This window comes from Rattus norvegicus, chromosome 3 (genome assembly GCF_021556685.1).
Source record: "Rattus norvegicus strain SHRSP/BbbUtx chromosome 3, alternate assembly SHRSP_T2T, whole genome shotgun sequence".
Classification (NCBI taxonomy): Eukaryota; Metazoa; Chordata; class Mammalia; order Rodentia; family Muridae; genus Rattus; species Rattus norvegicus.
Genome location: NC_141536.1, coordinates 135777725 through 135891648, shown reverse-complemented (window position 1 = coordinate 135891648; position 113924 = coordinate 135777725). Strand labels below are relative to the sequence as shown.

General features: G+C 42.9%; 1 protein-coding gene, 1 long non-coding RNA gene and 1 other non-coding gene across 7 annotated transcripts; 1 reads left to right on the top strand and 2 right to left on the bottom strand.

Annotated features, from left to right (window-relative positions):
* Positions 1–2066: 2066 nt before the first annotated feature.
* On the bottom strand, positions 2067–5197 carry Nxt1 (nuclear transport factor 2-like export factor 1). Its single transcript, NM_001106521.2, has 2 exons — positions 5092–5197; positions 2067–2814 (listed from the first exon to the last, which is right to left on the bottom strand). The coding sequence occupies exon 2, from the start codon at positions 2754–2756 to the stop codon at positions 2334–2336; it is 423 nt and encodes a 140-aa protein (NP_001099991.1). The 5' UTR covers positions 2757–2814; positions 5092–5197; the 3' UTR covers positions 2067–2333.
* A 4937-nt stretch (positions 5198–10134) lies between these two features.
* LOC103691916 (uncharacterized) lies at positions 10135–103045 on the top strand. Of its 5 annotated transcripts, none has more exons than XR_015684678.1 (13): positions 10135–10571; positions 16860–16927; positions 45553–45615; positions 46952–47051; positions 48008–48150; positions 73531–73674; positions 74113–74217; positions 75153–75265; positions 75368–75479; positions 75705–75740; positions 75871–75934; positions 78219–78332; positions 102532–103045. It is a non-coding gene; the product is annotated as an uncharacterized LOC103691916 (long non-coding RNA). The 5 variants fall into 5 exon arrangements; XR_015684679.1 differs by lacking the exon at positions 75871–75934 and adding an exon at positions 98583–98808 and having other exon boundaries at positions 74074–74217; XR_015684681.1 differs by lacking the exon at positions 75871–75934 and adding an exon at positions 98583–98808 and having other exon boundaries at positions 10139–10571; positions 46952–47083.
* On the bottom strand, positions 58683–58814 carry LOC120102047 (small nucleolar RNA SNORA17). Its single transcript, XR_015685151.1, has one exon. It is a non-coding gene; the product is annotated as a small nucleolar RNA SNORA17 (small nucleolar RNA).
* Positions 103046–113924: the final 10879 nt, after the last annotated feature.

The window sequence follows — 113924 nt, the reverse complement described above, 5'->3', positions numbered from 1 at the left end:
TATCAGCTTTCTTCTGGCCAAGGTCCATCAGTAGATGTCACAGCCTCTGGGTCAGGATCAAGCCTGTCCACTGTCAACCAAAATTAACTTTACTGTATGGATGTTTTGCCTGCATGTCTGTGTATGCACTTGTGGGCCTGATGCACAAGGAGACTACAGAAGGGATCAGAGCTCCTGAAGCTTGAGTTACAAACAACTGTGAACCACCATGTAGATGTAAGGAACTAAACCCAGGTTCTCTGCCAGAGCAGCAAGTGCTCTTACGAGTTGAACCATCTCCAGCCCCTAAGTCTGTCCACGCTGGTCCTCAACGTCCAGCCCTACACTGCAAATCCTAGTGTTTCTCAGTTCTTTCTAGGGAATCCATCTAATCAGGGAATGGGGAGGCAAGAGTCAAACAGATTGTCTATCTAGAGACTTAGGAGTTTGAAAATAAGATTCTTCTGTCCTTAATGTTTCTCCCATTACTGCTGAGTAAAGAAAACTTGGCAAATAATTATCCTCACTGTTAGAAGTAAATACCATTTTCACACTTTTCCAACAAGGCAGCACCAAAAACATGTCTTTGTTAAAGCAAAAGAGGTTAGAACAGAGCCCAGACCTCTCAATTTAGCAGACACTCTAGCAGGGAACTTGAAATAGACTACAAATGAGGATTTGTGGCTGAAGCAAACTTTGCCTTTATTCTGAAAACAAAATGTGGCTGTCACAGAAAAAGGTACCTCTTTTCTTACTGAGTACTTTTTTCATGTCCTTATGTTTGCTGGGTCAAACAGGAGACCGCTTAGTGGTGACAGCAGAGTGTTTGCCTTTGGCCTATGTATGGAGTGCATTCTGGTAAAGTAGAAGTAGGCAAGAACAGCAAAGGAAAAGGTGGGTTGGTGTGGAGGGAACCCTGACAGGGCAGGGTATAAGAACAAGAACTTGGGGGAGAGCAGAAAGGTTGAATTGGAGGACTCTAGCAGGAGAGAAATGAGGGTGAGGTGTGGAATGGATATTGAGCAAAGCTTGAGAACCAAGTTAGTTCAGATTCAAACATTCCTAGAGAAGCAGGAAATCAGGAACCTAGCGGTCAACACAATTCTGTTTTTGCTGTTTTGGACAAATAGGGTAGAGTTTAACTAATTTAATTCTTTTGACTCCAGGGCATATGTATCAAGGTCACCTTTGGGTGACAAGTGTGTGATATTTAAAACTCAGAAACTGTTTCTTCTACTCTTCTTCCCTGTGTCTTCCTAAGGGGCCATGTTTAGTGTTCCAGGATCTTGGTCAATTCAACATGGTGGAAATCTCATTGTTATTTCATAATTTTTAATAGCATCACCGCTTGAATGTCTGAGTCTCATCTTCTCACCAAGTCTGTAGGACTGGTTTGACCACTCTAGATGTGGCTTTGCAGCTGTTATTTTATGGGTGTGACAGGCCAAGACATAGGTGATATCAGAGGTAGACTAGGGCTACCTTAGAGGACTACATGAGAATTCTAACTCTAGGGCAAGGACAAATTGTCTTGTAACCCCAATTGAAGGCATGACCAGTTGGTCTAGCAGCCAGAGAAAGAAGTGAGGGTTTACTGATGCAAAATTCCCCATTTCAATCATCAACTTCTGCTTCATTGGTCAGATCTAATCATATGTCAAATCAAATGACAACTAAGACATAAAAAGTTTTAGGTGAATCTTTTGTAGTTATAGCTTCTGACACTCCCTCCAACCTTGGTAGAGCTTCTGGTAGAGCAGTACTTAGCTGTCAGCTAACTCTTCCCATTTATCACTAACTGCCATCTCAGGTGTCAAGAGCAAAGCCAACTGTGAGGTGCATACACACATATATTCATATGTACGCTTATGTACACACCACACATTAAGGGTGGACCCAGGACAGGTAATTCCCAATGTTTCAAGGATTCCAATATGAATAGGGCTGCCCTGCCTACCCCCCCACTCCCCTAGTTCTGGATTCCCCAAGTTCACACTGTGGTAGGAGCTCAGCCTCCCACCTCTATAGATGCTTCCTCATGTTTTCTGATTTTTACACACCTCCACACATCTCAAGATTTAGACATATTAGGCAGAGAAGCAGCATATTTATTTGTCAATTTCCAGAAACAGGTTCTCTACTGAGTAAGTAGAAAAATAGAAAGTTTACTACTTTTAAAAGGCAACTATGACAAACCAGTATATAACCAGGAAAGGGGTTTCTAGGAGTCGAACATCCAGTTTGCAGTGCTGCTGTGACAACAAAAATGAACTAGTGTTCTCCACGTCCTGAGATTTGAGACTGGCATTTCTCTGCAGAGCTTGGCTAAAGCCAAGCTGCCTTTGTCACCCCCACTAGCTGGCCCAGTCCTGGAAGCGGAAGCAGTCACTCGCTATCTTCCACACTGTGTTACTGGGTGACGCCTGAGCAGTCAGGATGAAGTTCTGGTTGAAGTCCCGCTGTTTGTTGCCCTCAAATTTCACTGTTCCACAGATGACCACAAGGACCGTGGTCTGGCTTGGCGTAGCTTCATCATGAACAGGCTGGCAGTCTACCACGTTGATTTGGAACTCACTGGAAGGCAACATCTCAAAAAACTCACTCAAGGATTCTTGTCCCGAAACGGCATTTCCATTCCATACTAAAGTGGCCGTGCCCATGTACAGGCGAGACAGCAGCCGCCGCCGATTATCCATAGTAGTGTAGTAGACGTTGACAAATTCCTCTGCAGCTCTGCAGGCCTGGTCCACATAGGTCTTGAAATCTACTGATGCCATCTCTGGGTCTGCTGCCAGAGGCCTCTGCCAGAATGCCGCCTCCTTAGGGATCCAGTGACTGTAGGACAGCAAAGGTAAAGTGAACACAAGTGAATATCAAATCTATTCTGCTCTGGCCAAAGTTTTCTTTCAAGTTTTAATTTTTAAAATAGTATTTGTGTGCATGTCAGTTTGGTACATGCCATGGCTCATTGAAAGTCAAAGGTGACCAGGCAAAAGTCCTCTCTGCCTACCCCATGTGGGTCCTAGGAGTCAAAAACTCAGGTCGGTAGGTTTGACAGCAAGCACCTTTAGCTACTGACCCATCTAGTTCCCAACCCTATTTTTTCCATAGATAACATTTGCATATTAAAGGCAGATGACTTCAGGCTCAGACTCTTGCCTATTTATTTTAAAGGCAGGATCATGATACACACACACACACACACACACACACACACACACACACACACACACCCAGGATCAAAGGCATACAGATCAGGAATGGTTGCCTATTAATCTTTCTAATCCTGTTTCATCTTCAAAAAAAAAAAAAAAGAACAAAAATGAAACTAGACAGTGCACATCTAGCACTGAGTTAGGAAGTTTAAGCCAAGAGTGGTGGGAAACACTGGAGAAGCTGAGACAGGCTTCTGGGCAGTGTGTGATAAATAGTAAACTTAATCTAAAAAAAAAAGTCTGATATGTTCAACTTACAAAGAGTTTTAAAATAATCCATTTTTATTAGAGTACATTTGATACCTAAAGACTGCTCTTTCCTGAAAGCTTGGAGAGGTGTGATTGTCCCCAGGCAACCAGGGTGTGGCTAATCTTAGTAAAACCAGTGGCTCCTGCTGAAGGGATGAGTGATTACTGACCCAATAAAGTGTATCAGAGGGAGAGCAGATGCCCTTCCAGGAAAAAAACTACCACGAACTAACACAACAAGGACCCAAAAGATGCAGGGAACAGCATATTTCTTAGGGGAGTGGAGGACAGTGGTTACAATTCCTATAAGTAAACCCAAGACCGACTAAATTTACCTCTTCAGCATTAATGCCCACCATGTAAGACCAGAGGGGCCATGACACCATAGCAGAAGGCTCTAGAATGAACAGATTCTCAGGGAGAATCTGAAATACCATAGTTCAGATGAAAGTTCCAACACATAAGCAGCATGTTTGTTTTTTCATAACAGGTATGGCTGTTAATTTTTCCTATGATTAAAAAGTTCCACTTGAAAGAACCCAGTACTGACCAATATTAATGAAAATATTGGACACAAGTAATTTATATTATTTTCCAATTTTCAGAAACAGGTCTCTACAGAGTAAGCTTACAACTAAGTTGGGAACACTTTTTTTTAAAAATTCCATTTCAAGAGCCTTTATTATTTTGAGACAGGGTCTCTTATATATTTCTGGCACGTCTATGTAGACCAGGCTGGCCTTCAACTCAGAGATCTGCCTGCCTCTGCCTCTGGTGCTGGAAATAATGGTGCAGGACCATGCCTGGTCCAACTTTTCTTTTTTACAACTATCAGTTTATGAACGATGATTCCACACAGAGCAAAGCTGGTCCTATAGATGAACTCTGACCAGCTTGATATTGCTCTCTCCAAGGTCCTCAGACTCAACAATCAATCTGAAGTGCTATTTGCTTAGCATTTTAGGTACATTCCTTCAATCATCATTGCACAAATCAATGTAACAACTTACAAAAAGAGGTTACGATCTTGGATGCTTCATTCTAGGAAAGCAAGGGAGTCGGCGCCATGCTCACTAAGTTCCAGGATTTTTTAAAGCAGTTCTATATAAAAACAGCTCTAGGGATGCTGGCTTAGCAATGTTCTCCCAGGTAACCATATTTCTCTGTCCAACCACCTCATCTCCGCTTCTTTAGGCCACGATGCTTCATCCAAACACGGTCTAACATTGGTCACGCCCCCCAAAGATGATCACCCCCATTTCTGGTCCTCAGCTACACACAGATCCCAGTCATCTTTCTCATTTCAGGAAAAAGCAGTAAGACAGAAACATTGTAGAGCGAGAGCCAGAAAGATGCTCCACTGCCGTGGTTCACACTGTAGTCTCCTGGAGCTGGAGCTGGACCCTAGAAACGGCAGCCGTGCCCCGGGCCTCATTTCCAGCTTTGAGTCGCTTCTTACATCCCCAAACTGCTGCTCTCCTCCAAGTATGGCAAACTCACCGCCACTGTTCTGCACAGGCTGCAGAGACACCACGTGGGGGAAAGGACAACACCCATGTCTTATTGAGTCTAAGAGAAGGGAAGAGGTCCCTGGTACCGCGGCGTTGTCCGACGGCCGGAGCACAGCCAGGCAGGAGCGCCCACTTACCTGCTCGGTCTCGGTCAACGTCGCCTAGGCGACTCGGCCCCGGGTCCCGCCCGGGCCGCGGTCCCGGGCCAGAAGAGTTTCTCTCTTGTTCTCCTCTTCCTCCTAGAGGCTCCGCCTGAAGAGCCGACGTCCAGGAGGCGGGGAACGGTTAGGCGCCGGTAGCAGCTTCCCGCGCGCCGCGAGCCTCACTCTGCGCAGGCGCTAGCGTCTCGGTTCCTGCCGGCTCCCGCCTCCCCGCGACGGGCAGCTACGGGAGCCAGTAGAAAGACTGGCCCCGCCCAAGTGTGGCTGCAAAATCAGGGTGGCTTCCGGGGTAGGCGCGAGCCCAAAAGATCCGATTGAGCGAGCTCTGATTGGACGGCGTGGAGGAGGTGGAGTTAGCGCGCTTAGCTGTGGAAGGTTTGGTTGGTGAGAAGTGTCCCGCTGCTGCATCTGGCTCCTCTCCTGTCTGTCTTGGCTTTATATCCTGTGGAGACTCGTGGAGCTTCAACGTGGAGCTTCACTGGTTGACCATATCTAGGGAGACAGCAACATGGCTTCAGTAAGGCTCTGGACTGAACCCAGCAAGCACATAGATGCCCGTGTAGGAATCCGAGTGAAGGCTAAGTCTGAGAGAGTCTGTGGAAGTCCTTGTGGTCAAACATCTTAGCTGAGCGCACCCTTTCTAAGGTAAAACTACTTAGAGTCGGCATGCAGATGAACTTAAAAGAAATAACAAATTTTAGTCAAGTGAAAAGAATTGAGGTCGAAGACGCGGACGAGGAGAGAAATAATGGTAGTTTACTTTCAGTGCGGTGCAAATTGAGTTCCCTACAGGCTCCAGCTGCGGCGCAGTTCCACCTCATTTAAGGCGCCGCAGTTTGGTTAATCTGGAGCAGTCTAGATGCTTAGCGAAAGAATGGAGCCATTTCACATAGGAACTTGGGGAACTGCCGCGCGTAACAAAACCCAAAAGGCTAACTTTCCTAAGACCCGACTCTGCGTCATCTGCCCCGCTAGGAGAGCCTTTGGAAGTGGCTACGTTCAATTAAGTACTTTAATCTGTATTTTGTTAGCAACCTCTTGGCTCCTTTTGCTCATGTTACTAAGGGGGCATTTGCTTTTAGAGTTAAGAAACCAGAATGCCTGTTCAATATAGGTTACTTCCCACTGGAGTTAAGTGTGACAAGTTTTCATTATTTAAAGAAATAAGTTGGAGGCTGAGTTTTGAGGATGAATAAGTGCCTTTGGAGCAGTAGTTACACAAAAATGCTCTGTAAACCTGGGCTTAAAACAGTGATAGGTCCAAGGACTCTTCTTGAGAGAGAACTAGACCTTTATTCTTTCAATAGCCCTTGAATTTGAGATTAGAAATACCTCTGATTCTAAGGGACTGAGCACTGTCACGGTTGAGAGTATTAGTCAAGGTTCTCTGGGGAATAGAATGAAAAATCTCTCTCTCCTCTGTCTCTCTTTCCCTACTACCTCATAACCCCCATATTAGTCAGGGTTCTTTGGAGTCACAGAACTTATGAAATGTCTCTCTATAATGAGGGAATTTACTGTGATTATTTACAGCCTGTAGTACAATGGGCAGCTGTGGATGGGAAGTCCAAGAATCAAGTAGTTGCTCAGTCCCAGGAGGCTAGTTGTTTCAGCTGGTCCTCCTGTAGAAGTAGGTTCTAACAAGTAAGTGCAAGCAGGTGAAGACTGAATCTTCCTTCTTCCGATATCCTTATGGATGTCTCCAGTAGAAGGTGCGGCCCAGATTAAAGGTGTGTGGATCTGGAATTTGCTTGGTCCCAGGCTGACCTTGAGCTCAGAGATCTCCTTGCCTCAGTCTCCTGGGAGTAAAGGCATGTACTACCTTGCTTGGGCCTAAGCTTTTCATGGCCACTATGCCAAGATCTAGGTCAGAAACTTGTGTCATCCAGCCTCCCACAATTCTGGATTGTAGTTCATTCCAGATATAGCCAAGTTGACAACCTGGAATAACCATTACAGTCCACCCCTTGTCAACTTGACACAACTAATATCTCATGTCCAAGTGAAGCAATAACCAGGTCATAAATGCACCTAACATGATATAACTATTCCTCGTATAATCACAAACACATTTGTAAATTTAAAATAGGTCCATGGCCCTTGGGAACATTCTTTTAGTATCTCAACTTATACCAATTATTGTTAAAGAAATTGGAAAAAATGGGAAGAAAGCACAAATATCTACACAAATGTGTTCTTAACAAAATAAAACAGAAGCGTTCATATTACTTTATAATCTTCGTTTCTGCATGTGGCCTTAGTAAAACCCTAACTAAGATAGTAAGTGGAACTAATCCCTTTTCCACCCCTTGATTCCTGGACCCATAGATCCTGGCTATGGGAGAAACGGTACTATATATTGAACGCTGATTCAAGACATATACTGCCTTCTGAAGAACCCTGCCCCAGCCCTCCAAGCTTCTGTCACTTAATTGGCGCTGTAACTGTCTTCAAAAGGCCACTCCATCTTTCTATCAGACCTACTTCAGGATGGTGGGGAACATGATAAAACCAGTGGATTCCATGATTGTGGGCTCATTGGTGCACTTCTCTGGTTGTGAAATGAGTTCCTTGGTCAGAAACAATACTGTGTGGAATACCATAACAATAGATTTTGTAACACCACAGGTGGTGGTTTTCACAGAAGCATTAAAGCATGGTCAGGCCTATCACTGCACTACTCCAGTCCCTGGCACCAATGTGTGTCTTAGGGGTTTACTGCTGTGAACAGACACCATGACCAAGGAATCTCTTATAAGACTGGCTTACAGGTTCAGAGGTTCAGTCCATTATCAAGATGGGAGCATGGCAGCATCTAGGCAGGCAGGATGCAGGCAGAGCTGAAGGTTCTGCATCTTCATCTGAAGATTGCCAGCAGAATATTCACTTCCAGGCAGCTAGGATGAGGGTCTTAAAACCCAGACCCACAGTGACACACCTACTCCAACAGGCTCACACTTTCTAAAAGTGCCATTCCCTGGACAAAGCACATATAAACCATCACACCCCCTGTGTGGTTCAGCTAGTCCAACAAAGGCTGCCTATGAGCAGAAGGTCTGAGAATCCAGTAGTCGCTCAGTCTGTGAAGCTGAATATCTCATCTGGTCTTCAGTATATACCAGAAGTAGGCTCTAATGCTAGGGAAGAAATGAACTTTCTAGCAAAGGCTAGATAAGGCAAAGAGGAAGAGCTTCCTTCTTTCATGCTCTGTATATAGGCTGCCAGCAGGTGTGATCCACATTAAAGTGGATCATCCCAGTCAAATGGTGGTGGCACAAGGAAGCAGAGGCAGACAGATTTCTGTGAATTCGAGGCCAGTCTAGTCTGCAGAGCAAGTTCCAGGACGTCGGAGGCTTCCCAGTGAAACCCTGTCAAAAAAAGAAGAAGGAGGAGGAGGAGAAACAGCAGCAGCAGCAGAAGCAGAAAATAAAAAGAGAAAGCAAAAAGAAAAGGGAAGAAAGAAAAAGGTTTATGGAAAAAAATTCTTTGTTTGGGTTTCAATTAATTCCAGATGTAGTCAAAAGGGCTGGCGAGAGGGTCAGTTAAGAGTACTGACTGAAATTCGTAGGCAAATGGTTGGAACTGGAAAATATCATCCTGAGTGAGCTAACCCAATCACAGAAAGACATACATGGTATGCACTCATTGATAAGTGGCTATTAGCCCAAATGCTTGAATTACCCTAGATGCCTAGAACAAATGAAACTCAAGACGGATGATCAAAATGTGAATGCTTCACTCCTTCTTTAAAAGGGGAACAAGAATACCCTTGGCAGGGAATAGAGAGGCAAAGATTAAAACAGAGACTGAAGGAACACCCATTCAGAGTCTGCCCCACATGTGGCCCATACATATACAGCCACCCAATTAGACAAGATGGATGAAGCAAAGAAGTGCAGGCCGACAGGAGCCGGATGTAGATCGCTCCTGAGAGACACAGCCAGAATACAGCAAATACAGAGGCGAATGCCAGCAGCAAACCTCTGAACTGAGAACAGGACCCCCGTTGAAGGAATCAGAGAAAGAACTGGAAGAGCTTGAAGGGGCTCGAGACCCCATATGTACAACAATGCCAAGCAACCAGAGCTTCCAGGGACTAAGCCACTACCTAAAGACTATACATGGACTGACCCTGGACTCTGACCTCATAGGTAGCAATGAATATCCTAGTAAGAGCACCAGTGGAAGGGGAAGCCCTGGGTCCTGCTAAGACTGAACCCCCAGTGAACTAGACTGTTGGGGGGAGGGCGGCAATGGGGGGAGGGTTGGGAGGGGAACACCCATAAGGAAGGGGAGGGGGGAGGGGGATGTTTGCCCGGAAACTGGGAAAGAGAATAACACTCGAAATGTATATAAGAAATACTCAAGTTTAAAAAAAAAAAAAGAGTACTGACTGATCTTCCATAGGACTGCAGTTCAATTCCCAAGCACCCACACAGCAGCTGGAGCTGTCTAGTTCCAGGGAATCTGGCATCTTCACACAGACATACATGCACGCAAAACACCAATGCACATTTAATAGCAGAACAAAGAAAAAAAATGACAACCAAAAATAGCAATCATAGGGTCCCCAGTTACTATTATTGGATTAGAAGAGGAGTTTGATAGGACATTCTAAGAAAGGAGAATTTTCTCTCTTTCCATTTTGAATATGAGTATGGACACCAGTGAGTGCTTTAGTCTTCTTGCTCCCCAAGAAGAAACTGACCCCTCAGTGATGAGCCAACAGGGCGGATGAGAAGAAACCAGGCTATCAGTGAGTGTTAGGAGTATTACTATCAATGTGTATATGTGTGTTTGTGTCTGTGTGGTGGTGACTATAAACAAGGCCTCAACATGCTAAGCAAAATCTTTGCCCCCCTCCACAGTTTTGGACTTGGTAGTTTCTAGAGTCAGGGTTGAAAGGTAGGCATAAGCATAATTGCTTACAGCTTCAGCATTGTGCCTTTTGGGTATCATCAGTGTGATTGTGACATGTGAGTTTGCCTATCTGGTAACCAGCTGCCTCCTCTGTAAAGCACAGACACTAGTAATATTCTTGGGAAGAGCTTTGCATGGGTCTCAGTCCAAATTAGCATCCAGAAAACATTAATAGGACCTAATTATGTTTTATACTTTATGCCAACAGTAGCTTCATTTGTCAACAGTCCTAAGGAAATGATTGGCTTTTACGTTTGGGATAAGCAGATGACAAATTGGTGGGATTTGTTACGCAATCACGTGAGCACTTTGGATAAATGAGACCGACCTAGGCAGCTGTGGAGCCAGTGTTCCCATTTGCTACATGGAGCCTATCCAGAAGGAAGAAGGACACCATCTGGTCTACACCCAGAGTTGGGCCTGACTTACAGATCTTAAAAATCTGTCAACACACTTGCTCTCCTCCCCTACTGTCAGTGCTGTTCCCTGGGATAGAATCTGAACGGCATGTTTTCAAAGCAGCTGCGTGACTTGAGGTCAGTGTAGTGTCTGGGCAGCTGTGTGTCAATTACACTGTCACCTGAACTGCATCTATTTCTTCCTGTCTCTTGACCTTAGCAGGGCCATCTTAGTTCTGGTGGGCCAGGGTGATCTGGGGCTGTGTTTCTATGAGTTCATTTAGGGACTGAACTATAGGGAGGCCATGGAAGATGTATAGTCAATAAAGCCAGAGAGTGTTTTATAAAACCCATCCTCTGCCTTCTCTGTTGCCACAGAGAAGAACATAGACGCCTGAGAACATTGCTTCTGTACACATTACATAGAAATGCTCCCTGTGTTGGAGCTGTTTGCCTGAGAAGGTTGTAATGACTGCTATTGACTAAGTCTCGGGTACACCTTTTCCTAACTCTGGTACCAGCCACCTGAAATGGTGAAACAGGTCACACATGGCTACAGAGCCTCTTTGTGTGGTCAAAATGGGACATCTACATCAGTATTTGCAAAGTACAAGAAGGCAGTTTTGGCTAATGTAAGCCAAAAGGTCTTTATGGAAAAGCTGCTAGTAGAGTGAACAACAGGGATTGTGAAGGTAATTCCTAGGGTCTAGCAAATGAACAGCAATTGCTTAAAGAGCTGCGTACTTGTTGTTGTAAAAATATAAAAAATAATAAGAGGTATGGATGTCTTTTACTTTGCTAGGTCCAGCACTGCAGTGCCCCAAGATATCTGCTAGATATCTTGGCGGAAACACATCCCAACTCCTCGGCAGTGGCCCAGTGTCTCCAGCCGCCCAACACTCCATTACACTTAAATTGCTACATGAGAGAACACACAACACAGTAACCTTAGATCCAATTGATAAGATATAATTGCCCACCTAAACATACAAAGCCCAGTAACATCCATCCCTTAAGTACATTAATAACAACCTGTAAATACAGAGAGCGGAATCTTAGTGTCAGCCTCCATTATTGTCTCTTGGCTTCTCTCCCCCTCCTGTCTCTTTATGTGACAGTTTGAGTATAGGAAAGTATGTGGCGACTGGAGACATTGAGCCACTGTGGCAGAGTTGAGATGTGTTTCTTCCAAGATATCTAGCAGATATCTTGGTGGCACTGCAGTGCCAGACCTAGCGAGGTAAAAGACATCCATACCTTTTTTATTTTTTATATTTTTACAACATCATGTACTGTTTAGTTTTTGTTTTATTTTGTTTTTAACTTGTCAGCTTGACATAAGCTAGGGTCCATGCTCAACTGAGAAATGTCTTCAAAAGATCGTTCTGTAGAGGGCAAAACACTCACACACATGCAATAACATAAAATAAAATAACTTAAAATTAAGGAAATATATTGGCATGTAGGCAAGTCTGTGGGGGCATTTTCTTGATGACTAACATGGGAGGGCCTAGCATAGATGACATTACTCCAGGGCAAGTGGACCTGAGTTGTCTAAAGAGAAAGCTGGACAAGCCAAAGAGAACAATCCAGTAAGTGTGTGCTTCCAAGTGTTGCTTTTGGTCATGGTATTTATCACAGCAATAGAAAGCAAACTAGAACTGGCTGGAATGGAATGATGGATCTGTGAGGAGTTTCTACCCTCTGGAATTCACTACTCAAATTAAAATCCTAGGAAATGAAGTTAGATGGACCCAAGTCCAGCCATATGTCATTCACTTGCTACAATCCCACTGAAACCACTTGAGGGAGCAAATCTTGCAGAAGTAGGTAGAGGAGCTGTTCCAGAAGAAAAGGGTAAGGGATTTGGGGATGTGACAGAAGCCATCTAGGAAAGACTTTGGCAAGCAAGTGAGTTTCTTGGAGATGGCCCACCATTTTGCATGACTGCAATGGAGTCACTCTGGAGAGGCGCAGCCCCAGAAAATTGCTTCTTGATGCTGGTAATGCAGTTCCTACCATTATTACATAGCTTAACAATTCCTGGGCATCAGCTCACCCTATTGGACAAATTTCCTGCAGATCAACATGAAGATAAACTTTCATAAATTAATTCTGTTTAGATGAATTAATGACTTTATATAATGTCTGATTTGATTCAAATAATTTTAGGAAGGAAGTTTAAGGAGATAGTTTTAGTTGTTTTGCCAGAAAGATGTAATAAAGTTAGAATCAAGAATAGAATGTACCCCTTCCTCATAGGATTGTAAGTAAAAACTATATAATAAGCAATATAATGAGCTTTCATAAATTATACTAAGAAGAGACTTTGTGATCAAGAAAAAACATTCATTCTAGGTCAGGGCCAAGGATGAAGCCACAGGTGTGCACTATGATAAAGCAAGGCCTTGTGAAACTGTTGCTTTGAACTTATAATGAGTTTATACTGCTTTGAACTTACTATCAACATCCTTCTTTAACTCCCCTTTTGTTTAACATTTTATCTATAAGGTAATTTTATTTAAAAAAAAATTGCCCAAGGTATAAAAGAGTGTATAAAAGAGTGTAGAAATTAAGTGTGGCTTTTGGGGCTCTGATCCATTTACCGAATGTATGTATGTCTGTCTGTATACATACGTATGTAGGTGTATGTATATAAATATGCATGTACATTTGTGAAATTGATGAAACAGGTGTTCAAGCTCAGCCAGTGTATGTGCCTGAGTTTCTTCCTTTTTCCTTTCTTTTTTTCTCTCTGACTCAGGAAGAGTTAAACTAGGAGCCTCTTGACTAGCTTTTTTCTTGAGCCCAAGAAAAAAGAGCCCAAGTAACTAAGCTTTTTTTTTTTTTCTTAATCCCCTGCCTATAAGTAGGAGTTAAATTGCCAGAAGCTATGGCTTTTAGCCCCAGAATAGCAAAGAATTAAAGAAAGAAAGAAATTGCCAAAAGTAAGCCAGGGCTACAAAATTAGACCGTGTCTCAAAAGAATAATGTCATTGGCATTTTAATATTGTAGATTTTGTAAATCACTTTTAGTAAAATAGCCATGTCTATAATACTAATTCTGCTAATCCATCAGTATGCAGGGTAGGGTAGGGGAGATCTTTATGCCTTCTAGTTCCCTGGTTTTCTTTCTTTGATATTTACAGTCTTGATTGTAAAACTCTTTCGCTTCTATGGCTTTTAAAAGCTTTTTACTCAGAGTATTACTTTTTGGTATATAGATTTTGATATGTTGATTTTATATGCTGCTACTTTACTTAAAGAGTTCTATAGTTTTTTGTTTGTTTGTTTGTTTGAAGTATGGTCCATGGAGATGGAGAAATGAGATGGCTCAGTGGTTAAGAGCACTGGGTGCTTATATAGAAGACACTGGTTTTCAACACCCACCAGGCATCTGTAACTTTAACTCCAGGGAATCTGATGCATTCGTCTGTTCTGTGCAGTGACTGAACACTCATACAATGCATAGACATACATGTGTATACACCATAAACACCCAGACATATAAAAAGTTATTTAAATTTTAAATTAAGAAATTAAGTGTAGGGTCATGTATTTGCAGAGAGGGATAGTTTGACTTTATTTTTTTAAAGGTTTATTGATTTATTTTATGTATATAAGTAGCTGTCTTCAGACACACCAGAAGAGGGCATCAGATCCCATTACAGATGGTTGTGAGCCACCATGTGGTTGCTGGAATTTGAACTCAGGACCTCTGGAAGAACAGTCAGTGCTCTGAACCGCTGAGCCATCTCTGCAGCCTTTGACTTTTTTTCTTTCCTATTCGTGTCTTGTTTTTTCCTCCCTTGCCTTATGGTTATAGTGAGTACTTCAGTCATTATACTGAATTGAATGAATAAGGTGGATATCCTTTTCCCATAACAAATACACTCAGATGTGCATAAGTAAAAATTATAAAAATAAATCTTTTAAATATAGTTCATATGAAGATGTTGGGGAGGCCTTAAATCCAAGCACTTGGGAGACAGGCATTTTCTCTTTATGTGTTGTCCTCTATCCACCCAAAGGGTGAAGTGGAACAGGTTAAACAGGTTCCACTAGCTGGAAAAGCTGGAAGTGCTACAGCTCCTAGAAGAGAAGTGAGGAGGTTTAGGTCACCTGTGCAGCGCAGGTAGCTAAGGTCCCACTATCATGGCAGTAGTGCCAGTGGCAGTGGCAATGGCAGAGGCAGTGGCAGTAGCAGTGGCAGCAATAATTGCAGGAGTGGCAGTGTTGTGAGCCTGGCCTGCCAGGTGGGTCCAAGGTTCAGCAATGAATATTCTGGGAGAGAGAACTCTTTCCCAAGTGTTATAGCTCAATAAAACAGCCACTCTCAGATGACCCTTGATGAAATAACTTGTGTGCTTTATTCTATTTGGATAGGGACTATATAAACATCAAGAAGTAGGGTGGGATTTAGGGGTAGATGTTTCCTATTGGCTTAGTTTGAGATGTTAGTGGTGCTCTATTTGCATGGGAAAGAACTCGAGGTGTTTTCCCTACATGACTAATTGTCATGGTCTTCTCAGTGGGGGTTTGTTAGGTACTTGTTGCCAAAGAGCAGTCGACCAGGGTCTGGGGTCCACCTAGGAGAGAATGGGGGACAAAAGACACAAAGAACGGACAGCAAGTCAAAAAGTCTGATCAAGCTGACAATTTTTAATTTTTTCTCAGGCAGAAGATATACTGGTAGAAGCAAAATGTGGGGAGGGGTTAGGTAACCACAAAGGAATGGGCCTGGCTCGATGACCAGGATATTGGCTGGGTAAATCGGTCAGCGGGGGTAACAGTAGGGTGGGTTGCTTAGTGACCTGATCACCAGTACTAAGCGACCTGACAACCAGATTTATTCTATCTATTGAGTAAGCAGGTGCAGGCTTAGGTAAGGTTGAAATATGATTGCTTTTGATCTAAGATAAGGCTAACATACAATTGCTTTTGATGTAACATGAAAGCTGCTTCCAACATCTTGAGGCTGCTCCCAGCACTTGTTTCAGAGCAGGTAATGGTACACAAGGAATAGCTTCACTGTTACTGTTCTCAATTCTGAGATTCACAGGGTCTCACTCAACCTTACCACGTCTTCTGTCAGGTGGCATGGTCTTTACTTGCCCCAGAACAACTTCTTTTTGTTTTTCATAAAGGAGAGGTGTCATTGGAGTAATCATCTTATGTTGAGAACAGTTTAGTATCGAATCAAAACCTGATTAGTAGTGATCTTTGCAATGTTTTGGAAATTAGATAAGGCAGAGTGCGAGGAGAAGCAGGGCTTCAATGGCTAGTATGGGGCCAAGGAAGAAGCTACCAAGGGGTTTGAGGACCAAGGGGTAGGGGTGTTGGGAGCATAGTATGTCCGGAGATCTTCCTGGAGATCTCAGAGCATTTGTACATCTTGTTCTGTCAGCCCAGATTCATTGACATAGAAACAACATTCCTCCCCCAGGAAAATTCAAATCCGTCCCAGTTTAGCAGTCAGTAAATTGAGGGCCCTCTGGTTTCGAGAACAACTCCTGCTAAGGAGGTTATCGGATATTGGAGGAATTCAAAGCCTCTTGAAGTGGAATTCATTGCCCAGTCAGGTTTGTCCTGGAAGTCACTGGCCAGCTGGTGTATTTGGACATAGGCTGCTCTAGTAGTTCCTGTTGCACCCAATGAGACAGCGAGACCCAGTCCAATAAGCAGAGGAATAAAGATTTCTTTCTTCTATTGGTCTTCTCCCAGCTGTAAATTCTTCAGATCTGTAGAGATAAACCTGGAGAACAATCAATAAGGGAGTGCAGGAATCTCGAAAAGGGAGGTTAGTATAGAAACCTGTAGTGCCTCCACACCAGAGAAGACCAGGGGAGTTAGCATATATTGGTTTGGTGATCGATAGTGAAAAAAAACGGGAACATGTAGGATAGGGTTTTGAGGAGGATCCCCATAAGGCAAAGGGGAGGAGTAAATCAAATGTGGGAGCCATATTGGATTTGGGCCTGGTTGCTTTGTCACTGTCTGGCCTTAGTCTTAGATTGTAGGATCAAAAGCCTCTCCCTGTAATTTATGGCACAAGAAGTTTACATTCACAGAATGTTGTCAGCCTGAACAAGACCCTTCTGGGTCTCCAGCAAGGTTTGACTCCTGCTGAGCCCTGCCCTTGCATGTAGAAGCCTTTTGTCCCCAACTGGGAACAGTCTGGCCAGGTACTTCTCACCTGAGTCAGAATTAGGCTGGCCTTCCTGGTTATTTTCCTAATTTATTCAGGCCACATAGTCGGTCCTTTGTTACCCGAAGTCTCAGCCAGGGTTCCCCACTGTGCTTGGCAGATACCTGCTAAGTGCTGTACTTGGGATATATAGTTGGTCAATAAAGAAACCAGAGGCTCTCTTCCTCTTCTGGCTTGACACGAATAACCTGTGTGTATGTGTTTCTTTCATCCCACAGGCTTTCACCGGATTCTCGGAAACCTGGAGAACAGTCATTAAGGGAGTGGAGGAATCTCGAAAAGGAAGGTTAGTGTAGAAACCTGTAATGCCTCCACACCAGAGAAGACCAGGGGAGTTAGCATATATTGGTTTGGTGATCGATAGTGAAAAAAACGGGAACGTGTAGGATAGGGTTTTAAGGAGGATCCCCATAAGGCAAAGGGAAGGAGTAAATCAAAGAGGAGTGTCTTGTGATTTTTGTGTGGGTAAGGGTCCATGGGGTTCATAAAGGGAAATGTTAATGGGGCAGCTGCCAATAGGAAGCACAGAAAAAGCACTGGGAGGAGTTGGGGTGGGTGGTTAGGGGAAGGATGTCAGCTTCATATTGAATGTATTATAGCCAAGAAAGGGTAGCATGGACCTCCTTCTGAGATTGATTTCCTGTTGAAGAATACTAACATGGGTAGAGACTGATTTGGAGGCAGGGACAAACTGGCGAGAGACATGTAGGTAGGCTCCAGGATATTTGGCATAGCCATTAGGGTAGAGCATACGCATGACTCCCATTCACCAACGTTCATCCCATGGATCACTGATGGAACGCTAAAAATGAATTTTAAGGTTAGCAAGCATGGTGCCGCCTCAGCTGGTAGATTCAATTTTGCAATTCCAATATCTGCAACCTCCATATGTACAAGCCTCCCAGTGAATTTAACCAGTGTTTCAGTAAGAAAAGCAGAGGAAAGGGCTGGGGATAGTAGAAATGGAATCTGGGCTTAGGGAAATCTCAGGCCTGGTCTAATGTCCTTCAAGTGGGCAATCCTGTGTTCCTATGATTTTGTTGTATCCATTGTAGGTTTCCCTAGCAAAGAATCCCCAATGGTTGAGGGTTGGGAAGGCTAGAGAGAGGCTGGGCAGTAGCAGAGTTAGTACTAAGAAGAACAAAAAGCAGCCATAAGAACAGAGGAGAGGGAAGTTTGTTGAGGACACATGGCATGGCAAGGGCAGCAGTTACCAGGTCCTGGATGTCCTTCTGGGAGATCTTGCTGTTCCTTTGGGAGTGGTGCCTCCTCTGTCCTTGATCAGTAATCAAGGTGTGGGACATTCTCTTGCTCAGTGGAGTGATGTTGGACATTTCTGTTGGGACTCCAGATAGACTTAGGCTGTGGGAAACACAAGCAAAACCCCATTATAAGGAGGGATTCTGGTCCCTTCTAAATTCCATCCAAGGGATTACGCCATTGCACTAGGATAGGATGGGTTATTTCTAGTGTGGGCAATGTAATGAGATGGGAGGGTGTTTGGAGCACTTGTAGATGTTAATATTTATGGTTGTTAGAGCTGCCATTAATTGCATGTTTGGGGGAAGATGGTTGTCTTTTGATTTAGAAGTTGAACTTTTAGGGTTTGATATGTTTTTTTTTTTTCTATTATTTCTTGCCCCTGAGGGTTGTGGAGAGTCCCTATATGGTGGGCAATTTCCCATTGTGATCAGAAAGTTTTGAATTAAGAGCTTGTAAAAGCAGGGCCATTGTCAGTTTTTAATTTGTTAGGTCATGCCCATGATGGCAAAAGTGGAGAGCATGTGGTAAATTAACCTTTTTGAGTTTTCTCTTATTTGGGCTCTAGCCCATATTAATTGTGAGTGAGTAGCTATGGTAACAAAGACATATTTCTGTCTGCTGAATTGGAGAATGTGGGTGACATCAATTTGCCATGCAGCATTGGATTTGAGACCTCAACAGTTGGTGCCTATAGTTTGTAAAACTGGGATAGTAATAAGGGATGCACAAGAGGAGCATGTTTTTATTAAGCAAGAGGGATGTGGAGGAAGCAGGCATGAAGCCTCTTTATATTTGTGTGTGTGCATGAATGGAATTTGGTCTGCTTGCTCAGTGAAAGCTCTGAATGTTCCTGTAGAAGTGGCTTGATCACCGAGGGCATTTCCCTCGGATATTGGACCTGGCAGAAGACTGTGAGATCTGACTTGCTGGATGTAGAGGGGAGAAGTTCTTTCTGGTAAGAGGATGGAAACCTGTATGAGTAGAGGGGGAAAGTGGGTTGGCATCTAATTTGACAAAGTATCTTGGTAGCTAGGAGAGCAATTTAACAGCATATATACTGTCTGAAAAGAAGTTAAAGGGCATGTGATTTCCTTTAGGGCTAACTTGACAGCATATAGTTCTTTTTATTGGGAGAAGTAATGGGGCAGCTCTTTGAATCAGACAATAGGGGCTTTAGTCTCAGGGGAGTAGTATATTATCTCTGCAGCGCCCTTCTTTCCACCATGGGTAAATGTTAAGGGGGCTCCAATTATTGGCTTTCAGCAGGAGGGAGCAGCTACCCTAACAGAGGTAGGACAGAAACCCATGGGGGGGTGGGTAATGGTTGTCAGTTTGCCCTAGGGATCCTATTAAGCTGATTGCAAAGTGGGAGTGATTTTTGATTAACCATCGAATATCAGCCAAGGAAAAGGGGGTGATGAGAATGTCAGATTCTTTTTCTGATAGTGAGCACATCCACCTCATTTAGAAATCTGGGTGTACCATCCATAGAGGTGTGGAACCATTCGAGCACCCCCTGGGGTTGGCCTAGTGCTCCCACTACTGTAGGAGAGAAGCTAAAGATAAGATCTGTATGGGCATTGTTGGGTCATATCTAGCAAGAGCCATGACTTTTAGGGCTGCAATAACAGAGTTCAGAGCTTGGTTTTTCTCAGGGAGCAGTATTCTTGGGGAGAAGGGCCCTTTATCTCCTTTTAAGAGGAGATAAACATAATGTTTTGTGTGTTAAGGGTGTTTGTGGGAAGGGGGAACCAGGGTCAAAGCCATTAAGATTACCCATAAAGCTGTGGAGGAAGGCAAGAGTTAAGTTTTGAGGGAAGGAAAGGGTGGATTTGAGAAAGCATGTTGAGGTGAGGGAGATTTCGTTCCTAAAACTGCAATGGGCAGAATCAGTTGTATTTTGTGAAGGGCTGTTTTGAATCCTAGAGAGGATAGGAAAGTTATTAAATGGTCTTTAATTTGGGAAGGGAGGTGGAGAATTGCCTCACTAACATTTCTTCCATATAAGAAAATATATTGAGTCCTTTGTCTAAATAAGATTTTAACATGGTGTCCACAGCCTCCTGGCAAAGGGTTGGGCTGTTAGCCATTCTCTGAGGGAGAATGGTCCACTCATATTGTGAGGCTAGACCAAGAGTTGTTAATGGGGGTGGGGGGAGTGTACTGAAAACACAAAGCTTTCACAATCTCAGGGGTGGAGAGAGTTGGACAAAAGCAGTCTTTTATGTCTATTGTCAATAGGGGGACATTGGCAGAGATGGTTGAGACATGGGGCAGCACCCCTCAAGAAGAGTCCTAGACTTGCATGGTTTTATTAGTTGTCCTTAAATCTTGTATTAGTCTCCATCCCCCCGAGTTCTTTTTAATTCGAACACAGGGGTATTCCATGGACTGCAGGAAGGGTGGATATGTTGTAGTAGAAGCTGTTCTTTTACCAGTTGTGTGAGACCTTCAAGTTTCTTCCATGATAGAGGTCACTGCTCAACCCAATGGCCTCATTGGAAAGCCAGTCAAGGCAGGGAGTATTAAATCTAATGGTGGCCCTTAGAATTGGGGGTGATTTGTAGGGAAGGGAGATTAGGATCTTCTTGGGTATAGTTTTAGGTATAATTTTGGGGTATAGTTTTGGGTCCACTTGCCTGACATTTATGAGTTTGAGGAAGCCTATTCTACATAGGGAAGTCCAGGCCAGCCTATAGCTATGTAGTGACACCTATCTTGGAAAAAACACAAAAGAAAATTCACAGTAGGGATCCAGTGCAAAGCAATGTATAGGAGAGCAGATAACTCAAGTGAGGAGTGGGGTGTGGATCTTTCAGGTAATTGCCACTCAGAATGACTCCATGGAACCCAGTGTAGACCAGCATAAACCAGCTCTGAACACAGGCTTCAGAGTTCTCTCTGGAGGTTCTTCAGGAGTGGGTGGGGAGGTTGAGGAAGTGAGATGGGGTTAGGGGGATTGCACACCTCTTTTTTTTTTTTTTTGTTCTTTTTTTTCGGAGCTGGGGACTGAACCCAGGGCCTTGCGCTTCCTAGGCAAGCGCTCTACCACTGAGCTAAATCCCCAACCCCTGCACACCTCTTTCAACACCTCTCTCAACAGTGGTGACTGCTTGAGAAGTTTTACTTTATTGGTACTTTGGTCTGCCTAGCGAGAGATGTACAGAAGCTACCCCATCAGAGATAGGTCACTTCCAAATGGTGACTAGGCATTGAGAAATCTGCCGAGCCCTGGTGGATAAAATAAGCCCCAGGCTTCAGTATGCAGTACAGTGTTGATTGTGGCAGGGATTGAAAGACATTTTATAAGCGGCCCTGGATGACCCAGCACATTTTGAATGCTTCATAGACATGAAGTGACATTGATATAGATTCTTGGTGTCATTGAACAGGGCCTTTGAAGAGGTTGTTGCCTTCAGACATCCAACCATGTGGATCAGTTGCCAGTCTGTATGAGGAGGGACTAGGTACCACATAAAACCAAGGGGACAGTTAGCTGAGGACATAGAGGATATGGTATTACCTCTGCTGTCAGTGAGCCAGTTTGTGCTGAGGGAATGATACCTGTGAACTGAGGGAACTGTGGTCTTGCTTGTTTTGGTACTAGCCATTAAACCCATGACCTGTGCATGGCAGTTAATGGATTTACCATTCAGCTATATCTCCAGCGGTCTTTGTACTTTTAAAATTCCATTTAGTTTGTGTGTGTGTGTGTGTGTGTGTGTGTGTGTGTGTGTGTGTGTGTGTGTGTGTTTATTGCTTGTCAGTGCATATGTGGAGATCAGAGAACAACTTTTGAGCTTCAGTTCTCCTCTTGTAGATTCCAAGGATTAAATTCAGGTTGTCAGGCTTGGTGGCAAGGGCTGCTACTCTCTGAGCCATCTCAACCAGCTCTCTTGGTAGTTTTTATTTTGAGACTGAGCCTGCTGCTAAATTGCCCAGTCTGGATTCAGGGTCTTGTTGAATCAGGACTGGCCTTGACCTCACTCTGATTGGCCTTGGAATTTGATTATCTTGTCTTGGTCTTTCCAGCAGTATGAACTGAAGGCCCATTTACCTGGTTAGTCTGGAACTGTGACATTGTAAGATGACCTGAATGCCCTTCTCTGAGCACGCAAACCAAAACCCCAGTGAGGCGTCACCAGAACTAATGCTAATGAGCTTATGTACCATGGGACTAGAAAATGGTCACTGTGGATCCCGGCCCGCAGCAGCTCTCTGCTCCCAGACCCGGTGAGAGAGAGACCCAACCGCCTGGTCAGGTGGGCACTCCTGAGGCTGCAGAGCGGAAGAGACCACCAACACTGCTCACCCCTGCCCACATCCCTGGCCCAAGAGGAAAGTGTATAAGGCCTCTGGGCTCCCGTGGGGGGAGGGCCCAGGAGCGGCAGGACCCCTGCCTGAGACACCGCGGGAACCTGAAAGAAACAGACCGGATAAACAGTTCTCTGCACCCAAATCCCGTGGGAGGGAGAGCTAAACCTTCAGAGAGGCAGACAAGCCTGGGAAACCAGAAGAGACTGCTCCCTGCACACACATCTCGGACGCCAGAGGAAAAAGCCAAAGACCATCTGGAACCCTGGTGCACTGAAGCTCCCGGAAGGGGCGGCACAGGTCTTCCTGGTTGCTGCCACTGCAGAGAGCCCGTGGGCAGCACCCCACGAGCGAACTTGAGCCTCAGGACCACAGGTAAGACCAAATTTTCTGCTGCAAGAAAGCTGCCTGGTGAACTCAAGACACAGGCCCACAGGAACAGCTGAAGACCTGTAGAGAGGAAAAACTACACGCCCGAAAGCAGAACACTCTGTCCCCATAACTGACTGAAAGAGAGGAAAACAGGTCTACAGCACTCCTGACACACAGGCTTAAAGGACAGTCTAGCCACTGTCAGAAATAGCAGAACAAAGTAACACTAGAGATAATCTGATGGCGAGAGGCAAGCGCAGGAACCCAAGCAACAGAAACCAAGACTACATGGCACCATCGGAGCCCAATTCTCCCATCAAAACAAACATGGAATATCCAAACACACCAGAAAAGCAAGATCTAGTTTCAAAATCATTTTTGATCATGATGCTGGAGGACTTCAAGAAAGACATGAAGAACTCCCTTAGAGAACAAGTAGAAGCCTACAGAGAGGAATCGCAAAAATGCCTGAAAGAATTCCAGGAAAACATAAATAAACAAGCAGAAGCCCATAGAGAGGAGACACAAAAATCCCTGAAAGAATTCCAGGAAAACACAATCAAACAGTTGAAGGAATTAAAAATGGAAATAGAAGCAATCAAGAAAGAACACAGGGAAACAGCCCTGGATATAGAAAACCAAAAGAAGAGACAAGGAGCTGTAGATACAAGCTTCACCAACAGAATACAAGAGATGGAAGAGAGAATCTCAGGAGCAGAAGATTCCATAGAGATCATTGACTCAACTGTCAAGGATAATGTAAAGCGGAAAAAGCTACTGGTCCAAAACATACAGGAAATCCAGGACTCAATGAGAAGATCAAACCTAAGGATAATAGGTATAGAAGAGAGTGAAGACTCCCAGCTCAAAGGACCAGTAAATATCTTCAACAAAATCATAGAAGAAAACTTCCCTAACCTAAAAAAAGAGATACCCATAGACATACAAGAGGCCTACAGAACTCCAAATAGATTGGACCAGAAAAGAAACACCTCCCGTCACATAATTGTCAAAACACCAAACACACAAAATAAAGAAAGAATATTAAAAGCAGTAAGAGAAAAAGGTCAAGTAACATATAAAGGCAGACCTATCAGAATCACACCAGACTTCTCGCCAGAAACTATGAAGGCCAGAAGATCCTGGACTGATGTCATACAGACCCTAAGAGAACACAAATGCCAGCCCAGGTTACTGTATCCTGCAAAACTCTCAATTAACATAGATGGAGAAACCAAGTTATTCCATGACAAAACCAAATTTACACAATATCTTTCTACAAATCCAGCACTACAAAGGATAATAAATGGTAAAGCCCAACATAAGGAGGCAAGCTATACCCTAGAAGAAGCAAGAAACTAATCGTCTTGGCAACAAAACAAAGAGAATGAAAGCACACAAACATAACCTTACATCCAAATATGAATATAACGGGAAGCAATAATCACTATTCCTTAATATCTCTCAATATCAATGGCCTCAACTCCCCAATAAAAAGACACAGATTAACAAACTGGATACGCAATGAGGACCCTGCATTCTGCTGCCTACAGGAAACACACCTCAGAGACAAAGACAGACACTACCTCAGAGTGAAAGGCTGGAAAACAACTTTCCAAGCAAATGGTCAGAAGAAGCAAGCTGGAGTAGCCATTCTAATATCAAATAAAATCAATTTCCAACTAAAAGTCATCAAAAAAAGATAAGGAAGGACACTTCATATTCATCAAAGGAAAAATCCACCAAGATGAACTCTCAATCCTAAATATCTATGCCCCAAATACAAGGGCACCTACATACGTAAAAGAAACCTTACTAAAGCTCAAAACACACATTGCACCTCACACAATAATAGTGGGAGATTTCAACACCCCACTCTCATCAATGGACAGATCATGGAAACAGAAATTAAACAGAGATGTAGACAGACTAAGAGAAGTCATGAGCCAAATGGACTTAACAGATATTTATAGAACATTCTATCCTAAAGCAAAAGGATATAGCTTCTTCTCAGCTCCTCATGGCACTTTCTCCAAAATTGACCATATAATTGGTCAAAAAACGGGCCTCAACAGGTACAGAAAGATAGAAATAATCCCATGCGTGCTATCGGACCACCACGGCCTAAAACTGGTCTTCAATAACAATAAGGGAAGAATGCCCACATATACGTGGAAATTGAACAATGCTCTACTCAATGATAACCTGGTCAAGGAAGAAATAAAGAAAGAAATTAAAAACTTTTTAGAATTTAATGAAAATGAAGGTACAACATACCCAAACTTATGGGACACAATGAAAGCTGTGCTAAAAGGAAAACTCATAGCGCTGAGTGCCTGCAGAAAGAAACAGGAAAGAGCATATGTCAGCAGCTTGACAGCACACCTAAAAGCTCTAGAACAAAAAGAAGCAAATACACCCAGGAGGAGTAGAAGGCAGGAAATAATCAAACTCAGAGCTGAAATCAACCAAGTAGAAACAAAAAGGACCATAGAAAGAATCAACAGAACCAAAAGTTGGTTCTTTGAGAAAATCAACAAGATAGATAAACCCTTAGCCAGACTAACGAGAGGACACAGAGAGTGCGTCCAAATTAACAAAATCAGAAATGAAAAGGGAGACATAACTACAGATTCAGAGGAAATTCAAAAAATCATCAGATCTTACTATAAAAACCTATATTCAACAAAATTTGAAAATCTTCAGGAAATGGACAATTTCCTAGACAGATACCAGGTATCGAAGTTAAATCAGGAACAGATAAACCAGTTAAAGAACCCCATAACTCCTAAGGAAATAGAAGCAGTCATTAAAGGTCTCCCAACCAAAAAGAGCCCAGGTCCAGACGGGTTTAGTGCAGAATTCTATCAAACCTTCATAGAAGACCTCATACCAATATTATCCAAACTATTCCACAAAATTGAAACAGATGGAGCACTACCGAATTCCTTCTACGAAGCCACAATTGCTCTTATACCTAAACCACACAAAGACACAACAAAGAAAGAGAACTTCAGACCAATTTCCCTTATGAATATCGACGCAAAAATACTTAATAAAATTCTGGCAAACCGAATTCAAGAGCACATCAAAACAATCATCCACCATGATCAAGTAGGCTTCATCCCAGGCATGCAGGGATGGTTTAATATACGGAAAACCATCAACGTGATCCATTATATAAACCAACTGAAAGAACAGAACCACATGATCATTTCATTAGATGCTGAGAAAGCATTTGACAAAATTCAACACCCCTTCATGATAAAAGTCCTGGAAAGAATAGGAATTCAAGGCCCATACCTAAACATAGTAAAAGCCATATACAGCAAACCAGTTGCTAACATTAAACTAAATGGAGAGAAACTTGAAGCAATCCCACTAAAATCCGGGACTAGACAAGGCTGCCCACTCTCTCCCTACTTATTCAATATAGTTCTTGAAGTTCTAGCCAGAGCAATCAGACAACAAAAGGAGATCAAGGGGATACAGATCGGAAAAGAAGAGGTCAAAATATCACTATTTGCAGATGACATGATAGTATATTTAAGTGATCCCAAAAGTTCCACCAGAGAACTACTAAAGCTGATAAACAACTTCAGCAAAGTGGCTGGGTATAAAATTAACTCAAATAAATCAGTTGCCTTCCTCTATACAAAAGAGAAACAAGCCGAGAAAGAAATTAGGGAAACGACACCCTTCATAATAGACCCAAATAATATAAAGTACCTCGGTGTGACTTTAACCAAGCAAGTAAAAGATCTGTACAATAAGAACTTCAAGACACTGAGGAAAGAAATTGAAGAAGACCTCAGAAGATGGAAAGATTTCCCATGCTCATGGATTGGCAGGATTAACATAGTAAAAATGGCCATTTTACCAAAAGCAATCTACAGATTCAATACAATCCCCATCAAAATACCAATCCAATTCTTCAAAGAGTTAGACAGAACAATTTGCAAATTCATCTGGAATAACAAAAAACCCAGGATAGCTAAAGCTATCCTCAACAATAAAAGGACATCAGGGGGAATCACTATCCCTGAACTCAAGCAGTATTACAGAGCAATAGTGATAAAAACTGCATGGTATTGGTACAGAGACAGACAGATAGACCAATGGATAGAATTGAAGACCCAGAAATGAACCCACACACCTATGGTCACTTGATTTTTGACAAAGGAGCCAAAAGCATCCAATGGAAAAAAGATAGCATTTTCAGCAAATGGTGCTGGTTCAACTGGAGGGCAACATGTAGAAGAATGCAGATCGATCCATCCTTATCACCCTGTACAAAGCTTAAGTCCAAGTGGATCAGGGACCTCCACATCAAACCAGACACACTCAAACTAATAGAAGAAAAACTAGGGAAGCATCTGGAACACATGGGCACTGGAAAAAATTTCCTGAACAAAACACCAATGGCTTACGCTCTAAGATCAAGAATCGACAAATGGGATCTCATAAAACTGCAAAGCTTCTGTAAGGCAAAGGACACTGTGGTTAGGACAAAACGGCAACCAACAGATTGGGAAAAGATCTTTACCAATCCTACAACAGATAGAGGCCTTATATCCAAAATATACAAAGAACTCAAAAAAGTTAGACCGCAGGGAGACAAATAACCCTATTAAAAAATGGGGTTCAGAGCTAAACAAAGAATTCACAGCTGAGGAATGCCGAATGGCTGAGAAACACCTAAAGAAATGTTCAACATCTTTAGTCATAAGGGAAATGCAAATCAATACAACCCTGAGATTTCACCTCACACCAGTGAGAATGGCTAAGATCAAAAACTCAGGTGACAGCAGATGCTGGCGAGGATGTGGAGAAAGAAGAACACTCCTCCATTGTTGGTGGGATTGCAGACTGGTACAACCATTCTGGAAATCAGTCTGGAGGTTCCTCAGAAAATTGGACATTGAACTGCCTGAGGATCCAGCTATACCTCTCTTGGGCATATACCCAAAAGATTCCTCAACATACAAAAGGACACGTGCTCCACTATGTTCATCGCAGCCTTATTTATAATAGCCAGAAACTGGAAAGAACCCAGATGCCCTTCAACAGAGGAATGGATTCAGAAAATGTGGTACATCTACACAATGGAATATTACTCAGCTATCAAAAACAACGAGTTTATGAAATTCGTAGGCAAATGGTTGGAACTGGAAAATATCATCCTGAGTGAGCTAACCCATTCACAGAAAGACATACATGGTATGCCCTCATTGATAAGTGGCTATTAGCCCAAATGCTTGAATTACCCTAGATCCCTAGAACAAACGAAACTCAAGACGGATGATCAAAATGTGAATGCTTCACTCCTTCTTTAAATGAGGAAAAAGAATACCCTTGGCAGGGAAGGGAGAGGCAAAGATTAAAACAGAGACTGAAGGAACACCCATTCAGAGCCTGCCCCACATATGACCCATACATATACAGCCACCCAATTAGAGAAGATGGACGAAGCAAAGAAGTGCAGGCCTACAGGAACCGGATGTAGATCGCTCCTGAGAGACACAGCCAGAATACAGCAAATACAGAGGCGAATGCCAGCAGCAAATCACTGAACTGAGAATAGGCCCCCGTTGAAGGAATCAGAGAAAGAACTAGAAGAGCTTGAAGGGGCTCGAGACCCCAAAAGTACAACAATGTCAAGCAACCAGAGCTTCCAGGGACTAAGCCACTACCTAAAGACTATACATGGACTGACCCTGGACTCTGACCCCATAGGTAGCAATGAATATCCTAGTAAGAGTACCAGTGGAAGGGGAAGCCCTGGGTCCTGCTAAGACTGAACCCCCAGTGAACTAGACTATGGGGGGAGGGCGGCAATGGGGGGAGGGTGGGAGGGAACACCCATAAGGAAAGGGAGGGGGGAGGGGGATGTTTGCCCGGAAACCAGGAAAGGGAATAACACTTGAAATGTATATAAGAAATACTCAAGTTAATAAAAAAAAAAAAAAAAAGAAAGAAAATGGTCACTGTGGAGAGTGGCGTAGCATGGCTTCCCCTGCCTAAATTAAACTGATTTACCTATCATATGACCCAGCATGTCTAATCCTTGATATGTACTCTAAAGAATTGAAAACAGGTGCTCAAGCAAACATTTGTATATGAATATTTATAATAGCCCAAAGCAGGAAACAACTCAAATGTCCATCCATGGATGAGTGAATAAGCAAAATATGGTCTGATTGTATTATGGAACTTGATTCAGCCATGAAAAATGAATGAAATACTGCTGCATGCTGCAGTGTGGATGAACCTCGAGAGCACACTACATGACAGAAGCCAGACACAGAGGGGCACCTAGACTGTTTCCTCTTATGTGAAATATCCAGATTAGGTAAATCCACATAAGCAGGATGCAGACTGGCATTTTCTAGGGATTATGGGCAGAGAGGAGTGGGGGGAGAAGCAGCCTAATAGAATAGGGGTTCCATTGTCCAGTTGTGGGAGTTAGAAGTTGAATAACACTGAATGTACTAAATTCCATAAAATTTTTCACTTGAAAATGGTCATCTTAGGTTGTGTGACTCTTGTTTCAAGTATTAAACAGAGGGAAAGGAAGAAATCCCTTCTTTCAAGACTTCAAAGCCACGTGTCCTCTGGTACCTCCACTGGTCTCTCAGCTACAGATATCCTTAGAGAGTTTCTTTTCCTTCCTTTGGCCATCTATTTGTACCTCCGACTCAGTGAGCAGAGGGCCAGACCTGGGTCACGTTCCTCTCGCTGTGTGAGACCCATACTGCATCAGCCTTACTGGATCCACTCATGCTCCACAGTTCCCATTAGATCTAAAGCAAGACCCTCATTAGCGTTTGGGATGATTAGAGAAATCCAGGCAGATCAAGCAGAAAATAAAGGGGGCCTTAGAGCCAGGTAGACCTGCAAGGTCAAGTGTGAATTGTCTAATCCATGCATGCTCAGTTTCCCAATCTGCATTGCTAATGCTGACAGGGATAGAGGACTTGATGCCAGGTGGTGGGTACAGCTCTGTAAGGTCCCCTTCCCACAAACTCTGTCTCTACCTTCCTTTCTTCTCCTAATTGATATACTGGCTCTCCTAAGCTGAATCTAAATAACTTTCAAAGGGTTTTTCCTGGGGACAGAGAGCTCACCCAGTGACTTCCTGTTCATAGCTCTCTTATGCTAGACTAGTATACCAGTTGCCATCTGTATACTAAGCTATTTTACCAATTGCCAACTTTATATTAGGTGCCAACCATATACTAGACTAGCATATTTACTGCTCATATATACTAGACTAGAGTGCCAACTGGATACTAGACTAGTATGCCACCTGACAACTAAATAGTAGACTAGCATGGCAACCATTCACTTTATACTAAACTGACATGCCAACCACCAACTGTATTACTAGACTAGTGTGCCAGCTGATAAAGTATCTGCTTGTGCAATGAATATGGACCTGAGTTTGGATACCGAGAACCCACATGAAAACTAGATGCTGCAGCATCCAGCTATAGAGTTAAATCCATAACTCTAGCTCTGTGTACTGAGATAAGAAGATCCTGGCAGTCACTACCTAGCCAGTCTACACGAATTGATGAGCTCCAGATTTAACAAGACCTTATCTCAAAGATAAGGTTCGGGCATGGCCAGCTCTTCTAGTTAGGGTATCCTTATGGCTCCCAATAGCTGTGGGACTTCCTGCTGCCCTGAGCAACCTACCCTCCACAGCTAGATGTAAAAAGAAGAAACCTAGACTGGTCTACTATAGCCTGCCTTCTCATGGACAGAGGCTAGCTAAGGCTGCTTTGTGAAAGTGGTACCTCCTAGGCAGCTCACTCTTAGTGAGTGGGCACCTGGCCAACAAGACATGGCTGCCTGGGGGCCCCCAGGCCTGGTTCTTTTATCATTCATGTAAGTGTTACAGCTTTGCTCCAGCTGGGAGAGGTTTCCCCAGAGAAAGTTGTTAAAGCTTTGCTCCAGCTGAGGGAGGTTTCCCCAGAGAAAGTGTTACAGCTTTGCTCTGAGAGGTATCCCAGCAATCAGTCATGAGCCAAAGAATACCACAAAGTCACTGCACAACAAGCTCACACAAGAGACTTATTGGGAGGGAAAAAGCCAGAAGGGTGGCTGAGCAGGTGGCAGACTTTAAATAGGGTTTCTTGGGGGAGGGGTAGAGCTTCCAGGGTGGCCTAGGATTGGTAGAATTTTTGTGACCTGATCTTGGAGCAAGCTTAGAGATTGGTGAGATTTCTGACTTAGCATTTGTAGGATTTTGTGCTCAGGGATTGGTGGGATTCTGTTTCTTGGCTCTGATCTTGGGTTATTGGCCAAGTTAGAGTTAGGGTGTTTTTCCTTTTGGTCATAGTCTTTTTATCCTACAATTCATCCTCCCTAACTGGTATAGTGTTACCCTCCTGGACTCCATGCCTGGTACGAAGTTCCAAGTCGGTCTATTAGTCTCGCATACACTTGGTATTTGGCAGGTGGCATGGGTGTGATGGTTCATTAGGTAAAGGCATTTGCTGTCTAGCCTGATGACCAGGGTTCAATCCCTAGAATTTACATGGTGGGAAGAGAGAACTGACTCTTACATATTGTTCTCATGTGCTGATGACCCTGTCCTGCCTCAGTCCCTGAACGCCACTAGGTGTACTTCTTACACATCTGTGATCATGTCATAGTTTCTACTGGGGACTCTGTGCCTGTGTGTGTGTGTGTGTGTGTGTGTGTGTGTGTGTAGGATTGGGTGTCAGTTAAGGCTAGGCTAGGGTTTCTTTGGTGACTGAGTCATGAGGATGCCCAGCTAACTTGACTGGATTGATGAGCTCCAGATTCAGTGAGCACCTACACCTAAAAAAATAGGGTGAAAGGCATGATGAGTCTGTACAGAGCTGGAGTTACAGGTGCACATAGGAGCATGCCTGCATGTACACATACAAACACAAGAAATATAAATACAAATAATTTGAAAGGCCACTAAAGAAAACATCAATATTGATATATACCTTCCACATATTTCCTCATCATGTGCATACACACCTGTACGTACATACATGAACACATATACCACACATGAGAATATACATACACGAGCTTCAGAATTCAAAGAATGCGTGCTGATATTTGTAGGCTAGACTTCAGCATCAGAGTTTCTAAAGCAACAGCAATTTGCATTTCTAACCACTTCCCAGAGATGCTACTGCTGTCATCATGGATAATACAGTAGGGCTACTGTACTGACTATAGTATAAACACTCAGAGTACAGAAGTGCTACAAGCTAATTCAATAAAATGATTTTACATCACTTGACTCCTGATCGAGGCTCAAAGGTTGAGCCTTCATTTCCAGGCAGTTTGGAAGTTGCCTGCATCTAGCCTGTTGTTGGATTCTGAGTTGATATTTAAAGTGTCTGCCACACGAGGGTGCTCTGGCCTATGCTAAGCAAAGCGTGATGCTGGGCTAAGGTGCTGCATTGAGTTCCTGTCATCTTTCTTAGAAGGCATCTATTGCTTCCCTAGCGCAAACATTTGACAAACAGGCAATTCTAAGGACACCTCCCTTGTCTGGATAAGAGCTTTGCTCTTGTGGTTTCATTTCTTAGAGGGAAGTTGTACAAACTCTGGGTTTCTTTATCTGCTGCTTAAAAGCTCAGACTTTGGGTTATTTCTGTCTTTGAAGTTTTTGCTAAGAATGCTTCTTGATTAGGATTTTAGGTACATGACCAGCACTTGGAACTTGGTACTAGGTATGGTTCCAGGTGGGTAGTACGTACTAGGCAGAAAGGAGGGTAAGGGCACAAGCCCTGGAGGACCCCAGGCAGCCATTTCTTGTTAACCATATGCCCACTGACTGCGAGCTGCCCAAAGGAGGTACCGCTTCCACAGAGGACTCAGGTGCTATCCATGAAGCAGCAGGTTATCATAGAACATTCTAGGTTTTCTCTTCCTACTTCCAGATGAGGAGGGTACTTAGGGGAGCGCAAAGTTCCATCTCTATTGGGAGCCATAAGGATACCCTAAAAAAGTGAGCTAGCCAGGATCCAAGCTAATAAATAAATCTAGCTAAGATTTTCTTGTCAGTTTCCCCCATAAGACTCACTAATGAATGACTAGAGTTGATAAATCAAACGACTGAAATATACACTCACTTAGACTTTAGAGGTTGCTAGTAGGAAAACAGAAAAGGTTGTGGTGATTGCATGGAATACGAACAGGATACTCTCAGAAACACACCCTTGGTGGCCTATTTCCTTTAGCAACATCCTACATTTTAAAATTTCCAGGATCTCCCCCAAATAATGCCACTAGGTGGGGACCAAGTCCTTAATGCATGGGATATTGGGGGATATTTCTTATTAGTTAATTCTTGTCACTGTGGCAAAATGTTTAACAAAAGTAACCTAAAGAAACAAAGGTATACGGTGGCCTTGAACATCTTGAAACTCTGGTGGTCGGGACATGAGATAGCTGGTCACGTGTCCAAACTCAGGAAGCAGAGGGGGATGAATGCTGGTGCGCAGAACCTTTCTCCCCTTTTCCCTTCCATTTCATTTGGACCTCCTGCCCATGGGAATGTGCTGTCCATGTGTAGGAAAGACCTTCCCTCCACAGTTTAACCTCTCTGGAAATATCCCCACAGGCACACCCAGAAGAGTAGCATCTAATTCATTCTGAATCTAGCCAAGATAACTATGAGGATTAACTGGCTTTTCCTGTGCAAACTACAGCGTTGGAGGACTTGGATTAGAAAGGAAGAAAAGACCAGGGACATCAGACTTCTTCCCAGAGCTTTCCTCTGTTCCCTGATAAGTACACTACAGCTACAACAGTGGCTTACACATTTCCTAAAGTCAAAGGCAGCCTCTGCTTAGAAAAGTTCCCAGCCAGTGGATAGAGTCACCCCACTGGGTGTTGACAGCTCCTCTCCCCCAAACCCATGGAGCCAGGTGTGTTTAAATGAGAAAAGAACTACAGATATATTTGGTCTGCAGAATTCTGGTCTGATTTGCTAGCGGTCCTCAAAGTACAGTGTAAGGACTGCAGACAGGCCCATCTCCATTCACAGGGAAGCTGCCCACGTGGCTTCTGCCTCCCATAGTGACTAGAGCTAGCTTGTAGGCAGTTGGTCACATGATCCCACTCTACTCTCTCTCCTTATAGATCATGTAGCCCGTGAGGGCATAGCCATGGTTGGATGGCACCCTTGCCTTGGTCCTGAGGTAAGGCTGTGGGAATATGTGAGGGAACAGATTAGGTCATCCCATGGTGACCAGGAAGCAAAGGGAAGGGACTAAGAAGATACATCCCTAATGACCCATTTCCTCCAGTTAGGCCCCATCTCTTACCTTACAACATATCCCAATAATGCTTCTATACTATGAATCCATCAAAGGATTAATATATAATCAAGTCAGAGCCTAAGCCATGCTATGCCCCATAAAGATGGAAAGCTTCTCAAAGACACCCCACAAAGTAGAATAAAACATGCACAAAACTATACACTGAGAAGCAGGAATCATTGTAGAAAGCCAGAGTGAGGCAATGTGGTTTGAACAAGACCTGTTCCCCATAGGTCTTAACCAAGTATTTGAATACTTAGTCCCCAGTTTGTGGGACTGTCAGAGAAGTTGTAGAATCTTTAAGCGGTGCAACTTTCTAGAGGAAGTATGCCATTGGGAATGGGCTTTGAGAGCTTACACCGCCAATCAATTTCCATTTCAATTTCTGATTTGCTATTGAAGCTTCCTGTTCCTGCAACCTACTGTGATGCCTCCCCTGCCACTGTAGGCTCTCTACGCAGCCATAAACTAATCAACTTTCTTTTTTTGTAAGTAGCTTTTTTGGTCATGGTATTTATTGCAGCAACTGAAATATAGCTAATACAGGTGGCTAGGCCTTTCATGTATGAGCCATCAGGGAATAGTTTATATTCACACTGTAATAATCTGTCTGAAAGGACTCTCATCATAAAGAGTAGCCATGGCATTTGTATCATATCAGATCATGTGCTTTCCTGAGACTTACTTGGTTTTATAGCTACTAAAATGTTAGCTGTATTTCTCTTCTCTATAGGTTCTTCTGTATATTTGAATATTAGAATGTATTATACTTCCAGTAGGAGGGGAAAGTGGAAATGGCACATAACATGAAATTGCAAAGCTATTTTCAGACCAAATTGAGTGCAGGGAGCTGACAGAGATGTAATGAATCAGCTTATGCAGTCACCAAGGACACTTAAATGATTTAAGTACCTGGAAATAAAATCACATGGTTGACTCATAGAGACAAATCTCCATAGGGAATCAGAGATAAATTCTGATTATGAAAGATTAAAGATGGAGAATTTAGTCATAGGTCCCGAAAAGGGAGTCACTAGGCTATTTTCCTATTCAGATTCCCAACATGCCAAGAATGGAGGCCTGCAGCCTCTTGAGAGAAGGGATGAGGCACTGAGCAGTCACTATAGCAACTAAGTGGTCAACCTCAGGCTTGGCACTTGGAAAGAACCTAGTGGGACCACCCAAGTTTTCTTGGATGGCAAAAGACTTTTTAGTCACTCTAGGGCATTCCACAGCCCTTGGTAAGTATTAAGAACCTTGCCATGAAATATCTTAGTGTATGATCATCAACCTGAACTCCCATTAAGCAACAAAGAAAGTGTGTATGAAAGGCAATCTGGTTATATCAGAGGCCCCCAAAATGCACTCCCCCTCCCAGGAATGGTTGGTGGGCATAGCAAGCCATCTCCTAGGTGGAGACTGGAAAAGGAATGCAGGATGGGTGCTAATGTTATTTAAGAAGAGATTGACAGAAAACAAAAGAGGACTCTGGTTCCCTGAGGGGGAGGACAAATGAGATGGGAGACTGAATTATTCATTTTTATTTACCTCTCTGGAGCAGGCTGAAAAAGCTTATTTAGTAGAGGAATGAAAATGAGAGAAAAGGGACCCAGCTGGCTCTGGAGAGAGGAGAGAGGCAAAGGCAAATGACATCTGGGTTCTGAATTATTTATTTGTCTTTATTCATCTGTTGGTTGTTTTTCATTCATTATAGCTCTATAGCTGTGATTGATAGTAGAAGGCTCTTCAAAAAAAAATAACAAAAACATAAAGTAAAGACCCAGAGTTACAAACAGCATTTATTCAGGAATCATGTTTTGCCATAGTAAATAATAATTAACTTTAATGAAAGTCCTCAAAAGATTAGCTTAGATGATGATAGGGTTGATGTTGTTCTCTTCAACCACCAAACACTGGTCACATTTGAGAAGGACCTTGCTTGCAAGTGGCAGTGCAGGTGAAGAGTAGGGGTGGCATGGAGGTGGGGTTCCTGAGACAGCCTCATAGTCTGTGAAGTGTCTTTATTTTTTTTTTAAACTTAAGCAGGAGCAGGTTCTGTGACACAGTGTCTTCCTTGTGCCCTAGAGTTGATTCATCAGGGATAATGTTCAGAGCCCTTTGTGTCACGTACCTATTCTCTAGTCACCAGAGACAGTCCCTCATGCTCTCAAATTGCACACTTAACTGGGTCCAAAACAAGAAGAGATGTGGCTGGACAGGTGTGGATGGGTTGTTAAGGGAGAAATTATTAATACCATGGGAATGATTCTTTCTTCCCAGGTCTATTGTTTTCTTTGAAAATTTAAAAGAAGAAAAGAAAAAAGCATTAATGAAAAAAGAGGAAAGAAAATGTTTCCTTAAGTAATTCTTTCCCCCCGCCCTGCCTGGGGCCCAAGAGATGGCTCAGCAGGTAAGAGTGTGGACCGCTTTTGTAGAGGACCTTCATTCTGGTAGTCATGTCAACCAGCTCACAACGTCCTCTGTGTCTCTAGAGGATCTGTGACCCTCTTTGGGTATCTGTGGGTACCTGAACTTATATGCAAATTCTCAGCGCGTGCGCACACACACAAACACACACACACACACACACACACACACACACACACTATTAAAAAAATTTTATTTTTGCCAAGCAAAACTGTATGCAAATGTCAACAAATAACTCAAGTTGCTCAAGATGAGATTTAGGGCCTGAAAGTTTGTATGGAGGAGATGAAGAGGCTAAGCCTTACATTTCTGAGATTTATAGTGAGAAGTAGTAGGTGATTCACCCAGTTTTCAGTGCAAAAGTTACTAATGAGAAGCTCTTGGGAGGAAAAGATAAGCTGATGCTTCTGGTCTCCAGGGACTATCTGGCCAACAGAAGGAAAGTTGAAGGTGGGTGTATCTGTTCACCGTGTCTTTGTCTTCCCACTCAGTCATCAGTCACCTCATCCTTCTTTCCTTCCTGAACCCCCTGCTATGGGTCTCTTATAGAATTTTCCAATAAACCTTGCTTAAGAAAAACTACCAAAGAAAACTCATACAACTAGACCTCCCAGTTCTTGGAGAACCAATGTCTTTCCAGAGGTCAAGTCTTCTCATCAGCAGTGACACCTTCTTGGCAAACACCAATAGCTTTGTGTGCAGAGGGGAGCATAAACATTTTGGCTTGAAGCCAGGTCTATCTGTGATTCTAAGTCTGTTTGTTTAAAGGGATTGTGTGGACTGTGTAGATGCTGTGCTTCAATTGTCTTTACTGGACACTTCACCAACCTCGTGTGCTGACTGTGTGTTATCTGTTCAAAACCAACACTGCCAGCTTAACATCTCCAAATCAAAGTAGGTCACAGTCCTTGTCCCAAATCTCCTGTGGCTTACACTGACACTTGACACCATGGAGACAAGACCCTTGCTCATCGCTCTTTCCTCCCTGTGCTTTGCTCTGTCTCCTTCTTCTATTTGTCCAGAACCATCCCTCTACTCCTAGATACCCATATCACATTTCTGGCTCTGGTTCTAAGAGAGTTCACTTAGCCTTTCTTAATTTTCCTATTTGCTCTTACTTTTTTTCTTATTTTCTTTTCTTTAAGGATTTATTTATTTTTATTTTCTGTGTATTTCTGTGTATTGCTTTACTTACATGTATGTAAAAACACTGTATGTATACTTGGTGCCTATAGCCACCAGCTACATCATCATTGGAGTTCAGGATAGTTTAAATTGACATGTTATTGTTGTGAGCCAAACTCTAGAACAGTAGCAAGTGCTGTGCGTATGTGTATGAGTGTGGTGTGTGTGTGTGTGTGTGTGTGTGTGTGTGTGTGTGTGTGCACGCAGGTGGTGTCTGTGTTTGCACATCTGTATATGGGTGCCTGCTGTGGCTAGAAGATGGTGTAGGATACCCTGGAGTTGGAATTACAGGCAGTTGTAAGCTACACAATAATGAGTTCTGGGAACCAAACCCTTCAGCACTTTGAAAGAGAAGCAAGTGCTCTTAATTACTGAAATATGGCACTTTAGTCCCGTGCTTAGTCTGGTCCCACACCTCTTTCTCCTTCTTACCCCACACAACCTGAGCTTTTTCATCTTTAAGATTCTTTTTAGTGCATATTACATATGCTGCTAGACCAATCTGTCTTAATATTCACAGTAATTTTTCTCAAAGTGTTGTCAGCTGCAGAGGAGTTTGCATCACCTAGAGACAAACTCCTGGGAGTGCCTCTGGGGAAGTTCAGAGATGGGGTTCATTGAATAGGTACCATTTCATGGGCTACTGTCTCAGATTGAATAAAGAGAACATGGTGGATTGGGCATCACTGGTCATCTTTCTGCTTCCTGGCTATGGATGTAATGTGACCAGCTGCACATGTGACCTTACTCCTGCAGCCATGCCTTCTCCACAATGATGATAGTACCCTCTAACCATGAGCCAAAATGAACCTCCTCTCCCTTAAGTTGCTTTTGTCTGGTTTCAAAAAGCAATACAAACGTGCAATGGGCCAAAAATGAAGAAAAGTCCCATGCCCTTCTCTGACATTTAGACCCAGTTCCTCTGAACAGGGCCTAGAGTCTGCACTTTAATGCTTCAGTTTATAGTCATATTCACTCCCCTTTCTAGACTGTCCAGGGCTGTGTAACCTTTTCATTTTTATGGGACACAAAGCTTGGCCAAGGTTCTGAGCATGCTCACTTATTAAAAAAAAAAAAAAAGGAAAGAGAAGTAGCTAGACTCAGCGAGCAGACACTGTATGGTTACAGGAGGTGTGTGACCCACCCTGAATTTCATCATCTTTAGTACATTAAAGGCTCCCCAGAGAAAACATGCTTCCTGTTGGTTCTGTTCTGTAAATGAAATACATGCTTTGCATGAGCATAAATTATATAGATATAAATATATTATAAATATGTTATATATTAATTAAAAATAAAATATGAACTATAAAGTATAATAAATTATATAAATAAGTATGCACCTAGACATATCTCTAAGAGCCAATTTATAATATATTACATATTTTACTTTTTTTCTTCTTTCTTCTTTTAAAACAGAATTTCTTTATATAGCCCTGGCTATCCTGGAACTCACTATGTAGGCCAGGCTAGCCTTAAACTTGCAGGTTGCACCTGCCTGTACCTCCCAAATGCTGAGATTAAAGGGATGAACACCATGCTTGACTTTTTCTTTTCTTCTCCTTTTCCTCCTCCTCCTTTTAAGTCGAGGCTCTTTCTATGTGGTTCCAGGCAGGCTTTGAACTTGCTATCCTCCTGTCTCAGGGACAAGGGACTAGGATTACAAGTGTATACCATTAAATCTAGAGTCTATGAACACTTTATTAGCCATTCAACTATTTGGACAATGTCAAAAGGCAGTGAGTCTTTCTCATTGCCAAAAGTTAGGAGAAATGTTTTTCTATCATGTTCCAGTGGAGGCAGGAACAAACATATCCCCCTACCTGTGACATAATTTCTTATCTATTATCTAAGAAGATGTTTATTTTAATTGTAAAGGCTGGTAAGACTATAAGCTGGAGACCCGGGAAGTCCAGTCTAATAATTTAAAGGCCATGAGGCTGGAAATAGGAGGTTCCAGTCTAATCTAAAGGCTTTGGGACCAGAAGTATGAGAGGCAGATCAGTGTTATGGCTTAGGCAGTCTGCCTTACTCAGTCCACAGTTCAGATGCTAAAGTCTTTTAGAAAAACTCTCTCAGATACAACTTTGAAAAAATGCTCAACTAACTACCTGGGCACCTTCTAGCATAGTAGTCAAGTCAACATATAAAATGACATTCATACTTGGTCATGTTTTATTGCGTCCTTGCCCTGTATGTGTCAGGTTGTGGATAATGGAATACATTCATGCCAAAACAGGCAGGGTGCCAGAGATTGTGTTGAATGGAGAAATTCTTCCAATTTCATCTATTGATTTTGGCAACAAAGAATAAATCCAAGATGAATCGTGAGCCAAGAGTAGTAGCTCACTTCGTTAGATAAACCCTTAAGCATAGGTACAAATTTCAGTTTCTAAAGACCTTTTCAAAAAAATTCATTTCATGTCTTTGTGGTATTCATGTGTATATGCATATTTTTATGTGTGTAGGGGACAGATTTGTGTAGGTGCACGTGTATATGTGCTTGCATCCATGTGGAGGCCCAAGATGGATGTCAGGAATTATTCTCAATCACACTTCTACTTGATTCCTTGAGACAATATTTCTCAATCAAACCCAGAGATCATGTTTTACCTTTTCCTTCTGAACCTAGAATTATAGTTGGGAGCTCTACCCACCTGGCATTTATTTGGGTCCTGGGGTTCTGGACTTCTGAACCTTGATAGACCTTGCTGTTGACATGATGAGAACTGAGTGGGGGCCTCTTGGTAACCATGGAGAAAGGGTGGCATTCTCAAGGCCTGGTGTGGGAATGCAAAATATCTAATGAGACCAAGACTCATTTGATTGCCAGGTCTCTGGAAGCAGCTTGGATTGGGTGCATGGATGGATCCAGGTACTTGGAGACCCACAGGATCTAGATTGAGGAACCTATAGAGTCCAGTAGGAGGCATCCCTGCTCATGGGGAGAACCATGAAGAACATGGGCCCAGGAAATAAGGGGTCACTTGTACTGTGTAGATCTAGGGGCCCACAGAAACTCCCAGAGCTAAGCAAGAATATGGTGTTGTTTGGACCTTTTGGTCTTAGAGAAGGAACAATGGCTGGTAGCTAGCTACAATGCCATGTGGGGCCTAGGGTAGTGCAAAACCAGGCCATTCTGTGGGCTTGACATATTGAGGCATAACATAACATTCTACTAGAGCTACAGTATTATACATATAACTCAACAAGGTTGAAGGCTGCCTTAAGGGTCTCTAGTCTCCTTTAGGCCACTTTTCCCTTGACGTCTCTGAGGCTGGGTCATGATAATGGTGAGAGGCAGCTCAGCTGCTTCTCACCCAGCACAAGCGGTGCTAAGAAAAGATCTGGCTCCCTTTGTTCTTGTCAATATTTCTAAATGCATCTGCATGTTGCTTAGGAACGAACCCTGCAATTTGGAAATCAGATCAGACATGTTTTATTTTAAAGAACGTGTGTCAAAGAACTGCAAACTTATCATTATTCATTATCTGGATTCATGATTGACAGCAGCTCCCAAACAGCAGATTCTTTTATACAGCAAGTCCTTTCTCTAAACTGCTGCTAGAGTATGCTTCCATTGCCTGACTCTTGATGCCTGTGTGGCCTTGTTTTCAGGCCTCTTTTCAACAGTACATTGGGTAGAATTTGTGATGCTAACCAGGGGTGAGCAGCCTCAGTTCTGCAGGACTGTAGGGAGGGACTGAAGCACAGCAGGTGGACAGTTGGGTAGGACAGACCTGGCGTGCATGCCACACTCTGAGGTCCATACCTTTTTCTACTCAGCTTCTCCATTTCTTTTTTCTGTCAGTGTTCCTGCCTCCCACGCCCTTTCTGGCCTTTGTCATTGGATTGTCAGTCTTAACACACTCTGAAACTTCTGCTTAAGAAAGAAAGAGAAAAAAAAAGGAAGGAAGAAAAGAAGAAAGGATGAGTGAATGAGTGAATGAATGAAACATATACAGGAGGAAGTTCAGAAGATGGTGCTTGGTGGTCAACACTATCCCCTGTGACTTTTTCCATGCCACTTTGTTTAATTAAATCTCAGTTCTCTTATTTATGGGGAAAACCAAACATAAATGTATCCAATGAGTCCCAGGTCTCATCTTCCCTTCTGATTGGACTCTGCTAAAAACAATCATAGCCGTACAATTATTTGATAAGTGTGTCTACTCTGGTTCTGATGAGTAAGGCCTAAGTTTGAATGAGAGCAAAGAGTTATGAAACTCAAAGTAGCAGGGATAAGATGAAGAGGAGGCTGTGAGGTTCAGTTCAACATGGCAAGTCATCTTCAGCATCCCAGGAATAAGCCAGAATTTCAGTCTCACTGTGCTCTTGGTAGAATCCAATCGCTGGATCTGTGTTCATGTCAGACAGAGGAAAGTTTTTTGGTGTCATTTTTCAGAAGCCTCTTTACTTTAAAAAGAGTGTGTGTGTGTGTGTGTGTGTGTGTGTGTGTGTGTGTGTGTGTGTGTGTGTGTTATTTTCTTTGCATCCCTGGCTAGTTTGACACTCAGTCAATTGTGAGCTGATGACATGACAAGAATACTATCTCCTCTTCACTGCTGAGTCATCTTTCTAGTCTTTGTTTGCCCCCAACCTTTTAAAAAATTATTATTTCTTAAGATGCTATTTTTTAGTGGAACCTGGAGCTTGGTGATTAGGCAAGATTGGCTGGTGAAGAAGTATCAGAGATCTGCGAGCTCTGGGATTTCAAGCTCATGTCAGATTTTATTGGTATAGCTATGTGCCCAGATCTTACCATTGGCATATTTTTGAAGACTATTTGATCTCGTTTGCTTTCTTCTGTACCTTTAATGTATTCAGTACATCTCCACTGCATCTTAAGAATTGAGAATGTCTGGACTTAGCAGGGAAGAATACATCCATGTGGTGATATGAGTCTAAATGTAATGGAAACCATATTCTCTAGCTCTGGCATCACACAGCTGTGTGTGTGGGCTTTACACCCCCCCTCTGGTCCATTTGCAACATCTGCTCCTTACTTTGGGGGATTCAGGATCCTGCTGGCAAGACTGAAGGACAGAAAGAACAGGCACAGTTGCTCCATGCAAGATCTGGATGTAACAGGAGCACAGAGAAGATTATTTTGGTTCACTCTCTCACTGTTAGCTTAATTGCTGTTTACTTGGAAAAACAGAGCAGATGAAAACAAAATTAAGAAAAAACAACAGACTAGGAATGATTTTTTTTCAAATCCAAGCAGTTAACAAAACAAGCCTATTAGCTAGGGTTGAGGTAGGGAACCTTGTACCAGTGTGCTTGCTCTCAAGACTTCTCTAAGATTCCAGTGAATGGAAACATAGTGCCACAATGTCACAAGCAGAAATACTGTAGGAAGTTATTGGACCTTTCCCAAAAGGGAAGGATGGTGGGTGGTTCAGTTTTGTGTTTGTTATGATTTGGATAGCAAATGTCTTCCACAGGCTTTTTGGTGAACATAAGATCTCAGCTGATGGCTACCTTAAGAGGCTGAGGGGACTATATAAGGTGGGGATAACTAAAGGAAGTAGGTAACTTGAGTATGGGTCCTTTGGTGCATGTTGTCACTGGTGAGTTCCTGACATACTCTGCATTCTCTCTGCCATGAAAGCATTTCTTCCAACTACACACTCTGGCCATTATGTGGTCAAATACATACAGCCTGTGTCTGTGGACTGAATGCTCTGAGACTTATGAGCCAAATAAGCCCTTCTTCCTTTTAAGTTTTTCTGCCAGGTACTTTGCTCACAACAACACAAAACCTTAAATCAATGGTCTACTTCAGTGCTTTTCTCTCGAGAAATAATTTTGAGTTCAGTGTACATGGACTGGTCAGGCTGAGAGCCCTAGTAAGGGTGAAAAGGACAAGGCTGGTCACTCTGACCCAGTTCTAAAATGAAAATAACAACTTCCCTCAAGTAAGTGACTCCCAAAGCATGCTTTTGACAGTGGGGAAGGGTGGGAACCCTGAAAATGTCCGAAACCTCACGTGGTCCTTACTGCTTCCTCCTCAATCTCTTCTCTCCGTCTTTCCATCTTAAAATTATCAAACGTACTTGCTGACACCATCTCTAGGCATTAGTCTTTTCAGATGGGTTCATAAGAATTACACATATTTATGAGTCCACAAAAATACCACTGAGTTCATTTTGGGTTACCCAACTATAACCATCTATGGGGCTTGCCCTGGAGTGTGGTTGATATACCCAGTAATACTCCACTGAAGAAAACTGATTTCCTCTTTGCCAGTTGTTATTAATTGCAGCGTTTGTTGGTTAGGAGTAGGACTCCATGTCTACTTCTTTCTCTCTCTGTCCTTGCAGGCATGTTGTCATTACTGAGTTCCTGGCGTAGTCTATATTCTCCTTGCTATGAAAGCACTTCTTCAAACTACACACTCTGGCCATTATGTGGCCATATGAATATAGCCTACAACTGTGGACGGAATGCTCTGAGATCCTGAACAAAATTTGTCCTTCCTTTTAAGTCTTTCTGTCAGGTACTTTGCTCACAGCAACACAAAACCCTAATAGAATGGTCTATTTCAGGTTGATGAGATTTATACTAATTAACCAATTGAGCCACCAATCCCTTTTTTCCAAGTCAGCCAGCTTCAGATTGTGTTGCTTGAGAACAAGATCGTTGACTCTTCTGTGTAGTCTTGAATGTTACATATGTAGGTGGGGGTTTTACCAGAATTGATTGTATAAGTCAGGGATGATCTTGCTAGGTTGGGGCCTATAGCTGGTCAGAGTGCATTAATATCTTGCCAGATATGGTAGTATAAAAGTAGAAGACACTTAATCATTGTGACTTGTCAGAACACTGATGCACTAATTAAGAATGCTGGGCTGATACTCTCGAGCTGACAGACTTGGCTGTCAGGAGATGGTACTGAAGTTGCTTCTCAGCCAGCTTTAACTACTACCCTGTGAGCTTTTGTTCCTGTGAGGTGGGGTATTTTTGTGCTGAGCAGCCCTCTGGCTATTCCGAGAGTTTGGCTGGAAGAGGTATGGTATGCTCCATTAGTCAAGGAACAGAACTGCTGAGTCTGAAATATTTAATCCACAAGCAACTCATATTTGCTTGGGTCAGCCAGAGTCTAGAGGAGTCTAGATGACCAACTTTTGTCTTGGAATAAGAGTGAACAATTTACCTTTGGCCCAAAGTGAGTCCAGGAAAACACATTTCCTCATGGGTGTGTTTGCTGAGTGAGCAACTGACCTGTGTTGGCTGTGTTGTAGCCCAGATGATTGTTAGCAATAGGCATTTCTGTGTGGAAAGGATCTTGGATAAAGGGCACAGGAAGATGCTCCTTATGGCCATTTTCTGAGAAAGCAATGTGTTAGTGCTTGAATGAGATTTGTGCCAAAGGGACAGTTTTGACACTGGTGCTATCCTTCTATGTCTGACAGCCTGGCCCTTGGATGACAGAGACTAGTACAGTTCTTTCCAGAAAGATCCAAGCGCATCCACCTCAGGATTGGTTTGCTGTATAACAAAGCAATGCAATAGTTTTTGACTTCAATAGTACTAGTCTCACTCCTATCCTCATATCTAACACCTGAGATAATCAGCTTCTGAATAGAAAAGGTTTATGGAGTAGGCCGTTGCTTTTTAGGCCTCTAGTGGGTATGATAGATAGCAGTGATGGGAAGAGAGGGCCTGGTAGAGCAAACTGCTCAGTCTTAACCTACCCATCTTGCCAAGCTACGGTGATTACTGTTAAGAAAGTCTGAGATTTACTCTTAGCTCAGTAACTCTGGAAGCAGCCATAGAACAGTAGATGTGTTTATGTGAAGCAGTTAGAGCCACTTAGCCTTCAGTTTAAGAAATGGCTTCTTCCCTGCTTTCCATCCCAGAAATAAATCAGGTCACTCTTGATATACTCGGCAGCGGTCTGAGTTGACCTGATGTATCAGCACTTTATGGGGTGATTTGCAGTACGCCCCTTCCTTGAGTCTGTGGGTAAAGGTGCCTCCTTCCTGTCACTAATGAGTTTCCGGAATTTTGTCATGTTTTTCAGTGTTCCTGAGAGTTCATAGACAACAGTCGATCATAATCCTTCTCCAATAGTGTCACCCTCCGGGTGAGTAAGCATTTAAACATAGGAGCCTATGGAGGTGACTCTTACTCAAACCACCACAGTATCATTTCTCATCTTCTAAGATTAAGGGTTACAAATGAAATCCCTGCAGGCAGACTTGGTGTTGCTCCATGGTGCAATTCACCCACTTACTCACTCCCTCTCTTTCTTTTCCTTAGTTGTTCGCTCACTCGTTCATTTGCTCACTGTTACTAATTCACATAGTTGTTTGCTTACTCATTCCTGCACTTGTTCATTCACTCAGTGACTGAACGGACAGCCAAGTGTGTTCCTATGCATTTGACATGCAATGAAGTAATAAGAGTCTAATCCCAACCCCAACTCTTGAATTTGAGTGGTTAAAGCAGACATCATGCACATGTGTGTGCACATACACTTACAGAAGTGGGTGAAGAAGGCTGGGACACACTTGTATGTTAATGAAGGAAAGAAATAGGAAAGATAGAACCCTGCCTGGAGCATTTGTAAATAAGTGGATCATAAAGAATGAGAGACTAGAAAGTATGAGAATGAAGCTTAGTTTTATGTCATCAGGGAAGGCCCCTCAGAGAGCAGACATTTACATCAAATCCTAAAAGAAGAACAAAAATCATTTTTGGCAAAGGGAACAGATAGAACAGGGGCTCTGACATGGGTAGGATTTGGGAATGCTCAAAGCAGGCAAAAAGATGGCTTCAATGGAGGGTTAGAAAATGCCCAGGGACAAGAAGTCTCTGAATATAGATCATGCCTCACCTCATATAGCAAGAGATAGAAGGGAATGGTGTTCTTATCCATGAGGAGGCCAGTGGGAACTAGGCAGAGTAGTGCCTAGACATATAAAGGGTTTCTTTTTTGTGGTTCTGTGGAAAATGGGGTACAGAGATGGAGTGAGGGAGACTGGGAGACAAAAGAGGGAAGGGAGGTGATTTGGTGTTTTTGAAGTGGTTTGGAAAAATGTCACAGTGTTTGGGGATCTAATGGAACCAAGGAAAGGAAAACCTGTATGGGGTTACAATGGAGGATCATTGCAGTCAATAGTGTTAAGATTTTAGGGAGCAGAGCAACTTATTCACAGCAAGAATTGTGTGACTCTGGAGAGTCTGGACTCTGGAGAGATGGCATACGTGGTAAACGGCTTGCTTTACAAACGTGAGAACCTGAGCTTAATCTCCAGAATGTGTGTAAAGAAGCCAGGCGTGGTGGCACACACTTCTAATCCAGCACTGTGGAGGCAGAGATAGAAGCCAGGTCAGCCAGCCTCGCCTCTGTAACAAGTCCTCGAAGTTTAGTGAGCAATTGCATCCAAGTTACACGGGGTTCTTTTTGATGTTCTCAGAACACCAAGGGCGGTGGAAAGGAATTTCCAGTTTTCCAAGATAGCAAATCTCGTGTGATCTATACCTGCAATGGACAAGGCTCAGTCTGAAGATGCACTGGTGAGCAGAGCCAGAATATGGCATCTCTGAGAGTGAGTTCCCTATTCCTGCAGTCATTAAACACAGATGGGCTACTAGCATGAAGGATTCTAGGGTAAAGGTTGGCCAGCATGGGAGCCCTTGTCTCCCAAAGTCTCTGAGTTAATCTGCAGTGCATGTGGGATGGATGACGTTAAGTGAGAGAGACCTGGATGCCCTCACTCATCCTGCCTGTCAGCTCCTGGGAAATCAGGTTGCTGTGAGCATGGGATCAGATACCTGGGCCAAGGTTTCTTTTATATTATTGGCACCAGGGCATAAGTAAGACTGTTTTCCAGATGACAACTGAGGCTATGATTATCCCACATAGAATACAATAGTTAAGCAATTAACTCCATGGAGACTTGTTAGGAAATTTCAAGATTTTTGTGTTTCTTCTTTTTGCCATTTTATAACTTACTGATGGCAAGTTTTCATGGACTCTAGTTCTGGCTTCAGAGCTCTGAGTTGGCTATGCAGTGCTGAGCACATTGCTCCAGGGAAGCACAAACTTGGCTCGAGAGGTAAAAACTACTTTTAATTACAAATAGTTCATGGAAACAGGCAGGTCCTGGAGGTTGTTGCTGCTGGGATCAGTAGCTGTGAGTGAGAAGTTCAGAGATCTGGTAGTTGACAAATACATTCAGTCTGCCTGGGATTTTGTGTACAGTGTGTGTGTGGAGGGGATGGATGGGTGAGTGGGTGTGGTAACTGCAAGTGGGAGGCAAGTGGGAAGCGGGTCTGACGTCAGGTAGGGTGTGGCAAGATCCAGAATCACTTTGGAGAGCAATATCCAGGCATTTCTATGAGGAGAATGTGGATGGAGCTAATTGAGGTTGGAAGACACTCTTGATATAGGTGGCATCATTCCAAGGGCTGGGCTGTATAAAAAGGAGAAAGAAATCAGGCATCAGCTTTCATTCGCTCTTTACTTCCAGACTGTGGATGCAACGTGACCAGCTGCTCCATGCTCCCGCTACCCTGCCTGGCCTGCCGTGCTGAGCTGTACCTTTAAACTGCAAGCCAAAAGAAACCCTTCCTCCCTCAAGTTGTTTTCATTAGGTATCAAGCAGTGAGAAAAGTAAGGAATACAGTCCCGGGGAGTGTGTTGAATGCGAATCTCAAACTCTTCCTCATGGTGCCTGTTGAGTGGACTCTGAGGGCAGGAGGCAATCTCACAGCTGAAATGTGGTAGAGAGAATTATGAGAAGATACTGAATGGGAGCAGCAGTGGGGGAGATACCCAACGACTCACCACTGTCAGAGGGAAGGACATCACTGAGTGCATTGTTCAACTTGGCTCAAGGGGTGAAAACATATTAATTACATATTCCATGGAGACGGTCAGGGCCTGGAGGTCCTTGCTGGGCAATCAGTGGCTGTGAGTGGTTTGGAAATAGTTTCAGTCTGCTGAGTGTTTGTGTGTTTGTGTGTGTGTGTGTGTGTGTGTGTGTGTGTGTGTGTGTGTGTGTGTGTGTATGTATACTAACTTCTAAAGAAGGCATTCTCAATAAGATAAATAAAACTTTTTTAATTCAACTGCTATCCATACACCAGAACTCTGCACACTGTATGAGGTGTCCACTGTTGGGCTCAGGAAGACTAGGGAGGAGTCAAGGAACAGGAAGTGAAGCATTTTTCCCACTAGCTCAGCACCTGGCAGATAGTGGCTTCACTTCACCATCTCACTGGCTCTATTCTCAAGGGTCACAACTACACAGAACAGCCCTTCCCTCTTCACCAGTGGCTCCTAGGGCTGACTCTTCCAGGGTCTTGTGTCATCCTAGATTTGTTCCCTCATATCTGAATATGTTCCTCTTCTAGTTGAAACCTTCCCTGAAGAAAAATGTTTTCTGTCAGTATCTCAGAGATACTGTAAGAAAGAACTTTGTTACTCTACCAGAGTGGAACAGGTGCGTCAGGAAAAAGCTTGAGATGATCCAGATGATGAGTCATTTTCTGTGAGCCAGATGGCAAATCCGACTTGGAGGAGTTTGCTGAGGAAGAGTTTAGCTATCATAGGGAGGGGATTGTGGGAACAAGCTTGCTTCAGTGTGATATAATCTTTAGATTTTATTTAAATCTAAAAGTTACAAGTTATAGCTCATAGGCCACAGCAATCCCAGGATTCCAGATTGACAACAGTAGATGTGAACTGTGAGTAAAACCTGCCCGAGCACAAAGGGCAGAGGTGTCTTTTTTTGTCCGGAGAGATCGGGGAGAGTGAGCACCTTTATATGATGTTGGCCACTAGGCCTCATCCGGGCCTTCAGGAAGTGGTTCTTGATGGTAAGTCTTGAGGCCAGCCCTGTTTGTGGGTGAGAGCTATGCTGAGTCTATTCCACATCTCTCCTTACAAAGGATGGGCTGGCGTGACCCTAGGCTCTATATATCAAGACTCACACTGTTGTGACTCAGGCAGGTTACAAGTCTAAGTATTTTTAAGCACCATGTATAATTAAACTTTAACTTTGATATTGGTTGAATGGAAGGCACTTGATATCCAAAGGATAGGACTCTTGCCATGTGAAGCTGTCTGAAAAAGACAATAGCAAAAACTCTTTGAAAAAAACTGAGTTTATTTCTTTTAAGATTTGGTTATTTTTACTTTTTATGTATGTTTTGCCTGCATATGTACCATGTGCATGTCTGGTGCCTGAGAAGGCTAGAAGAAGGCGTCAGATTCCCCAGAGCTAGAGTTGCAGACAGTCAGGAATTGCCATGTAGGTGCTGAGAACTGACTCTGGATCTTTTACAAGAGCAGCTAGTGCTCTTAACTTCTGAGCTACCTCTTCAGCTCTGGGAAGATACTTTTTGATTCAGAGAAATGTAATTGACAAAGTTTCTCTTAAAAATAAAACATCACTCCCTCAGTCTCTGGTCCATCTTTATCCCTGCCTATCTTTTAGGCAGGGCAAATTTTGAGTTGAAGGTTTTGTGGGTGGGTTGCTGTCCCTTTCCCTCCACTGGAAGTCCCACCTGGCTGCAGGAGGTGGCCACTTCAATCACCATCTCTCTCGCTTGAAATCCATCTCATATGAGAGAGTCAACACTTTATACTGTTGATGATATTCCGCTGTGCTTGTAGACAGGAACCTAGCATAACTGTCTCATAAGAGACCCCATCAAACAATGTATGGAAACAGATGCAGAGACCCACAGCCAAACATCAAGGGGAACTTGGGAAGTCTTATGGAAGAATACCAGATAGAACTGAAAGAGGTAGAGGAGTCAAGGGCACCACAAGAAGACCAACAGAATCAACTAACCTGGGCCCATGGGGGACTCACAGAGACTAAACCACCAACCAAAGGATGTGAAGGGGCTGGTCCTAGGCCCCCTACACATTTTGTAGATGTTATTCATGTAAGTACCCTAACAAGTGGAGCAAGAGGTGTCTCTAACTCTATTGCCTACCACTGGACTAAATGGACTGCCTGGTTGAACTTCAATGGGAGATGATGTGCTTAGTCTTTCTGGGACTAGATGTCCCAGGGCGAGGTGGTCCCCAAGGAGGACTTTTCCCCAGAGAATGGGAAGGGGTAATGAGGTGATGGATTTGTGAAGAGGAGGACTTGGAGGAGAGCTGCTGTCAGGATGTAAAAAGAATAAATAAATTATTAAAAATTAATAATCACCATCTTCAAACTTCCAAGTTGTCAGTAGGTATCTAGCTGTTATTAGAGAATAGAGCATCAGACATAAGCCTGAGTGACTTCCACCAAGTGAGCTGAGAGCCACCCTGGAAAAGCTCATCTTTGCTCATGAAGCATATAGATACCCACATATATATATATTCACATGAGCACATGTGCACAATATCAACTCAGGGTATACTACAGATGGCACTGATGGGAATTGCTGGAACCTTTAAAGAATGGGACAAGGGATAGAGCAATTGCTCTACAATTATGAGTACATAACTGCTCTTGCAGAGAACTTGAATTCAGTTCCCATCATCTGTAGTGGGGTGACTCCTAACTGCTTGTAACTTAGCTCCAGAGAGATCTGATGCCTCTGGCCTCCAAAGGAAACTACAGTAATGAGCACATGCCCAGTCCCCTCCATAAACTAATAATCAAAATGAAACAAATTTTAAAACAGAAGTAGGACCTGAAGGAAGTGAGATGGAAGGACATGACCTAAAAATGACTTGGGGACCTTGACCCTGTATCTCTCTGTCTCCTAGCTATCGTGATGCAAATGGCTTGCTCCATGGTATACTTCCTGCTATGATAACCATGTAGCAGATCCTCCAAACAGTAAGCCAAAATAAATTATTTAAATTTGCTTATTTCTAGTACTTTTGTCATAGAGGCCATGCTGACCAGCATACCTGCTGATGTGTATGCTCGTGGAAGTTTATGCATATTCATGTGCTCACATATGCTCATCAGGACTTGATGTCTAGTACTGAAATTCACTGTAATTTCATGTGGTTCACAGAAATACCATGCCCCACCTGTTCAAGCCATTCACATCTACCCAGCTGCTAAGTGAAGTCCCTTGCTGTCCTTAAACTCCCCACACCCAGGGAGTCACCAGATGGGTTTTACTGCACATTATTAATAGTTTTCCATGATCATTCCCAAAGGCTACCTGCTCATGAAGGAAGAAATCATTATTTCCTCTGAGCCTGGCTGACCCCTGGATGCTGTCACCACCATACCATTCCACTGCCAAGAGAACTCAGCTATGTGTTTGCAGCCCTGACATCTGGATCCTTCCTGCATAGTTCAGGGATCCACCCCTTCCTTGCTTTGCCTCAGAAACCCAGCTCTCTGCCTGTGCAATGATGCAATGCCTCCTGGCTGGAACAAGCTGAGACCAAGGACTAGACATGGCCCACCTGCCCCCAGAGGCACCTTGGCTATGAGCTCTCTCTTTGCTTCCAGGATCCACATTTTTGGAAGAGCGCCCTTCCCTTTCCTCCATTGCCAGGGCTTTTTAATGTTCCTGCCCACCACGCCCAGCACCTGCCCTAATCATCTATCCTAGACACTTCCTGTATGTCTCTATAAGAAAGGTGGGGGCCCTGGGGACCAGACAGGGAGAGTGAGTGATGGATGTTATGCCATGGGAATGGTTATACTATCCAAGAATGTAGGATACCCTTCTAGACTGGTCGATGACAACTCTATCTGGAGGCTCAGTTTCACCTTAATGAAAACCCTAACCCAAACACAGAGTTGCTAGGGATTTGAGCAAGGACAGCTTTGGGGAAAGTGAGACAGAGAGAAAGGAACCCAACTTTGCTCTAGATATAGGCCACTAAGCTTTGTTTTCATATCCTGTGAAGGGAGACAAGCTGAAACTGAGGGCCTGCTCAGACCTCCTCCTCTACATTTCTTTTTTGATCTTGCCTCCAGTTTCTGAGCTTGCCTAGTGTTTTCTCTGACTAAACCAACGTGGTTATTCTTGCTTGTCTGGTAAGGCCAGAGAGCCTAGAAGGGTTGGAGGCAGCACATTCCTTAGAGCAGAAGTTGCTGAGAGAAGTTGTGGCTCCTGTCTCTCTGTAGGTAAGTGACTTGTCTAATTCATTAAGTTCTTGGCTGCCAGCAGAGACCAGATCTTTCATTGCCTCTCTTATGACAAGTCTCCTGTAACTGTGGGTGAATGCTACTCTCAGAAACTTTCAGGGAGAGAAAACTTTATCCATTGAGAAAGTGTTTCAGATCAAGGCTGAGCCTCCCTCTGACCCTCCCCTCTTAGGGTTCAAACTCTGATAGTTCAAGAGCTCATAAACAGTCAGTTTGGAAATGTCACTGAGAGGAGCTGATGTAGGCCCCAAACTTTCCAAAGGTTTTTGAAAGTACTTCTAAGACCCCAGGGAATGGTCAGTAAGCACACAAAGGGGTATGCAGTACTTGTAGTTGTTGCAGTATCCACAGGCATGGAGATGCAGAGTAACATCACAGTGAACATCACTGCATACCCATTGGGATGACCAAGTCGAATAGTATGAGCAGGACCACAACAAGTGTTGGGGGGAAAATGGGGACCTTACTGGAGGGAAGGTAAGGTGCTACCATCACTTTCAAAAACTCTTTATTAGTCTTTTAGCCAGTTGAATGTTACGTGTCTTTTACACTGTACAATGATATCCTGAGATGTTTATTTGGGAAAAATGAAGTGTTATGTCTGAAAAGATGATGCACAGTGACTCATGACAGACTTATTCACAGTAGTTCTAAGCAGGACATAGTCTTATTGTCCAACAGAGGAAAATGGGTAAAGAGTTGTGGCATAGTAATCCTGTCTCATCCATTGTTTTCTTTTTCAGTCACCTGCTTGAACTAGAGCTGGAAAAGTGCCAGCTATAGTTGACACTATATCAACTAGACAATTCTGGAAGCATATAACTTGTAACTTCTAAAATGTCCGTCACTCCAAGAAGTCTGATAGAATTTTATCAGCCCATTGGGGAGTGTGAATTACTCTTCGGTCCAGCATACCATATGTAGCCAGGGTAGACCCTGTCTGCTCTGAACTTCATGCTGAATAGTAACAGCATCATAGTCATGAGAGTCACTGTGTGGCTTCACAGCACTTATGTTCAGGCAACTCGCATTTTGCCTCAGCACTCTGAGCGAGTGCAGAGAAGCAGTAACCCTGATTAGCTGCTGTGGGCATTTTCGAGGTGCCTACTTGGTGCCCCAACATGGTTACAAGTGTGTTGTTGGCATAGCCCGAGAAGTTTGATGTTCAAAGGACATGAAAGATGTGAAACAGAGCTGAACAAGTCACCCACAGCTGAGTGGGTATAGACACAGCTTTGACTATCAGGAAGGTCACCAGGAAGAGAGATGTCCACAGAGGACAGGAGAGCAGGAGGAGTCTGGGCTCTAGGGTGGCCAGAGAATTAAGGAGTGCCTCTTTCCCAGGCCTTCAAGAGCTTTTAGTAACCTGTGAAGCTTCCCTGATTTGCAGAAGAACCAGAAAGTTGCCCTCAGCTTGGAGAGTGACAGTCCAGAATATTGTGGCTTTATAAATGGCTTCCTTCTGCTATAACCACGAGAAGTATCTCGAAGAAACTCTTTTGCAGTAATACCCTTTAGCAAAGTGAGTGAAGAAAGTCAAGGCAGTTCTTTTGTAGGAGCAGTCTCAGCTCCATTCAGTTTCCCTAGCCTTTTTCTCTTGCTTCTAGGAATAACTGAATAGCATGCTGAAAAATACAATCCTGAGATAACAGAGGAACAGTCACAGCAGATGCAGTTTTGTTCCCACTTTAAGAAGTGTACCCTTCAGGACTTTAGCCCTGGGAATCCTGTGATTTGAGAATGTGAAAGGGTCTCTCATTTACAGCACAAATAGAGCACAGCCCACAAAGACACCATCCATCTGTGTAACCTGTTGAGTCTCTACCATATCAGCTGGTTGGTAGAGGAAATACAGAAAGAAATAAAAGGCACAAATGGAAGAGACAGGGACCCCCTCCCTTTATTTTTTTGCCCCACTGGGGCTGGTTCCAGTTCTTCTGCAAATAAGTGGTGCTTGGTTTACGTACTTAGGTCATAGTCCTGGTACACATGGGAGATTCTAGGTATGTTGGTATCACAGCAGAAATGGAGCCAGGGTAGGCACTGTTATTAAGAAGAGCATAATGGAAGCTATCATCACCTCTTGCTCATTTGTCTGTGAGTATCCTAGACACTGAAGATGCCGTGTATTTTGTGTCAGGATCGACACATACTCTAGATTGGACAGGACATCTAATTCACTGAGTTTCTGGAAGGGTTCCTACTGTGGAGGAGGCAGGAATGAGCGATAGTAAGGAAGAGAGCAATGGCTGTTTCTGCCTCACTAGGAAGGGGCTGGAGGTGCAGAAAACAGGTCTTGTTGCTGTTAAAAGGTGTGAGATGTGAAATCTGCTCTCAGGATAGCCCAGGGAAGTCCAATTCTATCAGTGCCAGTGACCAGTGCAAGATTGTTGAGGGCACAATCTCTTTGGGTTATACAAAGGCTTTCTACTCTAGTGTTCATTCCTTCTTAAATGTTGTATCCCAGGGACTGACTCACTGTTATTCTGACCATGACAGTTATTGTTATTAACACCTCAATCACTCCCCAAACCTTTCTCTGCTTGGAAAAAAATAACATGGCATTCTACGCAGAGAACAGTGATGGTTTGACAACTGTAGAGATACTGACTCCAGGGACCAGCATCCTGGGATGGGGGAAATGGTCTTGGCTCACTCTGGAGAGGGCATGAGAGCTACACCGTCCTAATGTTTATGAAATCTGTATTGCGAGAAGGCCATGTCACAATGTAATTGGGAGCCAGGGTGGATCTCCTGAACTTTCTTTTATAACTAAGGTAGTGGGTGACCCCTAGTTAAAAAAAACACTTTTGCAAAGACCTTATGTCAAGCTGATGCTCTGGGTCCTGGGTCTAGAATCACCCTGAGTAGCTCTCCACTGGAGCAACCTGGAAAAATTCTGGAGCTTCTTGGTTGGAGCCTAGATAAGGGGCCTGAGAACCTTTCCATCAAGACCTAGATCTGTGCCACTCCTGGATATGTCCTAAGAAAATGTTCTCAAGGAATCAGAGTCATTTATTTCCATTCCAAGTCATTTGCTTGGGGTTCATAATTTTTTTTCCTTCCTAACTGCTTGGCACAGAGGAAGATCAACAGAGGTGCCACACTGTCACTAAAGTCCTAAGGCCTTAATTAGATATTAAAGGAGATATAAAGAAGGAGAGTGTCACCTGGTAGAGAAGCTTCCTGAGGAGGTAAGTGTGGGCAGGGGGAAGAGAGGGTGTTTAGGGCTAGCAGGCAAGAGCTTAGAATGAGGTCTCAAAACTAGCATTAGGTGTGCACGGATTGGGGGCATGGGCACAGGTTCCAGGCTCCTTTGCCTCAGCACTCATGTCCTCCTCTCTCCCACATTCCCTGGACATTGGCCCAGGAACAGTCTTGCTTTTTGGTTAAATCTCATCTGATTCCATCTGTGGTTTGGGAACGAGATCCACAGAAAAGAAATGTGCTGAAGATGTAATAACAGACCATGACAAGTGCTTTCCTCTCATCACTCAGAAGACAGGAGGTCAAGTGGCTGGTGAAACTCAGTGGTATGCTTCCAGAGGTCTTGACTGGTGGCCAGGCTACAGTGGCTTTCATGTTAGTGCTGGCCTGAGTCAGTAACAGATGGCTTCCTTAGAGAAACAATAGTTTGCAGTGCAGTTCGGCAAGCCTTGCTGCCTTTGCCAAGGGCTTTCTGGAACCGGATGACCTCCTGTTCCCTTGAGGTCTTCAGTTGCTAGCCCTCCCTTCCTTCCCAGTCCCTTGTTCCCCTCTCCTATGCTATTCAGGTCCCTGGCAACACTCCTGCCATCCAGCAGGATCAACATCTCTGCCCTCAGCTTGTATGAAAGTGAAGTGTTTGAGTGGGAAAGAACCTTCTAGCATTTGAGGTGCTCGGTCCCAAAGGATGGATATATCTGTAGGATGATATTAGGAATCTCTAACTGAGAAGAAGCCCAGGAAAAACTCCTGGGCAATTCTTTCCATGTATTCAAATTTTGTTCGGAAATTTCACTGAGCCACCAGTGTCATTAAACAGTTCTGTTTCTCTATTGAAGCCCCAAACCTAGGTCAACCTCAAAACATGGCACTCAGATAATATGAAAGACAATGTGCTCTTCACTAGCATCACTGAATGCAGCAATGAGCACACCAGATCCCTAAATATTCACCCTTAAAAATAACTCTCCTCCATAGCCAAAGATGCGGAAAAAAATTACCAAACAAACAAAACCACAAACCAAACAAAAAATCCCCAACAGTGTCAAGTGGGATGGAGTCTAATCCACCTCATATTTATTTTTTGTTTTTTTTTATTTATTTTATATGAGTACACTGTTGCTGTCTTCAAACACACCAGAAGAGGGCATCAGATCCCATTACAGATGGTTGTGAGCCACCATGTGGTTGCTGGGATTTGAACTCAGGACCTCTGGAAGAGCAGTCAGTGCTCTTAACCGCTGAGTCATCTCTCCAGCCCACACTTCATATTTTATAACACCAATCCACTCACTGAAACATTATTACATTTGACAATTCAGTTATCAGGGAAATGTACTTTTTGGAAACTAGAAAAGGCCATTCTAATAAACATTTCATGCATTTAAAAAAACTTTTTATTGGTTCTTGTGAATTTCACATCATGTACCTCAATCTCACACATCTTCCCCTCCCCTTGTTCCAACCCTTTACCCTTGCAACCTCCCACTCAATAGAGGAAAAAAAATCTCATGGAAGCTATAGGGTGTCCCAGTGTGTCCCAGTGTTCCCTTTGGTTCACATTTCTTTGCTTGCAAATTTTCATTGCAATTACTTGTTGGCCAGTTAAGAGGCCTCTGGCTTCTGCTACTCTATCAATACTGGAATCTCATTGGGATTCCTCTTGGATTCTGTGTTGCCCTGTGTTATGGAGAGTCTATAGTTTTGGATCTGTAGAATGACACCTTCACGCACCCCGATAGTTCATCATTGGGATAGATATTAGGATGGACCAATTCAAAGTCCTGAATCTGGGCCTAAGAGGTATCAGCCTGCCAGCTCTCACATCCTTGGGACTGACTCACTCACAACCTCCAAAACCCCAGGCTAGCTCTACCTTGCTGCCCAAGTGAGGTGAAGGTCCACTCTCCCTAAGTTGTAGCCAGTAAAGGACATGGCCAGTTCTCCCACTCTCATGACCACGGAGGACAGCTCTCTTGCTCTCATGAACCCAGGGCCAGGTCTCCCACCTAACACAGGTGAGGGGGTGAAGAAGGTATCTCATCCATGAGGCTGGCTGACCTGCAGCTCCCACAGTGTGCAGGGCACTCTCCTCAGTACTGCAGCTTGAAGGCAAAGGCTGGGGTCAATTCTGCTGCTCTCATGCCTGTAGGGCCAGCTCTCCCACACTACCTAAATGAGGGCTGGGACCAGTTCTGCACCGCCCTCAGACATTAACATGTCCCTGGGTGGTAGCCCAAACCGTGGTCATGCCTGACCTTTGGTGGTAACAGACCTCTAACTGTTTCAGGGTCATGGACTCAGATGTGCAGCATGGGCCAGGACCCAACCATGGTCTCAGGTGGCATCACCAGCTCTCACAACAGGCCTCACTACCTTGGACTCTCCAGTTTTGCCCCTCTTCATTGTGCCCACATCCTTGTTTCTCTTTTTCTTTCATTTCTCCACCATTTCCTTGTTCCTCTTAGTGCTTCTTAGTGGCATCTGGGTGTTTGGGGTGATCTTAGGAGTTGTCTCAGAAGTGCTATGTCCCTCTGGAGCATTAGGACCCTGGGCAGGGGGATCATCTTGAGCATGGTCTGCGCCCCCAGGCCTGTGCAGTGATGGATTGGTAGTCATCTAAGGCTTGGTCCCTGTCAGGGCCCCATGACATGAGTCAGGTGTTTGTTCATCTCAGGCTGGTTCCTCCTCAGGCCTGCTCAAGTAACCCTTTGCAAGACTCATCTGTCTGAGGCTCATTCCTAGCCAGGACCTGTAGTCCCAGGTGGGGATCTTTTAGTCTTTGGTTTACTTCCCTTGGTGCCTGACTGGGCTAGACTGGTGCCAGACTGGTGGCCATCTTGGTCTCACTTTTTTTTTTCCCCCAGAAAGTGTTAGGCTACTAATCATTCAGATATCCGTAGGTCAGAAAACTGAAGGTAAACATAGCCTTTCTCCTCTCTGCCACCTACCGATGCACATGTGACACAGCAGTTACATCCACAACACCTCCAGAGGCACCGCACACTAGATCTGTTTTTTCAACAGGATGTTTTCTGTTCACTAGAAGTGGATTTCTTGTGGTTTCCTGCATTCTGGGTAACTGAAGTTTTACAACGCTAAGTGGTATACCCAGTCTCTCATGCACACTGTGTCACTCCATCTGGCTCACAAAACTGTCAGAAAGTAAGCTATTTGGCTTTGTAGCCAGATGGTCTCTGTCACATCTGTTCAGCGCATCCTGAAGGAAAGTGCAGAAGCCTGGGTGTGGCTGAGTTCTAGAAAGGCTTTGGCATTGGTACTACTGGAGAGAGAGACCATGTGAGCGATGTATAACTTTAATCATTTCAGCAGCAACATTTAAATGAAAGAGTAAGACTTGTGTCGTGGCTCATGCTGGTGACCCCAGTGTTTGGAAAGCTAGAGCCAGTCTGGGCTGTAGAATCCTGAACAAAGCCAAATCCAAATGGCACAGTTGAATTACTTTTAGAAGTACCTTTTTCATTGACTTAATATCTAAAATATTATTATTTCAACATGTAGCCAACAAAGAAGATATCTGCAGTCTCTTTTCATAATGTTCCAAATCTAGTGTCTGTCGTAATCATTTCAAGCATGCTTGTCTGGACAGAAGACTCTCGAGAATATTTTACAAACGATGCTAACTAACGTCATCTTTTCTGGCTTGGTAATTCCCTAACTAGCTTTGTTTCTTCCAGATTTGGGGAATCTGCTTGGTTTTTCATGAGAATGGCAAGGAAGACGTAGTATGTCAGTGGATGTATCTGTATGTACAGTTTGTATCGATATGTTTGTGTGTGAGTGTTCTCTCTGTGTGTGTATGTGTGTGTTTAACATTGTCATCCTCTTTAGTAGGTAAGTTGATGAGGATGTGATCTCTGTCCACAGGACAGGAGAGGACAGAAGGAACAATCATGGTCCACGTGGGGCTCAGTGCCTGTATGGAGGGGGAGGGAAGGTGCCATGGAATCTCAGAGGAGAAGGAATGAGAGGATGAGGTTAGAAGAATGGCAGGTACCTGTGGTGCAATTAAGAAAGACTGGAGGTCATTCTCAGGGTCAAGGTGGTGAGGCCTTGAACATTTGAGGAAACATATGCCTTTTTGTGGAACCTAGAATAGACTCTTAGAAAGGAGGTTCATACACACAGTGATTGTGAGAGAGGGGTCTGGTAACCATTGGCAGAGAAACTGTAACTGAAACTGCATGCTAGGGCTCTTCTCCCAGGGACTCCTGGGGACTGACAATCCTCATCTAGGAGAATAGGAAGGAAGGATCAGAACAAGGTGCAGGTTTGGGGCCAGAGGAGTAGGAAGTGGAGAAAGCCATACTGGGATTTCCTTCTCTTTGTGTAGCAATAGTTTCTGAGGCCAGTTTGGGGCTTAAGACAATGGAAAGAAAGCACAGGTGGTAAAATCCTCAAGATGTAAGGCTTTCCTAGCAAGGGGGAATGCCTTGGAGAGGTTAGAAGGAGCATTAACTGCTTAGTGACCATGTCTGCACAGAGGTTTGACTTTCTCTAGACACATGTCCTGGCTCCACAGTTGTGTTCCTAAAGGTTAGCTTAGGTTTTTGGCTTTAATAGAGGGAGGGTAAAAGGACAGATATTTCTGAGTCTGGGGTTGGCAAGGGATCCTTCGGGGAATGCTAGGCTGCAAAGGACCTTCATAATAAAGTCCTTTTCTTCAGTTATAGGACTTTGATGTAGCTTAAAGGTCACTTTGGCATCTTCTTAATGAATGGAGATTAATTCCTCTCTCTTTACTTAACATCCTGACCCTTGTTATCAAGTACTTTCCTGTGACATTTCTAAGATCAATTGAATTTCTCAACTTTTTTGGAGGTACTAATGAGGGCTTCAAAGGCTTTTCAAGATATGGCTGCACTGCAATATTCTCTTTCCTTACCCTGCATCAAAATTTAAATAGACTCGAGTGTTCACACTGCTTGTGTGCTGTTTGCAGTCCGTGATGGGAGAAGATTCCATCAACTCTGTTGTCCTTTGAAAAATGCTACAGGTCATCCCTAGTGCATGTGAGTCATTTGGAGTGATTCCAGGCCTGTGCTTGCCAACAGGCTCTGTGTCATGGTCAGGGCCTCCTGAGCCCTGCTGGTCTTTTCTGAAAGCATACAATGGGGGAAAGACTGGACTATATCACTGCCCTGACCTCTCTGATCTGTAGAGACAAAGAATAGGGGACAGTCTTCAGGAATGGGTAGAAAAAGGGGCCAAACAGGAGCTCCCCATTTCTCTCTTAAAATGAAGGGACATTCAGTTTGGTTTTCTATGTTAGGTTTTATTTGAGGAAGACAAGCATTACATGGTGTGCTGGTTAATTATTTTTCAACTTGCCACAATGAGGGTCATTATGGAAGAGGGACTCTCAATTGCAAAAATGCTTCCCTCAGATTTTCTATAGGCAAGACAATGAGGCATTTTATTGATTGATGATTTATTTGATTGAAGGAAATCCCAGTATGGGATCAATCAAATAAATATTTTTATTTATTGATTGCCCAGCCCACTGTGGGCAGTTCCATGTCTGGGTAGGAGATAATTGTGCATGCAGCCTGTCCAGATGAATGGGGGCATGTGGATGTAGGGAAAGTTAGGGTTGGGGTGTTACTCAGCTTCTCATCACTGATATAAAAAGCCTGAAACTGTTTTTAAAGATGGCTCTTTGGGCTGGAGAGATGGCTCAGTGGTTAAGAGCACCCGACTGCTCTTCCAGAGGTCGTGAGTTCAATTCCCAGCAACCACATGGTGGCTCACAACCATCTGTAAAGAGATCCGATGCCCTTTTCCGGTGTATCTGAAGACAGCTACAGTGTACTTATATATAATAAATAAATAAAATCTTTAAAGATGGCTCTTCATTTTATGCTTCCATAGACTCATCTTTGAACAATGAAGAGGCAGAACATTATGGTGGAGGAATTATGTTGCAGAAGAAGCTCCTTTCTTCATGGTAGTGAAGTAAAAACAGTGAAAGAGAAAAGGGAGTCAGGTATAGTCCCTCAAACGTATAACCTTAAAAGTCCACTGCTTCAACTGAGTCTTATCTCTTAAGTTCCCATTATCTCCCAGTAGCCTATTAAATCCACCCGTCACTGGATTAATCCATTGAGAGATAGAAGGCTGCATGATTCAATCACTTCTAAAAAGCACCATCTCTGGACAGTGCTGTCCTGGAGATCAAGCTTTCAACACACGAGTCTTGGGGGACATACATCAAAACATATGAGATCTGGTGTGGCTCTCTTCCTTCCGACCCTTGTTTCTTTCTCCACTCCCATAAGCCTTGAAGAGAGACCTAATTTGGTGGTGGTAGAGCCATCAAAATTAAGCCTCTGAGTTGCCCCAGAATTGCCATCTGAGAGATAGGTCAGAAGCAGCATCTGAGAAAGCAGCAAATTCTCTGTATTAAGCCTTTGCATTATCAGTAATTTTTGTGTTATCAGTTTAGTTTTGAAGCACAGCTTAACAGTTCTTACTGTTTACATCATTGAGAGCAGTTTTACCTTCACCATAGTCGCTTTTAGCTGTAGGAGCCTATGAAATTCTATCATTTCTGAATACAGGTCTGTTCTATTCTGACTGCGATTAGTAACAGAACAAGGGTCTGCAGGTAACACTATGGAACTGACCAAGTGCTAGATCATGTAAAAGGCTTGCAGATGTCTACTGGATGATTAGATCAGTCCTAGCAAAGGTGCTTAAGGGTATGAAAAGTTGACAGGGATTCTGAGAGGAAATGAATCTCGAAGGTCTGCAGGTTTGGTCCTTACTAGGAAGCATGATCATGATGTTTGGACAAAGAGACCAATAGGTATTCAGGTCTCTGCTAGATCCTATGAGAACAGCCTCCCTCCCAGAGCTGTGTAGTGGTACTGTCCCATTGCACCAGTAATCTGGGATTGAGAGATCGCATATAGGGATTTCTTTCTTAGGCTCTTTCTTACACTAAGCATTAATATGATAGTCGTCGGTGTAGAGTGACTGCAGTTCCCAGCATTTGTGGGAAAAGTGTGAGCAGTTAGCTGGTGGGCAGCTGAAAAGAGAGCCAATGGGTAGCTCCTGTTCCCAGAGACTAGCCAGAGCAAGCAAGTATTTTAAAATTGCAGGCAACATCTTGTTTCTTGGGTCTGTTTGATTGGAAAATTCTTTTCCAATGCTTTACCCTAAGATAATGTCTACTCCTCACATTGAGGTGTATTTCTTGGATGCAGCAGAAGGATAGATCATGTTTTCATTGATATTGATAGATATTAATAACCAATTATTATTAATTTTTGTTATGTTGTTGTGGTGGTGGTGATCTGTGTGTGTGTGTGTGTGTGTGTGTGTGTGTGTGAGAGAGAGAGAGAGAGAGAGAGAGAGAGAGAGAGAGAGAGAAGAGAAGAGACTTCTTTTAGTTTTGATGGTGTGAGATTATTTATTTACTGTGTTTTGTAGGTGTAGTTAGCAAGCTAGCATCCTTGGCAGAGAGTTTTCCTTCTAGTACCTTCTGTAGGACTGAATTTATGAATAGGTATTGTTTAAATTTTACTTTGTCATGGATTACCTTGATTTCTCTATCTATGGAGACTGAAAATTTTGCTAGATATAGTAGTATGGGCTGGCATCTGTGGTCTCTTAGAGTCTGTAAGACATCTGTCCAGGCCCCTCTAGATTTTAGAGTCTCCATTGAAAAATTGAGCAGAGTTATAATAGGTCTGCCTTCTTATGTTACTTGGTCTTTCCCCTTTGCAAGTTTTAATATTCTTTCTTTGTTCTGTATGTTTAGTGTTTTGATTATTATATGATAGGGAGAATTTCTTTTCTTCTCCAACATTTTTGATGTTCTGTAAGCACCTTGTACCTTTATAGGTATATCTTTCCTAGGGTTAGGGAAATTTTCTTTTATGATTTTGTTAAATTATTTTAACAAGAAATTTTAAAGAAGAAAGATTATTCTCTTTCATCTATTTCTATTATTTTTACTGGATGTTTTATGTCAGGAATTTTTTAGATTTAATATTTTCTTTAATGTATCAATGTCTTATATTGTGTCTTCTATGCCTGGGATTCTCTCTTCCATCTCTTGTATTCTGTTGGTGAAGATTGCATCTTTTCAGTTAACGTTTTTTCTTTTTGAGACAAAGTCTCTCTCTGTATCTAAGGCTGATTTTGAGCTCTCAAGATTCCTGCTTTAGGCTTGAGAGTGCTGGGATTCCAAGAGTTTACCATGCCCTACCTCATTGGTCATTTAAGACAATGGAACGCCTCCTGGGGCAAGGTTTCTATTGAGCCAATATGCTCCAGTAGTAGGCAGTGGAGTGGGGACAATAGGTACTCACTGGGATGCTTTTCAATTCTTTTAGTGATTAGGTTCATTGCCCTGTTCTGTTTGTGCCCTTCCTGGCTGTGCAGAGCTGTAGTTTGGGTAAGGCTGCTATCCACCTGTAGTGGGAGAAAGTCGGGGGGGGGGGGGGGGGGACAAAAAGCAAGGGGAAGCTAAGGAGGTAAAGCTCACTTTTATAAGAGCCTGCTCTTGCAGTGACCTAATCAGTCTTTAGAGGAAAGGCCGTTAATATATTGGCTAATCTTTGGCTCAAGTCTCAAACATCTGTCTCTAGTTCCTACTTCCTACCACTGCTGTGTTGAACAATTAACATTCCAACATGTGAGTTCTGGTGGACTCTTAAACCATAGAACCACTGTTGCCCTCGTGCTGTGCTCTAGACATAAAATCATTGCCTCAGTGGAAGGATTGAAGTATGATGAATGAGAAGAGGATTTCTTTTGAATGTATTTTTTGGCATTTATTTTATGTGCTTGTGGCAGGATGAAACTGTTCTTTTACTAGTAAAAGCCGCACCTGGAAACAGTCATCGAAATAGTGACGAGGACAGTAAGCATCCCGCCACAGTTTTCATTTCTCTGAAATGCTTGTTTTCTCTTTAGTTTTATTCAGTTTCCTAGCAGCCTCCCAGAGACATGCCAAGGGGACTCAGTTGGTCAAATTAAGTGCTGTTCTGCAGGGCTGGTGACTGAGAGTGGGTACCTGCCCAGCGGTGACCTGTATTACCTCTTGATTACATCTTTGTCTGCCAGGCATGAGCTTCATTCCTTATCACTGAGAAATAAATAGGACTGATTTAAGCATCTTCAAATTGTTTATAAAAATACAGAGAATACCTAAATCTGTGTAGTGACTGGATACTCTGCCACTTTGCGGGACCCTTAGAGTTATCAGTGACTTGTGTTGTTGGCTATGTAAGAGTCCTTACTAACACACATGTTTGCAAATGATGGCATCCTATGTCTGTCTCTGTCATTCTTCAACCCTCAGTTTCCTTTTCCTTCCTGTTGCACCGTCTAGGCCCTGCCTTATAGTCTAAACAGAAGTGGTGACTTCTTACGTGAGATTAAAGCCCCATGTTGGTGGGAAAGGGCTGTTTGCCAAGAAGCAGGATGTTTTTAATCTTAGTTTTTATCAAGTTGTGGAAGTTTCCTGATTTTTGGCTTCCTTTGAATTTTATTCTAAGTGTCTTCTGAACTTAAAAAACAAAATGTGATTTTTCTCCTTTATTCTGGTAATGTAGGATCTTCATGGGAAGGCTAGTCCATACTTACAAGTCACCCAGGCCAGGCCTAGGCACTTAGCTCAGAGAAAATACTGGCTCCCTTCCTAGTGCTGCCTACATAGCCTCAGCCACCAGCCAGCTAAGTACATAGGAGAGCTAAGCCAGATTACAGTCCAAGTTTCAGGACTCACTGGAGGCCCTAGATGTATGGAAGTCATTGTAAGAATGTATAAAATGGTCTGGACAACTTTAGCTGGGAAGGAAGAACCTATCCAGGCCAAGATATGTGTGTGTGTGTGTGTGTGTGTGTGTGTGTGTGTGTGTGTGTGTGTGTGTAGGTGACAGACACATTTTCTCTGCAGCATTTTTGTTGTTGTTGTTGTTGTTGTTGTTGTTGTTGTTGTTGTTCACTCTTGCCTTTGGGTTGCTTCTCAGTTTTAAGATGTCTTTGATTTTACATGGAGGGGCCTTATGCTGTCACTGGGACTGAGCAGGCACCAATCCACTAGCTCCATTACTAAGTGCGTGTCTTTGGGTAGTTCAGCTTAGCCTTTTGCACCTCTATAATAATGTCCTCAGATGGATTCACTACCTTACACATCTTGAACAGCTAAAAATGTGGAAATGTCAGGAAAGAGCAGTGCCTGGGAAATGTCTCACCTGCTGTGTGTGTATCCATGCTCTGTACCTGCTGGACCAGATTCTCTCTGCAAGGGCAATGGTTTGGGTATCTGTTCATCTGTCCACAAGAGTGAGCTCTCCCTCTCCCTCCCTCTCTCTCTCTCTCTCTCTCTCTCTCTCTCTCTCTCTCTCTCTCTCTCAGATCTATTTTACATGTATATGAGTACCTTGTTGCTGTCTTCATACACACCAGAAGAGGGTATCAGAACCCATTACAGATGGTTGTGAGCTACCATGTAGTTGCTGGGAACTGAATTCACAACCTCTGGAAGAGCAGTCAATGCTGTTAACCACTGAGCCATCACTCCAGCCCGAGGCTTTTCTTAAACATAGTCTTTGCCAGCCTTCTAGATTGTGAAGTCAAGTCAGAAGAGCTCTGGGGGTGGGGGGTGGGAGTAGAACAAACGAAAAAAAAACTGTGTATTTTTGTCCTTGATAGAGTCTCTGATGCCTTCTGTCTCCAAAAATCTCCCGTTCAAAGCAGTACATTTTGGAGTGACATAGTTGGAATTCATTCACCTGTCCACTTGAAAGTTTGGGAAGTCCCATACATCAGGAATCTGTGGGTAGCTGGGAAGAGAGATTCATAGGAGAATTTGTGTGAGAGATCTTTAAAGGGAGCACTGAAAAGAGATCAGAACAGGCAGAAAACAGCAATGTACAGTATGTTGTCTCTGCCTTACTATCTCACCCACCCAGTCTGCCCACTGAATCAACTCATCCTCTGAACCTCATGGCCCTCCCACAGTTATATTAGGCAGTAAAGCTGATGACAGCTTGCAGCATGTCTGTGTCCATTTCTGCTACTATGGAAGAAGTCCTGAGCTGGAGTAGATTGTAAAGCAGAGATTTATTACCTTATGGTTTCAGAGGCTGAGAAGTCTAAGAACACTTTCCTGACGTCTGCCAGAGGCTTTTGTGCTCTGTCATCTCACTGCAGAAAATGGGAGGGCATGGGAGGGATGCCTTGAACAAGTGTCCCCCAATACCCACATTGAAGGCTTAGGCCCAGCACAACACTGTTGAGTCCCAGCCTTGTAAGAAGAAATCAGGTCATTTGTAGCATTCCCTTGAAAGGGACCTTAAAAGTCTCTTCCTTGAGGTACACAGCTTGCGTTACCATGAACTCTTACTCATAATGGGCCCCTCAATACGGCCCAAAGGCATTAGTGGGCAAATTGAACATGGCTGGAAAATCCCAAAAGTGTGAACCAGAAGAAATTTTTCATAAGCTTAAACCCTTGGTCCCCAGCCGATGATGTAATTTGGTAGGTTATGGACATTTTTTAGACATGGGTCCAAGCTGACAAATATGGGGCCATAGAGGCAGGCTTGAGGTCATAGTGTCACCCTGTTTGAGCTTAAACTATCTGCTTCTTGGTCAGTACCATGTAACAGTTGCCCAAGTTCTCAACATCATGTTGCTGCCTACCACCATACCAGCCCCAGGGTCATGATGGATTATAGCACCTCATACTGAGCTGAAATAAATCCTTCTTCCTTTAAGTTGTCTTTGCAAATATTTTGACATCACAGCGTGGGGTGTAACCAATGTTCTTCCAACGTGATAATGCTGCACTGGGGATTACCGGGCAGGGAAGCCATAGCCCATCCCTAAGAGCAGTTATTTCAGAGTGTGCCATGCAGCTTGGGAGGGTTAACTCAGCACACACCCTAGTGGAGGCTCCAGTGCAATACTTCAGTCCTTTGGAATGAAGACATGATGTCACTCGACCATGTTGTTGTTATTGCAGCAATGTTTTACTACTGATATAAGTGCTATTCAACCCCACTATCAGAAAAACACATGACTCTTCAAAGCAAACCTACAAAATAAATGTCTGTTGTAGTCATCCTTACTTCAGTGCCCCTTCTCCAAACACTTGCTAAACTGTAGAACCTCACTGCTTAGGAAATGTCAGAGACAGATCATGGGCTTTGCAGAAATGAGACTTTGGGCCAGAGATGTTCATCCCAGGACCTGGGAGACCCTGTATGTTTACGTGTATTAAGGCTGGCATGTTTCATCTTCCTCAATGTCTCTATTGCCTTGGCAAAAAGGTTCTTGTCTGGGAAATGGTGCAGAGATGAGAAGAATAAACATTTTACATCCCTAACTCCGGCCCACTCTAAAACCATCTATAATTCCACAGCCAGAGACCAGGGAAATGTTTTCTCAATCCCCCTTAGGAAGAAAAGGAAAACAGACAGAAGAGACAAAAAGCCTTCCTTACACCCAAACACAGCCTCCCAGGGGTTTCCTTGGGCTCAGGGCAGGATATGAGCCTCACAGGAAGACATGCAGTGTGTGCTGCTGTCACCTGAGCCCTGATTACCCTTAGTTCCTTCTCACCCCCAGAGCTGCAGGCCCTTCCAATCCTGTCTCCAGTGTCCCTCCCTCCTCCCTAATGAATGCTTCCCACTCAGAAAGGATTTCCTGGCCCAAAACACATTACCCTGACCTTTGTTTTCACACACATACCATTTTCTTAAGAGGACTCTGTCTCCTTTCCTTAGAAATATTTAAGACTGTATTTTAGGAAATCTTATATTAAACACAACCACATATGGAGGCTGTTTGGTCCCTGCTATGGGTTTCTAAGGAACAGGATTGAATGTCTTTGTAGAAATGCTATTTGCTACCTGGCCAGGGTCTGCATGGATATGACTGTCAGAACACACAGGGATGGGGGTCATGGTGAGTAACTATCAGCTCAACAAGCAGAGGCAGGCTTCATCCTAGAGAGAGCACTTGAGGTGAGGCAGCTTCTTGAGAAGCCAGGATTTTAAGGAGGTTGATGGACCCATATCCCATCTAGCCATTTGACCCCATCACACACATGGGTTGTCTGGAGCCTTGTCACCTTGTCATACTGACAACACAGTAGGTGCCCAGTGATAAAGGACTAGATTGATCAAGCCTCCTGATATCAGGTCCCCTGATTAAGCTAAAAATCTCAACTGTCTGCAATTATGGATGAACCTTGAGGAAATGGGTTCAGGGCTGACAACAAGGAATTTTGAGGAAGTGCATAGTCTTTGCATGTTTTCTGAAGCCATGTAAGGTGTCTCCCATGAGATTTCACCACACCTTCTCAGTGTTAAAAGGCCTTGGTGCTATGGGCTGAACTACGTTCCCTAACATTTATATATTAGAGCTCTGGTACCCCAGTATGTGATGATGTTTTGAGACAGTCTCTAAAGACAGGATTAAGTTAAAATGAGACACTATTTATAAGTCTTAATCCAGGACAGCCAATTTCCTAGTTAAAAACAATGAGAGAACTGGTGAGATGTATCAGTAGGTAAGATGAGAGAAAATGGTCCCCAAAAGCTGACTTCTGATCTCCACATGCATGCTTTACCATGTGCATACCCCCAACTAAAACAATACAATAAAAATGGTATTAATGATGATGATGTTAACAATGTGGTTTAGGTAGTTAAAACATAGACACACAAGGCATAGACAGCAGGAGAAGATGGATGTGTAACAAGGTGAAAAGAGAAGCCTCAGGAGGGAGCAGTCCTTCTAGAACCTTAAACTTGAACTCTCAGCTTGCAGACCTGAGAGACAGGTTTTTGTTATTAAACCATTTGATCTGTGGGTTGTTTAGTTTGGAAGCCATCAGATCAATACATTTGTCTTCAGCCCTTCATATACAGGCAGACAGTACAAACCTTTGAGTTCTCCATAGCACGTAACTTGGTGCTGACTTGTGACTTCCCCTAAAGAAGCATGTGTGGATTACAACAATGACAACGGGCATTCAGTCTTAGTATGCTTAGGTAAACTTGGTTGAACTTAGTTCAGATACTGAACCGCCCATCCTGAAGGACGAGCAGAAGCTGAGAGGTAGTTGTGTCCTCTTCGTTCCTGATTAGATCCGCTCTGTGTCTTGGCCTGCTGCCTCCTGCTTATGAAGCTTCCTAGGTGAACTGATCTGGTTTTGATCATAATTGTAAAATGAGATAATAAAGGTGACAACGGAAGAGGGCTGTTGCTCAAATTTGCATAACATATTTGAAGTTCAGAATCTAGTTTAGTTCCCAGCACAGAACACAGATGCAAGATGAGTTGGGTGTTGTATGAATTTTTTCTAAAAATAATTATGATGATAATCAAAACGGAACAATTGTTTTAGAAATTTGCCTTGGCTTATCACAGAATCAAATGCACTTAGATCAACCTATTTGCAAGAAGGCTTTGCAATTTATTTGTTAAATTTGCTTAAACAAGTTTGTTGTCTAAGACCTGCCTCTGTTTCTTCTTTTCAGCCCTACAGATATATTTTTGTTCCTTGTTGAAAGTGATGGCTATTTATTAGGAATTAAAAGTAAGTTGTTAAGAGGAGAATAATCTATAAAGTTATTTGAAGCCCCTTAAACCTACAGTTGCAATATTTATGTATTGTTTTTTTAAAAAAAATTTTTAGAGCAGGTTAAGATGACTCATTGGGTAAGAGCACTTCCCGCCAAACCTCACAGCCTGAGTTCATTCCCAAACCCTACATGATGAGTTTCCCACAGGTTCCCCTCTGACTTCCACATACCTATGCTAATAAAATAAATAAATGAAATGTTAAACAATCTTTTTAAATATTGTTTATTTTTGTATTTGCTCATAAACATTGTTTAAAAAGCTGAAGCCTACCTATTTCTTGCTCTGTGGTGGTGGCAAATCCATCATTCCAGCTGATCCTAGTGCAGTATCTGGATTCTTTATATTTCATTAAATGACTTTCTTTTTGAACATGGGATTGCTCTCTGATGCCTTACCAGAATGGCAATGGCGACAGGATGGGATGGGCATTCAGCTCATGCACAACATACTTTGTCTGTGTCCACCCAGGTTTGGTTACAGGAAGGAGGAGGTTGCATCCCCCATCCTCTTTCATTAGGAGTCTGAGTCTAGCTGTTTCAGAAGAGTTACAGTAAGTAGAGTCACCTTGACAGAAAACGTCCTGGGCTTCACTCTCAGTATTGTCTACTGTCTGGATTTCACAGGTCAAAGGCTGGGGAAATGATGCAGATGTCCTGTTCCGAGCTGAGCACTTCACTCCGTTGTCACTTATCTGAATACTTTGACCAGCATGAGTCTACCCTAACCACAGCCTACGGCAAAAAGAAACATCTTTGACAAAGGCAGAGTGTAGCACCAGTCCCTGGATACAAACATAAGCATTTAAAGGGAAACCGGGAAAGGGAATAACACTCGAAATGTATATAAGAAATACTCAAGTTAATAAAAAAAAATAAAGGGCAGTTTGACAGCACATTTGTTTAGCAAAACAAAAGTATAAGGTCTCCTTACCCCTACCTCCTATAGCTCATGCCCTTCCCAGGCATGGGATTTTGACTAAGTTCATAGTACTAAGCATGAATTGCCTTCTGTGACATAGGTCTCAATTTAAAAAAAGAAAAAGCTGCTCCCGAATATCTTTGCTTAAACTTTTCAAATCCCAGTATCTCCTCCTGGACTTCCATATCACATGTGTTCTATTATCCCCACTTACGGCTCTCCCCTTTTTCATACCCTTCAAGGTCTCTTCCTACTTTCCTGCCTCTACAGATTTTCTAGGTTAAACACACAAATTTAAAAACTAGAAGCTAGAGTCCATACCTGAGAGAGAATATTTGGTGTTTGACTTTCTGTGCATGTGTCTTCTAAGTGGGTGGGCACCCAAGGATGTCAAAAGAGAGTTTCAAATTTTTCAGATCCCCTGAAGCTGGAGTTGCAGGCAGTGGTGACCTTGCCCAGCTTGGGTGCTGGGATCTGAACTCAATTCCTCTGAAGGACAGCAAATAATCTCAACCACTAAGTCATCTCTCCAGCTCTCTTTGGAGAAAGAAAGGGAGGGAGATTTCTAAAGATTTTTTCAGATTTGAAAATAACTACAATCTTCTCTCATACTTGATTGGTTGATTGTATGATGTACATTCGTACACCAAAACCAGTTCCCTAATGAAACAGTACTGAGGGCGGGGCCTTTGGGAAGTGGTTCAGTCGTAAAGTCTCTGTTTTCATGAATGAGATTCAAACTCTGACATGGTAGGACTAATGGAATTTATTCATTTCTTCTGCCCTGTGGGTACTCAGCAAAGAGAGGACTATATCTGAAGCAGTATGGAAGCTGTCAGCAGGTATTTTGAACTTTAGGTCTTGATCTTGAGCTTCCAGACTTCAGAATAGTGGCAAATGCTTTCCTGTTGTTTATAAATTACAAAATATAAGATATTTTGTTATAGAAGTACAAATTAAATGAGAGAATGACTTTCCCAAATAAGAGAAGTAGGTTCTAACTACTTGTTTTGGGGATCAAGAACACAATGATTATATTTTGCTCTTTCCAATTTGGCTATAGAGAACTCTGATATCACGTGAGCCTTGGTCTTTGATATTAAGCATTTTTGGTTTCTCTCTAGAATAGAAATTCTGTGATTGGTCTGGATCTATTTTCATCGAGTTTGAAGGACTCTTAGAGGGATCCTTCATCCTGTAAATTCCTATCCTATTAGCCATCTTGCAGCAACACTAGCAGAATACATTGTACAAATGCATAAATTATATAGCAGCTGGTGAATTATAAAGCAACCAGCTGGTTCCCTAACATTGGCAGGTTGCTTTCCCTTCCCCAGTGGGGACTTCTGGTGTTTGGGGGAAGTTGAGTCACTTCCTGGTGGAAATCACAAACTGTCAAATGTGGTGTGTTTTGTAAGTGAATTTTCCACTTATCTAAAGTAACAATGGCTTAGCCAGAGCTCTAGGAGAATCTGGAATTTACTGATACTAAGTTGTATGACTTAAAGTAAAATATCCCAACTCATTTGAGCTACTGAATGGTGGATTGGCTACTTAGGATTTGACTCTGCTCCTCCAGATAAGCTTTATGGTAGCTCAAGAGCAAGCAGGGAACCATTAGAAAAGGAGGCTGAGGGCAAAGGACCCTATCAGGGTTACATTCTGCATCCATTGGTTCTAGCAGCTGAGCTTTATCACCAACAGAACTTTCTTAATTAAGTCTAATTAATTTCCTTAGTTAAGTCAAAGCGATGGTGTAATCTCTTCCCTAAAGAAAGTTTTCAGTGTTTCGCAGATTGATAATGATACTACTAATGAGGCTTAATGCCAGAGGTAAGATGCTTAGCTTTGCCAATTCTGTATTTATACCTTGTGGTACTTGGTACCACAATGCAAGTATAATATTCTCTGCTAACAATGAATACGAAGGGACTCTGAACATCACAGAGAGCTTTCCTATGATGACAGTGATTTGCTTTATACCTCGGTTTGTGTGTGTGTGTGTGTGTGTGTGTGTGTGTGTGTGTGTATCTCTGTGTATCTCTGTGTATGATACTCTCTATGTATTTATTGAGACAGTTTCTCTTTGAACGTGGAACTCATCAATTTGGGTAGGCTGTAATGCTAAGGAGCTCTATAAACTCTCTTGTCTCTGTATCCCCAAGGCTGAGATGACAAATATATGCCAACATGCTCTGCCTTTATGTGGATATTGGGGATCTGAACCTACATACAGCCACATGCTTCCGAAGCCACAACTCTCCAGCCTTTCCTACTCTCCAATAATGCTGCTTGTTCCACATATAAAGGTACGTACACAGTGATAGCTGGAAAAACATTATAGCAACTTGTGATGTAACTGTGAATGACCCTGACAGCAAAGCTGTTCTCTTGGGATTGGCTACTCCATCTTGTCTAGAGAGACCTTATAGATGGACACTGCTCCTTAGGCAGTAGTACATCCCTCCCTCAAGTGTGTGAGTCTGAGTTGTCTGGGCAGCTGCTCTGTACCTAGGGTTTTTCATCTATAGGTGAGGTGTAGTAATGCTGGCCCATTATACTTATGAGCTCTTTCAGAACCCAAATGAGAAAAATAACTACAGCTATCAATGCTTGAACAAGATTTAAAAAAAAACATTATTGTGTTGTTGTCACGTTGTTGCTTGTCATCATCATCATCACTATTACCTACAACCTGATTCTTTCAGCATCCTCTGTGGATCTCAGGAATAACTGTCCACCCACAGGTTATACACAGAGGTAGCAGAGTGGCTTTCTCCCGACACGGTGCATTTGGCGAGAGGGACCTGTGTTCTCCTGGACTCACACTGGGGCATTTAACTCCGGGTGAGGTAAAAAAGAGCATCTCTTATAGCTGGAGTGGAAATGGAACTTCTTCCTGTTGGGTGGGTCTGCTGCTGTAGCACACTGGCCAGAAGGGAAGGCAGAGTCTAGAGGAAACCAGAGGGGCTGTACCCTTCTCCACTAAACCTTTGTCCAGCCTCATGACATCTGTTTCTTTATCTATTGTGCCTGTGTTTTCAGAGACAACATCCCCATCCAGGGTCTTATCAATGATGAGTGATGTAACAGGACAATGTAGCTACCAGGAAAGGTGAGCTATTGGAAACAGAGCAGGGAAAGGTCTTGAGTAGATCCTCTGGGACCAAACTCTAATTTTCCTGAGTTGCTCCTGTTACGAATGGCAACTGCAGGGTGACATCATGAGGACAATATGCCCTGGACATGTTGATATGCAGTCCCTGCTCCTTTTTATTCTATTTTTCTTTTATTGAAAATATGATATATTCTGATTATAGTTTCTCCTCTCTCTCCCAGCTACTCCCAACTCCTCTCCTCTTCCTCCATTCCCACCCAAATTCAATACCCTTTCTTTCTCTTTCTTACAGAAAACCTACGGGTATTCAAAAATTAATAATAAAATAACACAACACTAAACAAAACAGAATATGAGGAACTAAATCAATAAACAGAAAAAGGAGCTAAAGAAAAAAAGCACAAGAAACATAAATACATGCAGACACACACATTCAAACACACACAGATATCTCACAAAAACTCAAAACTGGAAACTACAGCACATACACAAAAGACCTGTTATGTAGATGAACAGATGAAAATCTCCCATCCGTCCATGGCATTGAGTTCTTTTTGTGTTGGCCATCTACTGCTAGGCATGGGGCCTACACTTAAGTGTACTTTGTATTTATACCGAGATAGCCAGTGAAATTTCATTGGGGAAAACTAATTTTTCCTTTGCGAGCAGTTATCAACTGGACTGGGGTAGGAGTGAGTGTTTGTGTCCATGTCCTCTCTCCATGCTTGGGATTCCAGCTGGCTCAGACCCATGCAGGCCCTGTGAGTGTTGCCACAGTCTCTGTGAGTTCATATGTGTCAGTCCTGCTGTGTTTAAAGACCTTGTTTTCTTGGTGTCTTCCATTACCCCTGGCTCTCACAATATCTCTGCCTCCTCTTCCACAGGATTCCTTGAGTCTTGAAGGAAGGATACAATCCCAGCTAACACTAGATGGGCTTGGATGGTAATAGGATCTCCTCTGTATTGAGCATTTGAAAGACACAGCATTTCCACATGGTACACATTATATCCTTTATTTAAAAATGAAAAGACATGGGCTTAGGTTTTTATTTAGATTACTTATTAATAAATGGAATACAATTAAATAGTTACATCAGGGCTTGGATTGAAACCTAAGATCCAACCCTGAAGTCTTGGTGATTGTGTCATTTTGTGCTGAAATGACTTAGGCCTTTCTTTCTTTTTATTTATTTATTTATTTATTTTGGTTCTTTTTTTCAGAGCTGGGGACCAAACCCAGGGCCTTGTGCTTCCTAGGTAAGCGCTCTACCACTGAGCTAAAACCCCAACCCCAGGCCTTTCTTTTCAAGAGCAGCTGAATATATAGCCCTATTACAAGGTCCATATTGGACTAGGCTAAGAAGAATCCTACTCCCTTAATTCATAGAACTATGGACTGGTCACTTTACAACATGACCAAATGGGACCACGTTCTCGGAGTTACTGACTCTGTAAGTAGTTAAATAAAGATGAGGGTGCATTGGAGTAGGATGGACATTACTACAATGGAACTGGTGTGCTTATAAGAGGGAAAGATACATTTACACGCTGAATGTTCTGAAGCATGAACTCTGACTGCTCAGAGGGTCCCTCTTTCCCCTTCCCCTCCCCACTTCCCCCTCCCTTCCTTTCTTCCCTACCCCTCTTTCTTCTGTCTTTCCTTTTCTTGTATGTGTGGTGTTGTGTAGGTATGCTGTAAGTGTGTGTGTGTGTGTGTGTGTGTGTGTGTGTGTGTGTGTGTGTTTGTCCATGTAGTTGATACTGGGTGTCTTCCTCAGTCACTCTCTACCTTAATTTTTGTACAAAATCTCTTGTGGAACCTAGAATTACCTATTTAACCAGAGATGCTGGCCAGTGAGCTTCAGGGATCTGACTGTCTTCTCCTTCCCCATCGTAAATGTGATTGTGGAGAAACACTAGTTTTTACATGGGTTCTGGGAATCTGAACTTAGGCCCCGTGACCTATTCTGAGATTCCAGCTTCCTTTTCACCCTTTCTTGCCTGCATGAAGCTGCAGTGACTCTTGATGTATGATTATTTATGGACAATTCTCTAGATATTAAAGGGATATATTTATGCTCCCAGAGGATATGCAAAATAAGCTTGTTTCAGGGGCAGCCTGGGCCTCCAGCAAATTGCTTTTGGAAGCTTATACTTCCCAAACAGCTTTGGCAGTTGGTGACTCACTACTCAAAGGGTGTTGTTTTTGTTCTTTTATTATGTGTTATAGAAACCACCAGGTCTCAAAGCTGAATGCATTGCCAGGCACTTACAGGCTTAGTGTCAGAAGTATAGTGTAGGGGCAGGGCATTAAAGGCTTTAACCAGGGAAGCAAGAACCAGTGTGGATCTTTTATGATGGCTAGTGTTTGGCACCACTGGAGTCAGTTGTTAAATACAGTCATTAGGAACAGTTTATGTAAACTTATAGCAAAACAAATCATGTTAAACACAGGCAATGTATGTACGCGATATTACTCTGCTGTTTTAATAGCTGTGGTCTTCTGTTGCATGGTGTCTATGCTGATGGTGCCTTCTAGGTGCTTCTTCCCCACTCTCTTTGTTCAGTGACATCCTGCTGGTGGCTTGGAGCTGGCCTCAGTGGAGCATTTACACCCGAGTAAGGAGCAAACATGACACATCGGTACTTTTCCATTTTCATTTTTCAGCACCAGTGGCTGGCCCAGGATCCTTGTGTGTCTGGAACATTTCTCTGGAGATAATGATGTGGTTAGCCAGCCTCAGTCTGCAAGGTGGGGTTGGAGAATGCTGAACAACCACCCACCCATGTGCAGCTGGGATTTCTGCTAACCTGTGTCTGGTTGGTGTTTGTATACATAAAAGGCAGAAGACCCACTGTTCAGCAGCCACTGGAAGATTCCTACTCAGGCAGAGCTGGAATCTTTTCAGCATTAAATTATTTAATTGTTGCTTATATATACACATATATATATTCAAGTATATATAGTATATCGAATACATTATATATAGTTTATTCAACTATGATGACATATATATATATATATATATATATATATATAGTGTATGATTTCCACAATCAAGTTAATCAACACCCTAACACTACCTATGGTTACCATTTTATATTAGGTGGAGAGGGACAGAAATCTCTTTTGTTGTATTTCAAGCACACTATACAGCATCATTTACACTCAACACATTGTCAATTAGAATCTTAGAAAATTGTCCTTTTTTGCACTAACTTTTTATAACAGTTAAATATATATATATATAAAATCTCAGTTGAGTTCAAATATTAAAGTAGCACATATGACCCAAGATAATTTAGCATTTTTCTAAGGCATTTCCTGATTCTCCAGGGCTAGATGAAAAAGAGTAAGAGTAACTAGACTGTATGGAATATAAAATAACCTTTTGCTTATAATTTATTAAATGTGTTATTTTATTATTATTACAATGGTTGATCCTCTGGTGACCTGCAAAACCAGATGCATGGATACAGAAATTTTAAAATTCAGAAACTCTTTTCTAAAACTTTAGGGTGAATAATTTACACAAAGTCCACAAAGATTTAGACAATGCAACTATTTCTTCTGTCTTCTGTTACTGAAGTTTTAAGACCTAAACTAATTGCACACACCACAAAACAGTAAAAATCCTTAAACTTCATGTATCATAAAAGTATTACTTTGTTAATGATGTGTCTTTGGGTGAGAGGGAGGGCATTTCTCAACTCTTGCTTATGCTTTGTTTGTAGTGATAGGGTCCTGGAAAAGTCACTGACCCCCAGAGATACCCTGAACCAGGGGTTTCCAAGTCTGTTGTCTCTCACCCAAGAAGAATAAGGAAATACAAGAAAGAAGTGAGCAAGGTAAAAGTGGATTTATTAAGGAAAAGTGGGAAAGAACTCTTCCCAGTGGAGTGGGAAGGGCTCTAAGGGAGGAACAGCACATGGTGCCCTGCTTGATGAGCTCTTATGAGTCTTATGAGGGAGACTGAGGTAATCTTTATTGGGATTGGTCATTTATGAGAGCATCATGGACTGAGCCAAGTAAAGAGTTTACATGACTTGTGAATGTACTCTAAACCTAAGAAGAAGGTTATAATTTCATGCTGGGTAGAGGCCAGGCTAGGCTCTTAACTACTATCTTATTAGCAGGGAGCGCCACTGTCTAACTGCTAGATTGTGTACTCTTTGACCAGTGTCTCATCATCTTCTGGCATCCATCATCTTACCTCATATCTATGAGCTTTAAATAGAATCTCTCTCTAGGTGTCTTTGTTGATAGCTTCAAAGCTGGCCCTCAGTGCTCCTGAATGCACTCTCGGTCCTGGGACTGCTCTGTCTCTTGCAGCTATTCCTTACATTGACATCTTGGTGACCTGGAGCCAGGAACTAAATGCTCACAGAGCAGCCAGGGACAGGTTTTTAGTGCCTAGAGCATTGTAGGGTTCACTTGGAACCTTGATTATGCTTAGTCTAGGATGATGTCACTACAAGGGTCATTGCTCCTCTAGAGAGGAGTCCTTTGTGTGATGGCAAACAAGTCTAGCTCTACCCTTTGTCTGTCCTCTTCTCTACCAAACATCACTGCTGCTTCAAACATTATCTCCTGGCTTCTAGGCTCCATTAAACATTCTCTTGTTTGCTTACCACTCTTCTCAGTTAGTGAAGACCTTTGTGATATTAATTCCCCCCACTAGCCTTTTCTTCCTACATATAAGCCAACTATCTGTCTGGCCACCCATGAGGCTAGGGGTGAGGCCTAGTGAAAGTAACCTTATATGGAATCTTCAGCATCTAATTTGATTTTCCAAACATTAGAAACAGTTTGGCTATGTGAAATAATGACCTGTCAATAGCATTCTCTACGTTTACAAGGAACTAAGTTATTAAAAATCAAACCAACAAGCTATGTTTTGCCTACTGCCCATCCAGGAAAAGTTTTATCATAAGGTTGTTTCCAGGCACACAGGCTAGGTCCCACTCTACTCCTCTGAAGACATCTCATCTGTGTTTAATCTGTACCCAATACTTATGTCAACAGAGCTGGAGTCTTGTTTTCATGGAACCTTCTCTCAGATTTCAGTTCTTCTCCTTGGCCCTACTACTCAACAGTGATTGACAGAAAGTCAAATATATCCTCAAAAAATGAAATAGTTAATTATGGGATGTCATAGGCCTTAAAGATGGACTTAAATGACACCCTTGAATGTGCATGAATGTGTATTTATGGGCAATACAAAAGAGTTCTTATTCAATGACAGGGTGATTGAAAATGTTGGAAACATCAAAGCTACATGCCTGTCTTCCAGGCCCTTTAATGTGTTGTAGGAAGAGTAGGAAGATGTTCCTGGCTGCTGAAAAATCTGGGGAGGCACCCTAAGTCCACTGAGTCAAAACACTCTGATGAGAGTCCATATTCTTAAGACCCTGTGATATCAGAGATATTGAGTTATTTCCAAGGGTCACTTTCCTGTGCAAGGCCTGCTGCTTTCCAACACTCTGGAAAGGTGCTATTGTATGCTTCCCTTCTGGTCTTGCAATTCGGGATGCTCTGGGCCTTGGGAGGAAGGTAAGGCTAGGCCTATGGGGATAGTAGGGATGTTTAACTTGATGTATGCTCTCCTCAGTAGGCCTTAGCCCCTTCAGGTTCTGTACAACTTTATAGATGAGTCTCCTGGACATTTCTTTGGGTTTACCCCCACTGGGGCTACCCATCTTCATATATTCGTTGGTTTCATCCACTCCCAGGACCTTGCTTGCAGGTCATCATTTTTGCACTGTGTCCACCCCTGCCTTCTCAGGTCCTCTACAAGAACAGTACATGCTCTTAAGTATTAAGCCACTTCTCCAGCTCCCTCCAACTTCCTTTACTTTTAAAATAATTATTTATGAAGCTAGAAAGATGGCTTAGAAATTGAGAGTACTGGCTACTCTTCCGAAGAACCCAAGTTTGATTCCCAGCACCTATATGGTGGCCCACAACTGTTTCAGTAAAAATTAAAGAGGAATGTTTTCTATCAGTTCCTGAATCTGCTCCCTTTGGCTGCTACTCTGCTACACAATCCGCAAGCCACCATCTCCCAGATTTCTCCTTTTTAGCTGCCTTCTCTGAGAGGTCCCCTAGGTTGTAGTTACCACACCTGGTGCATGCACGCACACACACACACACACACACACACACACACACACACACACACATCTTGCTCTGTGGGTCCTGCACATTCTCACTCTGTGCAGGCAACAGAACCAGATCCACATGCTCCAATTGCCTCTCAGCCATTTCTTTCACCTACTGTCCTGTTTAGCCTGGTAAAATCAAAGTTCCAGAAACATGTAATTTAGCAATTAGATTTACATGTTAAATCTCAATCCACATTCATCCAAACAATAAATTCACTGCCAATTGATAAAGATATAAACTGCCCACCTAACAAGATAAAATTGATCTAGTTCACCTAAATCTGAATCATCCTCTTCCATAGATTCCATCTTGAACATCATCCTTTCTTCTCTCTCCTGCCTTACAAAAACTTTGTCCCTGTCCCACTCTCTACTATCCAATCATATATCACCTTGACATCAACCTATACACAAGCATCTGTAACCTCAGTTCCAGATGGTTAAGTGCCTCTCTTCTAGCCTCTGTGGACACTGAATGCACTTGGTACGGAGATATAAACCATCAAAATACTTACATATGTAAAATACTAAAAATATACTTTAAAAAGTAAACATATTTATTTTATGCATATGGGTGTATGCCTGAGTCTATGTTTGTGCACCATGTAGATTCAAGATCCTGTAGAAATCAGAAGAGGACACTCTGATTTCCAGCTGTTGCTGGACTTGTTAATGTTTGGAGATGGAGAACCAACCCTCTTGGCAGCTTCCACAGTAGTCTAGCTCTGCAGGCAATTGGACAGAAGTGTGAGCCCTGCTTTTGCTTTAGGCAAGCCATTTAAGTTCTTAAAGTTCTTGAGTTCTATATATAATATCCTCACATGTAGAGAGTTGATGCTTCATTACATTGTTTGAAACTTTAGTAAGAGGGTGAAGTTAATCAGAGGAGCATAAAGGCTTGAGCAACAGTGTCTGATAGAAGTGGCCAGATAAATACAGCCAGTTCTTGAAGCTGGACCTGGCACAGCCAGGGTTAGGAGTTCTAGGCCAGCAGAACCACAATCAAGGGTTTGGTGACAGATGTTTAGGTACAGGCAACTCCTCAGAACTCATTTTATGACAGAATTACTACTTAAACAGTTTATCAGGCACCATCAACTGGAAGCCAAGCTCAAGAGCCTGCAACTCCTTCACTGGATTTCAAAGTCCTTTTCCTGCCCAGAAAAGAACAAGAAACAGAGTGTGTCTTGCTGGATAGAGAAGATATGCTCCCTGGAGGTGCTGGGATATGAGGGGATTTGACTCTTCTGGGTGAAAAGCTGGTAATATCCAACATCAAGTGCAATGCAAATGGCTGTGCATTTTGACCCTATGAACCTTCTAAGAATCGACCATGAGAAGTTAAATATGATCTAGGAGAATGCGTAGTAATATCACTAAGATTGTATACAATACTGAAAATGAGAAGTGGCATGTGCCCAAAGTTGAATGTGAATCTCCTTCACATTGCCTGCTTCTGCTGAGCAGGGAGAAACCACAAAGCAGATTTGGGAGCTCAGTGGTCAGAACACCAATTCAACCCCTAAAAGGAGCAGGAGGAAAGTACTTCCTTACCTCAGCATCTCCATACTATTGTTAATATCTTGAAGGCTAGATAAGTAGCACAGCAAATGTGTGGAAAGTCTCTCAAAGACACAGATGAGCAAGGAAGATGTGACCCAAGAAGCAGAAATGACACTCTCAGAGAGACCAAGCAGACTGTGACTGCAGCATATGCATAAGCATATGGAAAAAGCAGCCTTTCAGAGGACTAGGGGTGGTGGAATATTCAATAGTGACATTTAAATGCAGTGATGATATTTGGATATGCATTTGTCGGAAAGTAAAGTAGATCCCCTTTTATGTCATTAATGCTTCTGGAAGTTATCATTGAAAAGGAAATAGTTATAAAAATCAAAACTATAGTTGGCATGCATGGAATATTGATATGAATAAGGCAAACCCCATGAAAGTTATTAAGCACAAGATCGAAGTGTATAGTTCCTTCACTCTGCTCGACAGATTCTTGTTGTGTGGTTCACATTGTCCTTGAATTTTAATCTCATGCCTCCACCTCTACAATGCCTTGATTACAGATATATACCATCATGCCTGGCTTGAAGGTTTTGATTACATAAGAGCAATTTGAAAATCTTTTCCATCTGATGGAAAGAACAGGCAGTTCCCCAAAGAATAGAAGCAAATGGCCAACAAGTACTTTTCAAAGTGTTTAACAAACCTAGTCATCAAAGAAATGAAATTTTAACTACTTCGAGGTAGCACTTCACCATTGTCAGAATGACTATCACCCAGAAATATAACAGCAAATGCTGACAGGGATGCAGAGAAGGAACACTTACCCACTACTAGTGAGAATGCAAACTAGTACAGCTATTGTGTAAATCAGTGTGAAGGGTTCTCAAAATAGTAAGAGTTGAATACGACCCAACTGTACCACTCCTGATTATTCATATGCACATGTGTGTGTGTGTGTGTGTGTGTGTGTGTGTGTGAATATATACATACACACATATATTAAAAGGTCTCTAGATTCTATCATGGAGACACATCCATGATTATCACTACCCTATTCATGATAGCAAGGAATTAAGCCACCCTAGATGTTTGTCAACAGATGACTACATACTGAAAATGCAATACACATAGACAATGAATTCTTCAACTGTAAAGAAAATTGAAATTATAAAATTAATGGATGGATCTGGAAAGTATAATATGAAGTGAGAGACCAAACTCAAAGAAACAAACCTTGTATTGCCTCTGATATTTGGCTCCCGGCAACATGTGTGTGTATGAATGGGTGAATGTGGGCAAAACCAAAGAGAGGTGAACAAGAAGGGGGAAAAAAGAGACACAGCGGAAGTAGGAGAGGACAAAAGGATTTGGCTGACCGGAAAGCAGAAGAGAAGCTAAGGGTACAAGCCAGGGACTTGGAGATAAAGACATGGAGATGAGAAGGCAGAACATTTACTAAAATATACTTGGTTGGAAGATGTCATAATATTTAATATGGTGTTTGCAAAAAAACTGAGATAAAGACAAAAGAAAAACTTCTTGCTATAAAAGGTATCCTATTATCTTCAGGGACATGTTAAAATTTGGAGAGTATATATAATTTATATCTATCTTTAAAAGTTTTATCTAAAGGAACTCTAAATTAGTAAAAAAAAGATTAGCAACAGTGGGGAAGAGATGTGACCAGGTTGCTCCCAGTGGAAGGAGTTTCTCAGCCAATGCAAACATTACTGGAGTTCAGGGAAATTCACACTGGAACATCCATGAGGTAAGACCTTGGGTCTATCAGTTGGCAAGCATTAAAATGTGCGGTGATTTCAGATCTGAGCAGGTGTAGGAAACAGATGTTCTAGTTGGGGGAGAACAAGTAAATCCAGCTACTTTGAGAAAAGACTTTGATTCAGCAATCCCACTTCTCTGCCTCCATCCTAAAGAAGCAGATGAACGGAGGGAGGTGCGTGAAAATGTTCACTGCAGCGGTGTTTAGTGGAACGGAGGTCACAGGGGGCAGGGTTGCCATTTTCACCTGGTTGAACTCTTGCTATGTTTTCAGGACCTGAAAACAAATCACTAAGTAAACACATTAAATTGCAGAAGGCTGGGGATGTGGTTAGTAGCAGAGCACTTGCTTAGCATATGCAAGCATACATACAAGCTCAAAAGCTTAGTTTAGATCTGTGTGTGGCTCAAAGGCTTAGAGCCTGTAATCCTACTACTTGGGAAGCAGAAACAGGAGGAGCCCAAATTTGAGGTCATCCAGCATTACATAGCCAAATCCTGCTTCTAAAGAGAGAGGAAGCAAAAAAGAGCATTACACATGAGCTTACATTTTGTTGAAGGGCAATTACATTTGTAGGTTACATGGGGGAAAAGAAAAATATGGGAGGATTAGTGGGTGAATGAGGTCACAGTAAAGAGGGATCATAGGCATTTTCAATTTCTTGCATGGGTGTGTTTTTAATTTAAAAATATTTCGACAAAAGTATAGGTCACAAATGTACCATTTATTTTTGTTCTTTTTGAGACAATTTCTTGCTACAAAGCCCAAACTGGCTTCCACTTCCTATGTAGCTTCAGATGGTCTCAAACTTAATCTTTCTGCTTTTGGTTCTCAAATGTTGTGCTCATAGGTATGTGCAAGCATGCTTAGATTTTACTACACTTTAAACAGGTATCATCACCTAAATATTGTTCTGGTCTCTTGGACTGATTGACGAGCACTTGGTCCTTGCATGAGGGGTTCTAAACTTGACCTGAAAGGGGAGGAATCATGGGCTCTATTCTAGTTTCTTCTTCATTGTGTAATAAACTCCATAATTAAAAGCAACCTGGGGAGGAAAAGCATTATTTTTCTTAAACTTCCAGATCACCATCCATCAGTGAAGTCAGGGAAAAAATCAAGCAGAGGCCGAAGCAAAATCATGGAGGAGAGCTGCATACTGGCTTGCTCCCCTCTGCTATGTTTAGCCATTTTTAATACAACCAAGAACTAACTGCCCAGAGATATACCATAACAGTGGACTGGACTCATCCACATTAACCACCAACAAAGAAAATGCCCCACAGACATACCCACTGACCAATCAGATCAAGGCAATCTCCTAATTGAGACTTCTTTAATTACTATTGGTTATTTTAAGTTGACAGCTGAAGCTAACTTGGAAAGAGTCTTTTGGGGAATTTGAGGACAACATACCTAAAGGAGGCTCCTCTGCCACTTCCAATGCCAGGGTGTTCCCCTCATTCCTGTATATAGGGGTGGAATCTGTCATGGCTGGAAGACTGTATACAGCATAGGCTCTGCCAGTGTCCACTGACTCAGACTCTTCACATGGGTTTGAGGGCCGTTGAAATGCAACAAACTCAAGGTGTTGTGCTCCTGATCAGGCATGCCTGAGTGTGACAAGAATCCAGGCCAAGCTCTTCCAGTTAACCCATTCCTATATCCCTGGCTACTGCCTATTGGGTATGTTAGGCCCTATTCACTCTACTCATCTGACAGCCTGGACCTCAGATCCAACGTCTCCTAGATCTGTGTCCAGACCTTAGTTAGTGACCTCAGGAAGAAGTGTGAGCTGCAGAGGAGCATGGGCTGGTGACAGAGACTAGCCAGGGCTGGCGGCATATGGGTAAGAGCTTCCTTCGAGGTGACAGAATGGACATTTGAGACAAGGAGGAGCTGGCAGAGACAAGGTGGCATCCTGAATAGGGTATCAGCACATACAAATAAGGAAAGATAAAGATGCTCCTTTCCCTTGATTTTTTAAAGGAGGCAGTAACCAACCAACCAATCCATGTCCTGTGATTTCTCTATTCTCTGAGTGAAGCCTGGAGATGGGACAGGATACATGGGGTCTTGGTAGGAAGCCACTCCCTAGTGTAGACAGGCTTGGATTGGGAAGATGGCTAAGAAAGGGGACATCTGGATATGTTGGGTACATGTATGATTGACTGCTAATGTGCCTCTGAAACTAATTTGAAGTGACTGTGAAGGAGGTCTGGAAGATGACTTCTATGTCTGCACAGGAGACACTGGTGGGAGGGTTGCCATAGTGATCAGACACCCAGTGTTATAGTGCCATTTCTTCCTTTCCCCGTGGGTCTGGGTCATCCTCTTGGCAAGTACCCTCCTGGAACATATAGTTTATAGTCACAGGGATAGATTGAGGTGTCAGTTCAGTTGCACCAGGATTATAGTGGCCTTTGGGCTCTAGGACTGGCTTGGCCACTTGCTTATTGTCACAATGAAAATTTCTTGGAGAACAGTAAACAGAGGCAGGTTATCTAAGAAGTCAGTGCCAAGGGCAATAAACCAGAAAAGTGTAAGCGTTAGAATTCCAACTTGTAGAGAAATGCTTTCTAAGAAAAGGACCATCACTGTGGTTCTGCTAATTCAAACAAGAGCTGCCGGCCCTCATTTCCCCTGTTAATACATGTCTGCCTGGTTTGCCTCCATATCCTGAAATCACTTTTCTTTCCAGAAGACTCGTGTAGGCCCTGTGAGTTGCCCAGCAAAACATGGAGTCAACCTGAGGGTCAAAAGGGTGCATGTCAGTGCAATGTTGGTCTCACTGATGTGGAATCTCTGCTTCTGTGAGCACTTGGATGCTTGCCAGACATGGAGAAGACCTGAATGTGAGAGTTAGGGCTGCCGAGCAGAAACCTGGGAGGGGATACTTGTGGTCAGGAATGCTTTCAGAGTAAGAGATAACACTGATATCTCTGCTTTGCCTTCCCAGCCCCAGTACAAACATGACTTCAACTAAGAAGGGACTTGCTAAAGCTTAAAGACAGAACTCTTCCAGTAAGCTACATGTATCTTTAGTTTACCACAGAGCTACAATGCCTACCTTAACATATATTGCTATATATTATTTTTAAGATAATTTCTTTACTTAAACATATCTTGACAATGGATGCATTTGTTGGTGGTGGTGGTAGGTATTTTTTGCATATGATCTCTGTGCTTTTAGACATTTTCCTCACTAATTTCACGAAGGTGAAAAAGATGTCACACAAGAGATAAGAGATGTGATCCTCCATTCTCCTTTCTTACAGATTTATTTTATTTTTCTAACTATGGGTATATGTGTGGGCACAGGCACAAGTGAGTACAGGTGCTCTCGGAGTCCAGGAGAGAGTGTTGGATTCTTAGAGCCACAATGGCAGGCAGTTGTGAGTCTCTTGATGTAGCTATTGGGAGCCTGACCTGGCTGCTGTGCAGGAATAATATGTGCTCTTAATGGTGGAACCATTTGTTCAGCACATATGGGCCTTTCTGAGTGCTGTGAGATGCTCAGTGGAAGCAATAAAGCATGACAGCTGAGGACACCCTGTCTGTACTGGCCAGCCATGGAGCAGTCAGACTGCTGGCTCATTCTTCTTCTTCTCCCATAAGCCTGGTATGCTTCTTCACTTCCTGTCTACCCTCTGGGCAATGCCTGGGGGACCAGCTTCTATCATCCACCTTTCCCTCACCCAGTGCTCCATCCCTGAATGGAAAGAACTGCTGTGGGCATAGTGTGTGCTGTATGCTGTAGGAGTGAGATGAGCTCCCAACACTTCCGTAACTATATTTAAGATGCCTGCAGACCCAGAGAGTTTGCCAAGAGCAAGATCAAAGCTCCCTCCTTTTGGCTGATTGATAACAGTATTTTAAATGCAGAAAAGTACACAAAACTATACAATAAGTGAACTCATGCGTCTTAAAAATTTTGAAGCCTTTTCTAAATTTTTTATTTTTAAATTGACATATGATGTTACAATTCAGTATGTGTATAGAATAAATTTGTAATGTTCAAATTGGGGAAATTGGCATTTGACAGTGGAGGATATAAATGCATGAATGTGAATACATACATATATGTGTATGGGACACATAGTAAACTATTTCACACTTTTTACTTGTGATAGTTTGGATGATAATAGCTTTCATCAACTCATATGGTTGAATGCTTAGTCCCCAGTTGGTGAAACTGGGGTTTGAGAGGGATTAGAAAGTGTGGCCTTAGAGTGGCTGTGGCCTTCCTGTAGGAGAAGTGTCACTGGGAATAGTCTTTGGGATTTAAAAGGCCTAAGCCAGGCTCAGTCTAGCCTTCTCTTTGCCTGCAACTTGTGGATCAGATATGAGCTCTAGCTACTGCTCTAATATCATGCCTGCCTGTTGCCACGCTTGTCTTAGTTAGGGTTTCTATTGCTATGTAGAGACACTATGACAATGGCAACTCTTATAAAGAAGAAACATTTAATCGGGGCTGGCTTACAGCTTAAGAAGTTCAGTTCATAAATGAAACTCAAGACGGATGATCAAAATGTGAATGCTTCACTCCTTCTTTAAAAGGGGAACAAGAATACCCTTGGCAGGGAATAGAGAGGCAAAGATTAAAACAGACACAGAAGGAACACCCATTCAGAGCCTGCCCCACATGTGGCCCATACATATACAGCCATCCAATTAGACAAGATGGATGAAGCAAAGAAGTGCAGGCCGACAGGAGCCGGATGTAGATCGCTCCTGAGAGACACAGCCAGAATACAACAAATACAGAGGCGAATGCCAGCAGCAAACCACTGAACTGAGAACGGGACCCCTGTTGAAGGAATCAGAGAAAGAACTGGAAGAGCTTGAAGGGGCTCGAGACCCCTTATGAACAACAATGCCAAGCAACCAGAGCTTCCAGGGACTAAGCCACTACCTAAAGACTATACATGGACTGACCCTGGACTCTGACCTCATAGGTAGCAATGAATATTCTAGTAAGATCACCAGTGGAAGGGGAAGCCCTTGGTTCTGCTAAGACTGAACCCCCAGTGAACGTGATTGTTGGGGGTAGGGCAGCAATGGGGGGAGGATGGGGAGGGGAACACCCATAAAGAAGGGGAGGGGGAGGGATTAGGGGGATGTTTGCCCAGAAACCAGGAAAGGGAATAACACTCGAAATGTAAATAAGAAATACTCAAGTTAATAATAAAAAAAAAAAAAGAAGTTCAGTTCATTATCATCGTGGTGAAAACCATGGCAGCAATCAGACAAAGAAGGAGCTGATAATTCTATATCTTGATCAGCAGGCAGCAGAAGGAGACAGCTGACTTGAGCTTCTGAGACATCAAAGCCCACCCTGGCAGTGATATACCTCCTCAACAAGGCCAGACCTAATCTATCAAAGCCACAATTCCTAATAGTACCACTCCCTATGAGCCAAGCATTCAAACACACGAGTCTATGGGGGCCATTTCTATTCAAAGCACAACACTTTACAATATGATGGCCACTAACTAACCCTCTGAAACTGTAAGCAAGCTCTCAATTAAATACTTTCTGTCATTAGTTGCCTTGGTTTTATCATAGACATTGTCATTTTCTGTGCTGTCTTAGTGACATCAAATTTGCTTTATAAACAGTTGATTTGCTCCCACTTTGGAGAATTCTTTAATCTAGTTTTTAATCTTGAGGCGAAAAGAGCCAGAAACACTGTGATTTGAGTAAAAGAATTACTGAGATTTGCCCAGATGTCCAAGTACCCGCTGATGTGCTAAATCAGGAAAACAGCAAAAACAAAGCCAATACACAAGAGGCACAAATGAGTGCCTGGGTTAAAAAGCCTCAGCATCCTGGAAACCACAAGCACTGTGCTTCCAGGGTCTTAGTCGGGTTGGCTCCTGCAGATTAGTGCATGTACCTAGGGGAAAGTGAGGCTAGCACTCCATGTACCAGCTTGTACCAGATGAGGGCCTCTGCTCTTGCAAATCAATAGCTTTCATTTAGGAACAAACAAAACAGCAAATACGGTTATTGAAACACAAGTTTTTGAAACAGAACATGCACTTTTATCCAGACCAGCCGGAGGAAAGAATTTGATTTGCTTCATGTTGGACTGATGTCATGTATCATATCAGACCCTGGAGGAGTACAGGGCACACAGCATCAATTGCTAACACTAGTGAGCTATTGTTTCATAGCACGATCTCTCCCTAATATCACATCACCGGTTTGTGCTCACTTGGAAAAATGAGGACATGGGATTTCTTCTCCATACTAGGCAGTGATTCAGGAGGATGGCAAGAGATTTTTTTCAGATTGTTTTGGTTATCAGACAATAGTGGGTGGAATTCCAGAATCAATTCCCAGAACAGTTGAATGTCCTTGGGTTGGAAACTCTAGTTCTCAATGCTGTAGTTTGCAGGGAGTGGGGTATGGGTACTGTTCAGCCTGCAGGAAGAGACTGGGTGGTTTCTGACACAGTGCTCAAAAGTCAGGGATATAATAGTGATAATGAGTAATGTCAGGCCATGCCCGAAAATGCGAGCCCATCACCTCAGCTACTCAGGAAACTGAGCCAGGAGGATTACAAGTTTAAAGCCAGTCTAGGAAGCTTAGTGAGACCCTATCTCAAGATGGGAATGTGAACATAGCCTAGCAATGGAGAGACTCTGGGTTTATCACACATCCGTACAAAAAAGTAATACTGAATAATGTACAACTTCCTTTTAAAGTCTTTGCCCAAGGACTACAGTGAGGTAGGGCACAGGAGAGCATCAGCCACAAGTGTTTTCTCATTCACTCTAGACACTGTGGTGCTCTCTTAAGTCTTGTGCAGCTCAGACTCTAGAACGTGGTTTTCTATTGCCCAGAGATCTGGAAATAACTCTGGGATAACAATGTGCCTATACCTCTTTCTTGGGAGAGAAAGTGATGTACATAGTAGGTGCCCATTAAGTGTTTGCTAATTAATTAATTTTTGTTAAGCAAAGTATACAGGTTAGTTTTTGTCAACTAGATACAAATCTAGACATATCTGGAAAGATTCTCAATTGAGGCACTGCCTTGTTCAGATTTTCCTGTGAACATTTCCTTGATTAACTATGATGTAGGCGGTTCCAGCCTACTGTGGGTGGTCCCTCTGCCTTTGTTTTCTGGCTTGTATAAGGAATCAAATGAAGCACATACGGACAGGAAGTTATGATAGGCAAGACAATAAACAGCCCTCCTCTACGGCCTCTTGTTCAGCTTGTGCTTTGAGTTTGCATCTTGACTTCTGTCAAAGGTGGGCTGTAGTGTGGAAGTATAAGGCAAATAAATCCCAAGTCCAGGGTATTTGGTCCTCTTTGTGATCCTTAACTTTGTGTGTCGATCTGACTGAGCTACAAGACACCTAGATATTTGCTCAAACTTTCTTCTGAATAGTTTTGTGGGGTCCTTTGGATGCCAGTAACATTTGAAGAGTAGACTAAAGTCAATTGTCTTCTCTAATAACTGTGAACCTTATCTAATCAGTTGAAGGCCTAGATAGCCCAAGAAGGCTGACCCTTCTTCCCCCAAGAAACAGAATTGTCTATGCCTGGTGGTCGTCAGTGTAGGGCATTAGCCTTTTCCTATCTTTGGATTCAAACTGAAACAGGCTCTTCCATTTCTTTAGCCCAAAAATGTGCACACTGGGACCCAGGCTTCCAGCTTGTTCCCCGTCACGTAGAACTGGAGACTTGTCAATTATATAGATACATACATTATAATAAATTCCTGTAAGTAGATCCGCTGTTCTCTTTCTCTGGAGAAGCCTAGCAAATGCAAATTCACTGAAAGCTTGCAACATAGGCGTGCAAACAAACAGGCTAACATTGATCTGCAAACCACATTGCATTATTGTTGACTTCTGGAAACGCTCACTCTTCACCATGCTCCCTTTTTAACTGTTCAGTGAATCCCCATTCTATTTATCATCATATTATAACCATTTTCTTTGGAAACAAAAGTCTCACTCTATAGCCCAGGCTAACCTAGAACTTGAAACCCTCCAGCTTCAGCCCATAGATGGGATTATAGGTGTATGCTCCTATGTCTGGTCACCACAGTACACTCAAGTTACACTAATAGACATTTCCAATGCTGATGGAGTAACATTAACTCCAATGATTCAGGATTTCAGAAGAAATCTCTCTCTCTCTCTCTCTCTCTCATAGAATTATCAAGTATTATACAAACACCTCTGTAAGTCATATCCCAGTGTGTTAATGTGACACACAAGTGACCATAATTCCTCTTGATTCTGCAGTTCCCTAAAGGAATTTGGACACAGATGAAGCTGTTTTGTTTGCATTTTTAAAGTATGACCAAAAAACTCCACACAGAGTTCACTGCTGGTTACAATCCATGTCCTAGATCTCACAAACCACAGCTTACTCCATGGGACTTTTCGTTGTAATGTCTAGCTAGAGAACTCACAGGAAGACAGAAACAAGATGTTGTTTTGAACAAGTGAGACTCCAACCTGCAGTTTCTGCACTCTCCCCATGGCTACATGCTATTCTCTTTTCTTTCTATATTTGAAGGAAAGCCAAGGGAGTATTTATGTAATTCCTGGCCAAATGCAGCCCCTACCCCATATCCCATTTTTATCTTTGAATAATATTTTTATGTTTGACTTCATATTCATAAGTCAAATAATGAGACTGACTGTAGGTGGTGAATCAAGAGGAAACCATGTTGTTTCCTGAATCAGTATAAACAAAACACACTCCCACTTCAAAGCATCCCGGGGATAATAATCTCCTCTTATACCTCCAGGGCTAGGAGAGGACTGGACACTTGCTTTTGTTTTGTTTGTTTGTTTTGAAGTAAACATTGGCAATGACACAGTGGTGCTCTGCGTATGGTTTGTCCTCGTCTCCATGCTAGTAGTTGCTATGGCCAGACACAGTTTTTCTGGAACTGTCTGCCATGAATCTATCAGTTCTGCTCTGTCGCTTGGAGGTCGCTTACTGTCTCTTTGTTAGGTTTACTACACACCAATCGGCAAGATATTTTCACTTCAGTTCTCGTGCTATGTGCTTCATGCTGGCCTAAAATTCTTAATCTTCCTCCCTCTCAAGTGCTGGGATTATGAGCATTCACCACTACTGCTGGTAGAACCACTTTGAAGACACTATATAAATTTAGCAGATTACATACTCTGGCTAAGTATCCACTTAGCTGAGCCATTAGTTATAAAGTGGGCACAGGTTTGATTTGTTAACATCTTATAACTCTATATCATTATCATAGTCTGTCAACTAAATTTATGTATTTAGTCATGAAGTACTTAAAAGTAGGCTGATTTTTTGTTTTATTTATTTAACTTTCATATGAAGAACATTATAGGGATAATTGATGGAATCGAAATAGGGACTGTGGGTTAGACAATATCAAGGCAGAGTTTTCTGATTTTGAGAACAATTGTTCAGGGGTGTGTTAATGGATTGTCTCTTTCTTAGGAGTTAAACACTGTAATAAACGAGAGGAGATTTCTCCGACTTAGTATCAAACATTGCAAAATAAAATGTGTATACGTGTGTGTTGGGTGGGGGAGGACAAAGCATGTGGAACAATATGTAATTAATTTGTAAACTTGAGTAAAAGGAAAAAAGGAATTCTCATGCTACCCTGGTAACCCTTTAAAAATTTAAACAATATTAAAGTAAAAAGTTATTCCAAGTGAGAAGAAAACAACTGCATGGTGTGTGACCCAGAAAACAAGTGGAGATCAACAGTGACCTTATAATTTACTATCCATATAATACATATTTATTTTGTTATTTATCTTAACGCTTTAAAAACAGGGAGACAGGACAGTGTACTTTCTTGGACCATTGGGAATTTATGACAAAACAGAGTCAGTCAATAAAGAACCCTCTCTGCTCAGCCCATAACTGCCATTCTTTTTACTGCCACACGGTGGTGCTATTGGTGATGGAGCTTACATTCTGTGGCAGAATGACTCTGACCTCTGCAAAGGCTGCTTTGGAAGTGCAGGGTAGCTGACATATATGCAATTACCGTGCAGGGAGGAGTAGAGGGCCGAAGTCCTCGCAGGGAAATGTGCCAAGTCTTAATGTGGTAAGATAATTTTAGCCTTGGTGAGGTTTTATTTAGAAGAAAGCCAGAAGTCTAAATTGCATATGAAATAGTACATGTAGGGAGCGAATGATTTGGTAGTAGTTGGGCTTTTCCATGGATACGGGGAAATATCTTGTTCCACCTCTGTCAGGGTCTTAGCTTTTACAATAGGACTCTGATGCTCAGCCTCTCTTTCTCCCCTTGAACCTGAGCTGGCTGTCTATTGTAGTCTAACTGGAGGTGGGACTCCAACAGCAAAGCTGAATTGTCCACACTGAGGCCAGAAGAGTATCCCTCCCTAGCAGCTTCTCTGTAGACAAGAGTTAGTATATCCATAGTTAAAAGAATGAAAACAGACAGACCAAAACAACCAACTAGACAAGACAAAACAAAACAACAACAAATCAAGAGAGAAAACATAGTGGTTGTTTAAAACCATTCTTTTAAACTTAATTATAGGCATTCACTCTGACAACAAGTATCACTACTATTACTCTCTACCACCCAGAACCTGGGAATACATCCCCTTCTGGAGTAAAAAGACTCTGACTAGGATCCTGAGAGTATCCTGGATTCCATAGGCAAGTTCTAGTAAAAGAATCACAAAAAGAAGACAGCAGAAAGAGCTAGGAGCAAGGATGCCAGAGATGTCAGAAGTCTTGAGAAACCAGAGGAGGAAAAGGAAGGGTTTTCCCCTTACGCCTTCAAAGGAAGAAGCCTTAATTCTAGCCCTATATGGCTCCCTTTGCATGTCTGATGTATATAGAATGGTAAGAGGATTAGTTTGTGGTACCTTAAGGAGTATGTCTGTGGTAATTTATTATACCAGTCATGGGAAAGACATTTGGCCACTAAGCTTCTAGGAAACTCACTGTACACCAGAGGAAACTGATATGCTCTTGTAGCCTTGTGGAAGCTTTAGGACAAGAAAGAAGGGAGGGAGAGGGAGGAAGGGAGGAAAGAAGGAAGGGATGGGGGAGAGTCATTGAACTTGGAGAGGAGCATCCTGAGAGGGACTAAAATATACTTTGCCAGATATTTTGATGAAAATTTATAACAACATACTATTTTAATGTATATTTGAACAACCATCTCAGAGACATTAATTTTCTTGTGACTACATTACAGAAGCTTATGTACTATATGTTGGAAGTGAAGAAATGAAACAGATTGTGTACATGTTAGACTTTGGGTGCATGGCCTACCAAGGTCATCCGTGAACCTGTAGTGAGCTAGGAGGGAGTGAGGCCTAGTGACTGGCGTTAGGTCACAAAGATGTACCTTTGAGTGGGATGTTGGGACCTTACCTCCCTACTCCTTGACTGACATGAGGAGAGCAGCCACAGCGTGTTTCCTGTTTCCCCCATTCTGTTCAGCTTTACTACCAGCCCCAAGTGATAGGCCGGGCTAACCATGGACTGAAAACTTTGAAAGTGTAACCCAAACAAATCTCTCCTTCCTTTAAATTATCTCTGGCCAGGCTAACCATGGACTGAAAACTTTGAAAGTGTAACCCAAACAAATCTCTCCTTCCTTTAAATTATCTCTGGCCTCTTGCCACAGCAAGAGAGCTGACTAGTATAATTCCCTCAGAGAAACTTCCCATGATTGTGTCCTATCCCATATCACCCATCTTCCCCCTCATGACCCTCCTCCCCCTCCCCATTCTCTAAGGAGTTGAGCCACTGTGACAGGTGTAAAGGCAAGGGCTTTCACCAAGATACATCGGACATGCTTCCTACCTGGCCTGGCTTCACCTCTTCACATCTTGCCTCCCTTCCCATCAGCTCCTCTGCCCCTTCTTTCTTTATTTTAATTTTATTTTTTTCATTGTCATTGGATGAACATTCCTTTTGGTGTTTTGTGGTCTTTCTTCTAAGGTGAGTGGACCTTCAATTTTTCTTTTTGTTAACTTTACAGCTCAGGTGGACCTCAAAAATTCACTTTGGAGCTCGAGGTTGTTTCAAGCTCACTGGGCTCTTCCTACCTCTCCTCTAAAGTGCTGGGATTACAGGTGTGAGTTGTTGACACACCTAGCTGGGTTTAGACTTTCTGAAGCAGCCATTCAAGCTGCCAAGTTGGCAGTATTTGGGGAGTCTAGAGCTAAGGGCCACTTTTGTCTAGAGAGGGCCTCAGCTGATTCAAGGAATGTGGTGTGTTAGCCAAGCCATCTAAACCACAGCACTCATGTTTATTGTCCCACTCACCACACAACATCTTGTGTTGACACGTGGCCGCTGGGGGCTGGGGGTGGGTCTTAGTGATGCAGCACTTGTAAAGGATGTGGGAAATACTAGGATCCAGCCTCAGCACCCACCCATACATGTCAATGAGCTGCATTTTAATCTACATTCTTAAATAAATAACTCCAGACCAAATCAAAACACCCGGGAAGAATTTTAAGGAGGTCGAAGGAGCAAGTCTCTTTAGTGAGGAAATGTGATGGCTTCTCTAAATAATGGGCTGTGTTATTTTGATGATGCAGCTGTACAGGGATGAAAGCAGTGGCACGGGTCATTTCCATATAGAGGGAGTAGAGGGAGTGTCTTTGAAAAGCAATTCTTTTGTCACCCAGGGTTACACATATCTTTAAAAGATGGCCACAGTAAGCTTTGGCATACTTTGTTTTCTGGAAACATTGTTGGCCTGCATGTTGGTGACTAGCCCTTGTCTGCAGGGGTCAGCTGAGCTGTCACTGCTTTCATTTTATCAGATGAAACCACCCATCTGAAAAGGCCATGTTTGAGTCCATCAGAGGTGAGGAGTTATGGGCAGAGCGATGTGGAGATCCTTCTCTGTAAGCTCAGTTGCAGAGGAGACAAATCAATCATAAGACCTGCAGTTGGGGTCTCAGGCCAGCCACTTCGTGCTAAGAACTTCTGGGCTCTCTCAGAGTAGCTCATGTTTTTCCAAGATCGAAACACTTGGTCAGGGGGAGCTCATCTTTTCATTTACCCTCAGGATGAATTAGCATCTTAGGCAGAATAAATCTGGAGAAGGCCCAGGAGGTTTGCTGTAGTGTCTTGCATTTGCCTGGGACCGTGCTCACTTTAGAATTCACTGAGCAGGCCCATGGGACACTTATAGGAACAAACTTTGAGGTCTATATGACCCAAACTGCTGCCCATAGCTTTATCTTCTGGAGGCTCATTCTGATGCTGTATATTGGAGTCAGGTCAGCTGCCTTGGTCCATGCAGGGTACTGAAACCCTGACATTTTAGGCTTAGTTGCAGAGGAGACAAATCATATTTCAAGTACAGTGGATACTAATCCAAACAGGAGGGAGGCTCCACCCTTACGACCCAGTTGCCTCCCAAAGGCCCCACCTCCTAATACCATCACTTTGAGTAAAATCTGAACTAGCACAAGTCAGTGCTTAAATAAAGACACAAACAGACCATGTGTTGGCAGCATGTGTGGCCAACACTGTCACTTTACAAGGAAGGTAGTTCTAGGCAACTGTGTACCTGATAAGAGTTCTTATGCACCATGCTGAGTATCTTGGATGGGTGTTTTTGATTGTTGTATATTTGTAAGGCAGATGAATGGTCTAGATAATGGAACTAAGCATTAACGGGTTAAGACCTCAGCTTGAAGCATGGCAGAGGCAGGAAATCAAATGGGCTGTCTCTGGTTCCCAATGCCTATGATATTTGCACCATGTCAACACCTCTCCACTTCTCTCCTGCCTTGCTTACTCCACCTTCGCTGTGGGAAAGGACATCCATCCGACACATAACGATTCACTTTACTACAAAAAAACTCAACCTAGATGTGTACAAGTTGGTTGTCAAGTGTCTCATCTCTCCCTACTCAAGGCAGGGAGGGGAATGTGAGGCTTGCAGGACAAACCTTTGTGGAGGTTCTAGGTCAAATGATTTTCAACTACACCCTGGCCCTTCCTTGGCTTTCTCTGGGTAATTGTCATCAAGCTCAGGAGCAGGTCTCCGGGTGTGAATACACCCAGGGCTTGTCTTCCCTGTACATGTTGTCAAAGCACCATAATGAATTTGCAGGATCCTTATTTTACTGTGGGTGCCAGATTCCTAAACCATGGTAGACTGCATAGAGCTTAAGTTTACATCTGTTGAGCCAACTACAACTTCCTGTTTTTAACTTCTGGAGGCTTAAAAAGCCTAAACAAATGGAGGTTGTTTTGAAGCAGGAGTAAATATTCCCTTAGAGTATTTTGCACAAATAAGCTTCCTTCAAAATACACACATTTCAGAGGAAAGGGGCTCAGGGAAGCATATCCTGATCTGTCACTGAGTGGAAAATATAGCTGGCTTTTGTTTTCACCTCTCTCTCTCTCTCTCTCTCTCTCTCTCTCTCTCTCTCTCTCTCTCTCTCTCTCTCATTTATGCATACTGTGGGTAAAACTTGCTGTCAATCCTAGGACTCAGCCTGTTCTAGTTGTGAGCAGGGGAAAGCAACCTTGGATTGGGAAGATGAAGAATGGGCTGCTGACACCCCAGGGAAGGGAAGTTGCTGCTGTGGATACTGTCTGCCTCCATTTCGTGCCACCAGCCCCAGTTTCTGCTCCTCACAGGTGATATGACCAGCAGAGAAGCCCTAACAATGTCTGGAATGTAAGACTGCCTCAGGCTCGGCCTAACCACGAACAGAAGAGAAACTGCTGTGAGGCCATTGGAATACAATCAGATTTTAGAGGAAAGGGATTGGAGGATGAGTTGGATGACCAGGCTTGAGGATTTCTCACCTATGTAGTCATAGTGACCAATCGCCAGCTTGACATTCCACACTCCTGGAAGCAGGTACTAGACTCTAAGGTGTATGACCCATCCCTAGCCCCAGGAAGAGACCTCCTCCCTTCTACTTTGTCCGCTTTGAACAAATAGATGTGTTCCTAACTATTCAGTTCCTCACCACAGTCTCATCTGTGTACACTGCTTGTTCTACTTTGTGTGTTCTTTGAAAGCTTTAACCGGCCTCTCTCTTTTCCTTCCTTCATATGTTAAGGGCATGGATATCTATTTTGAACAGCACTGCAGCAAATCTTATTACAGCTGTTTGCTTGCTAGGTACTGGAAGTTAGGTCGAGGAGTTGTCAACAGTACTCCATCCATTCTGAACACATTCCACAAGTGCTATTCTTGATTTCTCCACCATCATCTCCACCATTTTAGAACAAGGAAACTGAGGCACATGAATCCAGTCAGGCAAGTGAGGCCTGGGCAATGTAGCATTTTAGCATGCTTGTTATTTGTCCCACGAAATAATTTCAGTCTAGGGTCACAGTTGATCATCTTGCCCCCTAGCATACCTCAGCACAGAGCCTTAGGCAGAAGGGGCTGCTGTCTCTGGGTGAATTACATTGGGTTTCTGGGCTGTTTGTGGGATTGTCCATCCTGGCAGGGGTTGGGGGGGGGACAGGAAGGAGAAGAACAGAGTTTGATGAACTTTGAACTGATTTAAAATAAGATAGCTACATGTGTTGTCCCTGCAGGCACACAGGCAGGATATGTAGCCTTCACATGAAGCCCTATGCTGTCCTTGACTGCTGTCTCTTTTGTGGGGTGAAATTAGCCAAATTCAGAGCAAGGCAGGTTCATCCCAAGGCTCAGGAAATGGTAGGGCCCCAACAAACTCTGGTCCCACATAGAGGGAGAGAAGTCAGGGATCATATTGTAGGGTGTAATGACTTCAGTTTTTCTTTGTTGAATAGCCAAACTTGCAATTAGAAAATGACTTAGTGACCAAAGAATTGTTCTAGTGACTGCATGGTAGAACATCTAGATGCCGAGATAGGAGTGCTGTGAGTTAGAGACTAGCCTAAGTTACACAAAAACAGTCTGTCTCCAACAAAACAGACAAACCTTAGTAACTGAAGTAATTCATCATGCCACAGATGATTAATTATCTTGTGAGCAACTATCAGTACCTTCTCAGTTGCCAGGCACGGAGGGGAAGGAAGCCTATAACCCAGGAATCTTGATCTTTAAGCACTGTGGTATAGATGGGAGCCCAGAATGCTTACCACTTGAATGACTAGAAAGTGGGTAACAAGGTCACAAGCACTTGAAAGTGTGAACACAGGCGTCTCATAAGGCCAGGGCAGGGCTTAAAGGGAAGTGAATTTTACACAGCATTTCCTTTCTGTCAGAGTGATCCATGCATCTACTTTTCAGTCTTGTAGAGGGAAACAATGTGACCCTCTCAATACATCTTGCTGTGTATTATATTTTAAATGCAACGTTGGTTTTAGCCACATAGGAATGTGTTATGAGGCTTATAAATCATCACTGCAGTGCTCTAGACAGCATAGGTTTCTACAGTTCTGAGTTTGAACTGTTAGATAATCTTCTCCCAGGATAATATGGTTATAACTGCTCTCTTTGCCATTAGTTATTATTGTCAATCTCTTTCTCTGCCTAAATTATAAATTAAACTTCACCACAGAAGAATCTGTATAGCAAAAGATATAAGATCTAACATTTGGCACAGTCCCTAGTCTTAGACCTCAACTGAGGGTCTTAGACTGTTTCCCCTGTGAATAAGGAAGGACTAGTGGGTAGCTTGCTTCAAAGGAATCATGGAAAGAACTAAACTTACATAGACTATTTTAAACAGCTTATATGAATTTGCCCAAGTACTGAGCAAAGAGAAAATGAAAGTCTACTTAGATTTACATGTAATTTCCAAAATTACAAAACAATAGTTCGTAAGTCAAATTTAATATTTATGGGGAAATTGAGGCTTCTATTTTTGGCATACTTAATAAATGAGATATTAGTGTGAGGTGACAGGAGTTATTGATGGAGCCCCCACCCCAGAAGCTCTTTCAGGATCTACTCCATACCCTAGCTGTAGGGCTGCAGGTGGCTCAAAGTCTTCCAGAGAATTGCCCTGAGTCCATAAGGCTTGTAGGCCCAGGAACCCCTTAGACATGGGACATCCCACTAAGGTCATAACAGGTAGAACAGCTTCCAATCCTCATGGAGTCAGATGCAGCTGACTCCGGGAAGCTTCTTGCTGATTGTGTCTTCTGTACTTCCTCTGAGGTTTGGCCTCCTGACAGAGAAGTGCTATCTCAGCCTTGGGAAGCCCATGCAGGTCAGATTCACAGAGGCGCAGGTGAATGAGTTAATTTCCCTAGGTGACCCACTCTTTCTATCTCAGAATGGAGCCTCCTGGGTAGACATGTCACTTTGGTAATGCATTCCAGTCACATTTGTTACCTGTGACATTTTCACTAATAATTATATGGAAGCAGCTTTCACTGTTTCTCGGGATTCATTTTTTTCATATACCAAGTAAAAACAGTTTTGAGCAGTTTTCTGTTAATGACTTAGAGCTTCATTTATTTATTTGGTGATGATTAACCCAGTGCCTCGTGTATGTGCTCTACCACCAAACTGCCACTACCTGCCATATTGACTTAGAAATATAAGTTGGGACTCTAATTATCTGTTTCGTGACTTTCAAAGTATCAGCAGATTGTATAAAACGATGTGGAACTTAGAAAAGACCGTTAGGTCTTAGGTAATCTCTCTTAGATTGATTTATGTCTTTATCATCTCTATAGTTGTGCCCACAATTGTCTGTCCAGCACATTTTAACAATGCTCTCTGCTGCCAGCAGAGGGTGTCAGATCCTCTAGAACAGTGTTCCTCACCTTCCTAATGCTATAGCTCTTTAATACATTTCCTTGTGTTGTGGTGACTCCCCAACCATAAAACTATTTTGTTGCCCTTCATAACTGTAATTTTGCTATTGTTATGGATCGTAATGTAAATATCTGATATACAGGATATCTGATATATGACCCCTCTGAAAAGGTCATTTGACACCCCCCAAAGGGGTCATGACCTGCATTTGAGAACCATTGCTTTAGAATTAGGTTTACAGATGGTCGTGAGCTGACATGTGGTTGCTGGAAATCAAAGTTGGGTCCCCTCAAAGAGCAATCAGTTCTCTTAACCACTGAGCTGTTTCTCTAGCCCAATGTCTTAGCTTCTTAAATGCAGTGTGACATCAGTTGGAAAATACCTTTCCTTAGGCTGTTTGCGTCTACATTCACGAGCAGTGGTTTGTTATTGTTTCTTCTCTCATTAACCATGTGCAGTTGTTATTTAAAACTTTTGGGGGTTTTTCTGTTATGTGAAGTATGCTGGCCAGTCTAGTGGCCAACTGCCATATGTGAGTGGCTATTAAGTTTATCAAGTTCCATTAGCAAGTGCTAAGGCAGAGATTTTGAAGACTTTGCCCAAAACACCAGAATATAAAGTATCTCAGCAATTTTCATCTAAGGATGATAATATTTGGGGTATATTGAAAAAGATAAGATTTATTATAATGTTATAATCTAAAAATGCATATGTTGTCAATAGGAAACAACTCCTCTCTTCATAGTATGCCTTAATATAACTTCACTGGAAGCTGTAAAGGAACAGAGTGGGGTAGGAGTAAAGGGGTGATGTAGAGAGGACTATTTCTTCTGGGAACTGGCCCATGTCACATGCATGTTTGTATTTCAGGCCTGGATTTTAGGAAGATGAACATGATGAGAGTTGTCTCCATACGAGTGGAAAGCTTATCCAAAGCCTTGTCCTCAGGTCTCCAACCAGTGCTTGGAGGAGACCCAGGCCACCAACTGTAAGAAAACAGGAGGAGTCCGTACAGTGCCCAGCACACGGCAGCTTACTCTCCAGGACAGGCTCGACATGACATGCACACCAACTGGGTCTGTAGGATTCTTGCAGTGTAAAAGGGGAGCATGGTGACTTCATGACCTTGCTAGGCCAATTAGTCATCTTACTCTGAGAGAAGAATAAGCACAAGGGTGGAGAAAGCAAACAGACCATTGTTCCAGCTGCTCCTAGAACAAACAGATCATTTTATTCGACATTTATGGGGAACTATTAATCTCATCCTAGACAATCAAATAGCAAAGGATTGTCTATTTATCCTGACAGCAGGAATTCCAGGCTGATACCATCCTTTCATTACAAATGTCATCACTTCAGCTATCATGGACTTCCCTAGGCAGATAAATAAATAAACAGAAAAAGAATGAAATGAGAAACTGGTTCCTGCGGTGGTTGCAACTTTGATGTTTTCTACACTTTTCTCTATGTGCAAGGTCCTAGGTGTTGGTCATTATCTATCAGCTGGGTTGTCTTTAAAACAATCACACTCATTATTCCCCCACTCCCAAATCACTAGGACTAGGAGTTGGAATCTGGCTCTCACAGGTCATTTCACTGCCGAAAGTTCAGGGCTTGAGCTCAGGGCTTACCTCAAAGTGTAGAGGTATAACTTACCAATTTATTGGACTAATCTTGGATAACTGTGTAGTGGAGATTGTTTGTAGACCCTCAAAGAAGCCTATAAGACTTTTTGTCCAAAATCCCTGTACAAGCAAATAAAAAAGCCCTCCCAGGCAGTAACTGAATCAAGATACCACAGCCTGTTAAGGCACTTGCATATTATCTGAAAAAGACAACTTACCTATAATATGCATATCTTGACATTAAGCTTGAGTCACTTCGTAGCTTAGTACAAGATTGGGTTCCAGGTTTCAGTGGATGCCATGGTTGTGGTTGGGAACAGAGGGCTGGGAAACTCTGGGCATTGAGTACAGCAGGTGTCCTGATTCCCCTAGAGAGTGAAAGTTCCTAATCACAGCCTCTTTGAGGCTACACTTACACATGCATTGGCACTGAGGGAGGTGTGGAACAGAGAAAGGGAAGAGGATTACCAACGGAAAGAGCATGGGCTGTGGGCTCTGGAATGAGCTTTGCAATGAGGGAGGCTCTCAGAATATGAGAAGCAGCTTGCTATGGGAAATGTGGAGGGCAGCTCTCAAAATGGAGTCTGAAGCCTGGCTCAAGAATAATCTCGGTGGCTCTATTGGGGGGAAGAGAATGCTTTGACAGTGGAAGAGGAGGCTTAGGTTTGGATCAGAGGTCAGATCATAGGCATCCTTAGAGACCACGAAGAGTTTAGATCATAATATTAAGCAAATAGGAAAGACACGTGCAGCAGGGGTTAGGTGGGTGGGGCTTTGAGTAGAGGAATAACAGAATCTATGTAAAAGATCATTATGGATAATGGAGAACAAGGGATAAACTGTAAGAGGACAGATGAGACAGACAGAAAGAACGCACTGGATGGTTTCGTAAGTGGTCCTAGGGCTTGAGGAAGGCTTGGGCACGAAGGTGGAAGCAGTGTAGACAGACTCTTTTACTCAGAGTCAGCTTCGCCTCATGCCTGGTGTAGACTTCAGAGCCCCTGCTCACTCTAAGCTCCAAGACAATGGCTTAGAACCCCTTTTCCTTTACTAGTCTGGAGCTTTGTCCAGTACTGACAATCCTCCCCATTGGTCCAGTTCTTGACACTTGTTGTATAATTTTAAAACTCATTGAAATGTTTTCTTAGTTCAGACTGCTACAACAAATGACTACAGACTGGGTGGCTTAAGAAATATGTATTTCTGGGCTGGAGGGATGGCTCAGCTGTTAAAGGCTAGGCTCACAACCAAAAATATAAGAAATATGTATTTCTTACAGTCTGAGGCACTGAAAGACCAAGTTCAAGATATTGCCTGTTTCATTCTCTAGTGATATGAATTTATTTCCTTCTATATCTTTAAGTGACAGAAGGGCAAAGAGCTCTCTAAAATGTAGAGGCACTAATTCCTTTCATCAGGGACTGCTTTATGACCTAACCTCCCTGGTTATACTACCACAGCAGGGTTGGTGTTTAAAATAAAAATTTGAACAGTATACATCATTCCAATCCTGTACTCCATCCCATAATCATATTCCTAGTGCACAAAACAGTGTCCATTTTATTCCAAGAGCCCCTAAAAAATCTTAGCTCATTCTAGATTCTAAAGTACAGAATCCAACTTTTAATTTAAATATCATCTAAATAGGTTATGAATGAATCTCAAGGTTTGATTTGTCTGGAGATAAAGTTCTTCCTCATTGGAGAATGTGTCACACCAGATAATTTGAATGCTTCCAGACTACAGTAATGGGGTGGGCATAGGATATATGCTCACTTAGAAGGGAAGTTGGAGAAAAGACAGGAATGATGAATGGCGACCAAGAGTGCCTACACCTGCCAAGCGTATTGGCAACACATCTCCTGTGTAGTGAAGCCTGGAGAGTAATCCTCTGTGGCTTCATGTTTAACTTACAGATCCACCAGAGCTGTGGTCTTGACCCTCCAGCTCTGCTGAGCAAAGGTAGAAAGCCATGGCATTGGGCAAAGGTCACCTGACCTGCTGAAAATTAATCAGTTGCCTCCCTTTTTAAAACCAAGGAGGCAACCCTGACGATCTCTGAATTTCCTGTGAGGTCAGTCTTTCCTTGTTTTGAAGAAAAGAACACTTTCAGTGCCAATAGCTCCATGAACTTGTCCTATAAAACCCTAGACATCAGATAACTTTGCTTCATCCCTTCATATTCTTGTTCAAACTGGCAGTTTTTCCTGCTAGGGTTGCTGATTTATGTCCATGGTTCACACCCATACTAACCTTATCAAAGGGTCAGTTGGCCACTCTCTCTGTGTTCTCTTCCAGCTCCATTTCTCTTTTTTTGAGGACATAAATAGCCTGAGACTTTCCAAAGATTGAAATGTCTGATTATCTCTTTGCTTAATAAGTTTGTCCTGGAGTTACTTTTTCCTTCTGGCCTTTGCTATAAGCAGCCAAGAGGAACTAAGGCACTCTTTCAACACTGCTTAGAAATTTCATCACCATCCTCTTCAAACCCACCTTTCATAGAACACAAGACCAGAAGTACAACCCTGTCACATCCACTCGCACTTCAATGAAACTGTGCCTTTCTTCCAGTTTCCAAAACACATTCCTCATTTCCATTTGAGACCTCACTGGAATTACCTTGATCATCTGTCCTTTGGTCAGTTGCTTGCTATTTTTCATTCTTTATTCATTTTAGATAGCATTTCATTCTATGGCCTTTTGCAGGCACTAACATTGTGACTAGTTTGGGTTCCCAAATGCAGAGGCCAGAGAATTGGGAGCATGTCCTACTATCATTCTGGTTTCATCTGTATTTCCACCAACATTCTGCTCAGTTACTTACATGATTTTTGAAAAAATAATGGAGTTCTCTGTAGCTCTTCTTTAAGAGATCTCACTAGAATTGATTCATTCTCCCTCAAACTCACTTCATTCTCCTAAACCTTGCCTTTTTCTACCATGTACCCAAAGCTCTTCTAACATCTTATTACCCAGTTCCAAAGACATTTCCACATTATTAGGTATTTCTCTCAGCAGCTTTTCCATTCATCAGAACTAATTCCTGGCATCATCATTTAAATGGACACATCTTTTCTTCTCATGGTCCTAGAAACCAGAATGCTCAAAATCAAGGTCCTGGCAAGAACACTATGTGCCAAAACCTCCCTGTTCTGAAAATCTTAATCTCCTCATGGAGTCTTCACATTGTGGAGAAAGAATAATTATTCTTTCCTAAGAGGATCTGCTTGGTTATTTACTCTTCCTATTGGAAATAAGGTGGCTTCTTTATTGAGGGGAGACATCAAGGACTTCAATGACTGACAAACACCCCAAGAGCCATGTAGAGGGTAGACATGTGCTGCTATCTGTCTGTCAAAAGTATAGCCAATGACAGGAACCAGATGTAGATATCTCCTGAGAGACACAGCTAGAATATGGCAAATACATAAGCAAATGACAGCAGCAAACCACTGAACTGAGAACGGGACCCCCGTTGAAGGAATTAGAGAAAGGACTGGAGGAGCTTGAAGGGACTTGAGATCCCATATGAACAACAATGCCAACCAACCAGTGGCTTCCAGGGAATAAGTCACTACCCAAGACATGGACTGACCCTGGACTCTCACCTCATAGGTAGCAATGAATATCCTAGTAAGATCACCAGTGGAAGGGGAAGCCCTTGGTCCTGCCAAGACTGAACCCCCAGTGAACATGATTGTTGGGGGGAGGGCAGTAATGGGGGCAGAATGGGGAGGGGAATACCTATAAAGAAGAGGAGGGGCTAGGGGGATGTTGACCTGGAAACTGGGAAAGGGAATAACAATTGAAATGTAAATAAGAAATACCCAATTTAATAAAGATGGAGGAAAAAAAAGTATAGCCAAGAGCAAGTAGGTGACTGCAAAGTACTTTGGTAGTTTGCCTAAGAATTTCTATGAGAAGATTTTCTACCTTTCATGGAAAATTGCATTATCATTGTAGTCTTTGGAAGCCTTGTGCCCTGGAAGGTAGCCAGTAACTCTAGAACTGTTCTTTTTGTGGTCAGGCCTCAGGCACCTTTTGGTGGAATGCAGAGGTTGGAACAGGTAGGCATGAGAAAGCTTACCTGAGGGCTAATCGCACTAGGGCCAACAGGAAAGGGACACAGCTTTTACTTCCTTTGCCTCCTTCATCAAATCACTGCCCATCGACAGCAGTCTTTTTGTTGCTTCATGTGAAATCATAAGTCTTCATAAATATGAGATTTTGAAGTTTTTATTGGTCAGACACAAACAGCATATCACTCATTGATACCCCCAGCCTGTTGCTATAGACAAGAGTGGAATGAAACATGAAACTCTCACATATAAAAATCAAGAACAGAAATAATAGAAAACACTAAGTATTGACTGTCAGTATACTCAAAATTATCATATTTTTCCAATGAGTCCTTTTAACCACCTTTGGGGTAGGTAATATTGTTACCTAAAGCCATTTTTCTATTCATCAAACTGAAGACTACAATGTGACAAGCATCACTCTGGTCAGCAGAATGTCTGTCCCCATGTTAGTCTAGACATACAGGACTCTGCAGCTTACAGTGACTAGGTCAGTTACAAAGGTTAGCGAATGAAAATAGTAACCTGGGGCTGCTAACAGGGCATAGGTGATGCAGTTGCTCCCTCAGTTTAGATTGGAAACTTGAAGTTCTTGCAAGTTTATATGCACTTCTCTCTGTGGATGTGGCTATTACTTGTTGAAACTCTTATTCATGTATGAGTTCTTTGTATTTCTTTTGACAAATACAGCAACATGGTAAGCCATCTTTCTTCATGCAATAACTTCTAATGACTATCTGATAGCAGTGGCTTGATGTACTGAGAAAGTGAGAACCCATTGTTCACAGCCTCTCTGGGTACACTGTACTGCCGTCTCCCAGCTTCCCTTCCTGTTCATACAATGCAGCTTCAGCTCTCCAGAGTCTGAAATCCCGAACCTCTGAAAAGGTATTTCAGAAACCAGTGGCCACTGGAGGAAACGATTCTCTGTGGAGAAGCTGAACTGTGTTGTGTTTATTAGGTGCTTATCAAACACGGTTGAGGCTCTGCAAATAGTGAGTGGGGGTCAGAACCCATATTGCGTGTGGCAGAGGGATCTGGTTTTGTTTTGGCGAGATGAATTGTTCTTTGAAGCCATGGGCTTGCTGGAGGCAGCCATGCTTGCAGCATCTCCAGTGCCTTCTAGAGTTTGGCTCTGAGCTCTGGCTTCAGGTCATGGTGGTTAGAGTTGAGCTAAAGGTTTGCATTCATACCATGCTCCAGGGATCATGCAGGGGCTGCTAGTAAAGACCCTTCTTTAGACAAGCTCTATGCCTGGTGGGATAGGATATGTTATAGGTTTTCAGAGACATAGATCTCTATACAGCAGTGACATATTTTCTTGTCTTTGTTGCAAATCATGGCAGGGGGACCTGGTCATGTGGGATCCAACACTCTTCCTAGAGGGGTGGAGGCTGAAGTATGCTCATGTTTGAGCTACTTCTTCGGAACTTTCCTCATTTTACAGCTGAGATAACTCAAGGTCAGAAATTAATGGCCAAACTGAACCCAGAATCAGGCCTCTTGGTATGGTCTGAGCTGTCTGCCACACTATAAGCTTGCCTTCCAGCAATCCTGCACCCTGGTTGAAGGTAGTGGGGCAACATGGGGGTTGTATTAGTGTGTATTAGTGTTCCTTTCCTCTAGAATGTCTCCATTCAGGCATGAATCCCTTTGCACAGGCCAACTCTATCGGGGGAAGATGAAAGGAAGCAGGCCAATTGGCAGAATGAATAGAAAGAGGCTCAAAGACAGGGACTCTGACATATTTTCTTGAGGCACGTCTGGGTTGCCAGACCCTGAATGTCTCCTCTTCAACTGAATGAACAGTACCAAGAGTCTGACCAGTGCAGACTGTAGAATCAGAAGGACCTTGAACAGGGTGGCAGCTGGGCCATGAATTTTTAATGTTTTCCTACAAGGTGAAAAGGATGTTTCAGAGAATAACTAAAGTTTCTAAGCATCTGTGACACAGTGGTCATTTCTATAAAAAGAAACAGAACCGTGGCTGTAAAAGAGCTGGCTACTTAATGAGGGAAGTTTGTCAGCACAGAAAAATGCATTTATGAGTGTTTGTGCTCAGGCTTGACTCTTTTAAAGCCTTTGGAGCCCAGAAGACCATCTACCAGGACAAGTGTCCTTGTTTGGGAAGCCATGGGAGAGCAAGGGTATAGGGCAATCTTAGGCCACTGCTCCTTGTTCTGCAGTGGCATCTCTCATATTTGAATGTCATGTTAATCCCCAAGAAATCATGTTAAGATATATAGATTTGCATTCCTGAAGTCTAACTCAAGGCCCAGGAGAGATCATGAATTTTGACAAACTGACAAGTGTCCTCGTCTAAGAGTAAAAGGCTCTAGAGCAGTGGTTCTCAATGTGTGGGTCACACCCCCTTTGGGGGTGGAATGACCTTTTCACAAAGATTTCATATCAGATATTTATATTATGATTCACAAAAATAGCAAAATTACAGTTATGAAATAGTAACAAAAATAATTTTGTGTCCTGGAGTCACTACAACATGGGGAATTGAATTAGAGGGTCGCCGCATTAGGAAGGTTGAGAACCACTGCTCTAGAGAATGCTCATAGATATGGAGGACAAGAGGTTGAAATGTGTTTTGTAGGTAGGTCTTAGTGCTGAAGGAAATAAGGCTCTGTTTGATAGCTTAAGAGTCAAGTGCAACCCAAGCCTGGATCCCTTGGAGAGGAAGGGAGGAACATTGACATAGTAATGCTATAGCAAAAACCTCAGCTTGGACCACTTTCTCTTTGAAATCAGAATTGAATCAAACAGGGATCGTTTGGGACTCAAAGAAATAGAATTTCATTGGGAAAGTCTATGGTACTGTAACCGGAAGGGAAACCAGTGCAGGAAAGAAAAGTCAGAGACATGAGGACTGCAATATTTTGTTACCATGATAGAATAATTTGACAGCACATCTTTTTTTTTTTTATTAACTTGAGTATTTCTTATATACATTTCGAGTGTTATTCCCTTTCCCGGTTTCCGCAAACATCCCCCTCCCCCCTCCCCTTCCTTATGGGTGTTCCCCTCCCAACCCTCCCCCCATTGCCGCCCTCCCCCCATAGACTAGTTCACTGGGGGTTCAGTCTTAGCAGGACCCAGGGCTTCCCCTTCCACTGGTGCTCTTACTAGGATATTCATTGCTACCTATGGGGTCAGAGTCCAGGGTCAGTCCATGTATAGTCTTTAGGTAGTGGCTTAGTCCCTGGAAGCTCTGGTTGCTTGGCATTGTGACAGCACATCTTAAGAGACAAAATTAATTCTGATGGACAAGAATCAGTGAGGGAAGAAGGGACTGGAGGCTAGATTTATCCTTCTAAAATGTGCCTCTTTGACCTATTTCCTCCAGCCAGAGATCACCTCCTAAAGTTCCTATAACTTCCCAAAGTTGTGTCACCAACTAGAGATCAAGCTTTCAACATAGAAACCCACAGGGAACTTTCATGTTCAAATCATAACAGCAAATATCTCTGAGATAAAATGAACAGAAAGGAAATTTGTTTGAAAGAGAGGAGTGTGCGTGGCTACAAATAACTGTTATGGGAAGTGCGATGAACAGCTGACCAGGTAGGACAGTTGACGAGAAACAGACAGTGCCCCTTTCCTGTTCCCTCTCCACTTCCTTAGCCCTTTCTCTTTCCCTGAGAGTGGTTGTGCGAGACAACTGGTGTCATCCAGACACAGCATTTGTCAGGCAATTTCTTTGGATCAGTTAGAGAATCAGTTCAGCTGAGCATAGATAAGGCAAAGAAAGAGAACTGGGAGATAAATGAGCTTGCCAAAGAGAGGGGCTGTCCGATGTCTTCTCCAAGTACATGGGGGCACAGTTTTATACACTAAGCTGCTTTTAGGAAATTAACAATGTGGGTATTTCTTATTTGTGACTCTTTAACAGGAGCTCAGGCTCTGCACCCTTCATGAACCCAACATATGGGCACCAGCTTTGTAATTTTTTTTCATGTTCAAAAAATTAAAAACAAGACTCAGAGAATGAACATCAAATGTCTTATTAGCTCATTAGTAAGAACTCAGTAGGAAGGAAAAGCAGAGAGGGGCTGAGTTACACACACACACACAAACACACACACAATCTTGAAGCTGATTATGGTGACACCTACCCATTATTCCAATTCTTCGAGGCTGAGGCAGGAGGATCACTATAAATTAGCAGCAAGCCTGGCCTACAAAATGAGATCCTGTCTCAAAACACTAAACCAATCCAAACCCAAAACAGCTTCAGTTTGATGGCAGAGACACTACTGGCTAATATCATGCAGGGCAATAAACATAATATTGTGGATTATTTCCCTAAAAGACATAAATTATACATGCCTTCACTAGAGTCCTCCAGAATATCACACAGTCCCCATGGCCCCCTAAATAATAGTTTAATGGCAGATCACACAGGTGCATTCCTCTAGGTAATTAAATGGTTTCTGAGCAGTCTGTCTAAAAATTGCCCATTATGGAAGTAATGGCCTTATTTTAAATGGCCTTTTATAATACACCTCAGATTTCTATACCAGAAAGCCTGCTTGTGAGCTGACCAGGAGAAAGCATATCAGCCAGAGCTGCATCTCCTGGGAACATCCAGGCTCTTCGTGACTGGCAACTGGCAGCAAGAGTGTGGCAAGAATGATGTGTTGTTGTTTGGCCCTCTGAATTTTCCACAAGGACAATTTAGGAAACTTTAAAGTAGTAAGGGGTTGAGAAGGGAGTGTGCTCCTGACAGAGAGCAAAAACACTTTAATAAGCTTCAAAACAAAAATATTTTTCTGATGGCTGAACAATGCACGCTACCAGCGGTCTAATGAGTTAAGATTCTGCTGCAAAGTGCAGCCAAAAGAAGTTATTATTAGTTCTCCCATGACCCAGAAGCCCTTGTTTGCTCACTCAGATGGGGCCACACTTCCTAAAACCATCAAAGCCTGCTTTAATTAGTCTGTTAATAGAAACGTATTGTGAGCCCAGGTACTCCCTATGGTCAGTTTTTGCCTCCAATCTCCGTTAATTCATAAGTATCACAGTAGCTGGAGGAACACGGTGATTTTGTTAATAAAAATAAGCTAGCTGACTTACCAAGTGCGAACAATCAAATTGAAAAACAGGAATCATTTGGTGATCTTTCCAGCTCAAATGTGAATAACATTATGGTGTTTATTCTCAGCAAACCCTTCGGTGTTGTATACACTTGGTTATTTCTGGAAGAGGTCTTTGGGGGATTGGTATGAGATATTTGGGCTTCCTGCTCTGAGTTCAGCATTTCAGTGGGTATGGAGGATGTACAAAGAGGTGTATATGTGAGGCAAAGGGGATTAGAAAGTGAGGGTTCTGCCTGGGAGAGTTGAGAATGTACCCAGTTTGAGAGAGGAAGTAATCCTCAGCTTCCTTTCTTGTGTATTCATCCCTCCCTGTGGCCCCGTTCTTCCTTGCTGCACTTATTCCCCTATGAAATCAAGTATATTTTGTGTTTGGCTTATTTCTCTCCATCCCTACCCAGCTGATATTAGGGTTCCCAATCTGAGGTAGATGCTGTGTTTGGTCCTTGATGCTATAGTTCATGTAATTTCTAGATAGCACAAAAGATGGTGGGGTTTACTGATACTGATTAGATGGATAAACTGGAATTCTGGGAGATGAAATGACAGTCACCTGTGGTGGTGACATGGCTCATAAGAAATACAGTAGGATTTGAAGATGTCTGACCTCAAAGATCATGCTCGCTAGGAACATAATGACACAGAGTCACATTTCCATCAGTTGGGACAGTGATCATTAAGAGTTATGCCTATTCCAGTGTTCATTTCCTACCCATTCCTGAAGGATGCTTACTTTCCCCAGGATATCTGGTAGATTTTGAAGGCCCCTTCACTTATGCTTGTCAGTCTGCCAGGTCCTACCAGTTGTCATTGCTTCCTGCCAGGTTACAGCTGCCTACCAGGAATTTAATGCTTCAGCTTCAGGATGCTTGTGGCATCTTCTGTCTTGGCTCAGCCTACTGTGCTCTTGGTCTCCATTGGACGTCATTCTCTCTTCTTCTCGCTGTCCCTTCCTACCTTCTCCACCCCTGGAAGGGACCTTCCCCCTCCCATGTTGTTTACCTTGGGAGACTAGGCCTCAGTCTGTTTTCTCCACCCTTATGACTTAATCAATCTGCTCCCTATGCAGATGTCATTTGTCCCCTCCAAAGCTCAAACTGAGAACTGGTCATCAGTATAATAGTAGAGAGATGACAGGACCCTAAGATAGTGATTAGGTTATGGTGATCTACCATTTTGAAGGAATTAGTGTTATTCTTCCTTCCAGGACTAGGGAGCTGGGTTGATTCTAGAGGAAGTTCATGAGGTCTTACTCACGAGACTTGATTACTCACCAAGACAGAAGCTTGTTCAAAAAGCCATGCGCCTCTCTTGTGTGCTCTCTTTTTCACACACTTTATGTCCTTCTGCTTTTCTGCTATGCTATGGTACAGTGTGAGGCCTTTGCTAAATAAAGCTGTCCAGTTTTAGAATCCCAGATGTACAAAATTACCTAAACAAATCTCCTTCTTCAA

Excerpts from the sequence above, each read along its gene's own strand:
- Nxt1 (NM_001106521.2), bottom strand. The coding sequence starts at position 2,756 with ATGGCATCAGTAGATTTCAAGACCTATGTGGACCAGGCCTGCAGAGCT.